This window comes from Neopsephotus bourkii, unplaced genomic scaffold, assembly GCF_033783945.1.
Source record: "Neopsephotus bourkii isolate Nb327-2 ecotype Australia unplaced genomic scaffold, CSIRO-AGI_Nbou_v1 NB_272, whole genome shotgun sequence".
NCBI classification, from domain to species: Eukaryota; Metazoa; Chordata; class Aves; order Psittaciformes; family Psittacidae; genus Neopsephotus; species Neopsephotus bourkii.
In genome coordinates this window covers 16,548,433-16,692,611 of record NW_026900781.1, presented here as the reverse complement: position 1 = coordinate 16,692,611, position 144,179 = coordinate 16,548,433, and the positions used below count along the sequence as shown (strand labels likewise).

The 144,179-nt window shown below is 35.9% G+C and overlaps 1 protein-coding gene across 2 annotated transcripts; it reads right to left on the bottom strand.

Annotated features, from left to right (window-relative positions):
- Window positions 1–48,222: 48,222 nt before the first annotated feature.
- On the bottom strand, window positions 48,223–140,718 carry CDH9 (cadherin 9). Of its 2 annotated transcripts, XM_061346686.1 has the most exons (12): window positions 140,420–140,718; window positions 112,066–112,382; window positions 89,974–90,268; window positions 71,730–71,849; window positions 70,080–70,247; window positions 65,823–66,010; window positions 64,276–64,529; window positions 62,822–62,958; window positions 61,821–61,942; window positions 53,085–53,202; window positions 52,741–52,992; window positions 48,223–50,057 (listed from the first exon to the last, which is right to left on the bottom strand). In XM_061346686.1, exons 2-12 carry the CDS (start codon window positions 112,291–112,293, stop codon window positions 49,570–49,572), a joined length of 2,370 nt encoding a protein of 789 aa, XP_061202670.1. In that variant the 5' UTR covers window positions 112,294–112,382; window positions 140,420–140,718; the 3' UTR covers window positions 48,223–49,569. The 2 variants fall into 2 exon arrangements, with proteins under 2 accessions (XP_061202670.1, XP_061202671.1); XM_061346687.1 differs by lacking the exons at window positions 89,974–90,268; window positions 140,420–140,718 and having other exon boundaries at window positions 112,066–112,174.
- Between the last annotated feature and the right edge of the window lie 3,461 nt (window positions 140,719–144,179).

Genomic DNA, 144,179 nt, shown 5'->3' with positions numbered 1-144,179 from the left:
CAGCAGTCCTGGGGAGAAGGACTTGGTGGTGCTGGTTGATGAGAAAATGAACATGAGCCAGCAGTGTGCGCTCTCAGCCCAGAAAGCCAACCATATCCTGGGCTGCATCAAAAGGAGTGTAACCAGCAGGTCAAAGGAGGTGATCCTGCCCCTTTATTCTGCTCTCGTGAGACCTCACTTGGAGTATTGTCTGCAGTTCTGGTGTCCTCAACATAAAAAGGGCATGGAACTGTTGGAACAAGTCCAGAGGAGGGCCACGAGAATGATCAGGGGACTGGAGCACCTCCCATATGAAGATCGGCTGAGAAAGTTGGGGCTGTTCAGCCTGGAGAAGAGAAGGCTGCATGGAGACCTCATAGCAGCCTTCCAGTATCTGAAGGGGGCCTACAGGAATGCTGGGGTTGGACTCTTCATCAGGGCCTGTAGTGATAGGACAAGAGGTAATGGGTTAAAACTTAAACTGGGGAAGTTTATTTTGGATATAAGGAAGAAATTCTTTCTTGTTAGGGTGATGAGGCACTGGAATAGGTTGTCTAGGGAGGTTGTGAATGCTCCATCCCTGGCAGTGTTCAAGGCCAGGTTGGACGAGGCCTTGGGTGACATGGTTTAGAGCGAGGTGTCCCTGCTCATGGCAGGGGGGCTGGAACTTGATGATCTTAAGGTCCTTTCCAACCCTAACTATTCTATGATTCTATGATTCTATGGCAATGAAATTCTTGATTTTTTCTTTGAGGTACAGGTTGTGTTTTCAAAGACAAATGTAACTAGGCACGTATTCACTCTGACACCTTTAGAATGTATTAAGTCCTGTAGACCTTTAGGAGAATGAATATGCACTGCTTTCTTTTTTCAGCATATATTTTTTATTATATATTTGAATCTGTCCTTTATTCTAATATTGTAATCTTAAAAATAGTAAATATATCATAAAAATTAAAGTTAACATTATCTTTTCTGTTTCATAAATCAAGCTATCTTACTGCCTCAGATTATTTTGTCTTCTCCTAGTTTTGATCTCTCTGATCTAAACTTCTGCACCACAGGCTGTCATAATTGTTTGTTGCATGATACTGAATTGCTTGTCACTCTTCAGCAAGAAATCCAGCATCCCTAAGCTCATGCAGATGATTATTATGGCTTAATTCATCAAATTGTTTGACAAACATTATATAACTAGGTCTTATGATAAGCAGCAGTAATTGCTTTAGCCCTAATTATTTCTAAGATATAAGAAGCTGAGTTTCCTATAGCAACATAGGTACTATTATAAAATTGTCATATCATGAAGCCTCTGCTTTGGAGTTTAGGACTTTTTTAGAATCAGAAGCAAAAACCATGCTTCCCAATAATGTGTAAAAGAAATGTATCTTGCTAGTAATTTTCACAAATTGAAAGGTTAGGCTTATCTGGTTCAAAGAACAAATTGGACTAATAAAGTAAGAATAAAAGAGTAGGTCCTGAGGGTACTGTCACAAAGAGCAATGTGGTCTCTAATTCTATATTAAGCAAAAGTAATCAAAAGATGTTTAGGTAGAAATAAATGTAGCTGTGAGCAACGTGTTTCCACTTAGTGTGCTTATACCTTAAACCTCAATGCACTGAAACTGTTTTCATGTGATAAGTATTTTAGAGCAAACACACAGCAGGTGCTTACCATTGAATTTTGAAGTTGATTTCTAAGCTCCCTCTGAGAGGAGCAGCAGATTTTGATTTTGTGTTCTGTAGGTTTACGGGAGGTAAGAAAGAAAGCAGGCACAAGAAATGTGCCTTGTTTTCAAGTGTCCAGCACAAGGGCTGACTTTGGATATACTAACCTCTTCAAGTACTGCTCATGCAATTTGCCTTTGAGGTGAGTGTTACCTAGGAAGAGACAGAAGCTGTAGTCTTTGCTGATTGTGTACAAGCCCATGCCCTTCTGGGTGAAACAAGGGCCTGTGGAGAAGGCTTTTTCTTCAGGAGCTGAGTTGTTAGCATATCTTCTCACTCTTTTATTTTTTGTTTTCTCCTCAGCTCACCTTCAAATTTCTCCTTTGATTTGCTCTTTAACTTGTCCCATTCTAGAACAGAGTGAAGATACCTTTATGTACTACCTAAAACTAAGTCATGCCAGTCAGAAAGGTATATCAGACTCTCAGCCATTTCCAGGGTAGGTATCACTAATACCATATTCAGAAACCACTCTCAATCTTTAAGGTTTAAATTATTTGCACACAAAAGCATATTCATATAAAATAGATTAAAAATGGCAGTATTTACCAATCCAGTCTTTTCTTTCTGAAGAAATTTGGGTTTTCTACTAAGTTGGTTTTGGTAGGAAGTATTTAGTTCATTGGAAAGCTCTTGAAGTGTTTGCTAGAAGAATTTTTAAGTGAAGAAGAGATATATTTTATACTCTTCAGATGCATTCATTCCCTGTTCCATTGACTTACAAAAGAGTAAAATGAAGTAGTATCTCTTCTCTGAGTGTGTGTATTAATACCAAAAGATTACTGGTGAAAATTTTAGTAGTTACAAGGCTGAAAATTACGGGTAAAAAGTCTAAATATTATCTGATGTTCACTGAAGAGACAGCATTTAGAATGTCATGGGAGGGATGCTGAAAATATCCTAGATTACAGAGGGAAGATAAGTGAGGTGACGCATTTTGAACCAACTGCAGCTTTTTCAGTCCTGTTCTCAGTCTTGAAAGCAGTGTTGCAACAGCCATATCGAGTGTCTCCTGACCACGCGTAAGTGGAAGATGGTGCTGATTGCATGCTATATTACAATGCAGGATAATTTTCTAATTCTTTTTATTCCTCCATGCTATCAGAAAGAAATTTTTACCTTTCTCTTTTTTCTTTTTTTTTTTTTTTCCAGTGACATTTAACAGACTTTCAGGGCCGTCTGTACACAGAGCAGTTCCTGTGGTGTATGTGGTTAGTTGTGATTGACACTGAGATACAAAATCTGCTGCATTTGGTCTGCTCTTGATGTCTTTAAAAACTACACTTTTCCCAGTCTTCCCCATGTTTCCTTTATACATTAAAGATGCAGGAAAAGAAGACAGGTGTATGAGAAAAACTAGATGTGTATTAAAATAGAAGTTTTTTGTTTGGCTTGCATAATACATCTACAGATTCTTTTGTAAGAGTTGTGAAGCCACGTGGATAGAACACCTCTTCAGAAAGCTTTTGATGTAAAGCTAATGTTTATATGTGCAAAGTTTCAGTTCTCATTTGTCATTCTCTGACAAATGGTTTTGCTTTGAGATTTCACCCACTTGCTTGTCTTGCTATTTCATAAGGCAAATAACTGGTTTGCTAGAAATCCAGGAGAGGGCTTACTCATGGCTATGAAGACTTGAGTCCTCTCTTAATCTGACCCAGTGGTACAGCAAAGTTGTGTAGATATTCTGTGCCCTGGTTTCCCAGCTGTAAAGCAGAAATAATATCATTTTACTTTAGATTGGTGTTGTAAAGACTAACAGAATCACAGAATCATAGAACCATCTAGGCTGGAGGAGACCTTTAACATCATCCAATACAACCATTACCCCAGGACTGCCAAGACTACCATTAAAGCATATAACTGAGGGCCTTATCTACAGCATTTTTCAACATTACCAGGGACAGTGATTCCACCACTTCCCTGAGAGGCCTGTTCCAATACTTGATCACCCTCACTGAAGATGTTTTTTTCCCAAAATCCAGTCTAAAAATCCCCTTGTGCAGCCTGAGGCCTTTACCACTTGTCCCATCACTTTTTATTTGGGAAAAAAACCCTACCTGCACCTCACTACAACCTCCTTTCATGTAGCTGTAGAGAGCAATAAGGTTCTCCCTGAACCTTCTCTTCTCTAAACAGCCTCAGTTCCCTCAGACAGTCTTCATAAGACTTACTCTCCAGCTTTGTTGTCCTTCTTTGGATACAGTCTAGCACCTCAGTATCTGTTTTGTAGTGAGGGGCCCAGAGCTGAACACAGGATTCAAGGTGCAGCCTCACCAGTGCCAAGTACAGCGGGATGATCACTGCCCTGGCCCTCCTGGACATGCTATTTCTGATACAGGCCAGCATGTTGTTGGCCTTCTTGGCTGCCTGGGCACAAACTGGCTCATGTTCAGCCACCCGTCAATCAGCACCCTCAGGTCTTTTTCTGCCAGCAGCTTTTCAGACACTCTTCCCCAAGACTGTAGTGTTGCATGGGGTTGTTGTGCCAAATGCAGGACCTGGCACTTTGCTTTGTTGAACCTCATACCATTTGGTCACAGCCCATTGATCCGGCCTGTCCAGATCTGTCTGCAGAGCCTTCCTATCCTTCAGCAGATTAACATTCTCAGACAACTTGGTGTCATCCACAAATTTACTGAGGGTGCACTCAATCCCCTCATCCAAATAATCAGCAAAGATTTTAAACACTAGCACTATCATCAAGACCTGGGGGACACCACTAGTTTCCAGTTGCCAGCTAGATGTGATACATTTGCCACCACTCTTTGGGCTTAGCTATCCATCAGTTTCTACCCCAGTGAGGAATACATCTGTCCAGACCATAAGCAGCCAATTTCTCCAGGAGAATGCTGTAAGAGAGTGTCAAATGCTTTACTAAAGTCCAAATAAGCAAAGTCCACACCCTTTCCTTAATAAGCCAGGTGGGTCACCTTACTGTAGAAGATCAGGTTGGTCAAGCATGACCTGCAGGCCCATTCTGACTGAGGCTAATCCCTGCATTTTTTTGCACATGCTTTATGATCTCACTTAGGATCATGTACTCCATGACCTTACCCTGCACTGAGATCAGGCTGACAACTGTAGTTTGGGTCATCTTCCTGGTCTTTTTGTAGAGAGGCACCATGTTGGCCAACTTCCAGACCTCTGGAACCTGCCCACTAGACCAGACCTGTTGATAAATGGTGGAGTGTGGCTTAGCAAGCTCCTCTGCCACCTCCTTCAGCACTCTTGGGTATAACCCTTCAGACCCCATAGACTTGTATACATCTAAGTGGAGCAGGAGGTCACTAACCATTTCTTCCTGAATTATGGGAACTTCAGTAAGCTCCCCTTCTCTGCCATCCAACTCATCCATTTCATACACTGAGAATGGCTGGTGTGACTATTAAAGACTGAGGCATTAAGGCAGCAATAAGTACCTCAGCCTTTTCCTCAACCTCAGTCACTAGGTTTCCCCTAGTATCCAGCAGGGGATGGAGGTTTTCCTTAGCCCTCCTTTATTGTTAATACATTTGTAAAAGAACTTTTTGTCATCTTTTCTTAGAGTGGCCAGGTTTAGTTCCATCCGTGCCTTTGCCTTTCTAACTTTCTCTCTATATAACCTACTAATGTCCTTGTACTTTTCATGGGGTGACAGTCCCTTGTTCCACAGGTGATAAATTATCTTTTTTTTTTCCCCTCAGTTCAAGCAATATCTCCCTGTTCATCCAAGCTGGTCTTCCCTGCCAGTTTGATTTTTGGCACACAGAGACCGCCTGCTCCTGCACCTTTAGGATTTCATTCTTAAAGAGTGTCCAGCCTTCCTGGACACCTTTGTTCTTCAGTAATGTTTCCAAAGGAATTTTGCTAACAAGTGTGTTAAACAGGCCAAAGTCAGCTTTCTGGAAGTCTAAGGTGGACGTTTTGCTGACCTACTTCCTGACTTCTCCAAGGATTTAAAATTCATTCATTTCCTGATTGTTTTGCTGAAGATGGCCTCCAACCATTACATCACCCACCACTTCTCTCTCTGTTTATGAACAGCAAATCTAGCCAGGCACCTACCATAGTTGTGTCACTAACCAGTTTGGTTAGGAGGTTTCCTTCCACACCCTTTAAGAACCTCCTAGGTGTTTCTTCTCTGCTGTGTTGTACTTCCAGCAGACATCTGGTAGGTTGAAGTCCCCCACAAGAACAAGGGTTAGCTATTACAAAACTTATCCCAGTTGTTTGAAAAACACCTCATCTGTAGCTTGATCCTGGCTACCTAGACTACATGGTCTATAATATACTACCAGGATATCTGCTTGGTTGACCTTCCCCCTGATCTTCCCCTACAAACACTCAGCCTTCTCACCCACAACATCTAGTTCAAGGCAGTTGATGCACTCCCTGACATACAACTCAACCTCTCCACCTCTTTTGCCTTGTCTATCCTTTCTGAAGAGCCTGTAGCCATTCATTACAACACTCCAACCATGTGAATCATTACACTGTGTTTCTGTGATTGCAATTATGTCATGATTTTCCTGCTGCACAGTGGCTTCTGTTTCTACTGTTAAAATATTTTTAACATAATTTATCTGTTATCTAAAAATGTATTTAAGAAAATTTAGTTATTATAGTAATGAGGGTTCAAAAATGTATGGGTACAGAAAACTTAGAGAAACAGGTTTCTTCCCTTTCAATAGCATTTTTTAAATTTTGGGGTTTTTTTAAATTTTAAAAATAATTGAGATGAATGTGTACGATTATTCTTTCTGTCTGAAAAAGTTAGCAATATTCAAAGACAAGTGTTTGAGCCTATATACAGGCAGTTAAAGAAACAAGATCATCAAAAATTGACATCAGGCTATATGAACCTAAAATAAAGCAATACCATCTGACATGTGAGACATGTACAGAGATATTTTATGACAGTATTATTTGCCAGGAAAACTATTAACACCATCACCATACTAGAAGTTCTTCAATATTAGGAAAAGCAATTTTAAACCTCAGTGATTCCTTAAGGAACTGACTATACAAATAAAAAAGTTATTTGATTAGAGTCCATCCTATTCAGCATAGTCTATTTTATATTAAAGTCGTGATTGGTTTCAAAGATATGTAACATACTTTAGTTAATATCTTCTAATATAGAAAGACATATACTATAACATGCTTTACAAGATATTTATCTTCAGGAGATACTTGGTCCCTCTTACTTGTGTGATAAAGAATTAAATATAACATAAAGAACATAACTGCCTTACCTTAGATAAAGTGTATGTTTATACATTGCCATGCAGTTATAAGAAATTATGTTTTGGCAATTATTAAATAAATAAATTTAAAAAAACTTACATTTGGGAAAACAAGAAAAAAAGCAAGAGGAGCTCAAAGGCACTAGTGCAGGGAAGGGTAGAACCTGGAGGAAAAACACTGGCAAATTTGATTTTGCTTTGGGGAAAGTTTGGTACTAATAGCTTCTATATGGGTGGAAAAAAAAAAAAAGGAAAAAAAAAAAGCCAAACAAAACCGAAAAAACAAAACCCTCAAAAAAAACCCCGACCCAAACCAAACAAGGAAAACCTCAATCAATTTCTGTTGGAAAAAGAAACGGTAATCCTATAAAAGCAAGAATGCGAAGATGAAACAGAACACTGATCTTAAACATTTGAATTTTTCTATATTGTGCCAGCTTTATAAGGCCTTTGGACAAGTATTATCTCTTTAATGAGGAGCATTAAAATCATGGAGGAATATTGATCAAGGAAGATTTTATTATGTCAACCAGGAAGACAATTCTTTGATATTTCACCTGTCTGGAAGACTGCCTCATAAAAGGTATTTTTCTGGCTGCTTTGAGATTGGCATGTAGGTTTTCTTGCATTCATTTAGGGATCCTGAATCTAAATGTATCATACTCAACATGGTATAACATATTGACTTAGAAACATGAGATATAATTAATACCTAATTATTTCATGATGGTGAAGTGGCTGAAGACTTTGAATGAACAGAGGTGTATTCTGTAGTATCTTTTGGAAGACTGGCTTTCTATGATGATATTCACCATTACAGTTGAAATTAATAATATCTATTATATTTTACCTTTTGGCTGTATATTTTGAACAGTAAAGAAAGAATATTTTTCACTGAATCTTTTGATCCAGTACAATCACTGGAGGCATTGGGAACAATACAGAACTTCCTTGGGTGCCTGGGAAATTGCCTTAGGTAGGATGAAGTGAAATAATTTTTAGCATATTTTTCACTGGCAATTGTTCTGTCAGACAGAATTCTTTCTGCCTGTTGAAACAGAATTAGCCCTGGTTCCCCTAAGGGGACACTTATTCACTACTAGTTCACTCAGTTTCACCTGCCCTATGATTGCCTCCTTCTGCTTGCACTGAGCTAATTCACCTCACTTTGTAGAGAAAATGTGCTATAATGTGTTCAGAAGGGTCACAGCCAGTTTCCAACGTTCCCTACACTTCCTATCTGGAATGGCTAAACACCTGCCTTGGCCATGTACCCTGGAGCAAAGGGGATGAGAGCCAAGGCAACAGTAGATGTGCAGGTTTGGGTTGGTATGATTTGGTTGGGGGGCAGTTTTGCATACTGTGTAGTATGTAAAATTGCACCTATTATTATTATTTTTATTATTATTATTCACTTATTAAACTTGAGTGCCACCAGAAGAAAGTGCAAATTTTGGGGGGGTCAGGTATTGGGAACCCTCATTTTGCTGTTGTGTCAAATTCATGAACTATTTGTTTCAAAGCAAAATAGTGCTCTGTACTTTTGTGCTTATTTTTGACTCTTGTCAATGCTCCTAGCACATAAGTCTATCCAACTTTTTTAATTTTTATTTATTTTTTTATATAAAATGAGCTGGTTTAAGTAAAATGGTATTCCAGATATTACAGAAATATGTATATTAAAGTAGACATCATCATATTTATTCTATTCAGTTCTCTGATCAATAACATATATTGAATAATATGATATATGTAAATTAATACAGAATGACTCTTTTCCTTTGAGGTATTAGCAAGTTGATGTGATCATGTTATCTGTATAGGAGAACTGTGTTCAGGTTCTCATTATATGAGAAAATATTTCATCCTTCTGTCTTTATCAGTACATCAGTAGTCAGCAAAAACTGGTAGGCTGTGCTTCAAAATATGAAATTAATTTGTGGAAGAGGCAATTTGACTGTGTTACAAACTATCATTTTGGAAATTGTATCTCTACATTACCTCATGAACTTTACATCTTCAGGCTTTTTCCTAAAAGATCTTTTATATTTTTTTCTGCAACACACCTTACAGTGTGCTCACATGTGCCTCTCTTGAAATTGTTGGTTTATTTGCTAAAGGGGCCTTTAAATAGGCATCATATTTTTTTTTTACCATTGAAACATCGGAGAAGTGCTTAGAAGTATTTGTGCAATATTTATGAGGAATTGCCTTAACATGCTACAACACTGTTGAGCTTCAAAAATAGTTTTCATCAGGATGAAATCAATGATACTTAGTCAAGAAAATCCAGATAAAGCTCATGAAATGGGTTTTAGAAATTCTAGTATGAAGCTTCTGTCTTCAATGGATCTTAATACTTCTGTATTGAAGTGTCCTTTAACCATCTCCTTTGAGGATCATAGTGACCCTAGAAAAATAAGTAGAACATTTTACTGAGTAGCATGAACATGATAAAGTCTGTTTTGTGAGTGACTGTAGCTCTAAAATAGCCAAGGGTTGCATGTAAATGGGATGTGTTGCAAGCATCCTGCAGAGTACTCAGGAGTTTTTAAAAGTACTTTTTTGCTTTTGAACTGGATGACAACTTAGTTGTCTTGTTGTTGACAGCTTTCCACATGTAGAAAAACATTAAGTCTCTTTTGAAGAACTTTTAGGGATTTTTTTTGTTTGGTTGGTTGTTTTACCATAGTAGAATAGGGGTGATAAGGCCAAGGAGAATCATGACTGTCATGGAAATGTTTAGTTCCTCTCCTCTTGTTCTGATATCCATCTCCAAGATGGATGTTGCCTCCTCTCTTGCTGTTATCAAAGTTGCTGTCAACTGTACTGAAAAACACAATTCTCAATTCTGCTCTTTAGTTACTTCTATCAGGCTGATACGGCTTCTATGATTCTGCATTTTGTAAAGACCTGTGAAATACTGTGTTTTTCAGCACTGTTGTCTCACAGCCAGTTTGGTTAGTTCTATAAAAACTGTGTCACAGTTACAAATAAGATCTCTGATTCATGCAAAACTTCAGAATAATTATTTTCAATATACTTCACTATCTGAACACAGCTTGTGACCAAGTGATTTTTTCTTCGTGTATTGTGATATTATGACAGGATAATTTTGATATGTTTTGGTCTAACTTGTGCTGGCTTAGAGATAATGTTGATGCAGAGGGTTGACCAGTGTACAGGGGGGTTGTACAAGGCTCACCCTTTAGTGCAAAATAGTTACAAGAAATTAGAAAAAATTAGAAATTCATTGGCAACTACATGTTCCATACAGGCCAGTGGGCAAGTAGAAAAGATAATCAAACAACAGATTAGGAAAATATGTCAAGATACTAATACCTTACCAGCCTTGCCACTGGCTCTATTAAGAATTTGAACTAAACCTCGATCGAAAGAAGAGGCTATCACATGTAAAATTTTATATGGAAGACAATATCTGTCCCAGTTTAAAGGAGGAAGTCTTCTGGAAGTGGGAGAAGGTTATCTCCTAGATTTTCTGATCAATCTGGGAAAGCAATTAGAAGAAATAAGAAAATACTGAGGACAAGAGTGAGAGGTGTGGATTATCCGACTCACCCTTTTAGATCCAGAGACTGGGTTTATGTTAAGAATTTTTCAGATCCTCTATGGGAGAAGTGGAACGGACTGTACCAGATAATATTGACCACCTTTACAGCAGTGGAGATAAAGGAACAACCTGCTTGATACATTATTCAAGAATAAAGAAAGTACCAGAACCGGAGAAGACATGGCGGATCGAACCTTCAGGACCTTCGCATATGAAATTATATCAGTCGTAATTTGGATTTATGTGATAACTGACATACCAGTTTGGGACTAATACCTGAAATTAATGCAGAATGTTACTAGAGTTTTAATTGTAGTAACTGTTGTGCGTGTGCACAGTTGCCTGAATCAGGAGAAGATCAGGGCCTTCCGTTAATTGGCATTCCAATTTCCAACACTATCTCATTGACAATTTTAAGATTTGGAACAGTTAATCCTAATCCAAGTGTTATACTTGTATACGAAGATGTTACACCAGGAACCAGAATAGGAGACTATGTTTGTTTAAATGCCACAGGTGTAGGTCACTATTCAAATTGTATTAATATAGATGGTATTGTGTTTCATTGGTGGCCTGTTCCTGAAGGGAAAGGATGGTATTGGTTAAGTGAGGGTTTAACCCTATTGCTGAACAGAGTACTGTATTTCATAGTTTTGTGAGATGGCTAATTCCATTTTTGGGAATAAGTAAATTAGAGAAGGCAATCATAAATATCTCAGCAACCATGGAGGAAATAGAAAGTAAAGCTATTAATATAATCCAAGTGGAACAAGAATCAATGAAAATTGCTGTTCCTGAAACAAATCTGGAAACAAACTAAAATATTCCATAAAGTGGCCAAGGGAAGAAATGTAGAAAAAAGTTACCTTCATGGTTACCTGATCTCTCCTGGTTAAGGCAACTGGTTGCAGGTATATTAATATTAATTGTTTTAATGTTGACTACTTGTGGTATAACAAAATATAAAATGTTGCAACAGAATTTTCAAAAGGACAGAAAAAGGGGTATAAACATTTGTTGGTACTAACAGACAACTTTTCAGGTTGGCCAGAAGCCTTTCCAACTAGAAGCGCACAAGCCCGGGAGGTAACAAAGATATTGTTACAGGATGGTTGTGAGGATTTCGAAGGTATGTGCTGCGTGAACTTATCTGACCATTCTGAATCAATTCATGCTAAGCTGCGAAAATCACAGGAAAATATGCAAGAGCTTAGAATTGTTGGAGGCGGATTGGATGAATGGCTAAATAACCTAAGAGTTTCTGGATGGTTCATGGGAGTACTTAAACAAGACCTTCTAATCTTAGTTATAGGATTACTCATTTTAATGATTGTACCTTGCATAATACAATGTATATCGAAATCACTTCATAAATCGATAGAAGGAACATGGATAGCTATGTCATAAATAGTAAAGTAAAAGAATTTACTTACTTTATAGAAAATGGGGGGATTGATGCAGAGGGTTGACCAATGTACAGGGGAGTTGTACAGGGGGGTTGTACAAGGGGGTTAGAGGAATTTCCTTGCTTAAACAAAGGTATTGTCTGTACCTATCATGCCTGCTAAGAAGAACAAAGGCACTAACTATTGATAAGGAAAAGCAGACACCTAGTTCTGTTGACAAGGAAAAGCAGACGCCTGATTCTATTGATAAGCAGCTATCGGTAAGGAAAAGCAGACACCTGAATCTACTGTTAAGGGGGAGAAGCAGATGGTTTATGGCTGGAACCAAACCCTAAGGCCATACGTGAAGACTAAAAGGTGAAAAGTTCAAGAAGAGGAAAACTCATTTACTTCATCTTGAAGACCCCTACCCACAGGAGGAAGATGCTTTTACTTCATCTTGAGACCCCTTCCCATAACCAGAGGGGGCACTGCGCAGGCGCAAAGGACCTTCTAGCTCATTGTAATACGAAGCAGGGATAGGATATGAATATGTATAGGCGTATGGTGCAACCTTATAAATGTAGAGGGAAACAACACTGAGGTACGCATGACTTTGAGGAATTATCCCCATGCATCTCAGCGCTGAATAAAAAGCATACCTACTTTACAACTTTTAACGAGTTGTGGAGTCAATGTCAAGAAGTGTGTTAAAGTTCATGCTTATTATTATACAAAAAAATAGTTTAAATAATCTCAAAAGCTTATTTTTTCAAGAAACTAGTACACTACCTTTTGCATACTAGTTTTACTAAGGATGTTAAACCAGTACTGTATTTTCCTGGCAGCTTGTAACTGTGAAAGGCCTTTCTCCTGAGGGGGACAGCCAGCTGTATATGACTGATTGAAAACCCAAAGTGATAGTCTGTAAAAAATTTCATTTTAGTCTCTTTAATTTTACAAGTGAGATTTTTAAGATAAACTATAATTTTTGTCTTACATGCAAAACAACCTTATTGTAAATGTTTAATTCTAATTCAGTCATGAAAGCTTGAATGCCAGCTCAATGACTATGTAAATTTTTTAGAGTTAGAAGTTGGAAGCACTAATTACTGGTCTTTGTGCTTACAACTGACTTCAGAATTGTTCAATTCATTATGCTGCTTTCACAATAAATCTCCATTAGCAAAGAGGCTTGTCATTCAAAATAGCATGAGGCATTTTATCTTGATTAAGATGAGGAATCAAGAAAGCTGACCCAGCAATGAACCCATGACACTCTCTGTGTTTAGAGGTCCTAGCAGTCCTCTGCTGGTTAAATCCTTCTGTAAAAACATTGTAATGTAAGAGTGTGATTCTGTAAGATTTCAAATATTTTAATTCCTCCTGGTTTCTGCAGAGTTCCAAATTTACAGTAGTGACTCCCCATAAAAAGGAGGTGAGGGATCAAATAGCTATACTGCTCACTATATGTGCAGTCTTACAGAATGCATCTTGTATGCTGTTAAAAACATAAGTGCCTTTTCCTAATTGAAGTATATGGCATCTTTTCCTCTATCTTTCTCAATGTCAGAGTTCCAGTACAAGAGAGTGGCTATGGTCTGATTTTCACCCACAGTAAATAAGATGAATCTGTGAACAGTAGCAATGCTTGTGAATTAACTGGTTTACATAACTACCAGCCTCACCCTCACCCCCAACATTCTAAATGGCTGATGAATGATAATACATTGCATCTTTTAAGCTCTTTCCTTATCCAGGGTTCTGACATCTTTAATGAAAATACCACAAACATCTTTGACAATACTTACTTCTGCATACCTGGGAGAAAACAAATCTGACATAAAAAAATAAATGAATTTGGATTAGAGAAAGTATAGACATTAATGATTCTTAATGGCTACTTTTGATGCACTAAAATTGAAGAGTAATTTTTAATATTGGGTTTTGGGAAGTTTATTTTATTTATTTTGAAGTTTTATAATAGATTCTAATGTTTTGAAACTTTTTTCTGCAAGCATAAGGACATAACGACTGATTGGGGTTTTTTTTTTTTGCTGTTTTTTTTTCTTTTTTAAATGAGACACTCAAGAAAACACTTTTTTCAGTGAGCTGAATTTTTAGGAAGAGCACCAAACATTTTGAGACTCACCATACAATTATTAGAATTGTTGATATTGTTAGAAAGTTCAAATGTAGACCTCAGCTGCTTCCAAGTGTGCAGCAGGTATACAATATACATTACATCAGTGATAACAATTTCATAATCCATTTCAGTGTTGAAGAGTGAGAGGTGTTTTCTGCATGTTTAGTCCCTCTCCACTCTTTTCACCTGAGTTTTAAAGCAGCAGCATATATACACTTCTTACTTGTAATTTAAAAGACAGTACAAACAAAAAACAGCAGTAATGGTGTTGTGAAGCAGAGGAGGAGGTAAAATAAATTCTGTTATGGGAATCAAAGTTGCTGTCTTATGATAGTAAGGGACACCACTTTCTTCTTTCTTATTTTAATTAACTTTAGCACATTTTGAATGCCCTGAAACTTCTGTTTGAGAACTTTTTCACTTTGTGCCAAACAGTTGCCTTTTAACACTAACATTATCAGCTTTCTAGATAAATATGATTGTAGACAGAAATATCACCATCTGTGGCAATGTCATTCATGATAAAGATATCAAGATATTGTCAGAAAGGATGTGGCAAGATTCACTTGTTCTCTCGTAAAAAAACAATAGTATGGGGGCTAAGTTATGCACAAGAATGAAAGAAAACTGTCCTGCCATATTCAAAGTTTTAATGTTAGTTGCAGATCCATAATGTATTTCAGGACTTTTTTGGATGGAACCTAAAATGGTTTCTCTCTCATTTTTATTATTTTTTCCCCATTTTCATTCTCGATTTTCTATGATTTCTCCTTCCCCTCAGAAAAGCTGAAAACCTCCCCTCCCCAAAAAACACCAAACACTGAGCACCCGAACCTACAACTCCAAAACAGCCCTGAAACTATGTTGTTTTCCCCCATCTGTTTTGCAAGGGTGGGCAGGGGAAGACAGCAAGCTTTGGCTAATTTCTTCAGAGTCAAATTTCCGTTTTCTGACTACTCAAATTCTGTTGTCCTTCATATAACTTACAGAAATAAATAGCTGTTGAAAGACACTCTTATCTAACACAAAGAACTGAAATATTTTAGTTATGGTGCTGTAAACCTACTTCAATCAGACATATATGCACCTATTCTGTAACTGAAACAGCAGTTTACACACCACTGACAGTTGCTCTGAGTTTGCTGCCACTGGTTTGTGTAATTTGAGCTTGGTCTTCCAGTTTACCCTCTGAACTTGCTCCTGGGGTTGGTTTGCCCGTGACTTTTGGCAGGTACAGTGCATCAACGTGCAATACATCTGTTACTAACTTTTGGTACACTGGATTCATATTTAGAGCTTGTGAAACAAGCTGAAGGATGACAGCTCGTTGTCAAGGAGCAACTGCAAAGGTTTTCAGTTCAAAAGATAATGTTAAACACAATTGAAAATTCTTTTCAGTCTTTTTAAAGATTCTCTCTTTTTACTCTAGTTCAAGTCATGTCATGTGAAAGATTACCAACTGTGCAGCATTGATTTGAAGTGTGATAATGTGCTTGAAGATTTACTTGTAAAATTGAGATGAAAGCTGAATATTTTTCCTACTGTCAATGGCAGCAGTAAGTGTGATTGTCCATAGGCTAAGGGTGAAAAGTTCAATTCCCCTTTTTTTTCTTCTGAGTGTCTATCAATCTTTTTTTTTTTGTCAACTGTGCAAAATCATGGTATCCTTTCTTCCTCCCCTTCAGAAATGCTGTGCAATTTCTGCACACTCTTGCGTGTGTGCAGTCTACGAAATACCTCAGAGGAGCCCCTATCTTATAAATTAAGATTATATGTAGTATTAATTTCCCAGTAAAGTAATTTGCTGTAGGTGAGATTACACAATGAAATGTTGCTTGGAAAGGTTACTGAAATGCATCATTTTACCTCTGCTCTGCTCTTATGTTCATTGTTTCAAGTATCACTGTTCTTGAAAGTATTAGCCATTTACTTGGTAGTTTTTTAAAAAATATGTTGTTATTGTACATAATCAAGCTTTTGTTAACGAGTAGTCTATTTCCAGAATGTCTCTGGGCTGGAACATCCCACTCTACTCCCAGGACACAGCTTCGACTATCAGTATTACTCATGCAAGAAGACTGAAATCTCACCCTCGCAGTAAATGATATTCGGACATTTACATGAAGGACATCATGTGCAGATTTTTGCCTTGATATTGACCACATGAAGGAGTCAGAGAAGATGGATAGGAGTAACTGATTGTGCATTCTGAAAGCCTATGTAGATGACAGGTAATGGAATGCACTTTAGATGCAAGGCATGCTCTGGGTTTTCCCTTTGTGAATGCAAATTGATTCACACTGGGTCTTACCCTTGTGTTTCTGTGGGTAAATAGCATGGAACTTAACACAAGCCTTGATGTCAAGGTCACTTATACAGTGCTATGTAGATTCAGTCCATAGGTACTGCAACTCATATTTTGAAAGATCAGAATTCGGAGCATGTGCATATGTGCTGGCTTTTCTGGAAATGCTTCCATCAGTAGAGGAAATTGTAATGCTTTAAGTAATTAATTCTGTTTAGGTTATGTTATGATCCTATTCCAACACTGGTGAATCAATATATTTTAATTGCTCTGAATTAAATGCTTTAGGATTTCTAGTCCATAAGAAATTCTCCAGCAGCAATGCTTAGTCATGATTCGAGAAAACTAAAAGCAAAATAAAGGCCCTTTAATCCTAGTTTTTCCTAGAGATGAAAATTAATTTTGCCAAGCAGCTTTAATAAGCAATAGCATTAGTTCTTTTTATGTGACAGATACATTCCTGATCAAGGATTTTTCAGTCTCTTATGCTCTGCCAGTGAAGAGGGGCACAAGAAACCAGGGAGCAGAGACAGAACACCTGACCCAAAGTAGCCGAAAGGGTATTCCATAACACAGCATGTCATGACCAGTGTAGAAACTGGGGAGATTTACCCGGAAGGGACTGATTGCTGCTCAGGGATGGGTTGGGTATTGATCAGTGGAGGGTGAGCAATTGTGTTGTGGTTTTTTTTTCTTTCCTTTTTTTGGTTTTATATCACTCTGTTATTTTCCTTAGTATTATATCATACTTCCTTTTAGTTATTAAGCCATTCTTATCTCAACCTCAGGATTTTACATTCTTTCAATTCTCCTCTCCATCCCACCCAGTGGGGGAGACAGAGGAGGTTAGTGTGTGGATGCGTAGTACTGTGTTACTGCTGGGTTTAAACCACAACAGTTCTTTGTGGTCTGCAAGACAGCCTTATACAGATTCAAGTCATACTGCCTCAGTTTTTCTGTCTGTCAAATGAAAATGAGATGTATTGGGAAGAAATATCATGAAGACCCTATGGTTTGGACATGAGCATCCAGTGGAGGCATATGACAGAAGTTTTGAGGAAGATGTAGGAATAGAAAGAGCAATGTGTAAACATAGTTGCCATACAGTGTTACGTGCTTTCCATCTTCTCCCCAAAGGAATTTAGTTTATATTCTATTATATTCCCATGGATTTAATTTTTTTTGTTTCTTTGTTTTTTGTTTTTACCCTTAAAAAAAACTGTACATTTCTACAAGACATAGATGATGTTGATCATAAAATCTTAAGCATATTACTTGATTACGCTCTATGTAAGCCAGGTTGATCACTTCAGCTGTACAATTTAAGGGGTTTGTGCATGACTTTTTTTTCACTTTCTTCAAGGACTTTTAAGTTTGCATTCCTAAAGCACTAAGTTTATTTTCTCACACTCCATCTGTCAATAATTTTTTAACTTTTCTTTCATTATAACCATTAGAAGTCAGTTTCCCTTCCCATCACCATTTAGCTCTGCTTATGAGGAAAGCAGCTATTAATTTTGGCAATCAGCCATTGCCAAACACTCAGCTGCTTCAACATGCTGACTGACAACTCTGCTTCCCAAAAGCCATGGTATGCTTATCTGTGGCAGCAATGTTGTTCCTTGTGTCTGGGGAATGAAGAATTAAAGCTAAAGTAATGGGAAGGAAGACTTAGAAAGAAGATACTTATGGGTAAACAACCTTCATCAGTAAAACATTTCCATTCTCTGTATCTTTTTCTCCTACAAATTCTAGATAGTTTCCTTCCCTTAGATCTTTCTTTTTTGAATAGTATTTTCTTCCAAAAGCCCTCCATTCGCAGCCCAAATATTTGCCAACTTTGCATTAGTCTCTACAGATCCACTTTGATTCAATATCTGGTAATGGTTTTCTGTCATTCAGTGAAAATCAAAGTTGTATTCATTGTACAGTCTGATCAACAATCTTGTGTGTATTGATCATGTCTCTGTTTCTAAAATGCATCTTGCATTTTTAGGCAAAAAGCTCTTGGCATCATACAGACTTTATTCATTTTTTGTTGTTTTTTTTTTTTTCTTTTCTAGAAATTTTGAATTCAATATGTTTTGAACAAGCTTGAATTTTTTTCAACCAACAATTGAGTTAGCTGAAGCCTTGTTAACAGTTTCTGCCAGGCTTGCAAAGTGTTTGCATGGACTTTGAAAACAGATCAGAAGAGTATTCAGCATGATTCTCAAAGTATGCAAATGTTGCCTTTAAGGAATATACACATGAAGAATATAATTTGCTTGCCATAAGACAGTGTTTCCTGTGTTTCTATTTTCTACAAGTCATTGACTGAAATTCTTCTTTTCTCCCACAGTATTTCCTGCACCTTACACAGAACTCTTCTCCCTTATTGTACTCCACCCCTGCTGAGGCAGAGAGATATAAACAGTCTCAAATATATTCAATTCTTATCACAAATGGCAACAAGCAAATATAAAATAATGCAAAAATTCGGCTAGAGAAATAATAAAATTAAAGCAGTATAAAACCACTTCTAAATTAATCAACATCAAATTATATTTGTCACCCCTGTTTTCCATCATTAGACCTAAAAGGGAAATCTGGTATAATAATAGGAGAAATAATATAATAATTGGTATTATAATAGGAGAAATAGAGTTCTTACATGAAGGAAGAAAAGACCTGTTGTGTCATGGTTTTCTTTTCATTTCTCATTTCATAAGTCCTTGTGGTATATTGTCCAGTCTCATTTAATGCCATGATGAAGAATGCCTTATTTAGATTAGAAATAAGGTAATTCTTCAAATTTAGTTTTACTTTGTATTATGCATTCTTTTTTAATGAAAAAAAATGTTTTTCAATACATGCTAGTCATATGGATAGTGTTTAATAGAGATAACACTGAAATGAAAAGTAGTAAGTAATGCTGTAAATAGCTACTTCCTGTATTTTTAGTACAGTAGTTCACACAAGTTAATTCGTAATTTCAGCATTTTGGATCAAGGTCAACCCAAGTGCTTTATTAAACATTGTTGTAAAACATTAAAACAAAGGACACCACTTCTTCTGTGCGCCAGTTAAATGGTACTGGTCTTAGAATGAAACCCAGAAGCTCTGCTTAAGCCTTGTTGACTTTTATGGGAGTTTCTGGACCTATTGAAAGGAAGATAGAAACCTTTGAATGGTCAGCAACAAAGAAGCTCCTATCTCTGTGTTACTGCTGTGACAAATGCTGTCTGGCTTCTTGACACAAAACAAAAGAGCTCTTTTAATAGACAGAGCTCATACTTGCAATTCTGATGTTGCCAAACTTGACAATGAAAATCCTCCCACCTCTACTTCCCTTAATGCTGGTGTCAGTATGGCTTGCAAGTAATGAAACAATGGATACTTTGCAAAACATTGTGTACAGAGGTGAAAAAAAACAAGAAACAAGCAAACAAAACAAAAAAAACACAAAAAACCAAGACAAAGACAGCAATTCATAAGAGCAAAGTGAAAGCTATCATTATAGTATAAAACATTTCAGACAAATCCCATGGAAATTAGAAATTACTGTTACCTAGAATTCCCCTTTTAGTATCAGCATCCAGACTCTTCTAAATTTGCTGGTTCAATATGGAGGATTTTCTCAAACAAATGAGGAATATGAGAATTTATTATAAGTAGTAGAAAGTGAAACAAGTATTATAGAAATTGCTGGATTAAGGCAAAGTGGAGATTTAATTGGTTAGTTACACATTACACTAGCATGAGCAGTGTACTAATAACAGCACTGGCAAAGTTAGGCAGCAGGACAAAGCAAAGATGTCTGCCCTGGCTGATGACTGTCAGGACTGTAATCCTGCAGCACTGTATTTGCATGCAGCCTCTCAAAACTGCTGGTAGGGAAAGAGTAGGGAGAAGTGCTGGTAAAGGGCCAGTGGTACCCTCTGCTAGCATGGAGAGAAGAAGATGGACTAAAGTCATAAGCAGTATCACAGCAGATGATTAAGAGAGCAAGGGGACACCCCTGACTTTGATAGCAAATGTGATGAGTTTATAAAACTAATAGCACAATCTTGCAAACCACTTACAGCTTTTGGTTGAAGAGGTTATTAATTCTTTTTAACAGCTAAAAGAAGATGTGTAGATCTAGTGTAATGGAAAAAAGGAATATTGGCCTGTAGTTAATCCGGTGCTATTATTAACATGTAATGGATGTCATTGAACTAATAATCTGTAGATAACCTAAAGAGCAGTTTGGAGGAAGAAGCATTTCCTGATAATAGTGGCTTCAAACAATGATGCTATCTCACCCTAGTCACTCCTCTACAAGTCATTAATGTTCACCCTTGAAAACCATTTGCAACTAGAAAGGAATATCTGATCACATTGTCCTGAGCTGCTTTTGAATATTAATTAAATTGATAACAGTAGATATTTTTATTTCCTTAAAAAGCCTTATTTTCTGCCTGAGTTTAAATACTTTAGACCCACTGTTCAATCCCTAACACTTTAGTTTATGTATAGAAGATATGTTCAGGAACAAGTTTCCTTCAGGCTGAATCTATGTATACTTCTGTGCTTCCACAAAATAACTAAATTACCCTAGTAGGATATTAAGAGAAATAGGAAATCAACCTGCCATAGTGCTTTAATAGCTTTTAAATTCTTCATTATATAGTGTTTTTTTTCTAACTTTTAGATTCATTTTCTGTTAAGTATCATAGTAAAATCTCCTTGCTGAAAAATTAAGGATAAAAACATAGTGCATTACTCATGAAAGCCTCTATTTGTTCAGTTCTGTATGGCTACACAAGTCCACTGAATTACATTCCATTGCATCCATGTAATTATTTATATCTATTTACTGGAAAGATGCTGCAGAAGACAATACTGCTAAAAAAAAAAAAAAAAAATTAAAAGTCACCTCTATAGTGATCATTGCAACTTTCATTTACATCTGCCCATTTAGCCACAGTGCAGAAGAATAACTTCATTGGGCTGTTGTGTGTGCCGTGAATATGAGGCTGCAAATGATTTCTCTTATCAGATGCATGTCTGATACATTTTTAAGTATCGTGACAAGTTATTAGTTGGTGAATCTGCATTAATTCTGAAAGATATGTCAGTACAATTCACTAGTTCCCTAATCCCTGTTCCTCCACCTACATCCAAAAAACACCACATATTTTTTATTTTTTACATTTTAAGATTGTCCTTTTTAGTGATATGTTGGTTGGACTTGACCTTAAAGGCCTTTTCCAAACTGAACAATGAATTTCTGTGAATATATTTTGTGTGCAACTATAAGCACTTAAATATATAATTCAAACTCAAATGGATAACTAAAGTAAGCAGGGCCAGCACAATTATTCTTTGTAACATTTTCTCTAAGCCTTTAGTACTTCCAGGAATTTTCTCAATTCCAGCTCCTAACACCTTAATAAAAGTGAGGGGGGTTTTTTGTTTGTTTGTTTTTTTGTAAGGGGAAAAAATGTTTTTGTAAAACTGTGTAATTGCTATCATAAAAATAGAACCAACACACCCATTTCTTGATGCTCTCTAAAATCAGAGTGACAGTCCATTACAGAGGCATAGTTCCTAGCAGGAAATATTCAAGGTGTTCCTTACTAACTAAATTAGTATGACTATTCATGCAGGAAGCCATGAAATTCCAGGAGGGTAATACAAAGAGCAATGGCACTCAGCGTGGTTTTCACAGCATTCTTGAAGATAGACATGAGAGGATAAGCCATGTGAATATTAAATTTTAAAAGTCTCTTATACTTCGGGAAGCCATTAAAACTATAAAATATTTAAAAGGATTTATAAAAACTACATATACACAGTCTTCAAAAGAGCTTGAAATATGCTTGGAAAGATCAAAGAGGAACATGTTATATTATCATATGATGGAGGAAGGAGAAGGGAAGAAGGAGAACCAAGTGGCTGGAGTTTGGTGTTGCAGGTTGAGAACAGAACTGAGGATAAAGGTCTGCTTTTCCTAGTCTCATCTGACACACTCTGCTTGCCATCTTCACTTTTCTTATCTATCTTAGTGCTACTTAGAAAATTGTAGGAGGAGGTGGTGTGTGAAATATCTGAATAACCCATGATATTTTGTGGAAAAAAAATGTGCCAGTTTGAGTGCTTGGATCGCTGTAATTATCATACTGTGGGCGAGAGTGCTGAAAGCTTAACATTTCAGTGAAGTATGGTGGGATTATACAATGCAAGATGTTGATATGTACCTATAACTTGCATATGATATAGTGTGACATTAAAAGCAACAACAGACCACCCGTTGCCTTTAGGCTAAAACCGTACGTGAAATTTACGTCTCTTGTAAAGGGCCCTTTATAAATGTTGTATGAAGTACATTGCAAGATGTTTACACAGTGGCACGTAAAATTCAAAGTGTTCCTTTAGTTTTACTGTGATAAATGTACTTCCAAACTTGAGATTCCAGTACCCTCTGTCATAAGCAATTACATCTTTCAGGATATATACAAGGACCTATTAATTATGTTTACATCTTCTGCATCCTTTTTCTCTCTTCTTCTTCTTCCCCTCTCCCCCACCCTCCCAAAAGCTGAAGTCACATTCAGTTTAGTTAGTCTTAAGTTTACGAGGGTTTTCTTGGAAAGAAACCCCCCCAAACCCAACAGAATCCCTTTTCCCATGAAAACAAAACAACGTGCTTCTCAGTAATGTTTAGTCTGACCAAGGACTTTCTGAGTCCCATGCTCTGCTAGGGAGGAGGGGAAGCTGGGAGGAGGTAGAGACAGGACACCTGACCCAAACTAGCCAAAGGGGTATTCCATACCAGAGCACATCGTGCCCAGTGTATAAACTGGGGCAGTTACCAGGAAGGGTTAGATCACTGCTCAGGTAGGGCTGGGTATTGGTCGGTGGGTGGTGAGTGGTTGTGCTCTCTTCCCTTGTTATTTCCCTTATCATTATTATTATTGGTTGTAGCAGCAGTGGTTTGTGTTATACCTTAGTTACTGGACTGTTCTTATCTCAGCCCGTGGGAGTTACATTCTTACGATTCTCTTCCCGATCCTTCTGGGAGCTCTGGGAGGAAGGGGGGAGAGTGAGCAAGTAGCTGTGTGGTTCTGGGTTGCAAGCTGGGCTTAAACCGTGACATAACCTTATAGACACAGTTGAAGTTCTTGTGTGTTTGAAAATGAAATATCACACTGTTGGCTTAGGGTTGGAAAGACATTAAAATTACCCATAGTCAAAACCAGAAGTAAATATTAATTGTTCAAGCAGGTGGATATAAGTAACCCTTCCCAAAAAAGCAGTCAATTTCTCACTGTAACTTCTGTGTACTGTTTCATTTTAATTTTGTTGCTTTTCTTTTTTTTTTTTTTTCCGTAACTGTTGGTGGTTTGTGTTCAGCTGGGTCACAGTTATTTCCTGTCTAGATCATCTTCTCCAGAAAGAGAATTAGTTTTGTTGGTTCAGAATATAATTGATCTTGAACTCTCATTATCACTGCCAATTACTGTACCTGGTAAAATCATTGCAATCTCTGAACTTGTTACAATTCTTGTTTCTTAGTGTTTTTAATGTTACTAATCTTAAATCTTCTGTACCTGCATGCTGGTTTTTGTCTTGAGGTCCTGGAGCCTTCCTGCAAAGTATACAGGGGCTGTCAGAGGGGTGCCTCTTCTCCCACTGCCTTTTGCTCATGAAGTTATGTAATAGCTGTTACCATGTGTTGCGCTGTGAGGATGACAGATCTTCTAATTTGGCTGTGGCAGCTGCTTTTGTGACAGGTTCCTCTTGTGGCCTGCAATGAGGAGCCAGGAACAGCCTAAAAAGCTTTTTGAGCTTTTTAGAGATGTCAACTGTGTGAGCTAAAGGTCTGCTTGAGTATTTTTTAATTATTATTTATTTATATGACATTGTAAGTAAACACATAAGAAACAGAATCCAGTTGCTTCTACTATCTATTTGAAATTCTTATATAGCAAAATTGATTTACTTTTAAGTATTTTGATATTTTAACATTATCAGAATGTGGAAATGATTAGTAACTATGCTTCTTAAAGGTGCTTAGGTGTCTTATATACTTCACATATCTATGAGGCTTTCCATGATCTACTGACCTTTCCCAAGAGAGATTTGCATTGCCTAAAGATGCCATTTATTTCCATTTGCTTTTACCTTTCTATATTTAAACATAAAACTATTTTTCCCCAAGAATGATCTCAACATATTTACAAACAGAATATTTAGGTTTATAGTGAGTTTAAATAAATTCAATTTAGTAGCCTCTTAAAATAGGTATGTGCATGTAGAGTTCTATATTTGTCTACCCTGTGAAGCACACAGAAGTGCTGCACATCATAAGTGCTATCTTGAATTCTTTCTGCAACTAAGACTCCCACTGAAGCCATCAAGCAAGCTACTTTTACAAGGAATGCAGACTCCTACTCAAAGTGAATATTTTTTGTTATGGACCAAGCCAAGGGATGATGAGGGAATACTTACTGTTGTCTTTAAAAGTTACAACAAAGTTTTGAGTGTGTAAGCAATAGTATTGTAGCAGAAGAATAAGGGTGTGTAATGAATAATAAAGTAGTGTTTCTCTGCATAAGCAAGCTAGTTAATTTCTCTCAAAATTGCTCAAAAGCAGAGTATAGGATGATGATTTCTGGAAAAAAAAAAAAAAGGGGTGATTTTTGTGAGCAACTAGGCAGAACAAAGAAAGCAAAATAGCATAATTCCTGTATCACAGTGTGGCTTCAGCTCCTTAGTTTGACCATGTTTACTTATAAAGCTGACATGCTACATCTGTTTATTTGTGTCTGGTTTTTCCTTGCTGAATGTCCTAATTGCCAACAAAGGCTCCTATCAGACTGTCTCATTATCTTTCTGTCCCAGGTTACTGTTGTAGTTTAAAGTCAGACATAAATCACGCAGTCGCTCTCTCACTGCCCCCCTTCTTGCCCTCCCCCTGCTATGGGAGGGATGGGGAGGAGAATCAACAGAATGCAACTCCCATGGTTTGAGATAAGAACAGTTTAGTAACTAAGGTATAACACAAATCAGTACTGCTACCACCAGTAATAATAATGATAAAGGAAATAACAAGGGAAGAGAATACAACACCTCACCACCTGCCAACCAATAACTCCCCCTCACCTTGACCGAGCACTGACTGATATCTAGTCCAACCCCACAGAGCACTAACCCTTCTGGGTAACTCTCAGTTACATCCTGGGCATGACGTGCTGTGGTATGGAATACTTCTTTGGCTAGTTTGGGTCAGGTGCCCTGTCTCTGCTTCCTCCCAGCTTCCCCTCCTCCCTTGCAGAGCATGAGGCTCAGAAAGTCCTTGGCCAGACCAAACATTTGAGCAGTAACTAAAAACATTGGTGTTATCAGCGCTATTCCCAGACTGAAAGTCAAAACCACAGTACTGCACCAGCTACTAAGGAGAAAAAATGACTGCTACTGCTGAACCCAGGACAGTTACCATTTGCTTTTTTACTGTGTCCTCATAGTATTCTAGCCCAATATTCAATCTTAGAATCGTAGAGAGGTTTGGGTTGGAAAGGACTTTAAGTATCATGCAGTTCCAACCCCCATGCCATGGGTAGGAACACCTCCCACTAAACCAGGTTGGTCCAAGCTCCATCCAGCCTGGCCTTGAACACTGCCAGGGGTGGGGCATTCTCACCTTCTCTGGGTAACCTGCTCCAGTGCCTCATCACCCTCACAGTAAAGATTGTTTTTTCTGGTAAAGACTTTTTTCCAAATGTCTAATCTAAACCTACTCTCTTTCACCTTAGACATTCCCTCTTGTTTTATCACTACATGCCCAGTAGAAAGTACATCACCAGCATTCTTTTAGGTCCCCTTTAGGTACTAGAAGGCTTCTCTAAAGTCTCCCCTGAGCCTTCTCTTCTCCAGGCTGAACAAGCCCAAGCATCCCAGCCTGTCTTCATAGGAGAGGTGCTCCAGCCTTCTGATCATCCTCCTGGTCCCTCCTCAAATTCATTAATTTTGAAACTTGTGAAGTCAAAGTGCATTACTGACAGAAAACCTATTGAATTTTTTTTAACTCTGAAAGCAGCTTTGGCTTAACTGGATCAGAATGGTTAGTTGCCATACTAACAGTATCATGCAAGCGGGAATTAGAAACATTGCAATCACTCGTATTTATTGAATAGCTGGTCAAAGGTTTTTCTTTGGCATATGGCAAATCAAAATGTTCATAATTTTGCTGTAGCAAGAAGACAATACAAATGTCTTTTTTTCTCCTAGCTCACTCTGAATGAGAGCAGATTAGCTGTTCCACCAGTAGCAGCGAGCATAACAAACTACAGTTCGGTGAAAGGTTGTCTAGTGGCTAGGAAATGTAAGGAGCCCTTGGCATTTGTTCATGAAACATTTATGAAGCCGAATTCCTGTAAGTAATATCCTTTAACTGCATGTAGAGAGTGAAGGACAATGGACAATGTCTCCAATTTGTTAGCACAATAAACTTGATGACATTTTACAGGGTTATATAATACTAGCTAGTGTTTGTATGACATCAATTGATGATAATCAGTTATTAACCCCCCCATCCAAAAAAAACCCAACCCCCCAAAACCCTAAACAAAAAAAAAAACCAACCTCCACACACTCCCCATAACCTCTGCACATTAATCTCAGAAAACTTGTGGGGGAATGATGTTTTGCTACCACATAGCTTTTTCTTTGCTTTTAAAGGGAAGTTAAGAAAAGCCTATGTGTTTGCTATGTTAAATATATTAAGTTACGTGGACAAAAATCATCACTGAAATATTATGGAGGTTGTAACTTGGCAATCTTATTAAACAAGTTAGAAATAGGGTAAATATGACAATTCTAATTCCTATAAGCATGTAAAGTATGCATGTTAAGTAACCTTAAATATTTCTTTGATATAGTGTCATCATCCCATAAATGTGAGAAAGCCACTGTAGTTTTACAGGCAGAATCCTGTGTTGATGATTTCAATCATTCCAAATGAAAGTTCTATTTTACAGGTATGTTGTTAGTCTACCCTTGCGTTAAAATATTTTGCACTTTTGGCCTTCTGAGTTCATACCCCTCATCAGAGAAGAACAAGTACCAAGGGATTGTTTGTTTGTTTGTTTGTTTAAATGAACAATGAATTTCGTATTTGAAACTGTCATCTAACCTTGGATTTTTATTTTATTTTTTTCCCACCACACCTGAGGAAAAGAATCAGAAATGACAGCTGTTACATTAGCATGTCCTCATAGGAAAAAAATCAAAAGTGATATCATGTGTTTTGAATAATGATAATCTCTACTTTATAGTCTTTATGAAGAGCAAGGAACTTTTTAATAGCTGAGACCATTGTCCTGTGTCTCTGGTGTTTAAAACTTTTGTATTAGGATTTCATGAGTAGTACTTTGGGACTACATCTGGCAAAAGACTTCGACACCTTCCAGTTAAATTTCATAACATTTCTGGGTCTGACATTGATATTATTATCCCAAACATCAGCTGAGACATTGCCACCTTCTTTATTTTGTTTTGGGATCATCCTATTTTCTGTTCAGAACTTTTTTCAAGAGGTAGAGAAGAAAAGTGTTTTTTACAAAATGTGGCACTGTAGCATCCATGTTGAGCATTCTGACAGATAACTGTGATGCCCACATTGCTACATGCCCGTGATCTTCATGGGCACAGGGATTTTGGTGTGCAAGTGGAGGTATGAGGCTTGACATGTGTGTATTAATTAATTGTTCAGTGCACATTAGAGACTTACTTACACTGAAAGCAGCATGAAGGCCTTTCACAACACTGGAGTGCACAGCTCCAGGAAATATGTATTTGTATTTGGTGGCTTCCTCCACCTCTGCTGGGAAGGTAGGTACCCAGTAAATGCTCTTGTACAGAACTGAACAGAGATCCAAGTTCCCTCCTAAAATACAGATAATGTTGCTTTTTGTGTGTGTATACATATAAAAATAAAAGCTAATGATGGATTTTCTAGGCTGCAAGGTCAGGTCATGTCTCCACTTTTGAGAACTGCTTGTAGTGAACTTATCTGTACCTTTAGCCTCCAGCTCCAACCAACAAACTATTGCAGGGGCGGAGAGATGAGAGGAGCTGGAGACACTAAGTTGAATGGGAACATTTCATTCCTGTATTTCAAACTCTATTAGTACCGGGCAAGAAAAACAAAACGAAACAAAACAAAGTTTCCTGAGATGGAAAGAGAACTTTGAAGTGAGTATATTTGAACAAACTATTTTTTTACAGCACCTATTTGAAAAAAGCCTAGCTCATATTCCTGTCCCTGCTCTTAGAATCATTTTTATATTTTTTTCAAATAACATTTCAGGTAAGTCAGAAAAATATCCTTGGATTAGGGAATGCATTTTATGATCATAGGCTTTAATACTATTGTAGTCAGGATTGCAAGGCTTTTGATTATATGTCACTGAATGACTAAAAGAATATCTAGTAACTACCTGCCACATCACATCAATTCACAGCAGCATCCTGCAGTAATGCATCCTCTTTCCTGTATTTTCCAGTGCTTGTGCAAAGCTTCTTGGAAAGATTTCTAAACCTGAAATAGACTGCAATTAGTATGCTATAAAGAAGTAATATATACAAAACGTCATTTGTCTACTGTAGCCTGAAGAATTGGTTTCTACTTTGGAAAAATTCTTGCATAAAGGTATGTGGTGTATATCCAGATCTGTCTTGTACACTGAATAGATCTATAAGGAGAAAAAGAATAACTCTGTGTTTTGGTACTTTATCTGCAGACTGTGCACTAAATACTTTTTAAAAAACATTAAGTCACAACAGTATAGGAAAATGTGCAGTAACTCTACTTGTGTGAAGCCAGCTATGCTGTTTATGAAATGGGAGGGTAGAGAGGGTCCCCTGGAGAGATTACATAAAAAGCAATTAAATACTGTATTTTAATACATATACACTATGGGACAAAATACAGGTTCTGCAGCCATACTTCTTTGTAGAATCACCTATCTCTCCATGAGCCTGACTTTCTTCCAGAATAATAAGCATTTTCTGTAATTTTTCAATGCGGTTTGTGTTTCAGTTGCATATCAGTGTTTATAAAGAAAGGGTTCTTATGCATATCTCAGTTAATATCACAATGTTACTATTTTTGAACAAGAAGAAATAGTTAAAAATATGTGTGGGTTTCTAAATTCCATGATACCATTATAATCTGCTAACTAAATTGAATAAAATACTGCAAGCTTATAAAGCTGTTTTGAATGGTTTCCAGTTCAGGAACTTTTCTCCCCGTTTCATTGAAATTTCCTCCCTCTTTTTAGCTGCACAAGCATATATTTTTAGTTAAATATTATTCAGAATACTGGTTTATCACCTGTACTTCAATAAAAGTCATACAGAAATGCCGAAGACATCATTTGCTGTTGTGTGTTTATTATTTTTCTATTTCAGAAAGCTGTATTCAGTCAAAGACTGGGAGCAGTATTAAATAATTCTATTTTGTTGTTATTTCATGAGTGTAAGGGTTTGACTGTGCCCTCAATGTCTTGTCTCCTCTTACAACAATGCACTGTAGTGGTGATAATTAGTGTCCTGAATTTGGACATGTGACCCATGGTGTGGGGTTGAACACTGGGAAAAAGTTCAATGTGCCCTTTGAATCAGATGTAAATTGGTTGTGATTGCAGGTTGGGCATACCTAATGTCTCCTGTGCTCTTTTCCAGTACTCCATTCTCTTTTGTTTATCAAAAGAAGGAAATAGAAATGTATATTTGGAAAAAAAGCATACAATATAAGTGATGAAAAACCAAGCAAATATATAATAACCTGCAGGAAGAAGGTATTTATTTATGCTGGTGGTTGTGAGATCCACTAATATTCAGTCCTTGTGCTGCAAAAAGAGAAATTTAATCCTTCTTGAATGCTTACAGATACTGTAAATATTTTCAGAAATAAAAATTTGTTGAAGAGTGCTCAGTAGAGTTAGATATTGCAAAGAATTCTGTTAGCTTTATGATTGTATAAGGATTGGTGAGCAGCTTTTGAAGCTTCCCTTTTAATTAAGTAATTAATGGAAGAAGGACATTGAAACTTCCATATAACTAATACTCAGTCTAGATTAAGAGAACTGAATACTGAAACTGTGCTAAAATGGGATTTGAAAGAAAGTACTTGAGTACAGAATGTCAAATATCTTCACAATCATAATAAATTATTTAGATACTCATTTTCTTTTTTCGTTCCACAATTCGCCACCCGAGAAACAGAGAAAATGTTTTTATTCCATATTTCAAGAGTCAGAAGCAATAAAATACTGTGCAAATTGCTTAAAAAAAGCCCTACAAAACTAAAAAAATCCCAACTTAAGATATATGGAATGAATTGCAAAATGAACGAACTGTAGGTGATGATACTAAAAGCAAAACCTACATATATATGTAGATTATTGACTACATGCTGTCATTATTTAATGAAATTACAGGTACTACTGCCTAAATGGCATTTGTCAGCTTACAGAGCTGACTGTTGCTGTACAGAGTGCTGCATATGTTATAAAGTAATAGAAATAGTTTTCATTTTCACGTTAATGTTTATTGATATTTAATTAAAGAAGGTAGAATAAACTCTTTCCAATTAAACAAGTGATCTCTATTTTCTTTATAATAGCAGCAGTTGCCTCTAAAATTAAAATATTTCTTTTTTTTTTCATTTTTAGTATGTAGTATATAAGACTAGTACAGATACTTATATAGTCATCTTTTTTTTGGAATAGTTTAATGTCCTGAGTTCATCTGTAACAGTCATTTTTCCCCTTCTTAGTAGCTGGTGCAGTGCTGCGTTTTGGCTTTAGTCTGAAAACAATAGTGATAACACACCAGTGTTTTCTTTGTTCCTAAGTAATGCTTAATTCAATCACAAACTTCACATCAAGTTTCACATATTCTGTCAGTGAAGAGGGACATAAGAAGCCAGGGAGAAAAAGAGACAAGACACCTGACCCAAAGTAGCCAAAGGGGTATTCAATACCACAGCACATCATGCCCAGTATATAAACTGGGGATAGTTACCCGGAAGGCCCAGACTGCTGCTCGGGTTGGGCTGAGTACTGGTTGGCTGGTGGTGAGCAGTTGTATTGTACATCACTCATGTTTGTTGTTTTCTTTACCCTTTTTAGTTTTATATTCTCTTCCCCTTATTATTACTGGTGGTAGCAGTAGTAGTTTTGTGTTATAACTTAGTTACTGGACTGTTCTTATCTCAAACCGTGTGATTTACATTCTTTCGATTCTCTTTCCTATCCCTCCATCAGTAGGGGGGGAGAAAAAGGAGGAGTCAGCAAGCGGCTATGTGGTTATGAGTTACTGGCTGGGCTAAAACCACGACACCCTAAAAATTCTTTTGGTAAAAGCCAGAAATAAAAATCTGCATTTGCTAGTTTTGTAGTATCTATGTAAGAAAAAGGAGAGCACTGCTTTCTCAGAAACATATTATTGATGAATGCTGTTTAGCAAAAATGTTAATTTGGTTAAATGCCAACAACAAATTTCAGTTACTTTAATGGTTTTATAGAAAAGCTGAGAGGACGTAATAGTCACAGGGACAAGAAACTGTGCATTGAAATATAATGGTGAAATACGTGTTAACACAAATATGAAAGTGCAACAAAACCTTTGCTGCTATTTGAATTTTTTCCTTTATCATTAAAGCAGAAAGGCTTAATTCATTAAAAATGCTTACAGTGTAACATTAATGTCTACCTAGTTACACAGCTGTCAGCAGTACTGGTCATAATTCAATCAAAATATCAGTAAAGTTACTGCCAGTTAACTAAGTAGCCTAGAAAATTAGACCCTGTTTTGCAGGGTATATAGATGTTAGTCCTTTTTAATGTGTTACTCAGCAGAGGAAATAACAGCATAGAAAGTCTTTTATCCATGGTTTTGGAATTGTAGCAGATTTTCTTTCATCTTTTTAATTTTTTTTTTTGAGGATAACAGTATTAACAATAATGCAACAAAACTTTGTATTTTGATTGATCTTAGCAAATACAGTCTGTGCCCTTCAACTGTAAGGAGTAATTTTTCACAATATCTGAGAATATTCTTATGGTGCCTTACCAGTAAGTTAGAATTTCGTGTTCTTTTCTCATAGCTACATCTTCCAGAAAGATACAAAGAGTCTGCATCCTTTTACTTCCTCTTCTTACCTCTTTTTCTCTTGCTTTTATTTTTTAATTTATTTTTAATTTGTCTTGCAACTTTTAAAACTTGTCTTGCTTATATTCTTGATTCTGGACAAGTCAAGAAAGGTCAAGAAAAAAACAACCTAATATGGAAGTAAGCTCTCCATTTCTCTCTCTCTCTCTCACTCTAGCATCATGGGGTTCTGGCTGCTTTGTGTGTTATAGTGTGAATTTCTGTAATGCCGAACCTTGATTTTTTTTTTTTATTTTTTTTTTTTTACAGGGTTATGAAGTTTGTTGTTGCTTATCACATCTCTTAGAAGTGTTTTCTTACCCTGAAGCAATTTAGTTGTCCAAATTCAAATTCCAGTTCTGTTCTGCTCTTGCTTCCATAGAAACCACTCTCCCTGAAGTAGTTAGTGTCCTCTTATTCTCTGCTAATGAAGGTCTTCAACCTCATTTTAGTACTTGACTTTGTTGATAATCCCATCTCCCTGAACTGCCTCCATAGCAATTCCAGTTATCCTACCAATCTAACCCATTTTTGTCATTCAAATTCAGGCTATTTGTTTATATAGATAAACCTTCTGATTATAAGACGAAAAGGTTAGATGATGGTCTTCCATTTTCTGTGTTCAGCTTTACAGTCTTCCTCTGTTTCTTTGTCAGTGTTTAGTAGGTTCCTAATATTGTTTTACAATGATAAATTCTAAATGGTTTTTTCCATGCTTTAAGGTGAGGAATGCCATATTACAAATTTAATTTCTAGAATTAGAATTATTACTAATACATGATTTCATGGAAAGTTTGGCATCTTTGTGAAAGAATATGCAAATAATGTAAAATAGCTACATAAAAGCTGCTTACTTTTTTTAACAAATTAAAAGGAAAGCAATGATTTTAGAATAGCTGTGTTTAAACCATGGTTTCAAAACATGGTTTAAACCATGTTTTTAACCTCTGTGCTTTTTACTTTTGTCTATGTGCATTGATTTGCTGTGACAGAATATAGCTACTGGTCATATTGCTCTTTAGAATAAACGCTTTGGCAGTAATTATGGTAGCATAGGGTTAGTATTTTAGTGGTTTAACGAACAAATCCTAGCAGTGATGCAATATCACTAAGGGAGGCTAGAGGAAGTATTGCTTTACCAATAAGGACTAACAAAATTATTAGTGCATCCTTGTTTCTACAGTTGTTTCCCGGTGTACAGGGAGATGTTATCCTTTTCAGTAGAGAATAAAATTAAATTTTCTCTAATAGTAAAGTTAGCCTATTGAATAAAGATTTGAGGGTGTTTGCACGATGTGTATACAGGAGGACATCAGTCTTTTCTAGAGATGACTGCAGAAAAATTTCACAGAACAGAACCTAGTATCAGCCTTCACTTAAGAACTGGAGGCTTCATACTTCTTTTTTTTCCCCAGAAGAGTCAATTTATGTAGCACAATTAACTGTGGCTGATTTTTAATAAAATCTTAACTATGGCTTAGTAAAGATTCAGAGCATGCTTATGTTTGACACATATATATTTGCATTTCAATATTCTTTGACATCGTTTCTAAATTATTAGTCTGTGAGCATAACTGATTAATTAGAATTCTAATGACAAGATTAAGCATATTTTAATACAAGGATATGAAATAAAAGGTTTGATTAACAATAACAATTGCAAAATAACATTTTTCATTCGAAACATGGATGCAGTTGAAATGGGATTATAAAGACACTCATTTCAAATCACCAGTTCTGACATAAAAACACCATGATTTTTAACATATTGGTATTGACCCAGGAGGGGTGGTGATGGTGGAAATTCAGTTAAGGAAATATGCTAAAACCTTTATGTGAATGCAGAATAAACTGCAATTTACTTTTTTAATACATTTGCTGCAAAATAATTTATTGTGCATACTGTATTGTGAAAAGTTCAGTTCTCTGCATTTAAGTAATTCATGACTGTTGTGATAGCTATTTCATAATCTGGAGTAAAAATACTCTGTCCTTTCAGTATACAGGAGAATTCTGGTATCCTGTAGACCATGAATACAGGGAGTTTGTATATGCCACTCATGACAGGCTTCCTCTAGTTACGTAGCTTTACAGTCTTGCCTTGAACTACCTGAGCATCCCAGAGATGGGGAACAAGATGGAATCAGCACTCTGAAAAGAATTCTACATTCACTTCCAGCGGTGAAATGGCATTGGCTCTGTAACATTTTCTCCTGGATGATTCGTACCCTGTCAATCATAGGTATGGAAAAATTAACAGTGGAATCTTCAGACAATTCACTACTTCAAGATACAGTTTGAGTTGGTGCTGGTTTTAACTTTCTTTAAAGGCACCTGTAAAAATATGCTGCATTAGCACAGTGAGAAAATTTATTGTATTCAGTTAATACACTTCTCCCAGTGTCAGGTTGCCTCTCTAACCTTTAACTCCCAGATTGAAGCTAACAGAATCTGTGCTGGTCACCTGAAGCAATCTGTGGAGAAAAGGAGTAGGATATAAAATTGATATAGTAAACACAAAGCAATATCCTTCTTCTAGGAAAATAGATGTCTCTAGGAAAGACGTAAGGACTATGACTGCTGAAGGACTGTTTGTGTTTTCAGAAGTGTAACTTGTGGCTATCATATAACCAGATGGTTACAAACTGGACATGTATATTCTGTTTGTCTAAGTTGCATGGCGTTATCTAGAAGTCTCTTTGGCTTATATTCTACTTTTCATACAATATGCTTCAGGTAGGTAGAACAGCCCTGCCAAAGGCAATTACATCCTTCACCAAGTTGGAGAGCTGGGAGAGTGAAAAGTTGTATTGTGCCAAAAGTCTCTGAAGAGCACAGCAGGCACAGTGAGGGCTGCAGTGTTCTTCTGAGGTTGCCTGCTTAGCTAAATATTAATTCAAGTGGAAATCTGTATTGAAATCACAGATTCCAGTATGGACTCTGATAAGAAATGAAAGTAAAAAAGAAATGACAGAAATAATGCAGAAAGGTAGGAAATGTAACAGTCTTGAGCAGAGACTAGATTGAAACACAGCAAACTGATGCAATAACCTGAATGTATTGTGTATAGAATCATAGAATCATTTAGGTTGGAAAAGACCTTTAAGATCATTGAGACCAGCTGTTAACCTTATACTGCCAAGTTCACCACTAATCCCTGTCCCTAAGCACCATATCTGCACATCCTTTAAATACCTCCAGGGATAGTGACTCAACCATTTCCCTGGGCAGCTTGTTCTAGTGTTTTACAACCCTTTCAGAGAGGAAAATTCTCCTTCTACCCAATCTTGCTCAGTTAGTGTTTGAGACCTTGTCTGCATTTTTCTCTCTCATTATTTATCCCAGCTGGCAACTAAACAGGGCTCAGCCACTCTGGTGGGATGGGGAAGAGTCGAAGGACGTTGAGGTATAAACTTCATTTAAAAGGGAAAGTGAAAGCCACTTGAACAAGCAAAACACTTCTTGCCATTGGCAGGCAGCCATCTCCATGAAAGCAGGGCTCCATCACTTGGGAAGACAAATTACATTATCTGAATAGCCTCCCTTCTTTCTTCTTTTCCCAGTGTTATAAGCTGAGCATGACATCATATGGTATGGAATATTCCTTTGGTCAGTTGGGGTCAGCTGTCCCAGTTGTGCTTCCTCCCTGCTTCCTGCATGCCCAACTTCCAGCCTACTCACTGGTGGGGTGGGGCGAGGTGAGAAGCAGAAAAGGCCTTGGCAATTTAGTTATCAACAATAACTAAAAAACCCTGTATTATCAACGACGTTTCCAGCACAAATCTGAAACATATCCCCATTTCAGCTACTGTGAAGAGAATTAACTCCTTCCCAGCCAAAACCAACACATGCAGAGTGACAGTTTAGTTGATGTATTTGGCAGTAATAAGTTTACAAGCAAAGTATTTCTTTAAACTTAAGTGTCTGTAGAAAGCATGCTGTTATTCAGTGATGACAGATAACAGCTCCAGAGTTTTCTTCATGATCATTTAACTGCTATTAAAAGTACTATACTGGTAAGTCTTACGTTTAGAAATACGTATTGCTGTTAAACTAATTTTTTTCTTGTCTGAACAGCGTTCTGCAGGGCCATATTAACAAAGCACAGTATTAAGGTAAATTTATCTTCTTCATTATACTTTAAAAATTATTGAAAAATAAAAAGGAACTGACAATATAAACCTAAAATGATTTATCTATAGCAATATTTTTCCTGTTCTTGACCAAAAGAAACTTGAAGAAATGTGTTTTCATAAAATTTTGTAATCTTTTTATAGAATAGTTTTCAAACTTGCCATGCAATTATGGCATGGTCATCAACAGTATCTTTATGTTCCAGAAGAAATTCTGATATTTGTTTATGTACGAAAATAATAATGAAAAGTACAATTGACATTTTGTAATAAAAAAATTGGTAATAATTAAAAGTATGTGTAATTGTTTGTTTTTTTTTTTTTATGTTGCTTTCATTGAGCCTTTTTCTAGATATAAAATAATTTAATACAGGTTAATGTGTTCTGTGTGTTCTATTTAAAGATAGAAAGTATTATGAAAAAACTAAAAGGGCCTCATAGTCAAAGACTTTGGCCTCAAATATTCAGTGTCAAGACAAAAGCAACAAAATTGTAGATGAGATTATCTTCACAGGCTTTTTGTGTCTATGTGCTGAGATGATGTCTTGTACATCTTTTCACCTAGCTTTCAATGTGGGAAAGTCCATAGTGAGGAATTAATTCATGTTCTTCCGTGTGCTTTTTATGTTCAATTTTCATGCCTCTCTCTAGTGGCTCAGACTGTGATTCAGGGCACATAGAGGGCCTTGCTCTCTTTCTCTGCATGCAGAAGCTCATCCTTTATTCTTGTGAAGGTTATCAGATTCGCCAGTGGGTGGCAGCCTTTTGAGTGGCAGAGGAAGTAGGACAGAAACAACCAAAGCCAGTCACAGAGTGCTACACTTGATAGCATTTTCCTACAGAAAACAACTTAAGTACAATAGTCCTCTTTTTTCTTTTTCTTTTTCTTTTTCTTTTTCTTTTTCTTTTTCTTTTTCTTTTTCTTTTTCTTTTTCTTTTTCTTTTTCTTGTTCTTGTTCTTGTTCTTGTTCTTGTTCTTGTTCTTGTTCTTGTTCTTTTTCTTTTTCTTTTTCTTTTTCTTTTTCTTTTTCATTCTTTCATTCTGTATATACCCCAGTATGACCATGGCAGTACATCAAACATACTTCAGTGATGTATTATACAAAAAAAAAAAAAAAAGGAAAAGAATACAGAAAAGGTCCACATGGGAATGATAATATTTATATATGAATGTAGCATACAAAATGCTGCTGAGATTTGAATTTCCATGTCTGACATATTAGTGATTTGTTTTTCTTTGATTACATCCCAAGACGCAGCACAAGAAATGTATGCTATTAGCAGCTGATACATTGGATGTCATGTTTAATATTTTCCAAATAAAAAAAAATATCTAATATTTTCTTGTGGTTTCTTCTGTATAATGCTTGCATTAATGTCAATAAACCACCACATTTCTTTTAATATTCCTTAGGATTTTGAGAGAACATCTAAATGACACATACTGGGCTGATTCAAGCATTTTGCTCTATTAGTATAAATATTTCTTTTTGAAAACATGTGCATAAAAAGCACAGTAGGATTATAAATTTGGCATTACCATGTCCCAGAGGGCTTATGATTATGTAGCAGTGCTAAGAAATGAGACCCTTCTTCCAAAAAAAAATATAATTTTGCCCTGTAAAGGTAATTTGATAGAGGTATTTTGCAGGCATATCATTGTTTGCTAGTGGAGAAACTCTGCAGGACCAGATTCTGTGTCTCAATACCATGTAATAAAAAAGGGAATCTATATACAGTTATTAAATATTGCAGATGCTACTGATACTATCTTTGTAATTACTCCTTCATTCTGTTTCCATGTTTTATGCTTTAGCAAAATGGTTATCTACAACATTATTGCTTGTTCTTCTTTTAGTTAAATTGTAAAAAGTAAACAAGCAAACAAGCTTCTACATTTTTCCTGGGGAGATAATTCTCCAGTTTAGCTGATATCAGTACTTTGATATTGAATTTTCTTCTAGTCACTCTATACAGCCATATTCTTAATTTTAAATGGAATACCCTATGTATTTGAAGAGAAATGTCTTGTAGACCACAACTAGTATTTAGACCTTTGACCTTTTGCCATTGGTCTTCTTAATTCTGAATGGTGCATTTCTACTGTGGAAAGCTGCTTAGTCTAAATGGTAAATAATAAAACTTTTTGGGGTTTTATTCATATTAAATTTTTGTAACAATTAAAAAAAATCTGTAGTTCACAAACAGGCCATTGGCTAGATTATTTATTAACCTGTACAATATCAGAAGAAAGTTTACTTTTTTTTATACCACAAAATCTTCTCAGTCCTTCTGTTTCCCTTTTCACTCCAGAAGTTCTAATTGCAGAGCTGTGGGTGATGCATGAGCAGAAAAAAGACACAGCTTGAATTCCTGCTTCCATGCTGCATTTGAGGCATAACAAAGAATGAAAACAGTATTTCTACTAGGAGACTGAGCAAATATGACCTTAAAGTCATATGGCAGTTAATAAATAGGGAATACCCTTTTTCTTTTTTTTTTTTTTATTATTTTTATTTCCTAAGCTAAGACTGCATTGTCTGTTAACAATTGGAACATATATGTAAGCTTACAATTTAGAATGAGAAAATGTATTTCAAATTATTTTGAAGTTACTGCATAAAGTCCTTAAAAGAAGAACAAGGTAGTTTAAAAAATGAAAGTCTGGCTTACTCATTTTTTGAATGCAAATAATAAAATATTGGTAAGATTGGTGGCTGACAAATCTTTAAATGAGATCATAATTGATCTGATGATCAACGAAACCAATTTACAAATTTAACTTTTTCTAGTTCTGTGATTCTCCCTACTACTAAAAAAAAATAATAAAATAGCTTAATGTAGACATATAACCATATATCTGGTTAGCCAATTTAAGTTCTTAGTCGCTGTCTACATCTCTGACAGTCCATTGTCTTTATCAGTCTGCCTGTACTTTCTGAACTTGTCTTCTTCAAAAAATTATCAAAACGATTTATGTTGATTTTTGCTCCCAGATTTCCATTTTCTTTTATCCTACCACACGTCCATTCTTTTAGTGTTATCATTCTGATATCTGTGTAGCTTTCTTTTATGATTAATTTTGATATCGCCCAGACTGTAATCTGAGATCTGTGATCCACAGTAATTAGTAAAGTACATATGTCTAAATATTCTTTTCTCCCAATTTTTCTCCAAATATCCATTTATTGTATGAAAGTGAAAAAAAAAATCTATTTCTTATTAATCTTTCATCGTTAAGCAATTAAATGCCACAAGGAGGCTTTATAACCTCTAATGAACATACTTAGTTTTTCAGGAAACTGAAACAACATTATATCAATCATCTGCAAATTAAGTTATATCCTTCTAAACTGCAGTAAGTTGCCAACATCATTTAACCTGCAGCTTTTTGTTTGGGTTTTTTTTACAAATTAACTTTTCAAATCCTATTTATGAATGAAAAGACAGTCAAATAACTTTAAAAATAAAAAAAAAATGTAAAACTTGATCTCACAGTGTTTTTCTTGAGAAATCATGTCTTAGGCTTAGAGCAACTGCCATTTCAGATCATAATTAAAGACAAGCTATTCAAAGCATAAATGAAATAAAAAGATATTGTAAAAGCTTTGTTGGATATAAGTCTATTAGAATCTGTTAAAAAGATAGTCCAGGACAGGGCAGGACAAGTATTAAACCAAGCTCTCTCCTTTCATTTCTAGGGGGCACCTGTTAGAGCTTACTGGTATTATTGTTTTACAGAGGAAAAAACTTCAGGAAAAAAAAAAAGGAAAGAATAAACTAGGTGTTTTGTTTTCCTGAAATGAGAATGAATCACTGTTTCATAAATGAATATGGAGAAATTGAAACATTTAAAATAATTCAATTATTGGTCTACAGAGCCTCTCTTAGGAAAAAATAATAGTGCCCCAATATCTAGAGCAACATGAAAAATCTGAACTGTTGGTTGAATTCCTTTGCGTGTCAGGTGGAAAAGGGAAAGAATAATAGTTTTCTCTGTCCTAAAAAGTCTGCAGTCTTGGCTGCTTATATGCACAAATGAGCCAACTTGGGAGCGAGTAGTGGCTCGTCTCCACAGCAACGCCAGCGAGCGGCTGTCACGCCTGCAGCTCAGCCATCGATAGCTAGGGGTGCACTGGGCAGCGTTTCAGCGCTTCCTGAGGTGGCTTGTTGGGCTCTCCCGCGGGGCTAGGGCAAAAGGACCAGCGGCGGAGGTCGACACTCAAACACTGGAAGAAGACCGTGGTGAGACTCGATCCCAGGGCCGAGTTTTCTCCCCACCCGGTTGGTGAAGTTTTGAACGAGGGCTCCCAGGATGGCACAGGCGGCAAGCCCGTCGGTACGTTTTTTGATAAAGAACTGGCGGGATGGTTGCACACAAAAAGCTGTGGTCATTGGCTCAATGTCGAGTTGGAGACCAGTAACGAGTGGTGTCCCTCAGGGATCGGTGTTGGGACCGGTCTTGTTTAACATCTTTGTCTCTGACATAGACAGTGGGATTGAGTGCGCCCTCAGCAAGTTTGCCAATGACACCAAGCTGTGTGGTTTGGTTGATACGCTGGAGGGAAGAAATGCCATCCAGAGGGACCTTGACACGCTTGTGAGGTGGGCTGATGCCAACCTCATGAAGTTTACCCATGCCAAGTGCAAGGTCCTACACCTGGGTGGGAGCAATCCCAGACACAGCTACAGGCTGGGGAGAGAAGAGATTCACAGCAGCCCTGCGGAGAAGGACTTGGTGGTGCTGGTCGATGAGAAAATGAACATGAGCTGGCAGTGTGCACTTGCAGCCCAGAAAGCCAACCACATCCTGGGCTGCATCAAAAGGAGTGTGACCAGCAGGTCAAAGGAGGTGATCCTGCCCCTTTATTCTGCTCTTGTGAGGCCTCACTTGGAGTACTGTCTGCAGTTCTGGTGTCCTCAACATAACAAGGACATGGAACTGTTGGAACAAGTCCAGAGGAGGGCCACAAGAATGATCAGGGGCCTGGAGCACCTCCCATATGAAGATCGGCTGAGAAAGTTGGGGCTGTTCAGCCTGGAGAAGAGAAGGCTGCGTGGAGACCTCATAGCAGCCTTCCAGTATCTGAAGGGGGCCTATAGGGATGCTGGGGATGGACTCTTCATTAGGGACTGTAGTGGTAGGACAAGGGGTAATGGGTTAAAACTTAAACAGGGGAAGTTTAGGTTGGATATAAGGAAGAAATTCTTTCCTGTTAGGGTGGTGAGGCACTAGAATGGGTTGCCCAGGGAGGTTGTGAATGCTCCATCCCTGGCAGTGTTCAAGGCCAGGTTGGACGAGGCCTTGGGTGTCCCTGCCTATGGGAGGGGGGTTGGAACCTGATGATCTTAAGGTCCTTTCCATCCCTAACAATTCTATGATTCTATGATTCTATGATCAGTAATGCATCAGCTGCAGCAACTTATAGAGAACAGAACAACATCCACAGTTGCTTTTTCAGCTTTACTCAGCCAGAAAGGTAGTGCTATAAAATTAGATGTTAGCACTACATTGATTTATGTAGATGCACGAGGTGTTATATAACAGTAAATAATTTCCTATATACTCTGATACTGCAGGTAAAAGTCCTGGGGTTAATTGCAAAAAAGAGGATGACAGAGAAGTCAAGGTGAAATGGATATGTTCTTGAATCTGGTAGAATATGACAATGTTGTTCAGAACTGCTGATGGGCACTATATAGGTTCAAAGATGTAGATTCATGCTGCCTGGATTTATATTTTTAAGCAGTATAAACTCTTTATTAAAAGAACTTCATACGTGTTTATCATGATATCACTCACCTACATCACACTCCATAAAGGAAAAATATGATGCTATGGACAGATGGCTATTGAAATAAAAAATAATTTGCTCTACAGGGAACAGAAAATTAAATCTGAAGCTTCTAAGTATAATGCAATAGTCACTTTATATTGTTCTTCTCAAAGCTGGAAACCACTGAAGCTCTGTCAATGAACTTTTCTTTTTCACAGGTGTATTCACCCTTGTCTTCAGTGTCCTGGTTCACTAGGATATTTAGAATACTATCTCTAAATGGAAGTGCAGGCATCCACAAAATCATGCAGCCTGATTCCATGATGATGTCGAAACTTTAGAGTGTTGCCTGTAACAGTACTCCACATCCAATCATTTTTTGGAAGCAAGATTTTGATTTATCTGATATTTATTGAATTGGAAATGTAACTGACTTTAGAGCAATGAAGTTTTGGAGTCAGATATGTTCTTTCTCTTGATTTTTGCCATCCAGGGTGTAACCTGACAGTTCAAAGGTCCCATCATTGTCAGGATAACCACAATATGGCAGGAAATTTTTAAAATCCAGTGGCTGCCTAGATTACTTGGCTCCACAAAAGTTGTGTGTGATGCTTTAAAGAACTGCATATATTGCAACAGCTACAGGATAAACAGGTGTTTAATTGCATAGTCAATTTTATTTAGAATATGTATATATTATGCATATGAATTGTGAGCTATTTTGTTTCAAACTGGTTTATATAGTAATTTTTAACTAGCTGCTTTGAAATTCTTCTTTCTCTCTGGGTGTGCTGACAGTCCTATCTTACAAAATTCAGACAGTGTATGGCCTTGCTGGCTGAAAAGTGATATTAGAAGAATGTTTTCTCATGCACTGATTTGCTACAGTTATGCAAATATGATAAAAGCAAGTTAAAGGAGGTATTGATTGGCAAATGTTCCTAAATGTAGCTATAGGACATGTCAGCACAATCATCTTGCAAATCTTATCTTACCAAAATACTCAGAACTTATAATTTATAAATAAGAACTTATGTTAATAAAAAATTTAAAATCAATTTGGTATTTGGACTTAAAAAGCTTACATTGCAGAGTGGCGTTGGACATTTTTCTAGTCTTTGTTATTCCTGAGGAGAAGGGATTTATAAGCCTAAAATCTTGTCTGGTTTCATTAAAGCAGCCTGTATGGTTGGCTAAAAGATGCTACTGCTTTCCTCAGACTTTCTTTCTATTACAAATTTGTAAATCTTTTTTACAAGAAAGCCCCTATTTGCTAGGTAGAAATGTATCCCCCTTTTTTTTCACTTTATGTAAGATACCATAGATTCATATTTTTTGCAAGATTATTTAAAAATCAAAGATTTTTCCAGAAATTATATAAATTATATACAATTCTATCTAACCCTTTAATATTTATTTAAACTCACTTTATAGGATTATTAAGATCAAGCTTTTAAATTATGTAAAACTTGTGCAGGCGTGTGTTTGTGTTAATGATGTAATGGAAAACTAATTTTCATTTAATTTTTAAGGACTTTTATAAAATCAAGAAAAATTAAAATGAGGGTCTTGTTTCCTCTAAAAATAAATACAGTGTGATCTCTCATAGTACTTTGCAATGAATTTGGTGTTAAGTACAGCAGCATATCACGTTTTTGGAAGAAATATGCAGTGGGTGAAATCTGGCCCTTACTGGTAGTGCTGTGCAAAACCTGGCTGTAAAACAGTGCAGGGTTGGCCGAACATCAGTGACAGCAAATATTTTGGCACTAGCACAGAACGGCTGAAGGCACCCAGCCATAGCACAGACGAAAGCACGCTGCCATTGCTTTGGAAAAGATCAAACTTCCCCCTTGGTCAGTAAGTTGCAGATGGCAGCATATGTGTTAGCAGGTGGGGAAGCTGCTTACTCGTTTTGGCTCTTACTCTGGATCCCCTTGGATGGTGCTGTGCTGCCTAGTGTACATCCTGTATTCTAATTTGAACATTAGTTGAATCAAAGCCCTTCACTTACACAAGGGATAAGAATGAAGAGCCTCTTCATGTCTTGTTTTCTCTCTGCATCTTTGCTAAGTGCCGGTCAGGTTTGCTCCTGAAGATCTGTCATCAAATTACAAATCTGGAACAACTAGGAAAAAAGCAATTTCTTTCAGCAATCAAAAAATCACTTCTCATCAGGAAATCAAATGGAAAGTCATTGAAGGAGTGCTTAGAAACAAAAACTAATTCTGAAGAAGAAGAGACCAGCTGGTGTTGGGAACTACAACCTGATATTCTTCTACCATCCACACCTTTTGTGCCACTGTTGTCTGCTTTCAATGAAAGACTGACCTTTAGAGCTTTTTTTTTTTTTTTTTTTTTTTTGCCAAATCTGGCCATATTCCTGTAGCTTTTAGGGCTTTTTAGGGTTTGTCTCTCCTTTTCACTTTCCACTTGTAATCAAAATCCTCTTTCATTCTCTTTCCTGCAGGAAGCAACCCCAGGGAAGCACCTCAGCTTCTGCTTTGCAGCTACCTTGGACTTGTCTCAGAAACATGTGTCCAAAGCAAAACCTTAATTTGGAAAGGATCTTTGACTTATGATGTCCCGTGGAAAGGTGTGTTCCTGTAAGATGTCTAAAATCTGTGAAGCAGTAAAAGCTAATTAAAAGCAAGCTTTCTCAACAGTTTAAGCAGTGAAGGTACATAAACAAAAGCCTCTTGAATGGTTAGCTGACCTCAAGGCCTGTGAAGAGAAGAGCAGGATTTTGCTCCAAACTTCACTGCTGTCCTGCTTGTCATCCTAAGGGAAACGTGCACAAATAAGTGCTTTTCCTGCCTGTAAAATGGTGATAATGACACTGACCTTCTTTGTAAAAAGCTTTAAAAACTGGGGATGGAAAGCATTATAAATTATTATTGTTGCTTCTAGCAACCAGGACCTGCTTCCTGACAGCTGCAAGAGTAATTGTCAAGTGACAAAAATCCCAGTCCTATTTCCTTTTCACCGTTTTCCCTTGTGAAACTCTAGCTTTCACTTCTGTTTCTAGTAGTAAGTGCCACGTATGTAATTCTGTGAGGCAGTGTCTGGTAGGATCATTCTGCCTTCTGTTGCTGCAGGGAAAGGAAGGTTGTAAGGATCCTAGACTGATCTTTTGATCCTATTCTGCTCCAAAGATATTCTTGCACTGCTCTAACAGATCATAAACTGTTTCTAACGTAGTCTAAATGTCTACCAGTAACTAAAAGGTAAATTGAAGGACAGATCTATACGCAGTGAACAACATTATGATCATTTTACTTCCACCAAAGATCAAAACCTGCTTTTGTGCAGGCTTACTTTATACAGCCTGTCATTCCATTTTGAGAAATGATGGGAGAAATGCTTGGCACACTGACTGTAAAAGCAAAATTTTTTTTAAGCTATGGAGTTCATTCCAAGCTTGATGAAGGTATATTAATATGTGTTATGACAGGAGCTATGTCAAATTCCAAGGTAAAATGAATAAAATTAGGATTATGCTCATATTATAAATCACAGGACTGTTCTGAAAATGTATTTCCTGCTAAAACAGTGCACAGAAGCAAAGAGAAAAAAGACACCGAAGTTGTGAGAAGACATTGTCACTTCTGCTTTTACTGGTGATCTGGAATTTGCTAAAAAGTATTCTAATGAATTTTTCTGAAGTGGGCGAATGATGTTACAGAGTGCTTTGCTTTGAAGGGGAGTGATGGGGGGCAGGGAGTAAAAGCTAAGAAGGAAATATTCCTGGATTTCTTTGCTTCATGGTGCTCTGTGACAGCAGGTAGGCTGATTCTGCAGAGGCACTTGCTTTCCCTACAGAAATAACGTCAACATGATTTCTTTGGAATGCAAGAGCAGTGATATTCGCAACACTCCTGCATTTCCATTTCTTTGAGATTTTAATGAAGATGCTAAATCCCAAATTTGGAAGTCATTTTTAAGTGAAATTCAAGCCAGATCCCTCCTACTTTGAATTAGGAACTGAAACTAAACCAAAGAGTAAAATATAATAAAAATATTAAATTGGTTTGTCCTTTCGTTTGCATATAGTTGAAAGTGTCTTATACTCTGCCGTAGGTTTTCTTCCTTTTAGACTGGTATCTGTTTGAACAGAACTGGTACCTAAGGTTTTCTGCTTGTTAATCTTACAAAGTCAGATTTTTTTTAATATATGCATGTATATACCTTCACTCATATGTCTAGACAGTCATTTGCATACAGGTAATATTCATATTGTGTTCTTGGAAGATTCTTCTAGAGTACCTCTTCCCGTTCCCATAGAAAAGACAGAAATATTTGACTTCCAGATCCTGGTTTGGGAGTTTGTTGGGTTTTTTGTTTTTCTTTTTTTTTTTTTACATAACATGTAAAAATACTCCAGTAAGCAATGACCCAAAAACTTATATGTTCTACCTGTCTACTTAGCACAAGTGAGGAGTGAAGTGTGAATGTGACTTCAAAATGCAACTTTTAGTGTATGCTAGACCATTAGACATTGAAATGCTTTTGGTAGAGCAGAAGGCGTTAATGCCTGCTGTCACAAATGCATAAGAAAAGGCACTACAGGCTCATCTATTCTGAAAACAACCATTTTATGAAATGACAAAAAATTTAGCCATCTTTGCGTATGGTAGTCATTGCACTTAAGTTGCTTAACCTGGTGTAATGAGTCTGGTGTAATGGTGTAAAGATGGAACCTTTTGTGGGAGATTGTTCCCAGCATTATTTTTTACTGATAAGACTGTCTGGATAAGCTTGTAAATCTGAGGATGTTAAGAAAAAAATCATTTCAAGTGAAAGGAAATATAAAATACATAAATATTAAACCCCAACACGTTCATCATCTATTCTTCTGGTTTTTTTCTTTTTTTTTTTTCCCCTGCCTTTGAGATGGAATGAATTTACATTTTTTTGGTGTTTTTTTTTTCTTGGAAAATTTACTTAGAATGTTTCATTTTTGCTCCTTTTCGCTACTTTTTCAGCTTATTTGCTCTTAACCATGTGGAGAGCACATTCAAAATCAATTTAAGTCTGTTTGGAATGATGACTAAATCCCACAGTATTTCCTCAGGAGTTAGAAAGTTTATCTTGGCCCTTACCAGTCATAAGTGTTTTTTTGATCTGGTCATTTCTCTTCAGACCTTCAAAAGACATAAAACAGAAATATGCATTCTTAAACCACTGAGCTGTACACCAATATCTTGTTACTACATCCGATCCATGTACATGGCTGCCACGTGGCTGCGGGTTATTTTGAATTTTTTGTGTCACTAAAGTGTTTTGCTTGCCATGTAGGTTTGCATACCCCATACACAGCTCACAGTGGGTGGTGTCAGGTGTTTATTTGCAATCTCAATCCCCTCACAGACACATACCTGCCTCCCCCCAAAAAGTAGTTCAGTGGCAGGAAACTTGAGATGCATCATTGGGGAAGATAGAAGAATACGGTAGAGTGATGAAATAGATAATAATAAAGAGATATTTTAGACAAATAATATGAAAGTCAATATTGTAGAAAGGAAAACATTAGGCAGGCATGTGCTTTTATGTCTGGGTGAAGTGACCTTGTGTGATCTCTTTATTAAATTTTTGGTAAGAGATGTGTGTCTCAGTGGTCCACATTATATTGCTAATCTGCATCTTAATTTTCTTTCTGAAAAGATCTGAAAAATAACTAAGTAATCTAGTGAAAATCTTAAAACATTATTGTTTTCGAAATCTATATGCACTTGGCTTTCACTAATGTTGATATTAAAAATGAAAATGCTATTGATAATGTGCATCCTGTATAATTAGCAATTTGAATTCTTTTTCATACATTTGAGGTTTGTTTGGTTTTGTTCTTTTTTTAAAATGCATGTATAGAAAACATTGCAACTTTTAAAGTTAGACACGTGATTTATGTAAATTCCTCGTATCCTGTGCTTTGAAAAAAAAATGTGCATTGCATAAAAACTGATCCAGAAAATGGATTTTAAACACATATATATACTTGAAGATTGTCATTAAGGCTTTAGAAAATATGCAAATGTATGCACTTTGTTGAAGAAAGAGAGCATTGACATCTTTAGCAAAATATTAGTTGGACTTTGTTTTACTGCTTGGCTCACTCTGACTTCAAAAAACCCTATTAAGAACATGTCTGATTTGTCTAATTGCCTCAAACCCCAAAATAAATTAGCATACAAAAGACTTCTTTTCATTATTGATGTTTGCTTAATTATTCCATTAAAAATATTACAGAATAGTTTTCATATCTACAAGAATAAACAAACTTTCATGGTTCCTTAAATCCCCAGGCATATATCTGTTAAATCCTCTCTCTGGTTACTTCATATAAGAAGGTGTGTGGGAGCAAGTTTTGCTATGAAACTATATTATTATGCCATGTAGTAATACACATTGCGAGTCATTTATTTATAATCACTTTTTTTGAAAATAACTTTTCTTTTTTCTACACTGCATTCCCATTAAAGAGCACTCTCTCCATATTGTTCTTGCACAGTACATTTCAACCGTTAATCCAATATAAGAAGATGCATTAAAAAAATTATTTCACAATATGAAGATTCATTTGTTCAGAAAGATTGGACAGTGTCTTATTATTAATAAATTATGTGTATATTGTTTTTATAAATACTAATTTATTTAATAAAAATACAAAAATATAAATATACATATATAAAAATATCATGATGAATCAACACACAGACATTCTTTAACTCAATAAATATGGCAGGAATATTAATATTTTTTAAAGTATGTTTTTGAGAATATGTTGCAATGCAGGCGCACAATGTCCCAGGTAGTTTGAAAGGTAATGCAAAGCAATTAAAAAGAAAAAAATCAATTTTCCATCTCATAATTAAAGGCACAAAAAGCCTTTTATTGTTTTTCATTGTCAATAAAAACCTTTCATCAGAGGTTCCTAGGCAAAGAGGATGAACTATAGATTTTTTAAAGTCTAAATCATTCATATTCTTTCACGTTGACTTACTGATTAAGCAAACTCTTACTAAGACAACATCTATTTTTTTGTAAATTTTTATTCCCAAGTGAGAGTAGGTCACTTTATCTAGTAACATAGACATGAATTCCACTAACACCAACCAGGTCACAGATTACTTTTTCAGTCTCTATCACTGTCTTCTCCACCATACATATCTGCTAGTTTTTTAAATCGAGGGCCCCAGTCGCTGAGGTAATCATAGTCTTGGTTGCCTTCTGTAGTAAGTGATTCCAGGGAGCTGAGTGAATTTGCTATGGAATCATTTCCTTCATAGGCATATGTTGCTAGTGAATCATAAGGAGGGGCAGCTGGGTCTAAATCATTTTCCTTTAGTCTTCTGTGAATAAAGTCTTGGACATCAATGTTTTCCCAAAGAGGTGCAGTCCGTCTTATCTGAAATATAGTTTCTGGGATAACATCTCTTCTCATCTTACTTTCTTCCCTTGCTTCTGGATTTCTCAGTGTGCCAATGTCAAAAGCCTGGGTGTCTTCTTCCCCACCTCCTTCATCATTGTAGGTAACAATGTTGTCCCGAACATCGTCCTTTGAAACGATCAAGGGTTCTTTCTTCCTCTGTCTCTTGAGGGCCGTAAACAAGACAACTAATACTGAAAGGAAACAAAAGATGACTGAAGAAATTAGAAGTTCGAAATTAAAAAATTAAGCAAAATATTTTGCAATAACTGTTGAAATGGGAAAGTTTTAAGTCTGGAATGGGATTTTTACTGGGAAAAATAGTGATATAAAAGCTATCTCCAAGTTGAAGTTGATATGGAAAAAACATTAATGATTTTATAGCAGTCAAAACCTTATGTTATTTAAAACTATGGGAGCAATTGTTAAAATTTTTATTTGAAATAAATGTATGCTTAAGATGAAGTTGAAAAGCAGATGATGTCTTAAAATATATCATCCTACTAGGGTTTGACATTGATATTAGTTTTGTGAATTACCACCTTCCTGGCAGTCACTAGGGGTGATTTCAACAAGTGTAGTTGAATCTCCTTGTCAAAAGTAATTCATATTCTTGAAAGCTAGTAATTTAGGTATTCCTAAGTGCCAAGTCACTTTTGAAAACAGGATCTACTTGTCCTTCTGACGTATCAGAACCTGAAGACCTTCAGCTATCAATACTATTGACAAAATTATTTTTGGCTTCAATGACTGCAAGAATTGAAATCCAGCTTTTGATATTAAATATTTCTTTTTTAAAACATCACCCCCCTATTTTAAGAAATGTTAGTTGAATAACTCTTACTTCTGGAGAGGTAAGGATTGACACAGAAGTGAACTTCTACGGAGGGAGATGAAATACTGAAGTTTAGGTTTGTAAACACATGCTGGTGCCTAAATGCTGTTGCTTTCAGTAGGAATTCAATGTTTGAATACGTTGAAAAATCTGTCTGTAGCCTCAGCAGCTGGAGTAAATCAGGGAGGGCAAAAAGATCATCTGCAAATCAGACATAGCAGTGCTGAGCACTTTCGTTGGGTCTTAGGAGGCAAAGGTTTTATTTTGATTGATATGAGTACTGTCAAATAAAAAGGAAGAGTGGACATGCTGCTGGTAGGGAGGGGACATTTCAGATCTTCCACATGCCATGGCACAATCCTGTGAACGTAAAAGCTCATCTGTTTTACTTGCAGGTTTTGTATCTGTACAGGAGCCATTCTTTTCATGTTTTCTTGATGCTAGACAAATAATAGTCCACTTACGTATGTTGCTTCATATACAACAGTAGGCTAGATCACGGAAAGATTAAGAAGTGTTTTTCACAGCCAGATACTTCTTTGTCTCTCGTACTTCAGGCATGTTGACACTAGTCTACTGCTCTAACACCCTACATCTTGTTGAACAACTAAATGAGGTGCCAAGAATCACAACAGCAGTAGACTAACAATTTTGTTTAGATGCTCTTCACTCTTATGCTACTCTGGCTTCAGCTGTATCTGTACTAGAGTACAGATAGGACTGTAAGGACTAAGTACAGTGGGGTCTGTTCAAAGAGACACGAAGTGGTCACACTTGTTTTGCACAGAGCATAGCACAGGTCCCTGAGCCTGTCCTCAGTCTCATGTGCTATTGTGGTCCTAAGGCACAATTTGATTTTTGTTTTCAGTTCAATGTTTCTGTGCTGAAGCACTGCAGCCCATCAGAGTGATGTCTTCCTAGTGAGTGAGTAAGGCTGTGTGTTTCATGGTACACATTTCATGGTCTATGTTGAGACATGAAAGATGGCTGTGAAGACTAGGAGCCTGCTGACATGGTGTTAAGAACTATGTAAGGTGTAGAGTCAGATCTGGCAGTGTCTGAAACATAATTGCCTGCTAGAAATGGTATCTTTCAGGTTCTGCTGCTCAGACTATTCCTGGGCAATGTCCAGTATGTTTAATCAGTTTGTCAGAGATAAGTAGCCATGCTTCCCTGTGCTCAGCAGTACAGGCATAGTTACTACACATTGACTTCCTCCTACCACCCTCTGTGGTCTTCTGAATATTTACCAGAGGCAGTTTGAGTCCAGTCTAAAAGCTGAAAAAATGTGATCATCTTAGAATTATATGAAGTGACACCTGCAATCTTTGTCACTGCTCCTGTCGCAATCTGTTTTTGCTAGGATAGGTGGAAAGGGAAGGAGGTTTTCCACAGGTTTTGACTGAAACGTAGAGATGATGGAACTTTTAAGGAGGCACTTCTCTTGTAAGCAAAACATGGAAGTTGCAGGTTTTATGTTCTTACACTGGTTATGAGCTAGTATTTATTCTAGTTTCTTCATATATCACCGTATGTCTCCAAACATACATCTAACTTCTGTGCTTACACTTTATTTAATCAGCTACTCTCTCTACCACTTGCAAGCAATTGAAGATTTCTCTTCTATACTTTTGATATATTTCCTGAGTATAAAAAGTACAAATAATTAATGATTAAATAGGTAGCATAATTGATATTTTTTTAATCACTGAAAAACTTGTCACTCAGCTACAGGAATTTGATTTTAAAGTCCTGTGTCTAAATTAAGTTCTGTTTATAATGTAAAACATTACTCAAATAAGAATAATCTAAAACTGACCCTAGATTTTCAAATTTATTTTATTTAAATGACATTAATATTCTCATTATTTTTGCACATTCTTCTGAATAGTAATGATAACAAACAGTCCAAACTGCTTAGGAAGCAGTTGAAAAAAATATTGTTCTGCAGGGTTGTGTGAGCAAGAAGTTAAAGTATATTAGGGGTCTAGGACTGACCAGAACTTTGCTTAGTCAATTAAACATCTTGTCACAAAACTTACCTAGCAGGATAATGATGCAGAGGAGAATGGCAACCAGTGCCCCTGTGCTGAGTCCAGCAGGGAAGAGCAAGGCCTCAGCATTGCAGGACTGCATGTTCCCCCCGCTGTCACAGGCACACACTCGAATTGTCAGCGTGCCAGTGCTGCTCTGGATTGGGTAGTCGTTGTCAAATATTATGATTGGCAGGAGATAGGTACTCATCTTACTACGGCTGTATCCATTTTTTCTAGTCATAATTCCTGCTGTGTTATCTAGAACAAAAAGTCGGAAATCAGTAAATGTTGCTAGACGATGTAGTATTAGGGCTGGGACAAGGAGGAGGATGGTACTGGTGAGCAGTTACCTTTGTTGTCTACAATGGAGAAGTTTGGATGAACAGCAAATTCTGGCACCAACTCAAAGAAAAATCTATGTCCTCGAGGGGGCTCATCTTTGTCAACTGCACTCACAGTTTGTATTAACTATAAGGAAAACAATATTTCATGCTATTTTAGAAATCTAGCATTTGAAATAAGATCTCTGCTTTTCATGTCCAGTAAAAATTCAGTGAATCTGTCTGAAGACACAAACTGATATCTTAAGACAAATTTACCCCCCATAAACACAGCAGAGATTACAGGAAGCAAATTGGTGGTTTATTGTTTAAACACATAAAGGAGAATGAAAAAGGGACCAGTTTCACTGCAAGACAGTGCTGTACTTTGATTTTTACTCAGTATATTGCAGTGATAGAGAAACAATTGCCCTTGTGAATAAGCCATAAACCTCCTGTGGCTTCATGTAGCAATGACAGAGAGCAGTGTATAAACCAGTTGTTAAATCTGTCTAATTCCCAGTCTACCTCATCTGCTCTTTGCAATAAATTAGAGTACTGCACTGGCAAGATGCTTGGTTCTCCTGAGGTAATAAAAAGAGATTCTTTACTCCCTCCTAAATTGAAACCTCTGGCTGTGGAGCGTTATAGCTGCCCTAACAAGGCCACTCAGCTGGGAACGAGTGATAATGATACCATCATAAGGTCAGAGTAGAGTGGACTAAAAAAAAAAGGCTTTAGCAGTACTTCTAGATTACACAGGCTTTCCTGTTGCATCAAAACGTGTAGATATGTACTCATGTATATGTAGACACACATGCATGCTAGCAATTTGACTTCGTGAGGCTATGAAAAACAGCTGCAGAACTGAGAAGGGAAATATCTGGGAATATCTGTGATTTGTGAAATGACTTGCAGCAGATAACACCATACCAGGTTGCATGTAGTAACTCCAGTGAGACATAAAAATGACTGCTATGTCCTTTGCACTCCTTAGTGAGTATTGCACTGAACAATGACCACACTCCACCTTGACTTACAAGGGCGTGTTTGCATTCAATCACAATATGACAAAGGTTGGTGGCATAAGAATGGGAATAAGCTTCAGCTGAGGATGCTGCAACTCAGTACAGCTGAGTTCCCTATGACACCCACATTTTAAGGCAAAAAGATGTCAGCACATTTATTTCTTTCAAAGACACGTGAAAGTCAGTGCCTGTCTTGAGTTTTTGAGTGTTTCCTGTATGTAGGGTGACTTGAAATCCCACAGACATCAAAGCTACTTGTTATCAAAGACTTCAAGCCTTGTTTTTCTGATATTTCCAGGGGAAGTGCAGCATGGCTTCTTCAAGAAACACAGTAATTGACAAGTAATACAAATTTTAAGCTCTGTAGCAATCAAGAATGGCTTTTCCTTATGTACTTTCTCTGAGCATCAGCTTGAGTGGGACTTGAAGATACAGTTAAATTTTGAGGAGTGTCCAGCATCTCTCAGGATGAAATTCTGTATTAGAGAAACATAGTTACAGGGCTACCAAAAATATGAAAGATTTTTTTCTTGCTGTTTCATTCAGAACACTGCTGTTGCTAATCCTGTACTGCAAAATGAATATTTGGCCCTCCTTTTTTCTAATTAATTTTAGAACACTCTTATTAAAGCTAATAATATCAAGTTGTTATTAAAAAAAAAATTGAGGCATATTAAGGACCAGAAGGGTAACTTGTGAATATCTGCCATGTACTAGAAGATGTGACTATACTGAAGGCAGGATTATGCAGTTTTTCTAAATATGGTTAGAATAATATCTACATATGAAGGTCTCTTTTTCCAAGCATTTGATGATCGTTGCTCTTTAGATTTATTTTACATATTTTAATTTTTTATTTGTTTTCCAAGATTAGCCAAATCACTGTTTATGGCAAAGTAGACTTTTCAGTATATATGACATTTTTCCAATGTCCCATTGCACTTGTCTTTGTTGCAATCTGCCTCTGAGAGTAGCAATACAGAGAGCAGCAACACAGACAGCAAGACCAGGATAGTGCTTGATTTTGGTTTTTCATTGTTTAATGCAAAAATTTAATATTGCTACCCAAAAAAAAGAAAAATCTGATAGGACTAAAATAGTACATTGAAATGAGAAAATTTTTCTCTCACATTTTTACACATTTGAAAAAACAGAAATATTGTTAAAGTATCCGAGACATAAAATGAGTGACAATGTTTGAACAATTACTTGCTGAAAAACTCAAGGAGAAAACATCTTGATATCATAGCTACCAGAAATAGCAGTTGTGTATCTTAAGGCTTTTTAAGATGTAATCAGTGAGATGTTTGCAGGATCTGTATTTGATTCCCTTTATGTGCTACTCACATGGAGGAAAATTATAGGAGGCATGAACAAAATCTAATTACATTGAAAATTTACTGAAGAAGGAGGAAAGAAACAACCAACCAAACAGAACCCTCAAACTTATTAGCTGTTCTAACTATTGGCTTCATAAATCGAGAACCAGCTGTTCTTCCCCAAGGAAAGATGGGAGAATAGAAGTGCAATAAGAAAATGATTGCAGGTGAATTTTTCCAAACGATGAATAAGAAAAATGAAATTAAAGATATTATTTAATTAGGGATTTTCTTTTCCACTTATATGGCTGTAAATAAAAAAGAATGATGTTAAGGACAATCACTGCAGAAATGAAAGAGATGTGGTTATACTTAAGTATTACAGTTATATGAAAAAAAAAATAGTACTGTTTAATGTACATTTTGTACTTTCATGTTGGAAATATATTTTTCCCTCTTGAATCAGTTAGGGACATTGAGTTATAATTCCTTTTCACCAGGAGTTTGGAGAAATATCTCTGACACTGTAAACTTTATAAGGGAAGAGTTATTTCAAGAAATTGTCTTTACTCAAATATGTTTAAATCATATCAGGCTTAGAGAAGATTAAAAAACAAATCCCTTTTTTTTTCTTTCTTCCATAATTTCCCATGTAAATGAGCACAATTTGGGAAATGTAATATTATTGTCATTATTTTGAGGGTTATGCACTTCACATGTGCAGTAACAGTCTCTTAGCTGAGTAGATCTTCCTAAGAAAGTTCAAGTTTTTAGGGGTCATTTGTTTTTGAGGGTACTGAAGATTTAAACTTAGGTATTTACATAGAGTTTTCTCTTTTGCACTCAGGACAAACTAGTTGTAACAGCTCTACAATGTAAGATGAGTTGCAAATGAAGAATTACTCCCACTGGAAAAATTTCTTGAAGAATTTCATTCATGATCAAGCCAGAGATTCTGTTAAGGGGGTTGGACCTATTTTCCATTGGCATAATTTTGTCAAATACGGAAATAATTTAATTATATACTGGGTTGGGCGTGTGCGGGTGGTGTTTGTTTTCTAGCTTTTGGTTGGTTGGTTGGTTTTTCTCCTGTGTAGTGTATTTTTAAGGCCATGACTTACACCATAGACAAAATTGTGATTGTAGCTTATGTTCAGACTATGTTTTAGGTATTTATACTCATCTTTGAAAAAATTATTGTGGTTGACCAAATTGTCCAGTAACAGATTCCTTACGCATATCTGGTACATCCCTAGATGAAGCCTGCTCTCCAGTATTCTTTAAGCTGTTTTAAAGATAGAAAGGGAATAAAAGTTAGGTGGGGGCATTCTGAAATAACAAGGGTCCCTGTGCACTTCAGAGCATGCCCTTACTGTTTTTGAGGCTGCATTTGTGGACACAGAGAATTGCACAAGCAGGAAACTTGGGTTGGGTTCAGTCTTGGGACTGCCTCTAAAAGGAATACAGGAAACACTGAAGTAAACATTAAGCTAGTAATGCATCTTTTAACAGTATAGCGGTCAGCATCAGCTAGCCACTTCTAAGATGGACTTCTCAGGCTGTGCTAGCTTGGCATGTCATATAAATAAAGTACAGTTGGACATTGGTTGCAGGGTTCACAATTAAAAAATGCAGCAACATGCTTCAGACATATTCTTGAAAGGGCCATTGGAGAAAGCTGAACAAGATGAGGTCTATGGGTGGACAGATGTATTTGCTGATTGAAAATTTCTACTAATAAAACAAGATTTGAGACAAATACAATGTATGTAATGTCATCTGCTGCTGCTTCTTTTTAAAACAGCAGCATATCAGTGGTTGCTGTCATACTTTAAAACTTTTTGTTTCAAAATTCCTTCTTTTTAAATTCACTATAAATAAGACAATGAGAAATACTGTCACTTTCATGGGAATTTAAAGATGGTCTGTTTTTGTAGACAATGCTTTTCTGAAGTTTTAAAAGAATGTAATTGTCATATAGCATGAAAATCAGATTTCCAGTCTCAGGAAAGTAAGACCACTGGAGACATATGTTGTTAAGCTGCTGAATTTTGTTGTTTGATTATAGATATGTAGAGGAGTAGACCTTCAATCCACTTGAATCAGTTGGGCTTTTGTTCTTGTTATATTACGCTCGTAGTTAAACCTAGATATTGTACAACAGAGAAATTCTCAAATGTCCTTTATCTACTTTCAGCTGCTTCTGAGATAAAACTTAAAAAGTATCACTAGGCACTGGAGAGAAGAATATTTGGAATATTTTGCTGTTTGGTTTTGTCTGACACTTTTTTCAGAAGTGGTATAAGAGAGGGCAGAACAAATCCTGGATCTCACGGCACTGGCTTTGTCATTTTTGAAATTTATTGAACTTGCTTTGCAAATGTATCTCAAGGAATCTGAAAAGACCTCACTGCTTTGTCTGCAATAAACTGTGAAAAAAACATATTGTGAGAGAGACCGTGTTTTTGCCAGGCATCAGAAGTGTGGAAAAGCTTTGAGGGAATGGTTAAGAAGCAAATTTGCATTTATCCTAACCTTTCTTGCTCTTAACTCTTTTCCTGCCTGTATGATCTGTTAGGGCAAATCTCTCACTAATCTTGAATGTATTAATAACACAGCACAGTGCAAGTGGGTGGGATAAAGATTTTTGCAGAATTTGAAGTGGCTGCACTACTTATGAGTAAAATAATAATATAGTTCAAGTGTCCCTTCATAGAAGTGTTTCAAAATCAATCCAGCTGTCAGTGGATGCTCATATTGTAATTTTGTGGCTTGAGTAATCACGCATGTTAAGGCACCGTTTTAGCATATACAACTGTATAATGCTAACTGCAGAAAGTAGTCTCCATCACACGTGTGTAAGCTTGAATAAACCTTTGATCTTGATGCTTCATGTCTTAACAAATGTTCTAAAATGTCTGCCACTTAATAAAGCTTCATGTTTGGTAATGCAAAACAGTTTGGTTTTCAAGTCTTGGCTCTGTTCCACAAATATGTTGGCAGTGTTAAAGCAGAACTGAATGCTTAACCAGAAGTTGGAAAATTCTCCCTTGAACTCCAGTTCTTGCTTCAAAAGACAGATGCTACCATGGGTCTCTCACTAAATGAAGCCAATAGGTGTCTACCTAGAGAAGGCAGCTACAATGGAGCAACAACTCATAACTGATAATTAGCAAAGGCCATGTGAAAAATGTGATCTTTTCCTGCTCCATCTGAGAAAAAAAAGAGGGGGTATGAAGACTAATAAGAAAAGTCTGCCAGCTTTCTGAGGAGAAAGCAAACTCTTTCCCTATTCTGATGTCTGAGAGCCCCTCTATGGCAGGAAAATATAATGTCAGAGCAAAAGAAGTGACACAAGTTATTTTCTTAAATATTATTACTGACGGGTGTTGAAATTAGTTAAATTGTTGCTAACAACTTGTTCAGTTAAATCAGTCTCCTTTTCAAGTAAATCTTCCCGGTTTCCATGGAGAAGACTCATCTAATCCAGCAAAAAAGACCCAATTAATTCCCTGACAAGAGCATGAGAGAACTTATATCAGAGCCTTCCCCACAACAGTCCCTGGGGTTCTAGCATGTCATCAAAGGATTAGGGATTTCTAAACTGTTTGACAGGAAGGCTGCGGCATCCTTCTCTTTAGCCTGTGTATTAGCCATGACTTGCATGGTGACAAATCTGTTCCAGCCTAATGAATGCAGTTATTTATGAACCTCTAGTGACAATGTTTCTCCCCAGTCATAACATGTGCTTTTTGGAGACAAAAGAGTAGCAGGGAAGAGGAGAGAACCGAGAATGTTTTCTTCCTCTGACCCTCCTAAGGCTACCTCAAAAACAACAAATGCAGCCTCTACTATCAGCTGATGTTGAGAATGAGTAATGCCACTTTATGGCAGAGAGCAATATTTGATCATTTTGATTGATTACTGGTGCACCTGAGATTAGAGGGTGGTGTGATTAATAGCTGGGCCTGATTTAAATAAAAGAAATTTGAAAAATTAGTTAAATGCATTTCTCTTTTCAGTCTGTTTTTCCTGCTGTGGGCACCAGAGGAAGAAGCACTGCTATGATGTGTGAAGAAACAATAATGATTTTAATAAGACAGCTGCTTTAGGTGATTGTTAAAATAAGGAGGAGTAGTACTAAATGGACACGGCATGATCCTATATCTTTATTGTATTCTAGGGGGACTGCTAAATATGAATGGTATGGGCAGTCTGGAACTTAGCATCCTTGGCCAAAATAATCAAGTTTGTATGCCTATATTCATTGCTATTTTTAGACACCAAAATAAAAGTAGTCTTACATAGAAAAGGTAATTTATTTTCTGAAATACTAAGTCAACTATATCTAAACTTCCAGATTGAACTCAGATGCCTGTCTTAAGGTATACAATTGTTAAGAGATAGAACAGTCTGGATGTCTCATTCTTCAGCTACACATTGTGCACACTCTCTTTGTAGTATTTTTATGATTTTTTTTTCAATTAAAGAAAATAATTCCAAAGATTACATTAGTATGCTAGATATAAAGGAGTTCTGAACATCAATATGCCTACCTAATGGGCCTCTGTCACCTTTGTTGTTAGGAAAGCACAGAATTTACCAGAAAAGTAAATGAAATCTTATACATTAATAGATGTTTCATTGAGTATGCTAGACTAGGTGGAAACTGGGTTAAGGAAATTGACAAGCAGTATGCTTGGATTAAACTTGGTTTAAATATATGACAAAACCTGTGTTTGCTGGCTGCTAAAATTGCATATGATTAATTTCAATGAAATTTTCATTTGTAAAATTTGGAAGCTTTCTTTCTGTTCTGTAATTAAAGTACATGGCTCACCTTTTTATCGGTTATTATAATGAAATTTTAAGATCTATTTCTCTGAATTTCATTTTGTACAAAGAGGTTTTTTTTTTTTTATAGGCAGAATTTAGTTGATATATCAGCTGTTTGAAATTAATGGCTAGAATTATCTGAATGCATTCCACCTGGAAAAACATCTTATAAATCATAAAACAAAACTATGAGGGTACAATAAATGGGAATTTAGGAAAATCATTCTCATTCTATAAGGCTTGAACTGTATTCTTATGTGACAATTTATGTCTCTGGTTAAGACACCATAAATCCTAGTTATTTTGAAAAATGTTCTTTGTTAATTTTTCAGATAATTCTTCCTACTGCTTTAATTCATCACTGCCTTTGACATCCATATCCTCTCTCTCCTGACTCTATTTATGTTATTTGCAGAAAAACTGGTAAGAGTGTACTATAAAAAAGCCATTAAAAGAATGATCAAGTACTTCTCCAAAGCCAAGTGATTTCACTCAAAGTACCCTCTGTCTTTCTAACCTACTTACCTAAATTCCAGTATTAGGTGCAATGAACAAAAAATAAGTAGAATTGAATGCAACCCCAACAATCCACTGTATCCTCTTTTTCACCCTTTTTTGGTCTCTCTCTCTTTTCTTTTTTTTTCTTTTTTTTTTTTTTTTAAAGTTAAACCACTCGTAAAACATCATTTGAATTGCAACTGGAAAATGTCATTTTCTTACTCCATCTAGAGTTCTGCAAGACCTGAAATTCTTGAAAGACAACCTCAAGGTACCCAATCTGCTATTATATCCAGTTCTTTGGTAAATACAGAATTAAAAGCAAAACTTACATCCTTCTTTAAAGGATTTAAAACTGAAAGGCTGACTAGCTTTAGCATAAATAGGTGTTTGTTGTAATGGCAGTAATATTAAAGGATTTATGTAATATCCTGACTCTTTGTTCTGTTGATCTGCCTCCTTTCTCGGTTCAAAATTATCACTTTAATTTCTCTACAATACTTGTTATTGTCTTTTTAGATTATGCTGAGATAGATAGAAAGAGATATACATGAACTTTGACCAAATTCAACCTAATTCAAAACTGAAGTTAAGCTTACAATGGAAAGAGTTACATTATTTTTCATTTTTGTAAAATGTAAAAGTTTATTTTTCATAACTTTACTGAAGCATAATAAAAGATATTCCTGCTTTGTGTACTTGAAGGTGTGCTTTGTGTACTTGAAGGTGTGGTTACATTAACTAAGGTTTTGAAAAAAAATCCAGAAATAAATATAATTATCAAACAGTATAAGGGGTTTTGTAGCATTATGCATAAATAGTTCTGAAAAAAATTTTTTATATTAGGAATGAAAAAACTGTTAAAGTACAATATTGAATTATATGCTATGTTATTATACTAGGGTAAAATAGTGCACCTTTTATCTCCTACTTTTTTGATTAAATAGGTAGCTTGTGTAGAAGGTAGGGAATAAAGAGGCTGGGTTGGTTTGCAGTTGTTTGAACTAAGATATGTTGAAATCTTCATGGTGGCATTCGAGGATAGTTTCATTACAAGTTCTTCAGTAACATAAGTATTTGTTTACCTGTCCTGCTTTTGCATTTTCACAAACAAATGTTTCGTAGTATTTGGAAAATTCTGGTGCATGATCATTTATGTCTAAAATCTGGATGAAGACAGATACCTGGCTGCTTTGCTTAGGATTATCTGAAACAAAAAAAATATTTATATTACAATAGAAAGCTTTACAGTCTATGTCTATGAAAAGACCTGAAATTACCCAATATATTTTTTTCCAATAGACATTATAAAAGTTTTATTTTAATTATACTAAACCAATTATATTTCATGTTCTGCTGACATACATTCCATATGCATAAAAGTACTATTTATATTTGAAACAAATTATTCTATTTTAGTATAAATATTCTGAAATAATATCAAGTTTATAAATTGATTTATACTAAAAACAGGTCACTGAGTTATTATTGACTTGTATTCCATACATCAGTAAATTATTCATTGCAAAAGCTGTTTCCTGATAGAAAGCTGTCAAGAACATTAACTTGTTCAAGTCAGTAAAGCAGTTAAAGAGTGTCAGTCAACAACAACACACAAAAGACCTCAAAACCAGCAAACCAAATTTGTCCTTTCTAACAAAGATGTAAAAATAACCCAGACAAAAAGAAAAAAAAAAAAAAAAGTGCTAATTCTGAAAATGTGCTATATGTCTGTTATGGGCATAATTTTCCCCAAGGATTTTTCCAAAGACTTACCTTAGGATAAAGTCTTTGGAACCATCATCACTTTGAACCAAATTATTTGATGGCAATTCTCAGGGAACCAGTTATATACTAATATACACTGTACATGGTTTTGTTGAACCCAAGAACTCCTAACTGTCTTTTCGTAAATGGGCAAAGATAGTCCTGAAGGAGTAAATTGAACTTTTAGGTGTACGTTTAAAGACACTCTGTCTATTGATAATATCTTAATAAGAGCAGAACTAATGAAACAGGATATATCATAGATATTGTAAAATTTGACTTTCCTCAGTTCTACCAAGATAAATGATCTCCAACTTACTGATTTCAGTTGCTATGACAGTGATGTTGTGCCAGGGAGTTTCTTCCCGGTCAAGTGGCTTTGAGATGAATAAGGATCCATTTCCTGAATAGATGTTGAATACTCTGTCAAGGTCAGTGTGTCGATCCACAGAGTATCTGTCAAGATACCGTACAACTGAGCATCACTATCTCCTGCTATAGTTTCTAGTTTAGTTCAAAGCCACTTGTAAAAGTTTTTGAATTTTAACTGTGGTTAAGAACTGCAGTCATTTAGAATTAACCTCAGGTTTCTTATAGCTGCCTGAGGAGTTTACAAATACTGAGAAACAATTTTTTAAGACTAGTGAGTGGAATGAAAAGCAAACTATTTATATTGGCAGTTTGTTAGATTCATATTTGAAATTGCATTTTAGCTGATAAAGTTAATACTGGAATAACAACTAAAAATTAACATTCTTGGGTAATATATTTGCTAATTAATTGTTTCTGGGAGAAGGCAGTCATGAAAGGATACGTATTACAAATACAATTAAGCATCAATTTATCATAAGATATTTTCAAGATGTCACAAGGACCATCAAAATTACCAAAAAAATGTTTGGATTAGTTGTTGTTTAAGACCAAAATTCTTAAAAATCTTATTTTATGACACTTGCTTTTTGCTTTGTTTTTTCTTAGCAAAGAATAACTTGTTTTACAGGTGTGTTTTAATTAGTCTACTAGTTACCAGACAGTATCAGGTTGAGTTTTTATACATAAATTATTTTAAAATCTTTTTTCTTCTTCCTCTCATACCTCCTACCTAAAACTGTACTGCTGCAGGACAGAACAGGCTTGTTCAGAAGTGCAGTAATCAGGTTTCATAATCAGTTTCATGGTAAATACATAAATTTCAGTTCTGTGTTTGTCATTGCAGATAATAATGGCAGGTGGCTAACAATTACAGCAATTTCAAAGCACTGAACTCTTACCTGTAATTGTTATGACTTTATTGCAAGCATTTCTTATTTAATATAATGTGATAATTAAATAGTTAAACTGTGGAACATGGTAGACAATATTATGTCTAGGGCATTATGAAGGTGCAGAAGGCTGACTGCCATCAACCAGCAGGGAGTGTAGAAATACACCACCATTTTGAATATTTTACATACTTTTGCCACTGGAAACATGGTATAAAACCATAATCTTATAAAAATTTTGGTGGAAGTACAAGAACAGGATGCGAATTAAATGCTAACCTCTCCTTTCTTTTCACCTAGTGACTATTGGCTGGCCTTCAGAAGCATACCCTGCACTGTTAACTGTGTTTGACTTCACAAGTTCCCATAGGTATTTCTCAGTGTGACACTTTTTAGTAGCCCTTATATGCTTAATCGCTTGAGTGGCCCCCTGTTACATTGTGTTCTCATTACTCTTTGTGCCTGACACTTGAGCCACATCTAAAACATTTTATGTTATGTAATGGCTTACTTTATAGCATTCTTTGTTATATCCGGATCTTGGGCTACAACTTGTCCAATAATGCTTCCTTCCTTAGCATCTTCATCTACTTCTATTAAATACCAGGGTCTGCTGAACACTGGAGGTTCATCTATGTCTTCCACAGAAATTTTGAGCAAAGCTGTGTCCTTGAATGGCCCCATCTGAAGAAAACGAGGATCAGGATGTGTGTTGGTGGCTTCCACTCTTAAAGTGTATAACATCTTACTTTCAAAATCCAGATGCTGAGGAGCAAATAATAATAATAAGGAAAACTGAATCACTTTACAAGAAATTTTATTTTTTTAATGATGAATGAGAAGCAAAACCTCTAAAATTTGATGTATTTGGTGAAGATGGAGTATATTAGGACGTATTCTAGCTATGAAAAAAATACAGAGAATTATAGAGCAACAAGGCAATTATGATCCCTCTGTCTACTACTTGCTCAGATTCCTTGAAAACCAGGAGAACCCATAGAAAACCAACCCACAGGAAAATAGAAAGAAACAGGAACTTTGGACTCAGTACACAGTGGGAGTTGCTAAAGGTCTTACTTGTCTCATGCCATTGCTAATAACAAGAACAATTATCCCAGCTCTTAAATGCTCTGTGTTCTGTTTCCCTTTTCCTTACTCCTCCCCCATTACCATCTATCCTTGCCTATTTTGCATCAAAAACAACCCAGACCTGTCCTTGGCCTCCATGTTCCAGAGTGAAGAGAAAAATATGAATTCTGATTTCCTATCTATTTGTGTGACGTTTATGTTATGCAGATCCATATATGCATATTGATGTATAAATTCATATGCACACACATACAAATGAACATACACAGATATATGCATGTTTCCAAATATATGTGTATAAATCTATATTAGATATGTATATGTATCAATTGTTACTGATACTTTCAGTAAGAATAGAACCAAAAATAGTGTTCAAAGCTTAACAGTCTAAACATTAAAAAGAAACCAATAAATGTGTCAGAGATGGTATTTTGAATTAAATTTCTGCCTGTGTCTTTACTCTGTGGACTTCCATTGCCATAATACGTAACACTATGTTTCACCAAGTTTGGACTTAAACCAAGACAGAATTTAGGTACTGGAGATACCTGACTGTTGGACAGATTATAAAGGGACAGTTCAGCCTTGAAGATGTAAGTTCATCAAACTTCATCTGAACCTCCGGGCTTTGTGAGCCTTACAGCAGCATTCAGCTGGCAAACCCCAGTGTGCACTGAACTCCTCCAGGTTTTCACAGCCCTAATTTGAAAGTACTGTGTATGAGAGTATATATACTGAACAGACAGTAGCAACTGAAATATTGCTGTGCGTGAAGTGACATGCCAGTAAATTTCCCTCGAGACATGAAAATAACAGATACTGAAGAAAGAGAGGCACAAAACTAATACAATAACTCCTTGTCAGCCTGACCCCTTGTGAGATCTACCCTTCCTTCCCCTGGAAAAAGGAAAATAACTGCAACATCTGGAGAGCTAAGTTCATATAAAAGAGAGGGAGAAAAAAATGAACCTTTTTGACAGTTATGATCCCTTCCTGTGTGTCCTTGTCAGTGACGATATCAAACATGTCTGATCCATCCCCATTGGAGATGCTATACTCAGTCTCTGCATTTTCACCCACATCAGGGTCATTGGCTTTAATTCTGCCAAGAAGAGTCCCAGGTGGTGCAGACTCAGGAGAGCTGAACTGATAGGTACCTAGAAGAGCAAAATCAAGTATTTATTGTACTGAGAAGCTTAGTCGTTTGAAGAAAAAATATTTTCTGTTTCACCTGGATTTTTTTTAAGTAACTTGAAGTTTGAAACTTAAAAAATAAATATTGTTAGTCATCATACTAAACTTTAAAACAGGATTTGAAGTTGATTGACAAACTGTCACAAAAATTTTAAGCGATTCTTCAAAGCCTTTTACTACTGTGCTTTTAATGGTTTGTTGTTGTTGTTGTTGGGGTGCACCAGTTCTAACCTTGATTACTTCACTATATATGTATATATGTTTTCTAGAAGTGTTTCTATATATATTTAGAAATAGTAAGAGATTTTTTTGTTTGCTATCTCCAGGCAACATAACAGGGTGTTCTGTGTGAAAGTAATTCATTCATCCATTATTGTTAATACATACTAAAGAGTCAGGATAAAGAGTATGTGGATACATGTTCATGTTAAACACCATAGTTAATTGCAATGGAGATTCACTCAGGTTTTCTTTAATTTGCCCTGTATGTACTTTTTGTGCTCTTTCAATGGTTGATTTCATTTAACGTTTTTATAACCAGGGTTTGCTAGAAAGAAATCTGATTACAGACAAAAAAATAAAAAGTGAATGTATATGTATTTTCTGACAACATATGCAATAAAAATCTAAATATAAAGACATGTTGTTGAAGAAAAATTATTAACCAAATAGTTTTCTTGACCAGCCAGAACTAGTCAGTGAAGAGCTTTCAACACTAGCAAGACACAAATGTTTCTAAATCAATGCTTTCAGTTATTTGCTACCAAGAAAAATGTAAAAAAAACCCAACTGATATATTCAGCATTTTTACATGGGACATTCCGGAATCTGATGTTTCTTTCATCTGTTTACTTAAGTAAATTAATATTAATTTACTGAGTGAACTAGTAGCATTGAAAAAAACATAAGAGTCTGAAAAGCAGCATGTGTTAAAATTCACAGTCTTCCTTTGAAGGGTCTACTAAGAAGCTATATGCATTTTTTGGCCTGTAGTGAAGTACAGTCAAGTGTTTTTCTTGCAACTAGCCTATTTCCTATATTTACATGTCCTTTGCTTTATTTTAAGACACGTATAGGGTCCTGAAGGTTCCTTTTAAGTTCAAGGACTATACCAAACCTTTAAGTCAGAAGGAGTTTCCACCTCCAATTGTACAGACTAACTGCAAAAGAGTGTCACTGTAAATGCCTTATATTTAAATAGATGTGTAACAAAATGGAAGCTAATGCTTGATGCTAAATTGCATTTGCTGTTACAAGGTTGTAAGTGAAAACAGTAGACTGTTTGGCTGCAATCCACACAGACTAAAATGCATATTATTCCTTTAAACCAGGCTGAAAATGAGATGAAAGTAAGTATTCCTGGGAGCTAAATCATAAGTTTGAAGGCTTTCTCAAATTCAAGGGTTCAGCTAGTGAGGTAGAAATACTGTAAGAACAGATTCAATCATGATTCTTATGATTTATTCCAGGATAAATAACTATCTTTAGTGTTTTTACATCAGAAAGCATTCCTCATCTTTGTGATGCAGTGTGCATGATACACAGTTTTGGCAGGAGAGATAGTTAATCTGTCTTAGATTACAATTGAATTAAAAATGTGTGAGATTTTTATTATGTTGCCATTTAAATTCAGTTCAGGCTATCAACTTTTAACTATCCAAGATTCCTTTCAAGAAACAAAGCAAAACAGAAAATTTGTTTCTTCTTAATGCAGTTGGAACTACCAGTAGTTCACAGTCCACTATCATTTTGCTTTCTTCTGTCCCTCCAAGAAATCAATATTGAGTTCTTTTGTACATTGACATTAAATCCTGTTGCTTGCGTTTGCAATTCACCCTCAGCTTTAGGCCACATTTTCACCTATTGTTGCCTCACATAAGAGAAAATGGAATATAATTATTTTTGGAAGGAACAAACTTCCAAAACTAGATAGCTCTTTGAAGGTATGACCCTCTTCATAACTAATCTAAAAAGAAATCAAAATCTTTAGATGTTTCTTTATGTTTGATTTCCTAGGAAGTGTTGAAAATTTAATTCAACAACAAAGCTCATAATGCAATGTGCCACACTGCATTTTAATTTGGGTTCAAGAATTTGTATTTGCCAAAATATTATGGCTATATCATGTTATAGATGTTTAAGCAGTATCCCCTCCTGAAGTCAAACAGGAAGCCAGGTAAAAATTGTTATTTGAATTTGCCATATAAAGGTGATTCTCAGCAAGTAAACTCTGAGTGTGAATTCAAGTTATATTTTATGAGGACTGCAGTACTTCCCCTACACTTCTGTTTTTAAAAAGCAATCTGTTGTCATAAACAGAGCTAAAAAAGTTATATGCGATTTCTAAAATCCTTTCTTCCACACTGTCAGAGTTTTCTCATATTTTTAAAAATCTCTTCTAGTTTGACCTTTATCTACTATTCTGAGTATACTTATTGCTGTGGTACTGAAGTGTTTTTCAAGTTCCTTCAAGCCCAGGGAGTTTTCTAAATCAGCTGTTTGTTCACTAAAGAGAGCCAGTCAGGTCCTTAATAAGTGTTCACAAGCAACTCAAATTTTATAATGTAGACATTTTTCCAGCAGACACTGCAGTGAGGTTGTAAATGTCTTCTATCTGCAGCCTATCAAAAGCTTATAAGACACTAATTAAAATAAATTGGGATTGGATTTAAATGACTGGCCTAGGATGAAAGTATGTAGCACGTTACTGAGACACTTTCTGTATTGTGCAGCTTTCTGATTGCCATTTTTTATTATACAGAGATGTTTTTAAAAAACTTAATTGTGTCAAACTGGTCTAGATTACCAAAATCATCCAGCATCAAGAGCTGAATCCAGATTACAAGTAGCTAAACCAAATGCTTAGACTTCCAGCAGATAACAACACGTGATCAACTCTGCAAGGTGGTACCTTAGAAAATTTGCTGACCTATTTGCTTGCCTAAAAATGTTGAACTAAAATTATCTCAAAAAATGGAACTCTACATTTTGTAATTAAATTGTTCTAAAGGCTTTCAAGTCCCTGAAGTTAGCCTAAGTTATTGTTACAGTTCACATTCCTGTAAGCACAGTAAGAAAGGGAAGTAAGTTTATCATTCTAAGAAATATTTTGCTATGAGAAAAGTGGAGAGTTCTCATTTGCCTTAATAATGCTGCCACATAAGCAGACATAGCAGTGGGTCAGCATCACTCATATCTTTGTCAGCAATGTGGACAGTGGGATTTAGTGCAAGCTGTGTGATGCAGTTGACACCCTGGAGAGAAGGGATGACATCCAGAGGGACCTTGACAGGCTCGAGAGGTGGTCCAATGCCAACCTCATGAAGTTCAACAAGGCCAAGTGCAAAGTCCTGTCTTCCAAGGACAAATACAGGCTGAGCAGAGACTGAATTGAGAGCAGCCCTGAGGATAAGGTGTTGGTTGACGGGAAGCTCAACATGAGCTGGCAGTGTGTGATTGTATCCCAGAAAGCCAACTGTATCCTGGGTTGCATTAAGAGGAGCATGGCCAGCAGGTCGAGGGAGGTGATTCTCCCTCTCTACTACTCCCTTGTGAGTACCATAATACTACCACCTGCAGTATTATGTTCAGCCTTGAAGACCCCAACACAAGAGGGACATGAATCTGCCCAAGCAAGTCCAGGAGAGGGCCACAAAAATGTAGTGATAGGACAAAGGAGAATGGTTTCAAATTGAAAGAGGGAAGATTTAGATTAGACATTAGGAAGAAATTCTTTAATATGAGAGTTATGAGACACTGGAACAGGTTCCTAGAGAAGCAGTGGATGCCCCATCCCTGGAAGTGTTTAAGGCCAGGTTGGATGGCGCTTTGATCAACCTGTTCTCGTAGAAGATGTCTCTGCCCATAGTAGGGGGGTTGGAATTAGATGATCTTTAAGTTCCCTTCCAAACCATTCTATGAATCTATTTATACTTTTAAAAAGGGGAGAAAAAAGATCCCAGATGGTGACAGTGAAGCAGCTGATTTTAGAGGGGTTCTTGGAAAGCAACAGAACTATTAGATGCTCCATACTCTGAGGGAAACGAGGCGGATTGTCATTGACATCAGTCAACGTGATGTTCACAGTTGTGGTCCCAGATAGTCCTCCCATCTGGCCTCCCATATCTTTGGCCTGGATGACCACTTGATACTGTTCCCTGTTTTCTCTGCTCATATCTGGCAAAGCAGTCTTGATTACGCCTTGGAGAAGAGAGAAAAAAGAGAGACAGGTGAAATTGAGGCAAGCACCACCCACTTTAATTTCAGTGGGTTTAAATGGATGTAAATAAAAGCACAACCATCAACATATGCACAGCCATCAACACAAGGTATACTGAAATAAGCCTTTCAGTCTATGGCTGATAGAATGTGATTTAAAAAAAAAAAGGAAATTAAATGTAACAGAGACATTATTCATTGTTTGTGATGTGCTAAATCAATCTAGTTATTCTTTTAATGACAAAAATATAAATATATTTGTTGAATTAATTAAGCTTTTAGCTAGCATGCCCAGTTATTATTTTAATGCATTATGTAATTTCCAGTCCTGGTGAGGTTTTGATATTATAGCACAGGCTGAACTCTTTTATGAACTAGATTAATTCTTTTGGACTGCAATAGATCATATATTTTAATGCCCAGTGATGGGCACTGTAAATCATCTAGGGCTATAGATAATAAAAAATTGGATAAGATTGTAAAATTAGTGTTGCAAAATCTTTTTTGAGTGGCTGATCTCAAGAGTTTCATAAATGTATTTTAAATGTATCAGACTGTTGTACAACACACAAATAGAGTAGGATCCTCAGGTAAGAAAACTAAAAATCCCATACCCTGAACAGAGAAATTACCTAAATCCTCCCAGGATCCAGAGCCCAGAAGAACTTTTTTTATTTAGAGGTGTGGTGGCTTTGCAAGGTTGAAGAATTTTGATAAAATCCAAGAAAAACCTAATGCAATGTCTGTTAAGTTTTATGTGCCTTAAGATTAGGTACCTGGAGTGGGGAAGAGTGGTGGTCATGATTTCTTTTTTTGAGACCAAATTTTGGATTATAAATACGCAAAATTCATACAAGGTTTTTTTCTTTGTGTCTTTTTATCTGATTTCCTGTACAACGAAAAGGGCTTCCAGGCATGCCTTGCAATTTAAAAACATTAATGTTTCTTGCTTCATTTCTAATAGTAGTTGGGATCAGAATACAGTTTCAAAAAGCATCTTGAATTAAAAATTTTTAGTGGTCAAGAATCTATTACAAACTTTTAGGATTGAATAGCCTTTGGGAATTTATTTTTTTTAGCCTTACATTCTGAAATTATCCAGCTCCCTTTTTGTTTTCTTAAGGAGAAACAGATGGAATTCTCAGAAATTGGTGTAGATTAATCTTAAATACTTTCATGATTCTTTGTATTCTTTAAAATATCCTACATCCTTTCTGACCTGTTGACTTTTTACACTTACCAGTCATCTTCCAGATGCTACCATGTTAAGTAAAATGGTTTTTCTTCTGCAATAATATTATTTTGACACTTTAATTGTGATTTCAGTTTTCATTTAGAAAATATGTTTCAACTTTGTGGCAAGCCATATACCATAGACCTGTTCCAATATTTAAATGCAAATGAAAAGTGTCTTGATCCTTGCATCACACCTCTGTCATTGCAAAAAGACTGAAAATTGCTAACCTGTTTCTGGATCCACTGAAAAATATGGCTGTCCCTGGAGAATGCTGTACACTACTTTGGCACTGTTTCCATAGTTGGCATCATCAGCATCTGTGGCTGTCACTTGAAAAACAGATGTTCCTAAATGGGTACAAAAAAAGGAAGCAGCAGATTTTATGATGGTACCTACTTTTTGTCAACCACATATCGTTGTTTCAGCACTGAATTCTGTAAAAAACTGAACAGCATCTGGTGGATAAATCCACTGTTATCCTACCCAAGCAGACAATAAAATAAAATATCTTCCTTGTGACTACATCATTATCACTTAAGACTCAAGCTTCAAGTACACAGGAGGGACTGACTTGTCTGAAACCAAACATATCATTGGGTGTTTTGGTGATCAAACAGTTTTGAAACTGTTCACTTTAAGATAGGTAACTGCTGTGTGGAAAGTATCATTACGATTCTTAACTTTGGCTTACTAGTAAATTAAGCTAAAGCAAATTTCCCCATACTAATTTTTTGCTTAGATGACCATCTTCAAATATCTGAAGTCAGACTGAAGAAAATATTTTGTCTCATCCTAACTAATTTTTAAGATTATTAAAAAAAATAGCTTGGTTTTACAATAAGAAATTCTGGAATTTGTTTTATTTTATTTTTCTCTTTTGATCAAAGTTATTCCCCTATTGGCAAATAATTGCCATTAAACTACAATTACATTTTCTCAACATTCAATTATTTTGTATGAAAATGGCTCACCCGTGTCCTGTGATCACAATGGGGAGAATATAGCCTATATGGGATTAACAGCATTGTGAGCCAATACATTTAGTATATAGATTAGAAACAAATAAAAGCCTCTGTAAAGACTTCCTTATAAAAATATATGAAAGAATAAAACTGTTCCTCAGCTTTTCTTTCTAAGCAATTTTAAAGATGTCAGGATACTTTTTGCTGCCACAATCTAGAGCCTGTATGGATAAACACAGGCAGCCCAATAGCTAGAAGGGTAAACGTTCTTCAAACTCCTTGCCAAGGGCAGAAGGCCAACTGAGAAGCTCTTTACCCTATTTTTGGCTGGGTAATTTTTATGTTTTACTTTTTATGTTATACTTTCCTTATAAGACAAAGGTCTAGTCAGCACTGTCCACTTAAGTGATATAATTTCCTATTTTTTTTTTTCTTCACTTACATTCCTCTAGATTGACATTCAACCAGATAACTTGCAGGCAAGTATGTCTTGACTGTAAATTTAGAAGACACTTATCTGCCTGTGACTAATGGAACTAAAGCGAATAATCTCTCCTGTCACTCTTCCATGTGCAAAAGGCATTGGGGAAAGTAGAAACCCAGAATAATCAAAATAGATTTATGAAAGCTCACATTATTATTAGGTCCTGTTTGATGCATCTATTTTCTCACAGTGCATAATACCACTTTACACATAATAGTTTTACCCACATAATAGTAATGATTCCAAATATTTCAGGTTATCTGAACAGCATGGCAAAAGGCGATGATTACTTTCTCTGCAACAAACCAGCAGAACAAAGTTGTAGAAATGCTTTGTCACAATAAATCAAAATCCGAAGAGGATTTTTGCCATCAGCGATCTAGATTACTTTTTGCCAGGTTAAACAATTGAAGGTCATCTGTGTGCCAAGCTGAGACATGAAGAAAATCCCAAAGAAATGAATCTTTAAGAACAACCTATCAATAGCAGTGTCTGGAAGAACTGCTTATATGGACAAAAGAATTAACACTGTTTCTTGACTAATGTAATGTTCTATGAGTCCTACCTGTTTTCAAAAAAGCTAATAAACTAAATCCCATGTCTCTTCAAAGCTAATAGGGAAAGGGGAGTCAATATCACTTCATATCCTATAAAAAAAGTAGAAGTCATCGGTAGAATGACGCTTACACTATGTGCCACTGTATCATCTAAAAGTTAAGAATCAAGGGAAATTGATATGTCCATCCCCTCCTTCCACCCCAAAAAAACCCCCTCAAAATATTTTCATCAGGAAAACTTATTGCTGTGGCCTCCTGATATAGGCACTGTCTTTGGGCTGACACAGGTGTTTTGAGTGTGGTTGTAAAAACTCTGAACGCACATTAAGTTTCTTTCCCTGACATATTGGTTTGATTTAAAAGAAAATATACATCAGAATGTATATCTTTGTTTCTTGAGGTTCAAGTGCAGTATGATTCCTGAGGAGAGCATAGAAACTGTAATGGTACAGAAATTTTGGAGATTACTACCAGATAATTCAAGTGGATCTTATATAAAATGAGATCTTATTATAGTTTATAAATTATTGATGTTTTATTTGTCAGACTTTGTAGAATGGTGAAAAAAATAGTGTTATAACAGCTACTGCTTTCTAGTAAACTAATAGTACAATCATGAAAAACAGTTAACAAGTATACACTCAGAAAATTTGTCGTCATCACGCAGTTCACTCTCTTCTCTGCCAACAGTCTGCTGTATTATAAGATAGGATCCTCACAGAAAATAGGCAATGTTTGTGCAGCTTTTTCTTTTTATGAGAAAATAAACTTATGTTAGCTTTTGGGGTCTGAAAAGGCAGTGAAACAAAGGAGCTCAGTAACGAATAATGAAATAATTGGTAATAATACAAAAACAGTTTGGATCTTTTAAATTAAGGACAACTATGCCAATTCCTCACCCCCACCTGAATAGTACCCACAGAATCTGGGTGCATTTTTTAAAATTTGTTTATTTACAGTCTAGATTGCCTCACAAGCAGCCTTTATCCCATATTAGTCAGCAGAAGTTGGCATATTTTAACATAGAAATCGAGATGCTATGTTAGAAACTAGGATTTTTCTGAGGCACTTCCACAGATGCTAACATGAACAGGAATGAAGAGGAACCTGGAAAGAATTGTGGGTGGGGAGAAGGTGTTTTACTTTCTCTGTTTGTTTCTCACTGTCCAAATCTAATTTTAATGGGAAATAAATTAAATTAATTTTCCCAAGTTGAGACTGTTTTGCCCCTGATGGTAATTGGTAAGTGATCCCCCTGTCTTTATTTCAGTTCGTAAGCTTTTCCTTCTTATTTTCTTCACCTGTCCTGTTGAGGAGGGAGAGTGAGAGAACAGTACGGTTGGCCTCTGGCAGCAAACCATGATCTAATATACCACACAAGCAAACTGGTGTGAAAGATGACAGAGAAAATGTGGCAGTGAGTACAATAGCTGCTTAAAGAGTGAAAACATCACAAAACAAAGTGAACTTCAAGCTCACCTAGCAAGCCTATCCCATCTCAAAATGTGAACTGAATCTCAGAGTTCTCAAGAGGAATGTCTAATTTTCTCTTCTTTTTTTTTTTGTTTTGTTTTGAGGTTATTTTGGGGGTTTTATTTAGATGAATTCTCAATACATCTTTCACACAGCATTGAGATTGACTTGTTTGTGTCTCAAAGACTTTTCCTATGTCTGTATATAATAATCAAGAAACAGCAAATTCAATGCTGAAAGCATTGAATTTGCCAATCTTTATGAGTGCTGAAACATTGGGGATAGGGGACTTGTTTGGTTTTGTGGGGTTTTTTTTTGTGGTTGGTTTGGGTTTTTTTTCTTTTTTTTGTTTGCTTAGATGTACATTTGTGTCAGGAAGCTTAAGCATTTTGACAACACATCCATGGTGGATAGAGAGTCCTAATGTAAGGGTAAAAAAATACAGAAGCATGATTGTGAAGATAACCTGAGAGAAGATGACTAAATCTGTGCAAGTAGTGTCTTTGTATGCGTGCCTGTGTGTGAGTATGTGTATGTATGCATGTATGTGCATGCAAGAATGTAGAGTCAAAAACGGAAAATTGAATTAGAAAGAACATCACTCCGTATCTGGGATGGTGTAACTGAGTGTCAGAACTGAGTCCCACTAACACAGATTTCCAGAAATCATGAGGAGTGAGCCATAAATTTGAAAAAGAATTTGAAATAACAGCTCTTTTCTGAACTGTATTTAAAATACTTTCTATTTTTTTGTGCCATTCAGTCTTTGAAAGAGTCCCTCTGTTATAATTAGGTCTTATAGCATGATATCAGAGTGCATTGCAAAGCTGAAGTAAATACCCTACAGAGGAAAAGAGGTCTTCTACTAGAAGAGATCAAGATGTACGTTTTGCTACCTTTTCATTTAGAGTCATACTCTTCAGCATGCAACACATGTTCTTACTTCGCTCCTTTAGCTAACATGAATTAGAACAGTTTCTGACAGTTAGAAGAATATATCTGTGTCTTTTTGAAAATGCTGCTTTTATGGATAACTTTTTCTGCAACCTTCATTTTCAACAGTAATCTCTATCTTGGGTGAAGAAAATGAGTAGATTATGTTGTTAGCACTGTATGTTTCAAGATTCCACCATGAATGTTGGATGAAAAATGATAGATAGTGATTTAAATATCATTCAGAACCCTGACATTTCTTTTCCAAAGGGAACTCTGTAACTTGAAAATGCATTTTGAGCTTTATTTTGACATATTTTTATAAAAGTTGGATTTCATATCAATTCAAAATTTTGATTTTTAAGAAAAATGCTTGGTTCAGACTTTGGCCTTCTCATATAAAGTTTTCAAGAAGTAATTCAGAAATTTAAAAAAAAATCAGAAATGCTGAAACAAGATGCTTTTTACATTACCAAACAGCTTCCTTTCTATTTTTTCTCAAGTCAACTTCTGTCAAAATTGGCAGTTACTGAAAAGTTCTAATTTTTACAGAGAACTTGTGTATATGTATGTATATCTAGCTCCATTTATGAGAGGGCTCCACTCAAAGCAGAAAGGCTGTTTTGTTTTCAGAAATAGAAGGCCAGCTGGGGTAAGTGGAGAGGTAGGAAGGACTTTATCTCCCTAAAGGAGAAGCTCTTGAGCTTGTTTCCTGTTTTCCAGCATAATGACAATCTGCCATTCATCAAATTTGTTCACTGAGAGAAGATTTTAGAAGTGGATTACGTTTACAAGCTGAAAAGATTAGGGAGAGCTCTGGAAAACCTCTGGAGGCAAAATTAAAAATTTTGTTGGCTAAAAGCCTAAGGAAGATAAGCGGACAGGGAGTTAGCTCAGATAGATAGCATGGCTCCAAGGACTATTTTCACATGGAGATACTATGGAGATGCCCCTGCTGATGACATGAGTAAAAGTTTAAGTGATTTTCAGAAATTCTGAGAGCTCTTTAACCGCTTTTGCTTTTGAGAGCAGGTTTTTCTCTCTGGATAGGAATCTATGCCTGGAAGACAAGCTGGAGAAATTCTGAACTAGGAGCAGTCACATGGCACTACCTAAGCCTGAAATGCCTGGGAATATGTAAAACTCACCAACAAGGATCTCGTTACTGCATAAGTTGGACTGTATCACTTCAGACCGCTTTCAATACAAAGAGTAGGGCTAAATAAGGTTTAGATATGACTATTATGTTTTGACATAGAAAGCTTAAGAAATAGGGAATTGCAAGGTGAAGTTTGCTCTTTTGTATAGAAACACAATTTGATAAAGGAACTTAAAGGAGCAATAACATTGGAAAAATAAAAAGGTACTTAAAATACAGTTCAGCCATATATATTGAAAAGAACTGTATAAAAAATATATAGGATGGAAAAAGGTGGCATAAAACAGGAGATGTAAGAGTTCACAAATCACATTATACAAAATAGATGCTTTTTAATAGTCTGCTGTATGAGGTGAAACTTAATTTCATTTGAAAACACTCTGTCTTTTATTTTTGGTTGTATATAGTCTCACATAATGCCTGGTCTAGAAGTCAGTCTAGAAGTGCTAGCTTTTGTAGATGGGTACTAGAAATAATTCTGATAATCTCGTGTGTGTGTTGCGCTTTGGTGTTTTGAGGTTTTGTCCAATGCTTCCTTTTTTTATGACAAGATTATGTCACATTTTATATTGTGTTATTAGATCTTGCATTGAAGAAGTAAATATGTTAATGATTGTCTCACCACATAGAAAGATGAAATATAACTGAACTACTCTGTCTTTAATCTGCCTGAAATGCTTCTTGGGTTAGAAGTTATTGCCAGCAATAACAATGAATACTCCATTGTAATATAATGTCTGAAACTGAACTAGGAAAGAATGGCTATAACTGAACAAAACCTCAAGCCCTTGCCTTCAAGCTGTTCAAGACCTTGACACAGTAACTTTAGTTTTCTTTTGGAAGCAATTGCAATTGCGAAGTGCATCAGATGCTCTGTGTGAGAATTTGAAAAGTATTATGAATGCAATAACAAGCGAGAAATAGCAAGAAGAATGAGAATTATTTTGAAATATTGGTAAGTAAACAACTCTGTGTATGTTTATTCCTTTGGGAAGCTCTTTTTCACTTCCTCACCATATAGAAAGTCACTTCTGATACAACACTGGTGACGTCAAACGGCAGAGCTGAGGCAGAGAAAAAAGTAGTCAGACTTTTTCAAGTGCTAATGTTAACTAGCTTTTACACTGTGCTTCTTAGTGACTAAAGAGCTACGGTATAAAATGATCTGCCATCTATCATAAATGAACTTCAGTTTAGAAATCTTTATTTTGTTCAACATGGTGTAAATACTTAAAATTCGAAAACTTCTTTTAAGCAGAGCAATTATCTGCACCCTATTAAAAAAAAAAAAAAAAGAAATGAAAAAATAGTGGAAAGAATTAATTACAAAATGATCCTCAAAATTCACTCAGAATAGCAATGAAACTCACCAGTAGCATGTTTCTGGGCCTGGAGGTTCTATGCATATATTAAAGTTGTACCAACTAGAATTAGTTGTTAATGAAAGCAGTATGCTGAAAGAGCAACAAATAACGTCATAATATGGCAGTTAATCACCTTGGTTACTCTTTTTCTGCCTACAATGCTTTTAAGGAGTATGTGGAATTAGGCCAGTTTTATGAACTGACAGCTTCCATCCAAGGCAGGTCAGTCACAGGAAATCTACCACTTGTTTTCTTTATAAAGATGAGAGCTGGTGATCTTGACCTTTTGCCCAACCTTAATTTCTTGAATACTCCAAAAGAGGGAAAAACCTTTTAGCTGTTTTTTATAAACTTAGGAAAAGCTTGTCCCCATTGACACTAGTAAGAGAAGTTTGTAAAGGCTGCAATGCTGTTATCTATTGATTAAATATCTCAATTCATAGCCAACAGTTTCAACCAAGTTTTCAGTCCTATGTATAATTTTTAGCTTCTAAATAATGAAATAGATTCTAAAATAACGAAGTAATCATAAGGATGTAATTTCATCACTACTTTCAGGGTGTTGTTAAATGAAGTTTTCTGCTTTGCCCTTTTCTCAAAAGTAGTTACCTGAAGTCCTCTGTACAATCTCTAAAGGTTTCACTTAAGAGCAAAAAAGGAAGCTTAAAAAGAAATACTTTTTAATAATTGCCACCTTTTAGGGCTAAACTTTGAGTTTCTGATGTACATCAAGATTGCTATCATAGTGAAAACTTGCGCATGTGAATTTTGGAAAGTATTAAGAGAAATACAGTGATTACCATGAGAAATGATGTAACTTATCTTGTTCCATGTACTTAGTAAAATATAAATTTGTTTCAGTGGGAATAATATGAAGTAGTTTTCAAATAATCAGGAGTTAGACAAGATAATCCAGGATAAAACCTTTCTTACCTTCTTTTTCTCAAGAAAAGGCTGTGTATGACACAATATTTCCAAACTTACTATGAGACTGTCAAGAAGTAAAAATGGTGATGCATAATAGAATTTGAGCTGAATTGCTAATTGAACAATGAAAACCACACATGCAGCAACTGTCATTTCTGTAATTAATCTTCTATCTTGCCAGAAACTTATTATCAATTCTTAAACCTATTTTTATGATCTAATTAAAAGAAATGTTATCTTTTATTTCTGCAATATATATAAACATTTATATCTACTACTACATTTTAAGGGAGAAATTTACTTATTTAACGATAGTCTATCCATTCTGGGCATTCAGTCTTTCCACTTCAATGGAGAGCCATTTGATGGTCTCTTTTAGGGAGAACAGTGGACTTCTTTTGGGGGAGTAACGTTCCTTTCCTGAGCTTGCTACTCTTAGGCTGCCCATATGCTACTGCTAAACCCTTTGTAATAGAAGTAGTCCTAATCATTCAGATTCACATGAGACAAAGCTTTCGTTTCTCAGCAGCTCTACTAAAACTGAGGGGTAGGGGTGGAGGGGGATAACTCACGAAATGTGGTAAATGGGAAAAATAAAGGTGTAGGAGTCTGGCCCTTTTGTTTTGCGATAAATTGATTCATTTCATGACACTGTTGCCTCCTTGGAAGACTGAAAATTATGTCAAAGCATCTTGATGTACACTGAAATCTGTTGTGTATCACACATACTGGAAATACCTAGAAGTTATAAAGAAATATGGTAAAAAACCCCAAACAAACCTCAAAATAATATGCCTTTGTGTTTACTTTCAAAACAGATGAATGCATGTGTTTGTTAGAATGATTTAAAAATATAAATCTAACATTTTACACTCAGCTGCCTAACATTAACAACTAAAACATATATTCAGACATTGAGAAAGCTGCCTTTGTTTTTTAAAACTGAAAAGCTTATCTCTTCAGAAGATAAGCCTAAATAAGCATTCCAGATGTGCTTTGTTTCACCAGAATAAAAAAAAATAATAGTTTTCAATATAATTTGTAGATGTATTTTATGGCTACATATAACCAGCTCTCAAGCAGATTTAACTTATATATCGTTAATTACAATTCCTGACTTAGATCTGTGTATACAGTCTTCCCAGCCTACATTTGTGAAATCCCATTCTCAAAAATCATTTCAGTGAAGAAAAGGACTTTTTTCAGGCACCTAAAACTAAACAAGTAGTTTAACTACATGGTGCCAGGACAGGATCTTGTGTAATTGCGTGATATAGAGACACTAATGTTATCACTTTAAGAGCAAGGTCTGTACTTAGACAACAGATAACCTCCACTACTACTGCTACTAACTATGTTTTAGTTTTAATAAAGGATATAACACATGTATGCCTCTATTTGAAATGTTCCTTCTGATAAAGACATTAGGTGTTCCTAATATTTCTAATGTTAATTAGTCCCAGCTATTCCAGTCCTTAGTACCAGCAGGTCAATTGCCGTGGCTTCAATATGGTCACGAAAGTGTGAGAGGGGGCTCATCGCATCTCTTATACTGTAGCTTGCCTAAAATAAACAAAATTGTTTGGTGGCTGGTAGCTGCAAGAACTCACAAGGGAATAAATTAGGTGCCTGTAAATTCACATCATGCATAGGGACTCAAAATTTACAGTGGCTCTGAAAATAGGTTGCACATGGGTGTGAATTGTAAACATTTATGCTGAAGGGTGTATGTTTGTATCAAGAGAAATATATCTACTGGCTGAAGCAGCATGGCTGTTCCTTGATATTTTCAGAATGTCAGTGAGAATTTTACTTTTTTTAGGTGTGAAGCCATAAAAGATGAAAGGACCCTGGTTTAACATCCTACCAGGAGGACAGCATCTCCAACAATGCAGAATATATCCCATTGTACCGCATTGCAGTATGAGCAAAAGTACTAAGTAAAGAATCCAGGCCCATTACACTTTTGTTTAGCGATTATAGTGTTACACTTGAAAATCTACAAAAGGAAGGAAAATGGATACAACAAACAATTTTTAGTATAAATATCATATAGGAACTTTAAATGTTAATTTCAAGCTTTGATCTGGAGAGGTCCAGGCCTCGTTTTTTTTTGTTTTGTTTTGTTCTCACTGCACAGAGGTCATACAAAATAATAAATTTCTTGCAATAAAGTAGCCAGAGAAACAGCATTCCGTTGAATTATTTCAGAGAGATGTAAAGGGGAGCCACATGTAGCATAGCCTGGGTCTGAAAATTCCACTTGGCGGGAAGACTAGCAACCCAAAGGTGCTGTGATGTCCGTTGCTGCGGTAGCTGAACACATTTCAACATATGTATGGAGTAAAGCTGTCCTAGTCTCCCAATAATTAGTGGTAAAAATGAGACATACCGAGATGAGATGAAATGAGTTTCTGGTCACCTTAAAACTTCATCTCCGAAGTTTACAAATCCTAAAGTCCCATATAGTGTTTTAAAAGTAACCTGTCCTGTTTACTAATTGCAACATTTGAACTGCTGTCGTCTTATTTTTCCCTACAAGAAATAGTTCAGACCAGAACCTCAATAAGGGTGAGCAAATGGAGATTTATGGGAGCTCAGAAGAGGTTACAAACTTCTAAAAGTGAGTTGACAGGGGCTCAGTTACCACAGGACAGAAATATGAGAATTAATTATAGCTTCCTGTATTTACAGCAAGTGCTAGCTACCTTCACTTGTCAACACCACTTCTACAAAATCCCATTTTTTATTTTCTTTTTCCTAGCATCAAGAGTAAATGGTTACTCACTGGGGGTGAATAGACAAGTCTGGTTTAAGACCTGTGGTGTGTTCTGCTCTCCCCACCCACCCCGCAAAAAAAAAAAAAAAAAAAAAAAGAAAAAGACAAGAAAGAATGTGAGAAGTCCTGTTTAGAAAATATGAGGATTCTGTAGCTGAAGAAAAATTAGTATCTCAAATGAATTTTCAGCTGAGGTTAGATACTGATGGATGGAAGAGTCTCTCCTGCTTTTACTTGCTATACTTTGCATGCTCCTGTCACTACCCTAACCCCACCTCTGGAATCTAACCTCATATGATCTGACCTAGGGAACAAAATAGTGAAAAAAAAGAACACTGACTTGTACAATACATTTTTTTTTTTTTTTTTTTATATTTAGGTCCTTAAACTTTTCTGTTTGGGATTTAGAGGGACAGTGGGTAAGGCATAAGACAGCAGAACTAGGATCAGGGATGCCAAAAGAACAGTGTCACTCCTTTTGGCTGTAACATGAGGTCTGCTTATCTGAAATGTTAAAAAAACTTCTGTAAAGCTTAAATTTGTGAATGATTTAAATTCTTCAGAAGCACTGCTTTAAATCTTGTTAATTTTTGTCCTTATTTTTCTGAATGTGCAGTATGAATTTTTTTCAAGTGTGAGATTAGTACATTCTGCATAAGCTTTAAAGAAACGATGGTATTTCTGATGATGTATGAAAATTTCCTAAATTTAAAAAATATTACATCTTTATTAAAGTTTTCTCTTTGCCTTCACAAATATATATACATAATATAAGCATACTAGCTTTATGTGATTGCTTGTATTATATTCTTTAAGTTATTTTTCTGAGTCAGTAACAAAGAATATTGTAGTATCACTAGTGTTTAAAATGATTTATGGAAAGATAAAAATTAACAAAGCTGTGAGGGAGAAAAAATAATATACAAATTAATGTTTACTTCTGATTCCATATGTTATGTTTGGATGTTGAATAGAGCTGCAAAATTATAATAATCCCAAAATATTATTGTTAAAAGTCAGTTACATTGATTGTTTGGATCCTAAAAGGAAACTACTGCTTTTCGTTTGGATCAGAATGCAAGATTATTTGTTTCTTGATATCTTGTAATTATTTGGGAGTGTTGTAAACTCACAGATTTTCCTCTGAGGATAGTTTCACTCTGTTTCTTGAAGAGCCAAAATATGCTGCCATACTATATACATAACTATAAAAATGATAGAACAGTTTAAGTAAAAAAAAAATATTATCTAGTCCGTTGCATTGGTTGTTTTGTTTTGTTGTTTTGTTTTTTTTAATGGGAAATACAAAATTTTAAAGTACCTATTCATGCTCTTCTGAATAATTTTTGCCTCATGCCAAACACAAACATTTTATAAAGCATTTCATGTACTTTCCTAATAAAAATGCAGCAAGCTTATTGTAAATGAAAATGTTATGCATTATTCTAAGAGAATGCATGTCCAAAACTGACAAAACCCTCAAATACCCCAAATTTCTTGAAAAAAATAATTTTACATTTTAAACTGTTAAACAAAAAGAGGCTTTTTTTCACATTGATGGCTTATTTTAAGAAACTATTATGAGGCATTGGACTCTTATTCTATATTTTCATCTTTTTGTTGTAAGGGATTATTTTTTTTCCATTAAAAAATGTGTATTCAAATAATTAAGTATAAATTTTAAAAGGCTAAAAATATTGCATTTTAAAGAGAGAACTATAAGCAGATTCTGACAGTTATAGAGATTTTGAAATTCTTTAGTTAGGGTGGCAAATTGAAATAGAATTGTTAGAAGTATTCTAGCTACAGCATTTCGGCTATCATGCTTAGTTTGACTAAAAAGAATTCTGATACTGCATTTTAACTGCGAAATGTAAAATATGAATTTGTGGATAAAATATTTATTTGAAATATATCTTTTGCTTAAAGCTAATTCAAAAATTAATTTTAAAATAGAGTATATCTTAGCAATTAGCATTCTGAAATTGTGCAAGTCAGAAAAGCAGTTTTCATAAGCTTTGCTTTCATGGCAAAGTCAAAACAGTCACTCTTAGCTTTTTCTTTTTTTATATAACCATCTGAAAGCAGGGAAAACATGCAGGAAGAAAACATAATTATTTCCTGCTGAAATATGAAAGATGAGAGCTATCTTCATTTAGTCTTTAACACACATCTGTAGATTAATGTTTGCTGACATAAGCAAATTCAAAAATAGAAAATGTGAGGGTTACTGTATTTGGTTCAGTTCTTCCTTCTTTTCTTTTCTTTTCTTTTCTTTTCTTTTCTTTTCTTTTCTTTTCTTTTCTTTTCTTTTCTTTTCTTTTCTTTTCTTTTCTTTTCTTTTCTTTTCTTTTCTTTTCTTTTCTTTTCTTTTCTTTTCTTTTCTTTTCTTTTCTTTTCTTTTCTTTTCTCTTTTTTCTTTTTTCTTTTTTTTCTTTTTCTTTTTCTTTTTCTTTTTCTTTTTCTTTTTCTTTTTCTTTTTCTTTTTCTTTTTCTTTTTCCTTTTCCTTTTCCTTTTCCTTTTCCTTTTCCTTTTCTTTTCCTTTTCCTTTTCCTTTTCCTTTTCCTTTTTCTTTTTCTTTTTCTTTTTCTTTCTTTCTTTCTTTCTTTCTTTCTTTCTTTCTTTCTTTCTTTCTTTCTTTCTTTCTTTCTTTCTTTCTTTCTTTCTTTCTTTCTTTCTTTCTTTCTTTCTTTCTTTCTTTCTTTCTTTCTTTCTTTCTTTCTTTTTTTCTTTCTTTCTTTCTTTCTTTCTTTCTTTCTTTCTTTTTTTCTTTTTTTCTTTCTTTCTTTTTTTTCTTCTTTTTCGTTTTTTCTTCTCTTCTCTTCTCTTCTCTTCTCTTCTCTTCTCTTCTCTTCTCTTCTCTTCTCTTCTCTTCTCTTCTCTCTCTTCTTTCTCTTCTCTCCCTTCCCTTCCCTTCTTTTTCCCTTCCCTTCCCTTCCCCCTTCCCTTCCCTTCCCTTCCCTTCCCTTCCCTTCCCTTCCCTTCCCTTCCCTTCCCTTCCCTTCCCTTCCCCTTCCCTTCCCTTCCCTTCCCTTCCCTTCCCTTCCCTTCCCTTCCCTTCCCTTCCCTTCCCTTCCCTTCCCTTCCCTTCCCGCTTTCCTCCTTCTCTCCCTTTCTTTCATTTTTTTAATTTACCATAAAGCAAATTTGTTCCTATTTGCTCTTTTAAGAGTTTTCTATACAAAATGACAAATCTGTGTTTATGATTTTGATGCTGAAAATGTGATGCAACTAAAGATAAATATCAGAATGCAGCCTTAAACTCAGTAGTAATGGTGATGCTTATAGATTCTTAAGAGATCCTATACAGTGAACAATGATAATGGATCTTCTGGCACAACCATTGTGTAATTGATGTTTAGCATATTCCACTGCACTCACAGAAAACAGCAAGGTGATAAATTGGTTGTAATAATGTGTATTATCCTGTGTGGTTTGCTGCAATTTAACATGGTTTTCTCTGATTATTTATTTTATATATATACATATATATTTATAACTTAGAGTATCTGTTAGACATGAAGCATGCTTAGGCATGCTGTAATCTTTTAGTCCTGAGTAGAAAATGGTTGTACATATACATATATATACATTTAATATGTAATGTCCTTCTATCAAAGTTCACCACTCAGCTAAATAATAACTCTTTTATTCTCACTATATTGGCAATAAAAGTAATGAAAAAAAAGAAAAATTTTATATTTAAACATTAAAAATATGGTCCTCTGTCCTTATACATTATACAAATCTTGTCATGAAGAAATTCTGAACTAGGAGGTGGCTCTGGTTAGATCCATAAATCTAGAAAGTAGCTGTTAAGTATAACAAAATGAGTGCTAAATTAGGCATTATCCTTTATCATAATAGAATCTATTTAAAGGTTAAAAATATGTTGTGAAATACTCCTCATCTGCATGCTAAAGATATTTAATGAGAAAAAATAATAAGTCTTGCTCATTAAAATTAGCAAGGCATGTACGGGAAAATGTAATAATATTGAGCCAGGTGTCAAAGGGATGGAACTCCAAAGGACATCTCATTGCTAGCTTCTCTTTAAAAAAAAATCTTAATAACTTGATTTATATCCTGAGAAAAGTTGTTTTCATAATGAGGCATAGGGTTAGTTTTTATTTAATTTTATGTTGGGTTTTTTTAGCCATCTTCTTTCACTTTGAAAAAATTCTTGGATTGTAGCTTCTATTTGTGTAAGCCTTGAAGATTAAATGAGTACATTTTAAGCACAAACAGGGCTGTACTTTTCCTTCTACATGAAAAGCAAGTGAAAAGATTATTCTCAAGATGCATAATATGTATTTAGCTTATCTGGTTTCTTCCTATAGTGTTGCTAAAATATAACTAAATCAGAATAGACGATGCTTCAAATCCACCTGCTCTTCAGTGTGGTCAAGATTATATTTTATAGCTTTGGCATTCCATCAGGTTAAAAATGCTGAAAGTCTATTGCTCCTATACTTTGTATATTATGTTTTGATTAACCTTTATGGGTCTGTCTAGCATGTTCTCTTTTTTTTTTTTTTTTAATACAGAATTATTTTTTATTGAATCAGTTTAACTTTTCTGACGTAAATCTCAAGATTCTTCCAGTCAACTCTAGCACTCTTGAAAAATACAGCTACTGCAGTTATTATCTTCCAGTTCTTCGGTATAGTAGCTGATTTTAATGACAAATTCCATGTTACTGAGTTTCAGAATCTCTTTAATTTTTTTAAGTTAATAGCACTGTGAACATTTTACGTGATCATTTCCATAAAAGCTATGTATCTGAAGTGGTAATGCAGCCAGCTCAATTCAGTGGCTTTGATTGCTCCCCATACTAACTTTACTACAAAGCATTTTAGGTGTACCCAGATATATGACCAGCTGTTATTCAGGCAAAGTAAAGCTAATCGATGTATAGATTGAAGGCTGCAGTGTAGATATTATAAGATTGGATATGCACAAACTAGTGCACAAATAAACATTCGTCTTTCCCCCTGGACTTGGATAGGTTGTGCTGAAAATCCCTGTTACAATTTCACTTTTCTTACTGTCAAAGTTGTTAAACATGAATGAAGTTTGCATATTGGTACTGAAAATTACACATTCTGTCATTGGTGTTGACTTTTTGTTTTCCCTTGTTTGCTCTAGATCTCGTTATTCCAAGAAACATTTAGTAACACAGTGAGAAATATTTAGTATGATATGTCATTTGAATAACAGATACACACACCGCTGGAAAGATTGCTAGTGGTGATTCCTCTTCAGTTTCTCAATCTTAGTGACATTTTCCTGAGCTTTCATAAATATCTGCTGTCATATTTGTTGAACTTGGCAAACATAATAGCTAAGAAGAAAGACGCAACATCTGGAGGAAGTGAAAGATGGGAAGAAACTGAGATTTTCCCCCAAATATTCGACCTGCTCATTTTTCGTTTTATGTAGTTTTAGTAAAGAAGACCACACTTCTCCAGGGATTCTTGGTTTTGTTTCATTATTCTTGCATTCTTCCTTTTGTTACAGACAAACACATAGACTTCAGGAGCCCTCAATTTTTTTATTCTGAAGTCTTCTGGTTTTCTGAATTACATTTTTGGATTTCAGGTTTCCTTTCCTTTCCTTTCCTTTCCTTTCCTTTCCTTTCCTTTCCTTTCCTTTCCTTTCCTTTCCTTTCCTTTCCTTTCCTTTCCTTTCCTTTCCTTTCCTTTCCTTTCCTTTCCTTTCCTTTCCTTTCCTTTCCTTTCCTTTCCTTTCCTTTCCTTTCCTTTCCTTTCCTTTCCTTTCCTTTCCTTTCCTTTCCTTTCCTTTCCTTTCCTCCCTTCCCCCTTCCCCCTTCCCCCTTTCCTCCCTCCCTTCCTTCCTTCCCTCCCCCCTCCCTCCCTCCCTTTCTTCCTTCTTTCAATTTCCAATATATTTTCTGTCCTTTTCTTTCAGATGCACTTACTTTCACAGCAGCAATAACCCTAATATAATCAATAATTTTCCAATTTGTTCTTCCTTTATGACTTTACACAATCCTCCAACCTGAAATTCTATTTTAAATTCAACAATCCAGAGCCAACTAAAAGATTTGGCCATATTTCAAATGCTAAAAATTGCCGTTCCAGTGTAGCTTTCATATCCCCAAATGCAAATGTCAACTAAACAGAGCAAAAAGTAACTCAGATCACTTTCATGTCTTCAAATTGAAATCTAAGGCACATCTGTTACTGTTTAAATCATTTTCCTCTAATTCTCACCTTTACTTGGGTCTTCTATGGACACTTTCTCATCTTAAACTGCATGATGGTTCTTATTCTGTCATCATCCTTATCAAACATAGATATTTCATAGATTTAAAAATTCACAGCCATTGCCAAAGCACTGGATCTTATTCTCTTGTCTGTTATTCCTGCTTCTTCACTGACTCTGATGAAGTTGAGCTAAGTGATATGGTTAAGCATGGACATTATGTTTTTTACCCTATCTATTCCTATAGAGTTCCCTCCTTACAAATATGTTTCAAATTAAACATGACAGATGCGCTGCCAACATTTTTCCTTCACAGATTATCAGCAGAGTAAATTCTGAATGGAAATGATTGCTCTATTTTCCATGTATCTTCAAAAGAACCATTCTGGGACTCTTTGCATTGTACATATTATTGTAGGTATTCCATTCTCATGATTATAAAAGAGAGTTATAAAATAAATTTCTGTTCCGTTATACTTCAGTTACTGTTTTCAGAGATAATTATTAGATTCTGGAAATTATTTTGCAAAGACACATATTAGTGACAAATATTGATTGGTATTTTATGGTGTCTCCTAGCAATGCCATCGTAGAGGGCTGATTTTGTGTGCCATTACAGTAATTCATGATAGGTAAATAACTCTTGAGGATTTTTCTGTCAGTTGTTTCCCATAGCCTATGTATTTTATGCTTATTCATCAGAGACACTATCTCCTCTATAAAACAACAGGACATTTAGGTAATCATGATAAGAGCTGATGAATATGCACTGATGAATATTATCTATCACTTTATATTATTTAAAAAAAACTCAGAGAATTTTTTTTCCTTTCATGCTATATTTCTCACCTATCTTCTACTGTGATTCCATGGTTTTACTTTTCATTGTGGCTGTCGTGAACAGTTGTAAGTTTTTATCCATGAAGACAAATATTTTTTAAAACAAAAATAGTTATTTGTTTTGGGGAAGGGGTTCATGTTTGTTACCTTAAAAAACCCAGAAATGTCCCCATAAAAAAAGCACAACAAAACAACAAAACACCAGCAACTACTAATATTGTTACCAAAGAGGAAAAAGAAAATTGAAAAACATCCAAATGGACACAGAAAGCCAACAGCAACAAAACAAACAAACAAATGTTTTTTTGCATTTTCAGGAAGATATTTTTGCAAGATTTTTGAGACCGTAATTGATTTACATACTTACATGTTTAAAGTTGTTTTTGTCTAAAGGTACAGAGAGGTTTGTTAAATTAAACATTACAAATACAAAAAGGATATATTTTATGCAAATTATAATCACTATGTAGTAACTTATAAGACAACCATATATGCTACATTCCTGGATGGTTCTGGTGGGTTAAAAGTGTAAAGAATAGCCTATAGTGTAGAAAAAGAATGAAAAAGTAGGTGAAGATGAAACATACAAGCAGAATTAATAATTTATAATATATTAGTGGCAATAAAAATAGTTCCATGGATATTCACAGAATTAAGTGCCTCAAATATGACGTGCCTCAAATAATAAATTACTTAAATTACTTAAAATTTCCAAATCAACTCAAATCCGTTGGCATTTTACATAACGATAAGTTTTTACCTACCAACTCTAGACATCTCTGGAATACTGGCGGTGTATATGTCCTTGGTGAATTTTGGTTCATTGTCATTGATATCGTGGATTTTAATGATAAATTCAGACTCTGGTTCCACTTGTCTTCCAGTTTTTCTGTCTATAGCCTTGGCACGTAGCACATATAGAGACTTTTCTTCTCTGTCCAATTTCTTTGCAGCATGAATATCTCCCGTATTTTCATCTATAATGAACAGACTGCCAGCCCCATCTCCTGTTAATATGTATTTTAAATTCCCATCTCCTTTATCTTGGTCAGTGTGTAGCTTCAGGGAGGTAGAAAAGAAGAATTTTATAAATATACGTATTGTTATTACGTGTAAAATAATTCAGCATATATGAATAAGTCTGTAAAATCCTGACTATAATCAGGGTCAGTAGTGGTTATCTTATATTTCACTGTCAGAAAAATTGCAAATTTGAGACTAAGTCATACACAAAAAAATAGCTCTAAACAAACTCATAATGGCACAGGGGGATGTAGAAGATATTGTACTAATATTTAAAATTACCACCTTGAAACAAAACATGGTATTTTTTTGAGTAGTCTTTCCAGAAACTACCAGAAGTCCCCTTTTTAAAGATGACAGGAGGTGTAAAATTCCCAAGTTTCTATTTACAAAATAGCATTTGTCTTCCCATTTATTGATTGATGATAAGACAACAAGTTTAACAACATAGAAGAAATGGGGTTTAAGGACTATAGCTTCTGGACTTCCCCAAATCACCAATAAATGTTCTGATTTAAGAAACTTCCATTTCTAGTTGTTTGGGCTTTTTGTTTGTTTTTGTGGGTATTTTTGTACCTCAAGGAACATCTTTCTTCAGTTAATTACATCTTCTTTCTAGTCCTCTTCATGCAGGAGAAATAATTTTCAAGAACACTAGGTGGTAAATTTTCAAAACATTGAGTGGGATTTAACAGTCTTTTTCCTACTGCACTTTATAAGAGTTCAAAACTCTTTCTCTGTGAACTTACAGGCACTGATTAGCTTGCCATATATGACAGTTTGAAAAAAGTACCTAAAAACAAAGCCAAAGTAAGCCATTGAAGCTGACCCAAGTACTAGAAATTCTCACATAATACTCTTTTTTTGGAAGTCGATTCCTCTAATTTCATTTACAGGGAACCCGAGTTCAGTTTTATTAGCAATTGCAGCATGTTTTACTTAGACATATGCTTTATGCTTACAGTTGTATCTGGCCACAGACTGGTGATCTGGGTGTTTTTCAAATGTGGACAAAAGGAAGGCAATTCCAGCATTTTATTTGCTTTTTAAATTTTTCTGAGTAGAAAAATTTAGTATATTATCCACCTGAGAAAATATTGTTCAGTATCAGTAAAAGTATTACTCTAGATAGTCACTAGACCCAGGTAAGCTATATTTTATGCCCCTCTGTTCCTTGTTTCATTGCTTCTGTATTCCTAACAGTATTTGTCTCCATGTTTTGTAGCAGACCCATTACATCTTTTTCTTACTGCCCCTGTATGAAGGGTGACTGTGGTCAACTTCGTTAAATTTCTTCACTTAGGTTTTTTTTTCTTAGATCTTTTTTTTTTTTTTAGTTTACCATTTTAGCCTAATATTAGTCACCAAATGTTCTATGTTATGAATTGTTAACTCTTCTAGAGATAAGACTGAACAAAAGTTTGAAGGAGGTGATCCTGCCCCTTTATTCTGCTCTCGTGAGACCTCACTTGGAGTACTGTGTACAGTTCTGGTGTCCTCAACATAAAAAGGACATGAAACTGTTGGAACAAGTCCAGAGGAGGGCCACGAGAATGATCAGGGGACTGAAGCACCTCCCATATGAAGACAGGGTGAGAAAGTTGGGGCTGTTCATCCTGAAGAAGAGAAGGCTGCGTGGAGACCTCATAGCAGCCTTCCAGTATCCTAAGGGGGCCTATACTGATACTGGGGAGGGAATCTTCATTAGGGGCTGTAGTGATAGGACAAGGGGTAATGGGGTAAAACTTAAACAGGGGAAATTTAGATTGGACATAAGGAGGAAATTCTTTCCTGTTAGGGTGGTGAGGCACTGGAATAAGTTGTCCAAGGAAGTTGTGAATGCTTCATCCCTGGCAGTGTCCAAGGCCAGGTTGGATGAGGACTTGGGTGATATGGTTTAGTGTGAGGTGTCCCTGCCCATGGCAGGGGGGTTGGAGCTTGATGATCTTGAGGTCCTTTCCAACCCTAACTATTCTACGATTCTATGATTCTATGACTATCCAAACAGTTTTAGCACTTAATATATTGAGTATATCTGTAATATGTATCTGAGTATATCTGTAATATATATCTGTGAAAATTGTTAAAGATTGCATACAGTGGGTTGAAAGAATGACATAAAACATGCACACAGGCTCAAAAAAAAAAAAAAAAAAGTCCCCATCAGCCTGGCAAATCTACAGGTAATACAGAGAAAATAAATATTGTATGAGTATCTTGACACAGAATGTGGAGCATTATACCATCAATATACAAAGTTCATTAAAGATATTTTTTCTTATTTTCATATTTGATTCTTATCAAAAAAAGAGTTGACTGATTTGTATCTTAAGTACAAAACATAACATATTTATTTTGGTCAGATGATTCTGTCTTGTGCCGCACATCACAATTTCCTGTCCCTAAGAAACTGCACATTCATTCTTGTTGAGATATTCCTTACCTTGTGGCATAAATATAGCTTCCTCATTTTTTCTTGAGGTAGAAGCTATTTAAAATATGGCAAATGAGGATATGATGTCAGGAATGATGTCTAGCACTTGAACCTAATTTTCTCATGAAGACAGGCCCACTTCTTTTTGAGTCTTTAAAAAGTCCAAGTACCAGTTATGATGCCCTGTGTTACATGCCTCCTTAACATCCTCAGCAAGCCTGGGGGAGCAGCCATACCAAAAGCTGTGTCTGGGAAATTGGTGAGGGATCAGTCCCATGGATCAGGAGATTTTTATATTGTTTATCTTGATTTAGAGCAGAAACCAAATTTCTTAGTTTAAACAGGGATATATTATATATGTAGAATTTTATCAGAAATATCAAGTACATAATATGCATTTTATCAGAAGATATAACTGGAATGTTATTTTATTATAATATTACTTGAAAGTGTGGTAATAATGTAGTTCATATTTGAAGACCTGCTAAATACTTTTTCACGGCAATTGTGATACACTAAAGAGTTTTTCAGAGACTATAAACCGATTTAAAGTTAGCACTTTACATACTAAGATTGCAAATTTTACTATTTAATTTTTTTAATTCATTCAAACTCTTTCTAGACTTGAAGAGATGGTCATCTGCTGAGAAGAAGTCCTGTATAATAAAAGAAGACAGATGCAGATGAGTAACAGAGATCCAGGTTCTGAATGCAAATACTGTTAGCTTGCCAACCTCACTTTGCTCATATGAACCATTCTGCTGGTAGTCCAGGATCAGCAAACTCTTAAAATGGGGTGAAAATGAGCAAGCAGCAAGACCAGTGATCTTTTCTGCACTAACAAGCAGTTCTGGGGAAAAAAATTGCATTTGTTCATTGCTAGTCCCTTACCCTGCTTCTCAACTATACATAGAACCTCAGAGAATAGGTTTAGTTTATCTGTCTGTATAAACTACCTAAAAAGATGTCAAGCAGCTCATACTATGATGGGTATTTTAAGCTTCCTACTGATCTCCTATTTCAACCAAATGACAAACAGAATTTTCAAGCACAGTAAATTTGGTATAGAACATGATTTCTTAACAATTAAGATTTCCACCTCCTATTGCTAAACTACTGTAGGTAAGCTCATTTGAAGTACACTTGCAAACTATCGCTTATTCTGCATGTTCTAATTCCTATATATATTTTGTTTTCCATGTCACATTTGAGGAATCTTCTTTAATCTGTGAAGTAATTTTACAATATCATAGTTTGGAAAAAAAGAAAAAAGAAAAAAGAAGGGACCATATTCATAATGAAGAACAAATAAATGAAACAAAACATTGTCCACCACCTTATAAAACAGTAACTCCGTAAAACAGAATAATCATACCATTGTCTCACCATGCTACTTATATAATTACAAAATATGCCTTTAATGTATGAGGCAGAATAACTTCACAGAAGGTTCCAGATGTTTACCCAAAATAACTGTAAGGGACATAAATATTTTTTAAAAAGATACTGTAATTTAATTTTGACCAATCTATATTGTGTTTCTTTATGTTTGGAAAACTTTTAGAAACTGCACAAATACTTTTAACTTATAACATGAAATATGGCTTGAGATTTTCAAATTTTAATTGTTCTACAGAAAGCCTACAGCAAATCACATGCAAAAATAGCATACCCAGCAATTCCCTATTTAGCCACACAGGTCTCCTGGCCCTCTTCCTTGACTTCCTATGTGTCGAGATGCTCTGATCTTGAGCTCGGAAAAAGCAGTCCTTGATTGGGCCCCTTTACCTTCAAGCAACCTAGCCCATGGGATACCTAGCTATTGCTTCAAAAGGCCAAAATTTGCCCTGCTAAAGTCCAGGGTTGCAATTCTACTTGCTATTCTACTGGTCCTACCACACAAGATCGTGAATTCCACCATCTTGTGGTCACTGCAACCAAGGCAGCCCTCAACCTTCACTGCTTCGACCAGACCCTCCTTGTTAGTGAGGATGAGATCCAGCAGCGCACCTCTCCTGGTTGGCTCATCCATCATTTGCATGAGGAAGTTATCATCCATACACTGGAGGAACCTCCTTGACTGCAGCTGGGTTGCCGAGTAGTCCTTCCAGCAAACATCAGGGAAGTTAAAATCCCCCACAACGATTGTAGCTGCTCTCGCACATAAAGAGCAACCCCACCACCCCTCCTGGCTGGCCTGTCTTTCCTGAAAAGGACATAGCCCTCCATGACTATATTCCAGTCATGTGAGCTGTCCCACCACGTCTCTGTAATTGCCACCAGGTCATAATCTCCTGACTTAACACAGGTTTCTAGCTCCTCCTGCTTATTTCCCATGCTGCGTGCATTGGTGTACGGACATTTCAGGGAGTGAGCTGAGCACACCGATTTCACCCTAGGATTACAGGAGGCCTCCCAGTCTTCATCAATTCTGGAGTGCTGCCCCACTGGGGCAAGCCCAGCTACAACCCCATCCCCCTTTGAATCTAATTTAAAGCTCTCCAAATGAGCCCTGCTAATTCGTGCCCCAGCATCCTTTTGCCTCTGTGAGATAAACCTGTCCCATATGCCATTGTCCAGACTGGTGTCCTATAAAACCAGCCGTTATCATACCCCACGATCTTCTGTCTCAGACCCTGTTTTCCTGTAAATGCCTTCTAGAAATAGTGAACAATGTTCTTTCCTTACTTTTTAAGTGAATAAGGAGTTATAGTGGTCAAATGAACCTTCTTTTTTTTTTAGAGTCACTAAATTGGTGCATCTGCATTTTTAGTGGGAGATGAAGACCATGCTTATTTCAAAGTTGTTGTAGAGAAACTACTATCAGAACACAAGAGAACCTCTTCGAGGGTATTTCAAGGGCATAAGACTGCATGGAGCTGCAATCACACCTAGAATGCAGGTGCACATTGCAGGTACAAATGGTGCCTCTTTAAATATAGAGTTTTAAAGTCAGAAATTATTTGGTTTTGTTTTTGTTTTTTTCAGATATGTAATAAACTTAGATTGATATCTGACATGGAGGCCAAGTAAATTCATGAGCATCCCCACGCCCAGGCCCAAATTCCAGAAACCTGGGTTTTCATTCTTACTTTCTACTGTTGTGTGTAAGTAGAAGTTCTTGAGCAAAAGTCCTACATATTACACTATAAAATTTTAATGTCTTTACAGCATTTTTTAAATTTGACCTATATCATATCATAGCTATGATAATCCAAAGGGTTTAGTTCCTTTTTCACATTATAGTTGAGTAAAGCAATTTCTCAGGAGTCTACTGCAGTCTTCTCTGTTATTTCTTTCCACCTTCACCAGTAAGTTTAGATTACATATCTAGTTACACAAAAAAATTAAAATGGTAAGTTTGTGTATAGTTTTATATATATATTAGATGCTTGGAACAGTTGCTGACTGCATGCTTTTTGTTAGTTTTGGCTGGATAGGGTTTTGTTGCAATGTGTATAATTCAAAGGTCTTTCTCAAAGAAAGGGAACATTAGGGTTTGGTTGTATTTTTTTTTTTAAATCTTCCAGTTCCTGGAGCCAAAACAATAAAAATGTGAACTGTAAATGGTGCCAGTTATTTTGGATTGAGACTATCGTAAGTCAGCAGAGGAAAATTGAAACTAGGAAAACAAAGTTGTTTTTTTTTGCCCTCCTGTGAAAATGAAAGCTGAACCAAGAGTTACATTAGTATTGTCTTTTTATACTAAAAGTTTTTCTATTTCAAGTTTTGTTAAACCTTAATGCCGCTATCTGACATCTCTCTTTTATATTTGATCTGTAATTTATGCTTCAGATGGAAAGCATTCCTTCTTTCCCCAAAAACACTATATTTGAAGTCATAGTTCCTGGCACAGCTAAAGTGCTTTCTCACATGCCAGATTACCTTTCATACCATTGTTTGCTTTATGGCTTAAGGCAAAATACTAAAGCCATGCATAATTTCAGATTGAAAATCTTTTCCATAAAATTAACGCAATGAAGTGTTATATTAATAGTTTGTCAGTTAGAAAATTTTGAGTTTCGGTTGTAATATAACCAGACCTACTGACTCTGGAAAACATATGCCAAAACTATAATAGACTATACCTGGCATAAATAATCAACTTGGTTAAATGTTGTTAACTGATTTAGCATGATTCTTTCAAACATGCTTATGTCTTCTTGAATGTGAAAACAATAAGCATAAATAGTAAGCAATGGGAAAGAACAGGAAAACATACGCTATTCAGGTGTGTCCAAAGTGACACTTTCTGAAATGAAAGGGGAGAAAGAAAATTTTTTTGTATTTTAGGATTCCTCAAACACCTTTTAATCACATTTTCTAGATAAAGCTCCTGGGCTGAGGGAAGAAACATGCTAAATACACGAAAACACGAGCACATGTTTATGTTACTTTTGCAAAGCCATGTGCCTATTTACATCTAATTTCTATTCATATATGGTGATTGTACTGTACTACTTATTCTGAAACTGTGGCAAAGAAAAAAAGATTGACTTTTCCAAATCTGCCCAGCACGTATTAAAGCACAAATTGATCTGACCCCAGGAAATGACTGTAATTATCACTCTAAGCTTATTCCAAGTAAAGAAGGTTATGCATACAGAGGTGGGAAAGAAGGTAGTAATTGTGAAGGAGGATGGATGAGTATTACCTAAACCAAAACAAATTAATTCATCCCTAAAATGCAAGAAGTGTACTTGAAATAAGAGCTTGTAGCATCCCAACCAACCTTAAAATCTCACAGAAAATACGTTGAATGGTAGTGATAGGTAGGATATCAACCAGTGTCCCCAGTATATGATTTCAGACCTTTGAGATTTACAGCAGCTAGGATACAGCAACAATGGCAGCCAATATCCTACTTCATTAGCATTTTAAATAATTAAAATCTCAAAAGATATCAATAACTGCAGTAGTGCTTCAGAGTGGATTGCAGTAGCTGTATCTGCATTGCTTTTATTTCCTACTTATATGTGTTTAATTAAAAGTTTTATGCATATGTTAAATGGCAATTTATTTACCTGACTTGAATTTGTGACATCAGCACAAACTTCTTAATTAAACAACCAAACTCTGTGTTTGCTGGTAACCTAAGTAACTGTATATTAAACAAGGCAAATGACATTTATATTTCTTATCTTCTGTTTTGCAGCATCTGGTCCTTGTGTTCAGCTGTCTATTGTTACAAATTCTCTAGAGAATGTTATTGTGAAAAACACTGCTGACATCAGCTGCAGGTGCTGATTTTGACTTAGTAGGTAAGGGTAAATCTGGTTTTCATTCAGGAAGGGTTCAGCAGAATTCTAAGTATTCTTTTGGTTCTGCTGATACAAACACAATATAGGGAAATTAATTCCACATAATTCTCACCATTGCTATGGGGGAATACTGGAAACAAGAGGTTTTCTTGAGTGCCTCCTTTCCCTGCATACCTCTACATCTCCTGTGCCCTGTTTACTAGTTTGTAGTTAAATCCAGAACAGTAGTTGAATTCTTACTTCTGCACAAAGAATTGGATTTCACAGCACATACTATTTGTTTGTTGTCCTCTCTTTATTCTCCAAATCAACAGTTGAGTTGCAGGTTTCCAGCCTGATGAAAAGAGCCAAACTGGCTTTTTTATGTTTTGCTGTACCCTGTCATTTGTCGGTTCCATAACACAAGATACAGGTTTCAGGAAGGGACTATTGTCATTAATTATGTCCACAGGTCAGAAATTATCACATTATAAAATTAAGCACTGTCACTTTAATCAAACTCTGGAACAGGTGGCAAATCCATTGTTTTAAACGTTTCACAATAAGAAAGGGTATTTTTCTCTCACCAAAATCTTCTGACTGAAATCTCTTTCTGTATGCTGTATCTCTTGCTGTTTCAGAGGCACTCAAAATGTGGTTTTGTTCCAAAAGATGGTCACAGAGATAGGCAGGAATAAAAGCAGCAAGAGTTCATCATATGGATGGATTATGTCTTACCCTCCATACAACTAATTAGTCTGGACATGGCTTTACATTAATAAGCATGTGAGAAATACTCTAATAGGAGAGATCAATGGTTTGTATAGGCAAGTACTTTATCTCAGAGATAATAGGAGATGCTGGTTTGGGAGAGCATGCAAATCTGCCTACTATAATTTTTGCTTCGTTTACACTTCCTGTCCCCACAGATCCAGCATCTACAACTGTCACATTAGAATAGGAATGTTAGAGGCACTGGGGAGGCGGATGGGGACTAGGATGGGGGGAACAGGGATGGGGGGGTCTGGATTTTTGTTTTTTTTTTTTAACTGATGTCTTTGTACCTGTTTAGTTACCCATTGCCCTAACTTTGGACACGTATCGCATTGACTGAAGTTATACTGAACTGTTTCCAGCTGTGTGTCATCCACAATGGTCTGAAGAATACAAGAATAAAAGGAGTATTTTACTCCTTATACTTCCAATTTTATGTGCATATATTCAGTGAGTTTTTCTGTGTGGAATTTCTCTTGGTGGGATACACAATAGTCCTGGTATTCCAGTTATTTCCAGGTAACTAGAAAGACAAGCACATTTGTGTCTAACTCTCCCAGTGCACTAGAAACCTCTCTCAGAGCACACTGCTGACCCAGGAGCATCACAGAACACAGCAGCCTTGGGAGGAAAAGCAGGACAAATGAAAGTTTACCAGAAGAATAAGCCTTGGGTGAGATGGTTTAGTGTGAGGTGTCCCTGCCCATGGTAGGGGGGTTGGAACTAGATGATCTTAAGGTCCTTTCCAACCCTAACTATTCTATGATTCTATGTAGGTGTGTATACTTGTAGACATATTTCTACAGATCAAGATTGAATGTTTTGCAGGAAGTCCTAAGCAGTTAAACTGTATTTTGTTTCCAGTAAAATAAAAAAAAAAATATTTACTAGCCATAAAACATATTTACTTTAACATGAATGGATCTCAAACCTAAGAAGTGATCATTCTGAGTTCCAAGCTTATTTATTCACAATGATCTCTCTACAAAGCTTCAAATTATCATTGTAAAAGATGTATTTTTCTTAAGATCCTGCTTTGCAATCTGATAAATTAAGTAAACACCGTACAGACCTCACAAGAAGAAATCTGTTAATTCCTCAATACTCATTTCAAGCTGTAGTTGTTAAATGATAACTCTTTAAATACCTTAAATGTTTATCTTAAGCTAAATTTCCAAATGAACAGTAGTTGAAGGTAGGTGAAGTCATTGATCTGAAGCATCACTAAGGTCCTTTGATACTGCTTATTTAGGCCATGGCTGTAATAATTATCAAAACAACATAATTACTTTCCTGACACAACAGAATCTTTTAAGTGTAATGCTGTTTGGAGGGGGCCTGAGATGGGCTTCATGTTCTGCATAAACCACAGGCTGATTGCACCTGTCTGATTAAGCATGAAGACTGTGGCTCAGAGGAGAGCAAGGATAAGGCTGCCTGGGGCTTCAGATGAAAATTCCAAGATAAGAGAAGTAGTGCTTAGAATAGCCAAAGCGTAAGGCACAAACCAAGTATAAAGCCCTGAAGACCAAGACAGTTGCTTCATTGAGGGTATGTTTAACTCAGTAGCTGAACCTGCAAGCTGATCAGATGAAGTCAGATTAATAAGGAGACATTAGACAATGTGGGAATTACTTAAGAGAGATTTTTTTTCTTTTTTTTTTTTTTTTACTCTCAGAGCAAATATCAATGAAAAAGAAGCTGAGAAGGAAGTATGTAAAGAATGCGTTAAATTAATGTTAGTTTAACAACTCAGGTAGTCAAAGCATTTGCTTCTGGTGAAAGCAGATAAAGATCTGAATGTATCAATGATAATTTTGTATTAATTTTATGATAAAAAGGAGATTTTGGGGAGAACTGAAATCTTCAACACCGTCTGCATCCTGTACTGAAATAGATTTTTGTCTAAAGAATTACTCTGTACTTTGGAGAAGCACACAGTACACAAAGTAAAACTTATTGTTTGTCTAATTATCTTATGATTTCATCTGGAGTAAAATGCTGACCATGGTCTTGTTGACTATTTGGAGATGGTTTATGATAGAAATTTAGGTTTTGCTAATATTCAAAATAAGGGATTTCTTCAAATGGCTTTCACTCCTTATGTGTGCTATTCTTTCTGCTTGATTTTTTTTTTGGGTAGGTAAGCCTTGCCATTATCTTCTCCTTGTGCATGGCTATTCAGTTCTTCATCTAGCTGTTGTCATTGACTAGCTTTGTGATGTCAAATCACTGTTTCAGCAACTCTGCTGCAGTTTTCTCCTCAGAATAACAGATATTATGTCACTGCCTGTCTCATTTAATATAAAATAATTTGATATATTTTATCATATCATTTTGTTTACCTTCATATTGAAGGTGTCCCTTCCTGTGGCAAGGGTGTTGGAACAAGATGATCTTTAAGGTCCCTTAGAACACAGATCTATGATTCTCTGATTTTGTTGAATGGTCCTTAGTAAAGTATTAAAATTAATATTAATAATCATAACATCATCATTATAAAGTTTTATTAATCCTTTTCTCTTTTACTCTTTAGATCAACATATTTTCTTTACCCTGAAACAATGTTATATACATATATATGCACAGACAAGAATATATATGTATATTCAAATATTTTACTTTTTTCTTTTACACACTTCTAAGTTAGATCAGATTTAGCCACCTGAATTACAAAGACAATTAGTTGCAGTACCTCTAACAGAATGAATTCGCATTTTGCCCTTCCCTTCATGCCTTTCTGCATGTGATTCTAAATCTTTCACATGGAATGGGTGGGAATCAGACTATCACAGTATCACAGTATGCTAGAGATTGGAAGGGACCTCAAAAGATTATCTAGTCCAATCCCCCTGCTGGAGCAGGAACACTTAGATAAGGTTACACAGGAACGCGTCCAGGCAGGTTTTTAATGTCTCCAGAGGAGACTCCACAACCTCCCTGGGCAGCCTGTTCCAGTGTTCTGTCACCCTCACTGAGAAGAAGTTTCTTCTCAAGTTTAAGTGGAAGCTCTTGTGTTCCAGTTTGTACCCATTGCCCCTTGTCCTATCATTGTTTGCCACTGAGAAGAGCCTGGCTCCATCCTCGTGACACTCCCCATTTATATATTTATATACACTAATAAGGTCACCCCTCAGTCTCCTCCAAACTATAGAGACCCAGCTCCCTCAGCCTTTCCTCATAAGGGAGATGCTCCACTCCCTTAATTATCTTAGTTGTCCTGCTCTGGACTCTCTCCAGCAGGTCCCTGTCCTTCTTGAACTGAGGGGCCCAGAACTGAACACAATATTCCAGATGCGGTCTCATCAGGGCAGATAGAGGGGAAGGAGGATCTCTCTTGAGCTACTAACCACCCCCCTTCTAATACACCCCAGGATGCCATTGGTCTTCTTGGCTGCAAAGGCTCAGTGTCGGCTCCCCAGGTCCCACTCCCCTCCTCCATAGAGGACTATGACCTCTTCCACTTCACAATTACTAGCATGCACAGAGATTAATGCATTTTAATGTTCTGTTAAACTTGCAGAGACAGTTAGAAACCCTTAATAATTTCTTTTGCTTTGTTGCAACAACCCTGCTTTTATTTATATACAGAAATGCTAACTTCTGTGCCAAGTTCCTTTTCATATTCATTTTATTGGCCACATAATTTGTTTATATTTGATTAATATAGGTTTAAAATTAAATATAAATATACATGGTTATTTCTTTTAGTCACTTGTGTTACAAAAAAACATAGAGTAACTTTTTCAAATTTTTCTTAATTATTGATTTAAAAGATCATTAGTGTCAGCACTTTAAATGCAAATCATATAGTGGTAGAGAGACAAGGTAAGGAAATACTTTCTATATTTTATTTTTCATGTGTTGATTCAAGATTTTCAGTCAGCTACATGACCTAGTTACATGTGAACATTTAATGCTCTTTTACCTCCTGATACTTGACAGCATTTATTCATCACAAATGCTTATTAAAAAGAAAAATATGCTTACTTTTACAATCCCTGTAAGACTGAACTATCAGAAAAGCACAATTTTTAAAGCTTACATCAGTAGTTGCAACATTTTTAACAGTGTGATACAGTAATGTTAATGCCACTTAAGCTGCATAGAAGTTGTAAACCAGAACTTTTTATAAGAACCAACTATTTCTCAGTATGTAGAAACTAAATCTATTCCATCTCTTAAGAAGAAATATGTAGGAACAGTTAAAATTTCAAGAGGCAAAAATGCTTACAGGTGGTCACAATCATCACAAATGTAATGTTTAAGAGATAAATGTATTTTATAAATGCTTGAGTAGAAAATAACAGTATCTTATTTAATATTTCTGTTGGGGTTTTTTTATGCATCAGAAAAAGTTAAAACAATTGTTTATATCACAAATTCAAGCACTCAAGCACTGTTCACCAAGTAGGTACCTATTAAATATTTAGTTCTGGGTTTTCCTCTTTTTATAGTGGGTTGTCATTCAGCCCAATACTTCCCAGCCCTGCTTTCAAACACATGGCTGATTCATGGCTGTTTTCATGATATTCCACAGCTTTTTTTTTTGCTTTTTTTTTTTTAAGATATTGTGTGGAAACACTTCATACATAGACATGTTCTGAAAAATGCTTCATTAGATGAAAATCTTTCATTAGATTTTACAGATGTAATTATATCCACAATCAGCAATTTTTTATGGCAATATTTGGCCTAAAACTTTATTGTTTTAGCTAAATCAATCATTCCAAACAGCTTCTGGAGATATTGTTAAGAGTTATACAACTTAAACATTTCTCCTTAGGTTTCCTCTATGGAAATGGAGAGTATATGGAAACACTTTATCTTCAGTTAAAACTAAAACTCATTTAATATTATCTGCCTGATTATCATTTCCTCACACTCCAAATTTGACAAAAATGATATGATGGCTTCCATGTGAAATGGGTATACTTGTCTCTGAAATGTGAAGCAAGATGGAAGGAATTTATAACTTCTGAAATTTTCATGGAGTCTGGAATGCTTTTTCACTCTATTACACTGCTGTGTAAAAACAGAACAGAGATATTTCAGCAGAATTTTTTGATCTTAGATTGATATGAGAGAAGTTAGCCCAGGGTGTTTGTATTTCTAGAGCAATACATACAGCAAGGATTTGACCATAATTATTTACTTCTGTAACTGAAAAGAGACTGCAGGTTCCTCTTTTGATTAATACCCACTTTAGCTTTATAATCACTGATTATATTGTTTATACTAACATCTTTTTCAGTCTCCAAAAAGGCTGAAGTGTGTGATGATTCCTGCAATCAACAGGATTTGATGTATTGGACAGAAATAAAAGACTTGATATGCTTGACAGTTGATTGTTGACAGCTCCTCTCTTTGTCTTCAAGGTGACTATTCATAAACCTTTCTCTGACAGACAAGATATTGCACAATACCACCCTCTGTTGCAGTCAGGTTGCCATTTCTAAGCAGTCACATATTTGTTTGCTCTGATGGGTTTTGCACTCTTTATCACAAGGCTAGCAAGTACCAGTAAACCACAATATAGTCAAAACATTTCCCCTCTTTAGAATCACTCCCATTATGTAATCAATGCAATAAATATACAACACTTGAAAAGTATAATGTGAATACATTTTCCTCACACTCCCATCTTTTCATGCACAATAAATGATTGCCTAGTAACAGATATGATAGCTCCACAGCCTGCCACTAGGCTGATGTTCTCTTCCCACTGGGTTAAACATTCAAGGCTGAGAAATACCAGCCTACGAAGTCGTAATAAGATGTGGCTATTCCTGTGCCATCCTCCTACTTTCATGTAGGATCAGTGTGGACTTTCTGGCATTTGGTGTGACAAACTAAAAAGTTTGTCATGAAAAACCCCAGTATCAAGATAATCCTATCTCTCTGAGTGATCTTTACCTAGTACTTCACTGTATTGACTGTATTTACCATCAAGCTAGATGGTCATTAAGGTCCATACCAACCCAAAACATTCTATGATTCTGTGATTGTTTAGGGAAATATGATGTCCAAATTAGATTGTAAAATTCTAGCTCAGACCTATCACTACAATGTAACATTGTAGACATTTAGTATTTAAACTGTTTATACTTAGGTTATGCCTAATGTGATTATATATCTTCACTATCTTTAAGTTTTCAATAAAAAATTATTTAGGTTAACAGAAATGAGTTGCTGTCCCCTCTTCAAAGGAAAACAGTCTTACTGTTTTTGGAAGATGCAGCATTTGTTTTTCACCTTTTTTTTTTTTTTTTTTTGTCCCTAGATCACCAGCCTTCTTTTTAAAAGTAGCAATCAACTTTCATTGAGAACCTTCTTTTTTACTATTTTTTGTCAAAAATATTTTTTTTTTTACAGCAGTTTTTCAATATGGTTCATGCTGGAAGCCTTCGGGTAATAAGTTATTTTTAAACAAGTAGTGCTTTGGGTCTTTATTGGTACTTGTAGTTAAGTTACTCATGCATCTACAGACAGGGACTTCTGGTATTTTTTTTTAACCTTTTTTTCTATGTTTGCTTGTTTCCATTTTAATTTGATTTTGGATATTCATCTGCTAAGAGATATGGCTGCTTGAAATTAGACCAATTATTTGTTGAAAAAATGTGCCAGCTGAAGAATGCAATATAAGTAGAGATAATTTGCTAATTTTGGAACCAGATAGGTTTTCCATTTCTTTTTCTTTTTCTTTTTTTTTAATATTGATCAGACTCATTTCTTTGATCTTTTCTGTTGTTGTGGCTTTTTTACTTTCTGGTTTGATACCTAATTATTTCTGCAGTATTCATTCAAAGACAAGGAAAAATTTGGGGTCTGAGAGAGGAAATTCAAGATAAAAGGAGAAGACCCAGGAGACCCACTAATTTTTTTTCTTTTATTTAATCTGAAAATACTTTTGCTAAGAGAGAGCAGATATTCTAACAAAAACATATTATTAAATCTTCAAACGCTGTTTTTTAAAAGATGGCTTTGGGACACAGGGCATGCTAAATGGAACACATTAAGAATGTGATGAAATCTTCCCCACTTGAATTACACTTCTATATGTTTATATGTCAGTAACATATGATTGTTGATGCTGTTAATTCAAAAGATGTCAAAGAAACATGCTGGCTTTAGCAGCATTTATGTGCTGTACTAAATGCAACAGTTTTCCAAATAAGACAAGTGGGATTCATCTATAACAAAACGGAAGGCACACCTGAAACACTGAAAAGATAGTGCAGCTCTATGTTCTCTCATCCTTACAATAAGTGGTTCTTAAACTGGCTCTGTGGAGGGAAAATAAATGCTGTAAAGAAATCCTTGTGGATTAATTGCATAAATTGATTAAAGGCACAAATGATGGATGAACTGGGATAAGACTAATGGAGAAAGGGCTTCACTGATCCCACTTCTTAACTTCTCTCCTGTTTTGCATGTTAACAGGGAGCCTACTCTGGACTTTGGTAGTGTACTAAAGGCAGCCAGCAAAATAATGTGAAAACATATTTCCAAGCATTAGTATATTTTCAGTCATTATTTGCATGGAAATACTCTCCAATTCCATTAAATGGGGGGGGGGGGGGAAGCACGCAGTATATATAATCAGGCAACTGAATGAAGTTTCATGTTAAATACCAGCAAGTCTGGTAAGGTTAGCAATTCATTGAGACTTCTTATATTGTTAAATGAAGTTCTGATCTTCACTGTTCTTATAAGGCAGACTGCTATAGTAGGCAACCTCACTTGAAGATATCTGAATATTTTTAATTGCAGACTACAAGAAATAAACGGTTCCATTTAACTATACGCTATACCTGGCTTCCCCTAACAAAAAAAACCCCACAAACCAAACCAAACCAAACCAAACCAAACCAAACCAAACCAAACCAAACCAAACCAAACCAAACCAAACCAAACCGAGAACCTCCCTCAAAAATCCTCGCCCTCAATCTTTTTCTTTTCACTTTATACTTCTTACTCAGGTGCACAGACAAATGTTATGAATCAAACTCACTGGTTAACTGGAGGGGGAACAGAGATTTTTCTTCAGTTTGCATCCAATTAACTGATGCTTTATGTCATGCAAAGCCTATTTCATTTTTTATGGAAGTTATTGAAAAGGAGGTTATTCATGGGACAACTAATTTTGAGCCATGTCAGTTCTTTTTTATTTGATTTTATATTTCCTCTTTTAAAAGGAAAAAGAAAGGTTGCAGGTGCTGTACAAAAATGTTTTTATTGTTGTTATTTATTTTTTAAATTGTGGGATATGACAGCTGATTGGGTCTGACATACATTGCATGGAATTTCACACATCACCTGCCCATCAAGATTAGCAGTATTGATTAGCAAAGTGCCAGTTTGATATAGGAAGAGACTAATTTTCATGTAAAAAAATGTAATTGAATGACTTAAAGGAGGGAAAATCTCTTGTCTCTTGAAATCGCTGAAGTATATTGTTGTTAAGCACAAAGGACAGCATTTTCCAAAATGGCTGATGAATTTGACTAGTCCCATTTCTTCCTGACAGTGGATATTTCATAGGTACTGGAGTTAAAGATAAGGACTGGAGTCAAAAAAAGTAGCATATTTGACATTTTGCACAACTGATGCCCATTCAGATGGTATCAGTGAGTTATTTAGAAGTGGAGACATAGTATTAGCTTTTGAAAATAAAACTAATTATCCCTAAAGAGCTACTTGCTTAGAGACTTCTGTGCATTTTATTAGCTTTTTCTTTAATTAAAGAACATCACCCCATCCACTTTTTTCTTTTTTAAGATTATCCCTCTGGACCATTTGTTTAAGAAGTTGATAAATTTGCCAGACTTATATCAGTGGTTGAGATTTAATTTTTTAGGATTTTCTTGCAGCTTAAAGTTAGTAAGAGCTGAAAAGTTGGATCTGTGGCTCTCTCCTAGTGAAAGAAAAGGCAATTCCCAGATATCAAGGAATGCCACAGCATGATATGCCATCAGGTGTTTCATTTTCTCAACCCCTTCGTATGACTCTGAATGTTATAGTGTAATTCACTTTTTCTTTTTTTGTGGATTTTTGGTAGGAAGCATGAGCTTTGCAGTTCCTCTCACTACATCCTCTGAAAATGCCTGACATTGATGATCTCACTGAGGTATCAATGTTCACAATAAGCAACAGGCAACTTGAAGGAATATGGTAGTTTTTAGAATTTTAATTTCTTTTCCTCTTCAGTATTTTTTTAACAGGATTCTATAATACTGCTTATCTTACTTATGTCTACCTGAATATTTCAGCTGCAAACTCTCCAAAGCTTATATCTGTGCATTTTTTTCAGAACACCTACAATGATGCGGCCATTTTTTTCTCTTAGCGTTTCCTGAATATCATTTTAAAGGATAAGAAATCAAAGAATGCCATAAGGACTTCTTGCATTGTTGCAGGCACAAGTAACAGGACCTAATAAAGGTAAAGATCTTATACGCACTTTTTTTTTTTTTTTTTTTTTTTTTTTAATGCATGCACTGGTATGTAAGAGGAGTCCTCTGAGTTGGGAGGAGGAAAGAAAGATGTGTGATGAATATATTCTAAGTTGTGTGGAGGTGACTCTCATAGAATCATAGAATAGTTAGGGTTGGAAAGGACCTTAAGATCATCTAGTTCCAGCTCCCCTTCCAGGGTCAGGGACATCTCACACTACATGCCACCCAAGGCCTCATCCAGCCTGGCCATGTACACTGTCATTCACAAGATGCATATATGCCCTGTCTCTGAAGGTGACAGTGATTTAGGTTTGTTCTTTGAGTAATTTCCTTATTATAATTGTTCTGGACATTAAGCCTTTTGGCAGCTGTTGAATGCTAACTTTCTTTGCTCATCAAACAATATTTTCTAATTCTGCTAAATGCATTAAAGGCAATTAGCAGTCTCCATCTTACATCACCTTTCCTCACTGTCATTGCCTTTGTCTAAAAGTTACCTAAGTATAATTGGGAACATAAGGTGTTCGAGCTGTTAACACCGGGTTAGATCTGTTATTAGTCTGAAAGGTTTGCATGGAGATTGTTTTTTGTCTTCTTTACAGGTACACCAAACCTCATTTTTAGTTATTTCTTGTCACAGGGTGAAGCCTACCCACAAACAATATTGAGATAAATGAGACCATGACTGCATCTGCCAACCCTAAATGTTTAAATTAGTCTGGTATGTGAAGGAAAGAAAGAAAAAAAAAATCAGGGATTATGGAGCTGTTAATCACTTTACATTCTTGGAAGATATTTGGAAAGATGAGAGGGTGAGAGTAACCCCAGTAACAACCGATATTTGGCCTCAGATATAGGGAATGATATTGTCCTGGGTCTGCTTGGCTAGTGAAGCCATTGGCTCCCAACAACTTAATTTTTAAAAGAGCTACTTAAGACAATAACACCTCAGATATGGGGGTGAAACTCCTCTCTCCAGGGCCCCCTGACACCGAGTGTAGCCAGGACTTGGACAGTCCTGCGGACAAAAGCAAGTGTCCAATTCTCCTGGGTCCCAGCTGCTTGTCTAGACTGGGCTGGGGGGCTGAGCAGTGAAAATAAGAGGTGTGTGGATGTCACAGAATTTCTCTCCATCCCATATACCCATCCTTCTTAGTAAATTAATCTTACCTTTTTATGTCATACCGAGTGATCCTACCCTACTGTCAATAACAGAACATGATCGTAACAAAATAAAACATTGTCCCAGTTTCAGCTGGGATAGAGTTAATTTTCTTCCTAGTAGCTGATACAGCTCTGTGGTTTGGCTTTAGTCTGAGAAAAATGTTTTAGCTGCTGCTGATTAGTGCTTACCCTAAGTCAAGGACTTTTCAGTCTATCATGCTCTCCCAGTGAAGAGGGGCACAAAAAGCTGTGAGAGACCATGACCAGAACAGTTGATCCAAACTAGCCAAAGTGGTATTCCATACCACTGAATGTCATATTCAACATATAAACTGGAGACAGTTAGCTGTAAGGGGCTGATTGCTGCTCATGGGTGGGCTGGGCATTGGTCAGCAGGTGGTGAGGAATTGTATTGTGCATCACTAGTCTTTTTTTTTTGGGGGGGGGAGTGCTTATTCCTTTGTCTCTTTATTTAATTTTATTCTTCTTGTTATTGTTGCTATTATATTTTACTTTATTTCAAGTACTAAACTGTTCTGCTCCCCACCAGCCAGTGTGGAGGGGAGTGAATGAGTGGGTGGTTGCATGGTGCTTAGTGGCCAGCTGGGCTGAAACCATGACAAGTATCAACAGAGTAGCATCACTAATGAAACCCAAACAATGTTATGGCTATTATCACTTAGAAATTGATTTCCTGATAAAGCTCTTTAATTCAATTTACTTATTTTTTGGTACACTATTTATTATTCTACCCTAGTAATCCATCTGCTTGTGCATATCCACATTAAAGAGGGACTGGATAACAATAATTGCTATGAACAAGTCCCCATGGGCTGGAATAAAAGTGTTCTCTCTTCACACATACCAGTTTGCTAATTACCATCATTTTGAGCAGGAGAATACTAAACCTAAGCTTTAAGCTTTTCTTAGAATAAAATTGTTCAAAAATGTTGTTGCTTTCTTTGTTTTGTTTTTGTTGGGTTTTTTTGAGAAATTCCTTACTTGACTTCTTGTTGTACCAGTTCCCTCTTGGTGCTGTATATCATGTGTACCTAGGATAATTTGAACTCAAATGGATTTACTGTGGTTTTATACCACTGAAGACAGAACTATGATTTTGTCGTATCATAAACTGCTTTAGAGTTAATGCGACCACATGGATTTTATCACTTCAATCCAACTCCATGTCTCCAGAACACAGGGTAATACACGGGGTGATTTCCATCTGTTTAGAGAATCAGTAGTGCTGACCTCACCCTCAGGGCCTTTGTACAATATTTTGCAGTGAAATGTGAAAAATCTCAGCATATTATCTGAGTTGTAAGAAATGAATCATCTCAGATCCAGATGCCGTACAACCATTTGTTTTCCTTCCTGAACTTAGCTTTACAGTTATAAGGTCCAGTGCTTTTTATTTGGTTTGGAATAAGTGCACAGTTTGCATCTGTTGCAGTATATCATGTAGGCATTCCTTCTGTGAAAAAGAAATGCTGATAATAGTCTTGATTTAAGCTTAATTTATTTGAGATTTAGAATGACATAAATGGTTTGGAGTCCATTCATCTATAGCAGTGGGAATGAAATTGGAATGAACTCTTATGTTTGCTACTTACTTCTCTTCTAAGACAGCTTTCTATTAAAAAAAAAAAAACATTTCTCTGTATGTAGGTATAACTTGTGACTATGGAGAGCTTTATTATTATATCTTTTCTTTGCAAGTTTACTCAATACTATTACTCAATACTATTTCCAACTAAATTTTTTTTAGAAATCTCTCTATACAATTAGTTCACTCCTTACAAAAGATCCCTTTATCTACAACAAACCTTCCTATTTTACACACTGATAAACAGATCTACCAGTAGGGTTATGGCTATCATCTTATTTCAGCTACTGTGAGTCAGAATTAATTTCACCGAAAAGAGATTTGTATGGTTTTAGTGTTGGTATAAATGAGGTCAGAATCAAGCTGATAGTTACCAGAGTTGGCTTCTTTGACATTTGTTTCTTAATAAAAAGAGATATTTTCCACATTTTCCAGATGATAATGCCAGAGATTTTAGCAAATATTAAAAATCATTTTGGGGTCTTTGAATTAGAAGTGTCTCAATCCATTTGGTAGTTAAGGACCAGAACATGACAGCTACCACCACCAAGAGGTGGCCTTGTCAGAAACAGCTAATGCAGGTAGGTCTCAAAGAATGGAAAGTTTTTCAAGCCATTAAGAAAAGATCTCACTTTATTGCATAAATGATGAAAACCATAAATATTTTTGCTCAAGCACTTAATCCATACTTGGAAATATGCATAGACAGCAATTTTATTAGTAATAAATAGAATTCTGTTTTACTTGAGGAAGTACACATCCCAGTACACTGAGAAATGACACAAGGTAAATGAATGAAGGCATAACTTCTCTATTCCCTTATCTAATATTTACGTTTAACAGTTGAAAATTATTGGTTGGAAATTGGTTGGAAATTATTCAATGAAAAAAATTGCATGGGCATATGTAATAAGAAATCATAACATTTTATTCTGAATAGATTTCTTTTTTCTTTCCCCCCCCCCAGCTTCTTCGTTTGTCCCACCACTTTGAATAATTAAGGAAGACTCGGAGAGTCCATGACATGCTTTGTTTGACTTAAATGAGAAACTGGGACCATCTCTTTATAAAAAGCAAAACAACTGTGGAGAAATACAGAAAATACCAAAGGTGTCAGGTGTATCACCTCCAAAGAATCCTTTAAACTCAAGGCTTACCTTGCCCACATATTGAGTATCTGGACCTGTGTACTCCTCCAGCAAGAAAAATTGATTCCACATCCAACCGCGCTTGGTGCGGTGCAGTGTTTTTCCATCATTCTCTGACAATCCTGTTAACCTTTCACTGCCTGAGTGCTTGTTAGTCCTTTGTTGGGATGGCATCACATGAATCACATGAAACATACAGCTCCAAAGAAAGACCATCAAGGAGTAAGTCCTCATCATTTACAGAGATGCTGTTAGCCTCCACTCCACTAATAATTCACAGGAAGTATTTTTTTTTTTTAATGTTATATTCCTCTTGTAAGTAGGACCTAGGGGATGGAGAAAATATTTGGGTAAGTTGCAATACCAACAGCCTAGTGATCATGACAGTAACCTGTGGAAATTGCATATAACCATAAAAATTACTCAGGGAGTTTTAAGTCAAGTTCTGTATTTTTTCCTTTCTCATCTTCTATTTCACTCTCTCACACTGTATAAAGTCATAAATTTAAAGCACAGTCTGAGGAAAATACTACTTTATCTGAAAGCTTCAGCTTCCAGCAGCCTCCTGACACACCTAAACAGCTCAAATAGTAAGAAGCCTTCCAACCTATTCTCTCCCATCTCAGCCTAATGCTATCTTTTCTTACTGTCTGTTCAGAATTGCTGCAAATCTCATTTTTCTGTTCCTTCATGAACACAATCCCCTTTGCTAGCCCCCCAGTGGTCCAGGGGATCTGCTTCTGTTTCTGCATGAAGGAACTCATAATATTAGCTGAAACTTTAAAGTATTATTGATAACTTCAACAGATTCCTTGTTCATGAAAGAAAAAAAATACTTGTTACGTAAGTTTTGATTCATAGAAATTCTCCTTGGGTTAACAAACATCTGTATTTGGGCCAGAATTCTGAATCTGAAATCTATTTTATTTTTTTCCCTCCTCAGTGAACAGGAATTTTCATTATGTAAAATTTTATTTTTATTTTTACAGAGTTGATGTTTTGTGTAGAAATTTGTAAACAACATTTAATCAAAACCAAAGGTGTTGTGTGGTTATTGGGGCAGGGTTTGGGGATAGGTTTTCCTACTTTTTTTAGCAGCATATAACCAACATGTTTGATGCCCCAGTCTTTTCCATAGCTTGGTTTTCCTGTCAAGTCTGGTTTTGGTTTAGGATATCTTTAGCTGAGCTGCCATTGTATATTACAGAAAGCATAGGAAAACAATTCTGCAGCAAAAGCATCATTTGTTTTGGGAATCCTAGTTCATGAACAGCGATAGAAGCATGAAGCCATGCTCTCCAGAAGTTTTAGGATACTGAAATTTTGAAATTTAATATAAATATGCATACCTATCCTCCTTTCTCCCACAAACCAACATTACCAGCAGCTATTTTTACTTTGTTTTATTCAGGGGAGGGGAATGAAGACTTTTTCAGTATAAAAAAGATAGATATTTTTTTAATGAGATGCTTTTTGTGAAAATTATTAGTCAGTTGAGAACAAAAACTGTTTAACAGAAAACATTCACTGAATCATACTCTAAGGAACTTAATGATAAACTTGACAGAATTTTCCCCTTGTGTGAAGGTTTCCTTAAGAAGATGATATTCTGTATGGTCTTAACTAGCAGTCCTGAAGGAGGATCAAAGTCTTAGCATTTTAACAACTCCAGACAGAGTTTTCGCTGCGCAAGAATTGAAGGCTTGGAATATTTATCACTTTCTAACATAATGTTCAAAAAGAAAACAATTTAATAGGTGTCAAATTTATGCAGAAGACCATGCATATAATGCAGGAAAACTCTTATTTTTCTTTTATTTCTTTATTTGATTTGAAGAATCAAAGCACAAGGTAAATTAATTCTATTTGCCTAAAATCATGAATGTACTTAGATCTTGACATACATTAGTTGATGCATTTTCTTTGAATTCTTGTCTTTTCCCTTGTAATTCTCAGTATGTTTCTGTTACATGTAGAGGGACAAAGGGGAACTCTCCTGTGGCTAATCTAATACCAGTAGTTTTTGACATTAACTGATGATCTTGTCTTATGATTGAAACTTTTACTGGATAAAGATAAAAAATACCCCAAACCTCAGCCAATCTTTTATCCCATCATCTTTAATAATTCTGATTCCCTGTATAACATAGAATGAACTAGTTTTTATAACTAAATAAAACTATATATCAATGTAGAGCATAAGATGTCATCTCGATACTCAAATCCAACCCACTGCACCAACCGAAGTAGACTGCAGAGCCTCCTCAGACTTTGTAACTTAGACCCTGGCTAAATTATTGGAAAATGAAAATAAACAGCAACAGGAAAAAATTTTTACAATAAAACAAAACAAAACAAAACAAAACGAATTGCAAAGGTAGATTGTCAAGTTTGTCCAATGGCTCTGAAGTCTCTTATCTCTTCTCGAGAAACTCTTGCTTGATGTGTCCTCAAATAGTGATCTTTCACAGCTGCTTTACAGTACTTTTTGTTGGACTATACTTCAATAATTCATCTTAAATACATTCTGAACTATAATATGTTTAAATATTCATACTGACCAAATTATGGGTTTGGTTGCTTTTACTTTTTATATGAGTGAAGTGTTGCTACACAAATATTCCTATGAATATCATGGTTTTATGCATTTAAGGTAATGACTGATTTATTTCTCCAATTTCTTGCAGTATCTGCTCTTCTGCTGATAAAAAAAAAAACAAACCACAAAACAAAAACAAAAGCCCTGAAAAACTACACACATATTTGGCAAAATATTAACATGCGTTGAATCTATGACACTACTAAAATTCCTAAAATTATATTTTAAAAAATCTCTACACCTTGGAAAGGCTGTCAAAAATAGGTTGTCCAAAATTGTCAAGCAGTTTAAATTTTCTCTTCCAAATATCATTTCAGAAATTAGACAAATTTAACACTCAGATGATTTAGTCTGGTTTATTTTAATTTTCCTTGAAAGGGGGAGAATCAATACCTTTGCATTTGGCCATTTGGAGTTGTGTGATTACATCTTCAGTTTTTTGGTAATTTCAAATGGAAATGAAATTTCAAATACTTCACTTTTTCTGTTTCAAAATGACACATTTTTAACTTCCTGAAATTGTCCTCATTCCATTCTGTCCAAACACTATCTGCCATACTCATTCAAATGCGTAAAACATTTTAATGACTCTTTGTACTCAAAGAAATACTTCAAGGTGGTATCTCATCTCTGAGTCAGCTGTCCAAGTTGGTCAGGAGTTGCATTCGGTAGACTCAGAAGGTGTCTGAGCTTTATTTTAATACTGAAACAAAGAATTCTTCTGTAGTCTGGAAAAGTAAGAGCAGCTATTCAGGAAACCAAAATGCACTGTGCATGGTTTTAGTTTTTCTTGAAGGAATCTAATTTCCCATATTTTGTCTCAGCCAGGGCAGAACTTAATCTGAGATGGTTTCAAGTGTATGGTTTTCTGTATAGTACTGCCCTCTACTGATTTCAGATTTTCAAATTAACAGAAGAACTTTATTATTACTAAGAGAAAAAATAACACCCTTTATGTCAGGAAGGATATGACTCAGATTTGGGAATGGTAGATTTTTGGGGTGTTTTTTTTTTTTTTTACAATAGTTGGATGCATTAGGTGTAAAGAGCTACTGTTCTGGATCAGTCTGGATCGACTGAACATTATGGTAAATTACTTCTTCGAAAAGGAGCAAAGATCTTGAGTCTGAAACAAAGGAGAATGATTTTAATGGCAGTTTTTCCTAAGTAACTGATCAAAATTATACACATAATATCTCTTATTCCACTTCTGTTTCCACTATTTAATCTGTACAATGGTCAACTTCTTGTCAAACAATGGAAAATGTTTTTCTTTCTAATTGCATTGGGAATGTCTCTTAAGATGAGGTATTAATATTTTAAACCTTTTAATGTCCTAAATTGTGGAAAACCTACATTCTTTCTCCACTTTGCAAATCAGAGGACCTTTGTGAAGGCTATAAATGTCTTTTATTTTTACTGTTTAAAGTATCTGTAGTAGTAGCCTAAAAGCATTACAGTTTCTCCTTGCAGTAAAAAGTCTGATATCAGCAACAGTTCCAGGTAAATTAATCTTCTCTGTATGAAATACATTATTTTCCTAAGCACATTAGCAATTGGAAAAGATGTATCTTTTAAAGTCCTTTTGAATGTAAAATATTCTATTTAGATTCTTCAGGTGTAGTGTGAAATAAGCCCTGCTGGGATCAATAGCAGGGATTTGTTAGCAATGATGCCAATTTAAATGTTTCTATAGCAATTGCCATGGCAATGTTTTTAATTAGTACAGCACAGTCACTCACAAACATGATATGAAGAAAAGCTAACCTTCGGCAACTTGATAACGTGTCCTACATTAGTTTTCTTCTTTTGTTAATAGTGAAATAAAATTCTCTTCTAAAAGAAACAGGCTTTAGTTTTTATGTATAGCTAAAATTAGCAGAGTTAATTGCAGCAGCAGTTCTTCATACTGCACTTAAATATCTTTAAATAGGAAAGATGCATCTGATATTTAAAATCCTTAAAACAGGGCATAGCAAGTATCAAACTTGTGCAGCTTGCACGCATGGAAGTGATCTTTCTTACTGAATTTGGCTGTGTTTCTTTTGAAAACAAGAAAAAAACCCAATCTGATGTAGCTTTAATTTATCTAGACTGAATACTCACAATGGTGAAGGTGTAGCAGTAGAAAGTTACGCTATGAATAACACTGCCACCAGTAATACTAAGACTTAAGTAGAGGCTAGGTCTGTGCCACTGTAGGTTCACTCTTACAACTCCCCAAACTAATAAAAAGGTAGCCTATGTATGTACACACATGCTTCCCTTTGACTGCAGTGCTCAAATATTCTCTGAGTGCAGTCATTGTACAAACAGGAATATAGACTATGGATGTATCACTGATAGCTGAACCATTTTCTTCTTCCTAATATTTTTCCTTCCCTCTCCTCTCTTCATAGGTAAAGACAGGGTTGCGGGTAACATTGAAAAGATGAAAAGAGTGCATATTCACTGATCTCCCATGCTGAACGTGGGAGAATGAAGAAAGGTGTTTTCATTTATTTCTATGAAAGCTGACATAGATTTTGAGGGATCCCCAAAATTTAACGGACACATTTTTGACTGATGAACACGCATTCTTTGAGTACAAGTATTCAGTTCCCATTCAGGCACAGAAATATGGACCACATGAAAAAGGGAACATTTTCCCACTCAGCAGCTCCTCCTGAAAACCTTTTAGAACAGATTTTCAGAACTGCTTTTTGCCCATTGGGTTGCTGATCTGTTCAACAATATATATAGTGGAGATAAACAGCTGAAAAATTTTGTCAGAAAACACCTGAAGGCAGTTCTTTCTATCTGGGACACTACTGCAAGTTGTCTTAGCTACATGAGTCAGGAAATCACACTAATCACACTTAGGGAAAGTGAATTAATAGCAATTTGCATTGGAATGTCTATTGAATTAATGTCTTTAGGCAAATAAATCTATGTTTTGTAGGTGCATTAGGAGCAACATTTTTTCTTGTTGTGACAAGTGGGATCTAGCATTTATTTTAGTGTTTTGCCAGACTCTAGGGGATGTATATTGGAGACACTGGTCCAAATGCAACTCAACGTGGCTTGAGTCATCTTCTCTATAGCACACACAGTATCACCAATTCCCCAGGTGGGTGGATCTGGCAAGAAAATGTATTGATTCATGTTTGGACAATCCGCACTAGCAAAGACTCATGGAGAGACACAGCTGTGATTTAAAGCAACTGTCCTTGGGCAGTGAAAATACCATCTGCACTTCCCTGGAACAAGTTTCTTCCAAAGTGCAGATGAAATTGTTTCTGGACTCTTTCTCCCCAGCCATCCCCCCTTCAGCTAACAAATGAAGCCTGTAGCACTTCCAACCCATCCTGTATAAGAATCTGTCACTTGTTAGCAATAGTATTCAATAAAGCTAAAACGAGACTTTGAAAATACCTGTTCTGAGGCAGCAGGCCACTGGATTACAAAAGTGAAATGTGTATTTTCACATTAAAAAAAAAAACACAAAACAACAAACCCACAACCTTTTAATCCAATAAGTAGATCTACGGGATCTACTTTTTATCATCATGACAAAAACTAGGAAATATAGCACTTGTAAAACCTTAACACAAGGCCTTTTGAAGATACTACTTTGATCTTTAGTATCAATTTTTCTTCACAGGGAACTCACCATATAATGAAGCTATATTATAAGTTTTTATATCACATCTTAGTTACATATGCAGCATATTCATCACATTCGTCATCACATTCATAGTTTTTAAAGAATAGCCTTCAGAAAAGGGAAGACAAATAAATGCTGTCATCATAGCAAAATTCTGTTCTTCACTTCCCCTTTATGATTGTCTCAAGTTCTGTCACTCATAAATTTCATTCTGAAGCAGTCCATGTTAGTCATACAGATAGGTCTTAACGAAGCAGCCTGAGACTCCATATCAGGTGCCTCATACATCTGCATATCTCCTAAGCATAACATGTACAAGGATGAGAGCTTTCTGAACTTTCTGAGTCCACAGCTTGTATAATGGCCTAAGAGGTATTTACAAGCCAGCATTTCCTGGAATAAAAACCTCTTTAAGCCAGTTATTTCCTAGAGTTTTCAAAACTATTAGTGCTTCCTATCCTCCTCCTTTCTTTTTTTCTTTTTTTTTTTTTCTCAAGTACATCTGAGTCATTAGAAATTTATTTTCTTATAGCAAAGAATCGTGAAAATCAGACTTAATTACTGCCTGCAAGGAAATAGGCATTCACTTCCCTGGACTAGAAAAAAACTCAGTTGCTGACCAATTAAATGTAGTTGCAGATTCGGACTGGTAATTGCAGACCATTGTTGCTGCTTCGTTCCTGAAGTAACTAAGCAGCTGCTGAATGTAGCAGCAGCTTTATCAGATCTCAACCCCTTTTATGCCTTTCCAACAGGATCACATAATCTTTTGAGACTGGTGATCATAATCTGTTGCAGTATTCAAGCAGCAAGAACTTCATGCATGTATAGACAGCAGCTTAATCATATTCTCTACTTAGTTTCATCATGATACATAGCTTTTTTTCTCTGTTGCAGAGCTCTGTGTTGAAGTTTTCCTGTTATTATGTAGTGACATTATGGTTATTACTCAATGACAATTGCCAGACTTTATAATATTAAATGTAAAATCTGGGTGTTAACAAATGTGTGTCTTTATATAATTCTGTAACAGTTTCACCATAGATAATTTTGGTGTCCACTCCCTGCATTGCATAGGCCACAAATGCGTGTGTGTGTGTGTATATATATATCAAACTACTACAGTTATTATACCCATTGCTAGCTAGAGACGGATTTGCATGGAAAGGCTCAAAACCATATGGCTGAATTCTCTTCCCTGTCTCTCTCCAAAGCAGGGTTACCATGTCCAAATCATCCTGTGCTTCATCCTCAAACACTAACAAGAATTTCCTGAGAGAGTGCCAGTTCGTACAGGCTAAACTTATGTTAGGGACTGTAATAATAGTGAAATGATAAGGACAATTGCATTGCAAAAGCCAGTTTCCTTGCCAGCTTAAGGATATATCACAGTATCACAGTATCACAGTATGTTAGAGATTGGAAGGGACCTCAAAAGATCATCTGGTCCAATCCCCCTGCTGGAGCAGGAACACCTAGATAAGGTTACACAGGAACATGTCCAGGCGGGTCTTGAATGTCTCCAGAGAAGGAGACTCCACAACCTCCCTGGGCAGCCTGTTCCAGTGTTCCGTCACCCTCACTGAGAAGAAGTTTCTTCTCAGGTTTAAGTGGAACCTCTTGTGTTCCAGTTTGTACCCATTTCCCCTTGTCCTTTCATTGTTTGCCACTGAGAAGAGCCTGGCTCCATCCTCGTGACACTCCCCCTTTATATATTTATATACACTAATAAGGTCACCCCTCAATCTCCTCTTCTCCAAACCATAGAGACCCAGCTCCCTCAGTCTTTCCTCATAAGGGAGATGCTCCACTCCCTTAATCATCTTAGTTGCCCTGTGCTGGACTCTCTCCAGCAGGTCCCTGTCCTTCTTAAACTGAGGGGCCCAGAACTGGACACAATATTCCAGATGAGGTCTCACCAGGGCTGAGTAGAGGGGAAGGAGAACCTCTCTCGACCTACTAACCACCCCCCTTCTAATACACCCCAGGATGCCATTGGCCTTCTTGGCCACAAGGGCACAGTGTCGGCTCATGGTCACCCTGTCATCCGCCAGGACCCCCAGGTCCCTCTCCCCTACACTGCTCTCTAACAGGTCGTTCCCCAACCTGTACTGGAACCTGGGGTTGTTCCTGCCCAGATGCAGGACTCTACACTTTCCCTTTTTATATTTCATCAAGTTATTCCTCGCCCAACTCTCCAGCCTGTCCAGGTCCCTCTGGATGGCAGCACAGCCTTCTGGCGTGTCGGCCACTCCTCCCAGCTTAGTGTCATCAGCAAACTTGCTGATAGTACACTCAATTCCCTCATCTAAATCATTGATGAATATATTAAATAATACTGGTCCCAGTACCGACCCTTGAGGCACTCCACTAGATACAGGCCTCCAACTAGACCCCGCCCCATAGACTACAGCTCTCTGGCTTCTCTCCTTCAGCCAGTTCACAGTCCACCTCACTACCCGATCATCCAGACCACACTTCCTCAATTTAGCCGCAAGGATGCTGTGGGAGACCGTGTCAAACGCTTTGCTCAAGTCAAGGTAGACCACATCCACCGCTCTGCCATCATCCATCCACCGTGTTATTTCCTCATGGAATAACCCTTTGGTCAGTTGGTGTCAGCTGTACCAGCTGTGGTCCTTCCTAGCTTCTTGTGCATCCCCAGCCTGCTTGCTGGTGTGGTGGTGTAAGAAGCAGAAAAGGCCTTGACCCTTTGTAAGCACTGCTCTGCAGTAACTAAAACATCCCTGTATTATCAACACTATTTCCAACACAGATCTGAAAGATAGCTCCATTCTAGCTACTATGAAGAAAATTAATTTTATTGCAGCCAAAACTATAAAATAGAGAATGTCATGAAGTTTTTCACCTTGATATTCAAACCTGTTTTCAGGTTGCTTATGACTATGTTGAATACTGCTAGCCCTAATACAGATCCCTGTGTAAGACTACAACAGACTTTATTTCAGTGTGAAAACTCATTATTCACTTCTTCCTGCTGGATCCTGTCATTTAATCAATGACTGATATATGCAGGGACCTTAACTTCTGGCTCATGCCTGCTTAAGTGCCTTCAGTGAATGACCCTGTCAAAAATGTTCTAGAAGCACAACTAGCTCATATCAGAGGCCAAAGATATCTATATGCTTGATAACTCTTTCAGAGGACTCAAATATGTATGTGAGACAGGACTTCTCTTTCCAAAGGCTGTACTGAGTTTTCTCCAGTATGTCATATGTCTAACAGTGGTATTCTTTACGAGTTGATAACAGTTTCACTGGTTTAGGCCTCAGACTTTGTCTCTGCAATTTGTCCCTGGTAGAACTGTTTCAGCAGTTCCACCACTGAGATTTTGAAGCTTCCTGGTTTTATGTGTGAAATAGCTGCAACTGAAATACCACTACACTGAAATTAGATTTTCTGATGAGTCCCTGGTTAGATAAATAAAATATTAAAAAAAACCCAAAACAATGTGGTATTTAACATTTAAAGGTTTATAACTCTTATTTTCTCCTGAAAACTGTGGCAAATGAACCACAGAATACTGGGTAGCTGCAAGCATAGCACCAATGGTAATTTTTTTCATGGAATTTACCAAACAAGCTTTCAGTTTTTAATTGTAATAGTTTGTTAAAATAAAAATGTTTCCACAGCCTCTCATGAAATGATAGAAAGAATATCACACAAATATGTGGCAATAAGTGTTGGGTGTATATGCTGTTCTAGTGGAGCCTGTTTCAGCTCCTTACACCCTAAGGGTTTATGCTCCCTCCAAGACCTGGTAGCCTAGATGTTGTCAGTCAGCCTCCCTCTGGTGCTTGACAGTCCTGCAGAAAAGCCCACTAAGAACTCTGATCAGTAGCTCAGAATTTGTTTTCCATGCTCAATTTCATACTGAAATTTTGTTTGCTTCAAGTTTAAAGCTCTCTTGGGAAAGAATTCATCTAAAGTAATTGTTTTGGGGTTGGCTGGGTTTTTTTTTCCCCAGTTGATGTTTCAAAATTATTGTTGCTACCACAATAGGCAACTTCAGAAAACTTCAGACCCATCAGGAACTGAGTCTGAAGATGGAGAAATATGCATTCGGCATATACATTTTATAATTTAATTTTGCTCTTTATAATATAATAAACATAATAATATATGACTATGTAATAATATATTATATATAACTTTGTATATTATAGATAGTATATAATAATATATAAATTCATTTATATATACTTGCCTAACATCAATATTTTCTATAAAGGTAATAAGAAAGCAACAGGAAGGATTTTTGAGTGAACTAAGTTCTGTCTTCTAGGTGAAACAACTGAAGCAATTGAATAGTGCTACTGAATTTTTCATGAACATTTTTTACCAAAAAAATTAGCTCTACTTGTCTTGCGGCAGCATTAATGGTGATGTGGAGAAAATGGAACTTGCTGTGCAAGTGGATTTATGCCTAGATTTTAATGTAGAAGAATGATAGTATGCTTTCAATGGCTAGGAAAGCAAAATCTAAATTCAGAATTAAATATATCTATAAAGCCAACATTATTTGTTTACTACACTTACATTAGGAAAAAAAATCTTAAACCATAGGCTCTGTCAGGATTCACTGTTTTTTGTTGATTGATAGATTTTAATAGCTTAAAACTTTCATCACATTTCTCATATCATAAAACACCTTGTATTTTACAGCAATAATTTCTATTCTTTTAAAAACATTATATGTCTTTTAATTCTTCTAGGGTATGTTCAAGAATTCCATGAAGAAATGCACACACAAGTCTGTGGAATTTTAACTGAATGACAGTTATGCTGAAAATTTCCAAAGGACAACCCAAATGACCGTTTATTTTATGCCTCACTCACAGCTCCTAATGAAGTAATAACAGTGTAGAAACAAAATTTGTTCCTTTCTGGTCACTTGTCCAGACAGTAAGTTTTTTCCATCATTCTTCTGTTTATGATTCTCTTTTCATTTTGTATTAACAGCACTGCTAAACTAAGGAGTAATCCATAAGAGAATTTTATGTTCCAGTTTTTATAGGTCCTTGATAGACTAATATTTAACATATTTAAAAAATATTCCAGCTACAGTCCTAGCTGGGAAAGGCATGCCTACTTTTATACAGTTTAGATATCTGCAATATAATTGTATTCTAAAGAAAAAAATTAGTTTTATTGGCTGCATTTATCACTGCTAATTAACATGTGGGGGAAAAACAGAGACCCTTGTATTATTTTTTGGTGTTAAGGACAGGCTGAGTTTTCTTACTATTGAATACTAGATATATACTATCCAAAAGAGGGAGCCACAACATTATTCTACATCTTTCCACTTTATGAGACAATGAAAATTCATCCAGCCCTTTATTCTTTTTTCTTAATTGTACTTGAAGTTGATGTTTGCTCTGGGTTTTTGTTTTGTTGTGTTGTTGTTGTTTTTTTTTTGTTTCACATGAATACACAATATAATTCACAACTAGATAATACAGTCTTGTTTAACATCTTCCTCACTGACATGGACAGTGGGATTGAGTGCGCCCTCAGCAAGTTTGCTGATAACACCAAGCTGTGTGGTTCGGTTGATACGCTGGAGGGAAGGAATGCCATCCAGAGGGACCTTGACACACTTGTGAGGTGGGCTGATGCCAACCTCATGAAATTTAACCATGCCAAGTGCAAGGTCCTACACCTGGGTTGGAGCAATCCCAGACACAGCTACAGGCTGGGCAGAGAAGTGATTCAGAGCAGCCCTGCGGAGAAGGACTTGGGGGTGCTGGTCGATGAGAAAATGAACATTAGCCAGCAGTGTGCGCTTGCAGCCCAGAAAGCCAACCACATCCTGGGCTGCATCAAAAGGATCGTGACCAACAGGTCGAAGGAGGTGATCCTGCCCCTTTATTCTGCTCACGTGAGCCCTCACTTGAAGAATTGTGTACAGTTCTGGTGTCCTCAACATAAGAAGGTCATGGAACTGTTGGAACAAGTCCAGAGGAGGGCCACGAGAATGATCAGGGGCCTGGAGCACCTCCCATATGAAGATCGGCTGAGGAAGTTGGGGCTGTTCAGCCTGGAGAAGAGAAGGCTGCATGGAGACCTCATAGCAGCCTTCCAGTATCCTAAGGGGGCCTATACTGATACTGGGGAGGTAATCTTCATTAGGGACTGTAATGGGTAACAGGACAAGGGGTAATGGGTTAAAACTTAAACAGGGGAAGTTTAGGTTGGATATAAGGAGGACATTCTTTCCTGTTAGGGTGGTGAGGCACTGGAATAGGTTGTCCAGGGAGGTTGTGAATGCTTCATCCCTGGCAGTGTTCAAGGCCAGGTTGGACGAGGCCTTGGGTGATATGGTTTAGAGCGAGGTGTCCCTGCCCATGGCAGTGGGGTTGGAACTTGATGATCTTAAGGTCCTTTCCAACCCTAACTATTCTATGATTCTAATAATCTTATTGTAGGTGAATTAAACGTTTTTACTAAACATAAATATGCTTAGGCAAGAGCTGGGTTGCATCAAAAGGAGTGTGACCAGCAGGTCGAAGGAGGTGATCCTGCCCCTTTATTCTGCTCTCGTGAGACCTCACTTGGAGTATTGTGTACAGTTCTGGTGTCCTCAACGTAAAAAGGACATGAAACTGTTGGAACAAGTCCAGAGGAGGGCCACGAGAATGATCAGGGGACTGGAGCACCTCCCATATGAAGATTGGCTGAGAAAGTTGGGACTGTTCAGCTGGGAGAAGAGAAGGCTGCGTGGAGACCTCATAGCAGCCTTCCAGTATCTGAAGGGGGCATATAGGGATGCTGGGGAGGGAATCTTCATGAGGGACTGTAATGGGTAACAGGACAAGGGGTAATGGGTTCAAACTTAAACAGGGGAAGTTTAGGTTGGATATAAGGAAGAAATCCTTTACTGTTTGGGTGGTGAGGCTCTGGAATGGGCTGTCCAGGGAGGTTGCGAATGCTCCATCCCTGGCAGTGTTCAAGGCCAGCTTGGACAGAGCCTTGGGTGACATAGTTTAGTGTGTGGTGTCCCTGCCCATGGCAGGGGGGTTGGAACTAGATGATCTTAAGATCCTTTCCAACCCTCACTATTCTATGATTCTATGAGAGAAAAACTTCCTATCCTAAAAAGATGCTGATTCATTTCTCTTGCTCTTGATTCCACCACATGCTTTTTTTTTGCTCATTTAGAGAAAAGCTGAGTCTCTCTATACTCATTTCTCACTTTATGAAATAGAAAAAATATATACGGTTATTAAAGAAAAGGTTTGAGGCATTTGCTAAACATACTTTTATTGTTTGTCTCTGTAGTAAGTGAGATTGACATAATATATCGGTCTTCAAAACTGATGAGATGTCCAGTTCGATGAAAACTTTGCTTGGAGAAACACAGTACTCATAAAGACATTACCCATATTTTGAAAAGAATGGACTGGATTGACTTCATATCTGAAAGTTCAGTAGGCTAGGATGTATCTAAAAGAGTAGAAGGGAGAATAGAAATACACAGAGTGATCAATAGCACTTGCTTTACTCTCGTAATTTCTTTAGAGCATTCTCTTTGTCTCTCCCTGATATTCTGCATACCTCATGGGGAGACAGGCACACCCCAGTAATCCTATTGTGAGGAGGGACTTTGGTATTTTTGACATCAGACAAACATTGATAGTTATTTAATACTTTTCTAATATTTTTTAATTGAAGTATAGGTTTGATTTGCCTGTTGCTTTACAAAAAAAGCTCTTGTCCAAATGCAGTTTCTGTAGTTGAAAGCACAAGTGTTGAAATATTTATGAAAACATACATGAAACTTATGTGAAAATATGTTACCCCTTTTATAGAATGTGGGTTTTTTTTAATTGCTTCTAGTAAGAAAAGATGAAGGCACGTATAGGGAAGGGAAAGGGAAAGCATTTCAAGAAGAGGAAAGAAGAGAGAGAATACAAACACTTAAGAACAAAAAAGCTGCAAGAAAGGAGGACAAGTGTTCTTCAAAAAGTACAGAAAATTAAATGCAAGCTTTCCATAATGCATATTTAGTAGATAAAGTTTGGCTGTCCATTAGAATCACTATTTTCACTTAATCAGTTCAAGAAACATGATTTGACTTTTTCAGAGCTTCTGAGTGCCAGGAATTAAGCTAGTTTTATAAATGCTTAGAAAGTATGAAAATAGTCTATGTTACATTGGATCTACTCTTTTGTTTATTTTGAAAACTACTAAAATTTTCTGCCTCTAGCCTTTTCCTTTACTGGAAATATATGTAATAATAGTACTTTCTACATGTGTTTTAAGTGCCTGTGCTACTTTCTGTGGAACTTCAAAGATACACATTCCTGGGATACACGGAAATCAGTGTTTACCACAGTGGTGCCTGAAGTCACCTGTTTCAATTAAAAATATAACATATAAATAAGTTTTAGAAAAAACTTCTTTGCTATTGTGGTTATGATACATTTTAAGAATTATTCTACTGCAAAGTAGACAAGTAAGACTAAGTAGAAAAGCAATCAACTGAATAAAGGACAACAGAATAAATATTCCACCTTGAAATAGCCAGCTGAACAAAGCATCTAAGCAGTTTCTTCTTCACTTTGAAATACTTTAAATCAGTTTTGCTTAGGAGATATCTTTTTCCACATAAGGTCAATACAGTCTATGATGTGCCTTGTCGGAACAGCTTGTGACTTGCTTTCTCAATAATTCGTTCCAATACATTTGAACTCAAAACTTGAACAAAAGATTGCTTACAGCTATTTATGTTCAACAAGTTATTATTTGTTTAAAGGTGTTCACTTTTCATAAATTACTATCATAACCAGCATTTTTGCAAATTTCCTGTAAGAGAGAACTTCTTTAATTGGTGTATTTTAAAGTTTATGTTTTTCAGATTGAATATCAGTATTTCAGGAGATTTTATTATACTGCCTCACAACATGAAAATGTTTTTTCACTTCACAACATCTTTTGTGACATACTAGGCTTTAGTAGTTCATATGCAATAATAAAACCACTATAATTATTGAAGGCCTTGTTTTCTAATACAGAATTAAATACTTTAATTTCCAGATTGAACCCCTAACACACGCTTGTGTTATAATGAAAGTGAGCAATTTTGAACATAACTTAATTTCATAAAATAAAACAATAAAAAAAGTGTTATCAGTTGTTAAGCCATCATAAAAGAAATTAGGATCTTGAGGTTAAACCTATTTCTTTATCTTTCCCTTTTGGTCTTGATGAATACATAAGAAAATACACTTGTTAACATCAGCTTCTGAGTGTTGAAATTATAACAGACAACACACTGAAAAATATACTACAAGTGAAACTTTCCTCATTTGGATGTGAGTCTTATGAATTAATTAAAAACAGAAGTGCTTACTCCAGCCATATTTTTACTTTCTGTTTTCCCTTCTGGCATTTGAAAATATGTGCACATTTTCTCCAATTATGCTCACTGAAGTTCTTTTATGTGCCATCAGGTTTACTTCAGATACTCCGTTACCAAGTCAAAACCACTCATACTTTCTATTTATTGTTTTGTTTTAATCATGTGAGTCCTCTGTCATAGAGTGAATTACATTTAATGCTTAATTACAGTTTGTTTTTAACTCAGGTTGTATTTGAACCTATCATTAAGAAAAGATGGTCTTCATAGCTGGAATTCCCAATTTATGGTGATTTCTCTATAACATATAATGTTTCTTCTTTTTTTTTTTTTTCCTTTCTGAAAGCCAAAGCATTCTGGATTTTTCTGATGTATTTATTTCAGTGTCATCTTTCTTTTCACATGTATTCAAAGCTTAAGTGTGGTAAGGCACTTTTTATTTTTATTCTTCTTTCCTTCTCCACTTACACAGAACATTATTTTAATAAACAAGGCGAACCTTTTCTCTTCTTCTCTCCATGAACAGTATTTGCCCTGTTCAGGTATGCATAGTATTGCACAGGTTTTTGCTGTTCTAGTCTGTGCAGGAATTTTTAGCACTTTCTTCCAAGTTGCGTAAGTCAGAAAATATTCTGCTAACTTCAGTGGCTTACAGTTAGGTTTTATTGCATTTCTGTAAGTTTTTTCACTTTTTGTCTGGCATTAGTCAGTGTCTCTGTCTTTTAATGAAATTTTAATATATACATTTTAATGCCTTCTAAATCAATGGCTTCTTCAACATGTTATTAATGCATACATTTGATTTCGATTTTTTTAACCAAAGATTTCTTAGCCCTGTACAATTTTAAAAATTGTGTGCTTTCTGCTTATCAATTGCTTTAATTATAAGATACTCAAGTATAACTATTTTATTGAATAAAATAATTTATTATTTTATAATCCATATGTTCATGGTCTTCCATTTATCCCATTTTAAGTTATATTGAAATTATTTTTCAATCATTTTAATAGCTGAAAATTTTCCCTTTCTTTCCAAGACTGTGCAGCAAGAAGCCTTATCTGAATATTCCTCTAACTATTCTCTGATGTGTCCAAAATCAGTATTTGTTGGCATTTCATGACATTTAGCTTGCAGGGAAAAGGGAGTTATTTCACTTGTTTGTCTGAATCCTGATGACTTATGTGTGGAAGAAACTCTGTTTTTAAAAAATATCATTGAACTTTTTTGTCAGATATTTTCTGTCAATTGGCTTTGTCATGTAATATTGTATATGTACTCATATTGTATTCGTGTGAACATTATATAAATTAATGTGGATTCTCCACATATAACAACCCTTGTTCAAGAGGAAGAATATGAAGAAGCTGGATATTAAAAAATTCTTATACTTTAACATTAGTTGTGACTACACACAACAGTTGGCCCTTTTCCCCTTAGTTGGCTGCTGTTTTCCAGCTAGTGGACTCTGGTGTGGGTCAGACACTTCAGGCATTCCTGAACAAGCTGGTGCTCAGATGTGTGCAAATTCTGCCCTTCCTGTCTCTTTACAACCTTCGTCTCCTCTGCTTGGCTTATCAATGACTATGACAGTATTTCCTCTCTTTATAAAGATTGAATCTAAATATTACCAATGTCTATGTGAATGTTCAGCTAGATGATGTTGAGCTTTCCATCAGAACTATGTACACTTCTGATGCTTACCTGAAGCTTATACTTATCTCCTTTCATAGAACACTTTGTAATACTTTGTTGTAATTGTTAGCTGTTACTTGGCAATTTCTGAGGGCCACTGCATGAATACTGATACTTGGTTTCTAGTACAACAGGGATATTTCAGTTCGGTGATAGGATAAAAGCATATCATTACAAAGACATTACATATAATACACTAATATTATTTGCATAATTTTGTCAGGTTCTATTATTTCTTCTTCAAGATTTAATTGCAGTATTTTATTCTGTGCTCAATGAGAAAACCTGTTATTCAAGTTACTGCGTGTTTTTTTACTAAACTGTAAGAAACAACTGTTTACACTTTCCTTTTGTATTAGTACTTTAACAAGACTTCAAATTTCGAAGTAAAATTATTTGGTTATTCTTCTCTCAACTGGAGTCAAAGATAAAACTTGGACTTAAGCAATGCAGACTTATATACATAAAAGTTTCTGAAATTGTAAATAGCTTCATATTGAAACTTGACTGGTTAATATTTCTTATTTTTAAAATGCACTGTTTGTGCCTTCCTGTCTATTATCTTGTCCTTCAGATTTATAAGTGATATCAAAATCAAAGCAAAGTAAGTAAAAAAATTCTCCACTCTCAAGTCCCTTCACAACCTCTCTCTTTGTGTGCTTCCAGTATTTGTGGCATATGAACATAAGGTTATTTAGGCCACATATATCTTTATGAACCTCAAAGCGGTTGAAAATGCAGTAGATAAATATTGTTCTAAGGTCTTTTTTTATTGCTGTGGTTTACAGACACTATAAATATTTTTCATCAGGGAAGTGGGATTCTGTACAACAAACTTAAAGCTGCTTGCAATTGGCATATATATAGTTTTTTGCACGGGTCTCTTAGAAACAGGCTCCTTAAAAGTCTGAAGACTCAAAGTAAAAACTACTTGCTTAAAACAGTGAGCTACGTAGTGTTTTGCTGCCATGTGACACCTGGGTTTAGTATCTTTAATTTACAAACTATAAATTGACTTTCACTTAAGTAAGATGCAATATTTTTGTACTGGGAAATTCAGAAATATTACTAATTTTTCTATTATTTAATGATTGTGGTTTTTTTCCAGGCAGACACTATCAGTGGCCATAAATATGACAGAAGAATATACAACTTGCATTTGCCTGATCAAACCTGCCATAATAGGATGACAAACTATGGATGTACGTAGTTTAGTTTGGATCCTATGTTTTAGTTAACTCCTGGCCTTTGCTGGAGCTCTCTTAACGATGGAGTACAGGCATTAGCATTAGTGATTGCTAAAATGTTCCATTCTTTTCATTGTTTGAATATCAATACAGCATTAAAACAAACATGATGGTGACAGTCATTCTTTTGGAGAAGAGGTCAGTGAGACTTCAAGTGAAGGGAAGGATCTTCTCCTTCATTTGCTAAACCAGTTTGGTCTCCAGAGCAAAGGGAAATAACTTTTCCACTGATACATGATGAGAAAATGAATATGAGCCAGCAGTGTGCGCTTGCAGCCCAGAAAGCCAACCACATCCTGGGCTGCGTCAAAAGAAGCATGACCAGCAGGTTGAAGGAGGTCATCCTGCCCCTTTATTCTGCTCTCGTGAGACCTCACTTGGAGTATTGTGTGCAGTTCTGGTGTCCTCAACATAAGAAGGACATGGATCTGTTGGAACAAGTCCAGAGGAGGGCCATGAGAATGATCAGGGGACTGGAGCACCTCCCATATGAAGATCGGCTGAGAAAGTTGGGGCTGTTCAGCCTGGAGAAGAGAAGGCTGCGTGGAGACCTCATAGCAGCTTTCCAGTATCTGAAGGGGGCCTATAGGGATACTGGGGAGGGAATCTTCGTCAGGGACTGTAGTGATAGGGTAATGGGTTAAAACTTAAACAGGGGAAATTTAGATTGGATATAAGGAGGAAATTCTTTCCTGTTACGGTGGTGAGGCACTGGAATAGGTTGTCCAAGGAGGTTGTGAATGCTCCATTCCTGGCAGTGTTCAAGGCCAGGTTGGATGAGGCCTTGGGTGATATGGTTTAGAGCGAGGTGTCCCTGCCCATGGGAGGGGGGGTGGAACTTGATGATGTTAAGGTCTTTTGCAACCCTAACTATTCTATGATTCTATGATTCTATGATTTAGTCATCAGTTCGTCTTTCAGGGAGTTCTTCCCTAAGTACAAAGTTACTGAATAAGGTGAAAATGATTTACTGGAAATCTTGAAAGAATAAACTGAGGTTGAGTTCTTGGTGGGCCTGGGGAACTTCCAGTCAGTCAGGTTCACCTCTGTGCATGATCCAATCATTGAACAGATCACCCTGGAAAACATGTCAAAATATATAGAAGGCAGGGACATGATTAGGGACAGATTAGGGACAGCCAACATGGCTTTATCAAGGGCAAATCCTGTCTGATAGTCTAGTGGCCTTCTACAATGAACTGACTGTATCAGTGCACTAGGATCTACAGATGAGTCAGTGGCTCAATGTCCAAGTGGAAACAAGTAATGAGTGGTGTACCTTGACAGTCTGAACTGGGAAAAGTACTATTTAATATCTAAATGATATAGACAGTAGGATTGAGTGCACTCTCAGCAAATTTACAGTTGACACCAAGCTGTGTTCTGTAGCTGATACACCTGAGGGAAGGGATGCCATCTAATAGGACCTTAACAGGCTTGAGGAGTGGGCCTGTGTGAATCTCAGGAAGTTTAACAGGGCTAAGTCCAAGTTATTGCACCTGGGTAAGGACAATCCCCAGTACCACTACAGACTGGTGGATGAAGGGATTGTGAGCATCCTTGCTGAGAAGTACCTGGTGATAACTGTGAATAAAATATTGATCAGTTTGGATGGGGCTTTGAGCAACTTTATCTAGCAAAAAATGTCCTTGTCCATGGCAGAGGGATTGAACTAATCTTTAAGGGTCCCTTCTGACCCAAACCATTCTATGATTCTGGATTGATGGTGTAGGCAGAGCAACTGTTTTGCTGTGTTTTCCTTTATTATTGACCAGCCTGGGCCTGCTGTTAAAGAAAAGAAACTTGAAATGGCCTACAGAGATCTCCTCAGCTGGGAGCACATAAGCATCTTATTTACTTCATATTGGCAAGAGCATGTACACTGAAGACCTTAAAATGCAAGTGCATGCATGGCTTCCATGAAACTGATGCTGTGAACATAAAAAAAAAATAATAAAAAATTGATAGCATTATGTAGATGCAGAGATAGAGGTATATTCAAATAGATATCTCTAGATCTCCTTCTCTCACCTCTGCCTCTAAAATGATATCAACATCAATACAGATGCGCATACATGTATGCACATATACATGTGCTTGTTTTCACCACAAGAAATGAAATTTCAGGATTTTTTTTTTATTGCCTACTAAACTCACAGGCTGACTGACATGAAGTCTAATTAGTGCTAATCAACTTGAGGTGAAAGAAGCAGAAAATTAATGTGACTTTTTTTTTTTTTGTAAATTCTACAGCAATGTCCCTCTGTCTATGTTCTTTAAAAGACTGTTTTCTCAGATTTCAGTTGTCAGTCTGTACAAATTAATGATTCTGACGCTAATCGCACAGAAAGGACAGAAAAACACTACAACATGCATTTTGGTCTTATTTGTACTCTAGCTGACCATAGTACTGTTTTTAAAAATAAATCAAGTAATCCAGAATCTTATTCTGGTTTACACAAATCTTTATTCTGCTTCAGCTTTGTGAATCCATTCTGGAAGCTTTGAAGAAGAAGCCTGCCTTTCCTTCCTTTCTTCTCCAGAAAGCTAATGATTCTTTCTACCAGATTGTGAGGGTTTCCTTTAGTGGCTTTAGGCATGTTCTTTAATAATTACATCAGGTTACTCAATGCATGTTTCTGCCCTGGTTTTGTATTGCTTTGGACCCCTATGTATAGGCCTTCAGAAAGTTCCTAGTGACATGCGTAGCACATATGTTTCAAAATACTGCACTTTCAGAAAATATCACTTAAATAGTTATACTGAGTTTATAAAATTTTCTGCCAGTTAAAAAGTAGCTATATTTTTTTTAATAGAAGTTGAGATACTCTTTACGTCATGAGGCCAAGTTCTTTTGAAAACTCCTAGTATGATACACACACAAATCTGGACTCGAACTACACAAGAACTTTCTAGTCGCTTTCATACACAGTCATTAGGGAATTTTCAGATGTATGCTATATTTGAAATCCTCATTTATGTATTACTTGGCATTACTGAGTATCTCTCTCTTGAGTAATGAAAGGTAAACTGTGATCCTATGTGTATCGCAGTGCAGTTCACTATTTAATCAAACAAATGCTTAGTAAACATAATGCTTAAAGTAGTTTTAAAAATTAATCTATTCTTCCTGTAGGCTTTCAGCTTTGGGAAAGTATTATGAACTAGTCAATGGGTTGCAGACAGAAAAAAAGCATAGAGCACCTTTCTATATTTGAGACATTTATTCTTTGTGGGTTCATATTGTATGGTGCTGTTTGACAAATTTGCTCTAAAATTTAAATGTGAATTGAATGAGTGCAAAATAAAATGGAAAACAAATAATTAGAGTGAGTACCATTGGCAGGAGTGCTAAATCTTATCTTCTAGCAGTGCCAGCAGTTATGTATCTGAATGTGCAACCCTAGGTACTCTCCTAAGCCATTATCTCCTAGATTCAACCTTTTCAGATCTATGTCAGACAATATGAATGAGCATCTTTTATTTTACTTAAAAAAAAAAAAACAACAAAAAAACAAACAATCTGTGGTGAGTCTAGCTAGTTCCTAATTTACTCCCCTTTTTAATTTGTTAGTGCTATTTTCTCCTTTCCTGAATGAAAGTTTCAGGGAAGTTTTCAACCAGTAGGGTCTTTTTGGCCACTTGCAGCTGAAAACAGCTGTACCATATTTTTGGAGAATTTTTTAATTGTCTTAAAAAGTAGTTGGAGGTACCTTAAATATATGGCATACTTTTCTGGTTTTAAAGTCCTGTACTTTGCTGTAGGGATGGTTTGCCGACATGAGTAATGAGGATTTTTCAGTAGGACTATGACTGGAGGAGCAGGCACTACCAGAAAATGTATTTCTTTAAAATGTGACAAATGCTATTAAAACATTACAGACCTCTTACTTGAAGTGATATGTGGGTTCTCAGCCTTAATAATGCTACTACTGCCACCACTCCTAAGCAATGAACAGTATCTTCAGCATCATTGATAGAGAAAATCTATCTAGCTGCATGAAGGAAAATGAAGAGACTAATGATTGTTCTTTAGGACACAACGGGTTTCATTTAGTATCTTACTCCTAGAAAAGGTATAAACACAGAAATAAATTCAGAAATGTGTCTTGATTTGGACAGAAGGCATGTATCACACAAATTTAAAAACTTTAAAAGCAAGATCCGGCTCAACTGCTGGTAATCCATGGGATGCAGATAACAGCAAGGAATTAAGAATCTACATTAATTTTTGTATTTCCAGTTGCCAACAAGTCTGAATTCTCATTAACGGTGAAATTTCTTTTTACATGGGAAGCAAATGTAGGGATTATTGCAAATCTTGCAGGAAATAGGAAAATAGTTTTTGCAACATAGTATTTTTATTTTTACTCTGAGGAAAATATATATATTCATTAGACAGAGGCATTACAAAAACACAGAATCAGCAGTCATTTTTACTGTAGCTAAAGAAAATGCATAAAAGCAATTTCACTGGCTTCAGTGGGACTAGTCTTATTGCAAATTATTAGTCATTCCGAATAAGGGTTCCAGAATGTGGCACAATTGCAAACAGCTCTCCTGACAAATAATATAAACAATTTCAAGAATTTCCTTTTTAAATTATTATGTTTACCTGATTGTTTTTTTTTCTGTTATTGCACAGGCAAAATATTTTTTCAGAACCAGCACCTATACACTAAAAGTCAGAAGAAAGAACTTTTTTACAATAGTAAGAACTTCATATTTGAATCCATAAGTGTAAAGTATTATGATAAAGAACAATGGAAATTATGTAAAAGTATTGTGATAAACAACAAAGTAAGCAGGCAAATAAATTCAGCTAAAAAGTAGCACTGCAAACTTAAGCAAACCTATTTTATTCTATTCCTTTTTAAACAATTTTATCATTCTTCTTATAATTTGCATGATTTATGCTTAAGTTTATGTCTATAGATATGTGTATATATATGTATGCATGGATATATGTGCATGTATACATATGAATAATTTTGCTCAGGAACTGGGGCTATTTTGAATTATTAAATTCAGATGTGCGTAGTTTCCGGATACCTTCTAATTATGTGTAACCTATAACGGCTGGATTTTTAAATGTTAATTTTCATTTCTACTTTACCTACTTTTTCCTTCAAAACAGAAGTAAAGGGATTAACTTCAGCCCTACCCTCTACTCACACCTTTTTCACTTTACCTCTTTATCATTTCCTCAGGAGTAAATATTGAACAATAGAATATAGAGGAAATAAAGAACAACTATTTGAGGTCGTGAGTAAGCTCAAGGTAAGATCTTGAACTGAGTGTGCTAGATCATTATACTTTTTAAATTTCCTTTACTGAACACTCTTATACAACTTTATATTTTATTTAATTATTTTTTAGGAGGTACCAAAATATAAAAGTTGAATTCTGCACCACTGATTATCAATGTAATTGATCATCATTTTCTGAAAGTAATGGCTAAATCTACTGATGTCTGTACATATTGCTAGATAGGCTTGCATACATTATTAATTGCCTTAAATTGAACTCTTAAAATATACAAATTGAGATAATCTCCTTAAGACAGTTGTGTAGCTTGTCTCCAGTGACAGAAAGGCCTTCCGTTTCCATCCTCAAACATAAAAGCATTAACTATAATTTTCTCTATTTCACAGAATCTTTTCTTGGATATCATTTGTAAAGAGCATATTTTGAATTTCGGCAAGTAATTTAGGAGCTCTTTCTCAGCATACTTACGTACAATAAGGAAATGTTTTCAGTGTTTTCTGGAAACTCAAGTCTCTAAGCAATGGCATTGATGGCCCTACACTGCAGTATTCTTCCAGGCAGAAGATCCAAGAAGCTGGTGGTTATTGCCCTTGAATAGGGTTTGTGAGGATGAAGGAACCTGAACACCATTTAGCACCTAGAATATTTGTACATACATAAACCTCTCTGACATTAACACTTTCATATCAGGAGATTCTAATATGAAAGCTGCATTGTATGAGACAGGGAAAACTGAATCTAATGTGATGCTGTCTTGATGCTACTATTACTCTTACTACTAAAATGTGTAAAATTTAAACATAGAAATTTACAGTTAACTGGCAAAAAGAATACTGCCCGTCACTTGAGACATCCTATTTTGCAGTTGCAGAAATATATTTCCAGAGAAACACTCATGGGTGTTTTGTGCACATTTATTTTTATGAACATTGATGCATTCAGATGAAGAAATTAGAGGACTGGAAGAGTGGAAGACCTGGTCTACCCCTGGCTCTAACACTGAGCTACTCCATGGCTGAGACCAAGTCAGTTCAACTCTGCAATAATTTCTGTTTTTGGGATGGAGACTATGCCACCCATCTCCTTTTGTAACCTTTCAGACATTGCAGAATGATGATTATAAATAACATACTTCACTTCCTATCTTTCCGATAATTACGTTACATATTATGCATTAAAAAAATATTTATTTCTAAAACATAGAGTTTTTCTGTAAGCTGTAGTATACATCCAATATTCTTCCTTTTTTCCTGAAGTCATCAACAACATTTTCCTTGAAGTAACCAAAAGCCCAGTTTCACTAGGATTTTGCACCACAAACACATGGTATGATCTGATCATGATATGTCTCTTCTGTTCAGTCATGCTTGGCAAGTAGGCCTCAGCCACTGGGGTGTTTTTTATCATGATCAGTCGCTGAAAGTCAGGACAGTAACTTGCCTTTTGCCATTCAGCAATTTCCTGTTTATTTAAAAGGCAAAAGGAGAAAGTTATTAAAATTACGCTTGACTGATTTTACAAAGATTCTTTTTGTTCGTTTCCCTCTGCTTTATTTTTCTTCTCCTCCCACCCCCTTTTAACAAAATTTTTTATTTATTTCTACAAATGACGTTTCATAAACTCACTCACATGCAGAATGCAGTTAGCTCTCACTCAGATATCCCTATTCATGTTCAAATATCAGTGCTTCTGCAGATAGCATTTGCATGTAACACCTGCTGCAAGCCTTAGAAATTCAGAAGGCATTCTGATATGAGTGGGGGATGCATTTTTTTCAAGGTTTTTGCTCCAGTCGCCTTCTGCAGTTAAATAGCAGCGACTGCATGAAAGAAACATATATAATTATATGTATCTATATTGCCTTGCATCCAGGTCTATACAGCCCAACTTTCTTGTTGGTACAAGATTTGTGCAGGAATTGGGAGAATTTTTAAACAGTGGGCATTACTGAGTTTTAATTTTCAGTAAGGTCTTGCTGATTTCCAGAACAGCTTTTTAAATTGGGAAAAGAAGGGGGAGGATGAAGAAAATGAGAATGTCTGAAAATACATGCAATATTCTGTGTGTGTACTACTACATAAAAAAATTAAATTTCTGAAGTATCATTTGTTACCCCATGTGTCCCGTTATCATCAGGTTTGGACATCCAGCAGGAGACACCAGTCTACCTTGTTTTATCTCCTGAACAAATTCATCCTCAGAGGAAACTGTCAGTCCTGTTACATTCTATCTCTACTTCTCAAAGCTTCTGCTAGTAGATTCCTTGCAACCTTTGTTGTGCATCTTCAGAAACTATGTTCTAATGACAGGGCAGAAGCAAATTTCAGAATTAATTTATACAGTTCTTTCTGCAGCATTATTGTTGATAACATTTAAACTAATGGACTTAGGTTTTTACATTCTATTTCGTAGATTAGTCACGCAGTTAAATCATACTCATTGGCTTATCCAATGATGAGAGAATGGTGAACTTTGTGGAGCAGCAGCCAGATGAAAGGAGAAAACAAATCTTTGCGAACGGTCTGCTGTCTGGAGGGGAGCACAGCCTTTTTTGCAGTGGTCACTTCTGCAGACAAGTGTGAAAATGCTGAAAGCCTGAAAATTTTACCATGGATTTGGCAAAGATGGTCCTCTCCACATTTTGTCTCCAAATGCATCTCCAGTCTGCTTTTTGTGCTTAGGTGAGACATACTGGTTACTTACACAACATAGTTTTTCATAACAATGGCTGTAAGATAGCCTCTAAAATTAAATACTCTATTTTGTTCACACAAGTAAACATATGAAAATCTTTGATTGTTGAAATCACCCCATCAAGTTTAAGAAGACTTTACAACTGTTTTAGGTATACGTTTAGTATGTAGCACTGATACAGTTACATTTCTACATTTAAAATTAATTTTGTTTATCTTAAAAGAAAGAAACCAAGAATTCTTTCTTTCATAGGCATTTGATTGATTGTATAATGTGACCTTGTAAAGTTTTATATTTTTCCTATTGGAATATCACAGTAACTCTAAACAGATTTAATTCTGTCTTGAAGTTATACTATTATATCATGAAGGAAAAATGACAAGACAATGTAATTCCTGTCAAAGTGACATTTAAATAACAGCATGCCCTTTTTAAAGTTAAAAAGTTCTTCTATGTAGTTCTTAATAATCATGGGAAAAAAACAACAGAAACATTCTAAATATTTAATTAGTCCATTCTCTTGTGTTTTTAACAGAAATTAACATTTTAGATGTGAAAAATAGCATTGCAACCAATGATTTTTAAAGATATTGGCAATTCCTATCATTACTACTAATTTTTTTTATTAAACAAAGCTTTTGAAAACACAAATACTTGCCTTTTTATCCGTATTTGACCTTAGCATGACAAACTTATAGTAATCAGTAGTGAAGCACAAACCTGGTGTGATTTAAGTGATACATGAGTTTGTCACTGCCTTTAATCAGAGCAAGACTGATACGCTTGTATATTTGTTTACAGAAAATTAAAATTATCATAAGAAAATAACATTCTATTTTTCTGACCTACTACTTAGATCTGCGAGAACGTGAGTGGCTACTGTATGCACATTGCCACACAACTGCAAGGGACATCAATTTATTTGTAGTTCATAAGCATCATTCTTTCTTTGAAGCTCATACAGTGAATTTACATGGATGTGACCACACGCTTCTTGCATGTGAAAAGAAAAAGCAAGATGTCATTCACTGGGCAATTAGTTTCTGCTCTTTACTTCACAATCAAGTAGTCAGTTCTACCTTTTACGCTTTCTGCCTTTCTGTGCTAGTCTGTGATTATACATATTAGGTTGATTATAAGGTTGGTTATTTGATAGCACTTCTGGAATACAGCCTTATACATTAAAGCCTGTTGACTTTGACTTACTACTATGAATATCCAAAGAGACATCTCCCTCAGCTCTTAATCCTTCTGAACCCTGAGCTGCCACTTCCCCCTCTAACACGTATTAAAAATATATCAATTTTTCTACTTCCACTAAAGAAAAACTAAACAAAGCACCAGTACTTTATTCTTATTAGTAGTAAAGACTTCCTCCTTTTCACCCTTTTTAATTGGGTTTGTATTGATTAGATATTTTTGATACAAACAAATATGAAAGAAAGAAAACAAAGATAGCTTCTGTCTGGACATGTAAGAAAGCATCCTTCACAGAAGTTAGGCTATATGGTTAAGACTACATTGCAGTAAAACCTGAATAATGTCTAATGGCATTGTCGAATAGCATACACATTGTTAGCTTTCTAGATGTATATAAGACAACAAGGGACTGTCTTATATACAGCAACAGAAGTTTATATTTCAGCCATTTAGTGCAATTATTTTCTTTCTGAACTGAAATCTCCCCAACGTGTTCTGCTCACCCTGCCACCCACCCTTACTCCCTAAAAAGTATCTGTAAGGCACCTTTAACATTTTAGACACTTTTTAAGAAAGCATCTGCTCTTCTGCTGTGAGCAATTTCAGTGCCAAAGAAAGTTAATCTACTCACCGTGTCTGTCAGCATGAGCCTAGCTCTGTCCATTCAATGCTGCTTCTTTACCTGCTTCCTTCCTTCTGCCTGTTACTGTATTTCCAGCACTATATGCACTTGCATCTAACTACAGCTCCTTCTCTCCAAGCATCACTTTTAAGTCAGGCAGGCACGGAGCTGAAGCCAAAGGGACTCTCTATCTGATTGGTTTCTATTCAGTGCCCCTGCTTAATCAGAAACGTCCCTTACAGAGAGAAATGTTGCTGCCGATGGAGCCGCAGTGCTCAACATGAGAAGGTTTGGGGCTGGCGGGGGGGGCAGGACTACGGCTTTGACAGCTATACAGTGATTTGCAAGTGAATGCAGTGGGAGGGTTCAGAGAGGAGGGCTTTGTTAAGGACCCTTTTACTAACTAAGGCTTAAATACAGAGACGCATGCTACCAGCTCAGTTTGGTATGTTTTCAGTCTTAATAATAAGGATAAAGGCATGCCCATAACCCACGAATTATGTGGTGAAAAAACCCTGATTATCTACATTATCAGTACAGTGCTATTATGTGCAAATAGTCACTGAAGAATGCAAACATATTCTGTAGCACTACAGTGACACATTATTTTAAGTAGAAAGAAGAAAGGTGTGGGAGATTGCCCCCTGTACTCAGTAGGTTTGCAACACTAGTGTCACAGCTATTGATAATGATGGGCTTGTCACGGTACCTGAAAATGGACATAATACAAAGTTGCAAAGGATGTTTCAGGAATCGTAGCTAAAAATGTTAATGACTTTCACAGAAATATAGGGGTTTGCGGGCAACAGCATAGAATTTCCTGTTTACTAGTGCAGCCTGTTTGGATACAAGTAACCATTCCTCCCTCCTGTGTCATCAGATGCTCAATATTACAGAATATTGTGGTTTGCTTGAACTAGCATCTTCAACTGAAGCTTAAGTTGTGACCTATTAGAATGAGAAAACTGGAGTATTGTTAAGTTCTGGGTTTGGATCTGCTATTTGTGCATTTTTGTGGGCTTCCGAGTACAAATGACTATTTCAACCACTGGCATAAGATCAACATTTGCAATGAGACTTCTAGGAATTGGTACACTGCAATCATTTTCTGTACCAACAAACCCTGAAGATAGCTTTCATGATATGTCTGTTGTGGGCACCAGTAGAATGACTGAAAAATGAAATGCTGCAGAGCGTAGTTCTCTGGGCTTGTAGCATAATCAATTTAGTACCAAAATTTCCTCTTATAAAGATGATCATGAGGCTAATTTCTAATTATGAAATATCATTAAGGTTAGTAGGGTTCAGTAACTGGGCTGAACAGAGGAATATGTTTATTCTGGTGGAGAAACTTTAGTGCAACAAAAAGAATATTTTCCTCAAATAGCCCGTTGAGAAACCTAAGTAAATTATTCCTTTTATGCTCTTATTATTGCTTTAAAAGTACTGTTGATGAGCTCAGCAGGCTCATATTTGCAGTACACTGTTTCTAATGAGAACCATTTCACCATTAAATCCCATTTGAAATGATTAAGGGATTGATGCAATTCATGTAGACATCAGTCAGAGCCTTTCCATTGATTTTAGTGGCAGTTAAATTGGGCCATGAATGAAGTAAGTCTTCTCTCAGATTGCTACACATCCATTAAAACAATATTTGCATATGTGTAACAGACTGCAGAATTTGGTCTAATACTTTGAAAATCAAAAGGCAAAATACACACCCAGAACAATATCAATTACTATACCTTAGTTAAAATGTATAAAGCAAAGGTTTAATAACTTTCATTGCATAGGAGGTCCACTTTAGCAGAGGAACTGGTGGAAGAAAATATTTAGCATAATCTTTGTCTCAGTCATCATAGGGAAGTGAAAAGAAAAGTTACAGAGAAGTGTATATCTCTGATGCCCTATGGTCTCAGTGCAACCTTAAATTTTGAGGATCCTAAAAGATATTTTGTTAATAGGAAGATGGCTGGATGATAAAAAAGGCATGAGTAATGGCTCTACGCTTTTCGCTGTATTGGTTTTTTCACCATTCTGGCTGCTCTTCAGGAGCATTGTGGCTACTCTAATCAGTATTAGGAGAACATCCAGGTACAGAGAGATCCTTGAAACTTCACAATGCTTCCTTAAGTTTTAGAAAACATTATTCAGTGTTAGCAGGAGGACTGGCCTCTGCTTTAAAAGCAGGCATAGATCTATTCAATACCGTCATAGGACACAGATAAATAGCAATGGCTCCATTTCTGTTGATGCCATCTACAAGTTTGTAGTAAACCAGGCAACATTATCTATATTAGACAGCATAATTCCTGCTCTCTCACATATATTTTTCATGGTGTTGTAAATATGGCAAGGTTACTACTACAGGGGAAATATTGCAATTGTGTACTTGTCTTTGTTTACACATTCACAACTAAGAGGCAATTCTAATGCAAACAGTGTTACATGATGGGGGTAAAAAAATGGAAAAAGCATAGGCGTGACAGCAAATAGGGAGAGATGGGTGGAAATCTGAGGCTGTGTTTTAACATACAGAAGGCTACTACTCCATATAGGAGAAGAAAACAAAATGCTCCTGAAAAAGAGTGGGCAGTGGAAAGAGATATGGAAAAGTAGAAAAGTGGGTAAGAAGGTGGGAAAAGCAGAAAAGGGTAAGGCGGAATTGCTTTTAGTGCAAGACAGACTGCATTTCAGTTTTATGAAGTCTTTTTTGGAATTAGGTCTCTTCTTTTTTGACCCCTGTTCATCTTCCTTTCTTTACCTTCCTAAAGATTTATCTGATGGTGTTCATGGAAGCAGTGATTACATACCCAATATTTCTTGAAATTCTGAACATTTCCTTATTTCACAGAGGCTAAAATCACTCAGTGGTACACAGAGTTGGGCTGGTTGCCATGTTAAATCATTCTGAGTTCAGTCACTGTTTCCGATCATCTTTTTTCCCTGACATGTTTACACTTAACTTGTTTCGGCAAAACTAAATGCCAATAAAACTTCAGAAGAAATCTATTTTTATTTCCAGTTTTTTTTCTACCTATATACAGTCAGCAGATGAGGTCTGGAAATCTGCCAGTGAGATTCTGAAATCTCATGCAAGCTCTTCCCATGCTTCTAATAAGGCAAGGCAAGCCTGAAGTCTCACTAATATGTGTTCCCACAGATGTCCTAGGATCTGTAAGGAAAAATTGGTCTGGGGTTTGGTGGTAACAACTTCCCTTCCATATGTCACTTATACGAGTTTTTCCCATTGTCAGAAATGTTAAATATGTATTTAATCTTTCTCAAATAGGAGAGTCTATGTGATCCTAGAAAAAAAAGAACAGATGAACAGAATAGAACAATCAAGAAGCATATAAGTAAGAAAAGCTTTCCACAGTTCACAAGAACAAAGCTAACAGTTGTATAACTGCAGATCTGTACATTTTCTGGAGCCTTTAGGATTCTGAAACATAAAGAAACTGGATCAAATAATTACCACTCTTTCAAAGACTAGTTTTAAACACATCTGTATTTTCACTTAGTCAATCATTTCAAAAGAATGTGATTAGCTCCTTTTCCATCTTTTTTTCCAAGCTTTCTTTTCTTTTTCTGTAAAAGATTTTAAATAATTCATTTGTTAAAGACTGATGAACTACATGACTTTAAAAGACTGTCAGAGCATTACCAAATCAGACCGGATAAACACTAGATTTTGGCTGCCCCTTTTGTTATACAAAGGGTAGAGCATATGACAGAGAATAAGAAATCTTCTCATTTCCCACTT

What these genes read in the sequence shown, in the direction of transcription:
- CDH9 (XM_061346686.1), bottom strand. Translation starts at nt 112,293, where the DNA reads ATGATGAGGACTTACTCCTTGATGGTCTTTCTTTGGAGCTGTATGTTT. An exon ending in TGTCATAGCAACTGAAATCA is followed by an intron (nt 61,943 to 62,821) that starts GTAAGTTGGAGA and finishes TTTTTGTTTCAG; the next exon opens with ATAATCCTAAGCAAAGCAGC. An exon ending in CTGCATCATTATCCTGCTAG is followed by an intron (nt 50,058 to 52,740) that starts GTAAGTTTTGTG and finishes GTTTCCTTTCAG; the next exon opens with TATTAGTTGTCTTGTTTACG.